The sequence below is a fragment of the Cervus canadensis genome, chromosome 6 (assembly GCF_019320065.1).
Source record: "Cervus canadensis isolate Bull #8, Minnesota chromosome 6, ASM1932006v1, whole genome shotgun sequence".
NCBI lineage: Eukaryota > Metazoa > Chordata > Mammalia > Artiodactyla > Cervidae > Cervus > Cervus canadensis.
This window is the reverse complement of record NC_057391.1, coordinates 81,328,375-81,446,207: the sequence shown is the minus strand read 5'-3', so window position 1 is coordinate 81,446,207 and position 117,833 is coordinate 81,328,375. Positions and strand designations below refer to the sequence as shown.

General features: G+C 46.9%; 2 protein-coding genes and 1 non-coding gene across 6 annotated transcripts; 1 reads left to right on the top strand and 2 right to left on the bottom strand.

Annotated features, from left to right (window-relative positions):
* Positions 1 to 707: 707 nt before the first annotated feature.
* On the bottom strand, positions 708 to 61,928 carry LOC122443876 (feline leukemia virus subgroup C receptor-related protein 2). 4 transcript variants are annotated; one of them, XM_043472594.1, is made up of 10 exons: positions 60,809 to 61,928; positions 31,233 to 31,338; positions 28,595 to 28,735; positions 15,546 to 15,613; positions 14,205 to 14,308; positions 8,440 to 8,550; positions 7,550 to 7,655; positions 7,288 to 7,399; positions 6,643 to 6,698; positions 708 to 2,566 (listed from the first exon to the last, which is right to left on the bottom strand). In XM_043472594.1, exons 1-10 carry the CDS (start codon positions 61,493 to 61,495, stop codon positions 2,489 to 2,491), a joined length of 1,569 nt encoding a protein of 522 aa, XP_043328529.1. In that variant the 5' UTR covers positions 61,496 to 61,928; the 3' UTR covers positions 708 to 2,488. The 4 variants fall into 4 exon arrangements, with proteins under 4 accessions (XP_043328529.1, XP_043328528.1, XP_043328530.1 ...); XM_043472593.1 differs by having other exon boundaries at positions 31,197 to 31,338; positions 60,809 to 61,926; XM_043472595.1 differs by lacking the exon at positions 708 to 2,566 and adding an exon at positions 4,223 to 4,758 and having other exon boundaries at positions 31,197 to 31,338; positions 60,809 to 61,927.
* LOC122444357 lies at positions 32,063 to 32,169 on the top strand. The gene has a single exon (XR_006270201.1). It is a non-coding gene; the product is annotated as a U6 spliceosomal RNA (small nuclear RNA).
* Positions 61,929 to 91,424: 29,496 nt separating the features above from the next.
* On the bottom strand, positions 91,425 to 113,420 carry BATF (basic leucine zipper ATF-like transcription factor). Its single transcript, XM_043472592.1, has 3 exons — positions 113,114 to 113,420; positions 110,697 to 110,801; positions 91,425 to 92,002 (listed from the first exon to the last, which is right to left on the bottom strand). Exons 1-3 carry the CDS (start codon positions 113,174 to 113,176, stop codon positions 91,793 to 91,795), a joined length of 378 nt encoding a protein of 125 aa, XP_043328527.1. The 5' UTR covers positions 113,177 to 113,420; the 3' UTR covers positions 91,425 to 91,792.
* Between the last annotated feature and the right edge of the window lie 4,413 nt (positions 113,421 to 117,833).

Sequence of the window (117,833 nt, the reverse complement as noted above, 5' to 3'; positions counted from 1 at the left end):
CTTTGTGATGCTGTGGACGGTAACCCACCAGGTTCCTCTGTCCATGGAATTTTTTCTTAATATATATATTTTATTGACATATAGTTGACTTGCAATGTTTTAGGCACACAGCAGGGTGATTTGGGTACATATATACATACGCAGATAATACATTTGAGCTGAAGTGAGGAAACAAGTCATATGGACACCTGCCGCCAGTGAACCCCAGACACAGGGACTGGCCGGTGCAATGGCCCTGTGGTGGGAATATGCTTGGTACATTCAAGGCAAGGCAGGGAGGTCGTGTAGCTGGAGCAGAGAGACTGAACAGAACAGTGGATGGTCAGATAGGAAGGTGGGGGCCATAGTGCATGGGGTCTTGTGGGCTCTGATGAGGTCTGGGCCTTGGTTGCAGTAAGAAGCTAGAAGAGGGTTTTAAGTGGAGGACTGATGTGGTTGACATGCACTGTAAAAAGATCACGCTGAATGGAAAGTTGTTGGAACCACAGATTCGGCCTTGAGTTGCACTCTCCACATGGACAGACAGTAACGTCTGCAGCCTCATCTTTAAAAAATAACCCACTAGCATGGTAACATCTATGTCTACAGAGGACCACCTTCCACAGTGTGGAGGAACGCCCCCTCTACCCCGAGCCCCAGCCCTCCAGCCTGTTCCCACCGCCAAAGCCATCTCTGCCCCAACAAGTGACAAGGCAGACCACATGGAGGATATTTTATTGCTTTAATATATCTGGTGTTACAAATAGAAAATACGAATTATGATTTCAAATAAAACGATGGTTTCAGTAAACATTTTGTTTATAAAATTAAGAGGCTCAAGAGTAAACACTTTCTCTTTATTAAAAAGTAAGGCACCTTCCATTTCCACCTCCTTTCTACCACTAACTCAGTCCTTGCACCAGAAGTGTGAACTTCTTTTATGTACAGAGTACTGTATACACACACACACGCGCGCACACACACACACACACACACACACACACGCCAGCTGCCCTTGGGCAGTGGCCCAAGCACCCAGCACCACTTCCACGCTGGCAGCTCCAATATTCTGAGCCCAGGGCAGTGGCCACAACAAAACAGCACAGGGTTTGTGATCACAGAGCTCAAGGACATGAGAAACAACCAAAATGTCTTATTTTGAGGAGATTCTCCCCAAGCCTGTGAGTAGAGCCAGACAGCAGGCAAGGCAGGAGGGGGCAGCTTGGGCTGGTTGGAAGGACATGTGCGTCTGTGTGCGCTCAGAAGTGTCTGCCTCTGGGACCCCATGGACTGCAGCCCGCCAGGCTGTCCATGGGATTCCCCAGGCAAGAATACTGGAGTGAGTTGACATTTCCTGCTCCAGGAGATCTTCCCACCCCAGGGATCGGACCTGTGTCTCTTGCGTCTCCAGTGGCAGATTCTTTACCACTGGCAACACCTGAGAAGCTCCTGGTTGAAAGGGAGTCCCCTTAAATTCAGAATATCTGAGAAAGAATTATTACTATTATAGAAGGGGTGGGGAGAGGGGCTGGGGCTGCAAACTCTGTTCCCACCTGAGGAAGACGCGCTTACCTAACCCAGCAGACCCGAGTTCCATTCACAGGCCACCTCTCCTTCTGCCCCTTCCCCTCATCTCTCAGGGACCTTTGGCGTTCTCAGCGGGGAAGGACCCAGGTGAGTTTGCAGTGAGGGTTACAGGTAGGAGAACACGAGCCCCTGAGTGGCGTTCGGAGGAAGGCAGCAGAGGTGACAGTGAGCACAGAAGGCCCTGGGCCAGGACATCTCCTGCAGAAAAGAACCTTTCTGTTCCCAAATCAGGCTACCAGACTCCCCAGATTCATAAGCACCATCACATCCCAAGGAGGTCAACGCCCTGAATTGGCTTCTTCTTCTCAGCCACATTAATGTTTTTGTCAAGTTTATTGGTGTTTGGTGTGATCAGCTCTGAGGAGAGAGGGTTTGCAGACAGACGCCAGCACGAGCTGGAAGAACCTGGTCCTGGCGTCCTGAGAGGTGTCCTGAGGGTGTTTTCTCTCCCACAGAAGGTCAGTGGTCAGTCTGGGGCCCAATAATGACCCTCGTCCAGAGCAGCTGCTGCTCCTGAGAACTGGGCTCCTAAGGGTCGTCAGACACTAGAAAAATTAATCTCCTGAATAAGCTTTCTTTCAGGATAATGTGCAGGCTTTGTCCCGAGGGATGGGCTGGAACAGGAAGGTGAGGCAGCAGCCAGGACTGACTCCAGGCTTCTCTCTGCCTCCCCAGCTCCCAGAACCTGCAGGGGGAAGGCAGGGCCCCCACCTGTGTGGTGGAAAGTGCATCTCCCCCACAGAGACCGGGCAAGCTCTGGAGTGGCTTCCAGGAGGCAGAGGCTCTTTCCTCCAAGACACAGATGTTCCTCCCAGTTCCCCCAGAAGCTGCTCGGGGAAGGCGGTGGGGCTGGCAGGCAGAGCTGGGCTGGCTGAAGAAGTGGGGGTGGTCCGAGTCCCCTGAGTCATTCCTCCACCCTCTCTCAGAAACGCTCCTCCCGGACAGTGGTGGGGGCTTTGCTGCTCTTGCTGTCCTCCTCCTCCTCCCCTTCCTGGGGTTTCTACAAGACAGACAAGGGGACGGCCCTTGGGATGAGGCGGCAGGGACTCTACCCTGCTGAGTATCTGCCTGCCCATGTGTCTGAATCCGGGGGAAGACCAGAGCCACAGGCACTCAGCATCCCCGACAGTGAACAAGGACGAGGACAGGGGCTCCGCTCACGCACAGAGCTCCCCACCCCCAACACACACACCATCACGACAGAGTGAAGGAGGAGCGAAAAGGCCAGCCTTCCGGGACACCACAGCCTCCAGGGACCATCTCACTGTGAGTGCCACTGAGCTCCCGTCACCCTCCTCCCCTTCTGACAGCCTCACCCCACCTGGATGGACCCCCGCATGCCTGTGGAAGGGCCAGGTCTGCACCCCCCTTAGGAGTGCTGACTACCCCCGGTCAGGGGCAGCCCCCAGGATGATGAACACGGTTACCATGTGTGTGAAACAGATGCACAGCGAACTGTTACAAAGACAGGATGTATTATGGCTCAAAATATGTATATATTAATATAGCTTCCCCATAGAAAAAGAGACTTTATATGTGAATATCTTTTCCCCATAGAAAAAGAGACTTTGGGTCAGTTTGTCATCAGATTTCTTGGGGACGACGGCACAGAATTAGAAGACATTCAGGGTCACGCTTGTTAGCTGGGTGGGATTTAAACATGCCCTGGAGATTATGCTCTGAGGTTCCTAGGTGCTGACTGCCACCTTGGGTGTTTGTCTGCTTTTTAGGAGCACTTTGCTTCTTCCCTCAGGGGCTCATCTCGTTCCCAACAAGGCCTCCAGCACAGGCCGAGCCCCACACAGCTCTGACCATCGAGGCTGGCGGAGCACATGCAGGCCACACCAGTTGGACAAATGGCATTTCACCCGCCACGACCCCCAGGTTAGCCCGTGGCAGAGGCAACAGCGGGAGATCCAGTGTCCGGTTCTCCATCTTGCTAACTTGTTGGCACCAGCTCGGCCACAGCCCTGAGAAGCCCTCACTCAGAACCAGCAGCTGACTTCAATCAGTCATGCCACCTCCTGTCTCTGACACACTCATGCACACACACCCGCCTTCTTCAGCGCCATCACCTTGAAATCACAACCAAACAAGGCTTATGTCTCTGTGGCCGAGAACTACCAACTGGAAGAAAAATGGAAACCCAAACACAGATTGTCATCATCAGCATCAGTCCTGACCCACTGGAAGTTCTGGCCCTTTCAGCCAATGACCCACCTCACTGATCAGAAAGCGCAGCTCTGGCCCAATGCACTCCCTGCCCTGTTGTCCCCTGGCGCTGAGACTGAAGTCCTGGGATGGCCTGCAGGTCCCACTCACGCCCGCCACCTCGGTGGGGGAAATGACGGCTCCTTCACGACGCCCCTGACAGCCCTGACTTCCCTGGGACCAGCCCCGCGGGACTCTGACCCCCGTCCCACCAGGCCCCCAGGAGCGAGGGGGGTGCAGACACCTGGGGAGTATCCAGGACAGCACCGTGAGCGCCTGCACCCGCTGGCCTCCTGGTCCGACCCGTGCTGCTTCCCACAGTCCCCACGGACAGACTGAGCGCTCACCGCCTACCGGGTAACAAACCAGGTCCCCGGGGACAAGGATCTGCCTGTAAGTCAGGGAAGTGTGGGCCGACCTAGGTAGTAACAGGAGGAAATGAAAATGTGTACATGGAGATGTGGGGCTGGGGGGGCAGTGGTGTAGAAAGCTTGTCAGACTCTCGAAAGGAAACAAGCAGGGTAGAAAGCCCAGCATGCACAAGCACATTTCTACATCCACAGAAAACACTGGAAAATGACTAAATGTTACTAGGTTATCTCTGGGCACTGGGACTACAAGCAACCTTTACTTTCTTCTGTTTGCTTTTGCCCAGGGAAACACAGATTACAAAGTAAACACAGCAGAATCTCATATCGCTTGACACAATGCATCACGTTTCAAATTGAAATCTTTTCACAAGAAATCCATCCTGTTATCATAGGCACCTTTTCATAGGCTCACACTAATAGTCACCAAAGTGTCCCAAATCACGCTTCCTCGTCTATGGCACAGGGACAAGCCCATCTCCGCAGGGCTGATGCCACGCTTCTCACAGGCTCCTGAGAAGACCACTCCTGTCTCAGACGTTCCCTCTGGCCCCACTGAATGTCCTGTCCCAGGCATCGCCCCCTTCACCTGCTACCTGCTACCACCTGCCAACTCCAGAGCATGAGATCAGAGGACAAACAAGAAGGAAACAGAGATTAGCATCCATCTCTCAGCGCATATCCTTAAAGCACTAAACGTACCTCTTTCAGATACCATTTTTGCCTTAGATAATTGGCAAAGATTTTCAAAATGATAAATACTCAGGGTTGGCCTCGTACACTGCTAGAGCAATGTACATTAGTAGTATTGATAGCACCTTCTTTCTACAGGACAGTCTGGTAACACATATCAAAGTCTTAACAACAGCACAACCACTGATCTGTTTCTCAAGAAAATACGGTGCTTAAGAACATGCCCAAAGAGTCAACTCCAGAACAGTAAACACAGTATCATCTCTAACAACAATTAGAAACAATCTTAGTGTTCCTGGACAGGAAAATTGTCAATCAAATCATGTCTATTCATGTGCAGTTATTAGAACACTGTGACGTGTATGTTGTAAAAGACTAATGACCTGACAAAGTGCTTGCAGAAAGTACAAAAGCACGTAGAACAAGAAGCTTACAGAGCAACAAAAGCACAAGACTCTATTTTTGTTTAAAAAATACATACATATACCCACACATATATATCATATGTGTACACAGACATGTGTGAGCAAATGCAAAAAGACAGGACCTCATCTCTAGGTGATGCTATTACAGGATGACTTTAAAATTTTGTACACTTTAAAACAAACAAAAAATTTTAAAATGTGTACACTTTGCTATATTTAAAATTTTTTTCTGCAAAGAATATGTATTAACTCTGTAACAGGTTTTAGGTGTTTTGTTCTTTTAAGCAATATCCCACTGACTCCTGAGAGCTGAAATTCCTTTCATCCTGATTCAGATTTGATATCTAACACATTGGTTAAAGGATTCCCTGGTAGCTTCACCTGCAATGCAGGAGACCCCAGTTCAATTCCTGGGTCGGGAAGATCCCCTGGAGAAGGGACAGGCTACCCACTCCAGTATTCTTGGGCTTCCCTTGTGGCTCTGCTGGTAAAGAATCTGCGTGCAATGTGGGAGACATGGGTTCTATCCCTGGGTTGGAAAGATCCCCTGGAGAAGCGATAGGCTACCCACTCCAGTATTCTTGGGCTTCCCTGGTGGCTCAGACGGTAAAGAATCCTCCCACGACACGGGAGACCTGGGTTTGATCCCTTCACCCCTGGAGAAGAGCATGGCAACCCACTCCAGTATCCTTGCCTGGAGAATCCCCATGGACAGAGGAGCCTGGTGGGCTATAGTCCATGGAGTCGCAAAGAGTCAGACACGACTAAGCCCAGCACAGCACGATGGTTAAATAGTTCCCAGCCAATTAGAAAAGATGGGAAATACTTTTCTGTTGTCGATCTAATAATTCCAGGTCCTCTCCCCTTCCACCATGACCCACCCCTGCTTCCTGACGTGTACTTTGAGAGCCCTGCTGGCAGCACACTGGCTCTGGTCCCTCCCTGGCACCTCCTGAGGGCCTGCCACATGCCAGGAGAGCCCCTGCCTCGGGGCCACCACCGCTATGACAGGATGAAGGAGCCAGCCCCCCACATCTCCTCTCCATTCAAGAACCCCAGGCTGAAAGGAGAGGAGCCGGGGCCTCGGGACTTGTCTCAGGACCCCGGGGTGGGTGTTGCTCGGCAGACTGACACAGGGACCAGCTCTGGGGACCAGAGCAGGGAGGCCAGGAGCAGGGGAGGAAGTAGGAGAAAAACCCGGAGAGGGCAGCAGGAAAGCGGGGCTGAGCCCCACGGAGGAAGCCCTTTGTCTCCACGTGTGTGACGCTGAGCTGCTCTCACAGCCACCGGTCCCCGGGCGCTCCCCCGCCTCCCCCCAAGGCCACAGCCTCAGCAAAGTCTGTGCCCACATCTCAGCCCAGCAGCTCCCACATACTCACATTTTCAGGAATTTCTTTGTTTGCGTCCTGCCTCCGGAGATCTGCCTTGATGAACGCTGAGGTTCAAGGACACAGAAGAGGGGCAACAGAAAGTTATCAAGCAGAGCAATGGTCAAGCTCATCCACAAGAGGGAGCCCTGAACTCTCCTAAGGGTCACGAGTATCCCACCTCCTTCAGATCTTCCAGGGATCTGGAGGTTCCATCAGCCACCTTGACAGAGCCTGGGGGACCACTGCTGTGCCAGACAGGAAGAAGCCAGTGATGACGCTGGCCTCCATGCATAGACCCCTGATATTTGCAGGGAGCTTGCACACAGTGCTCCAATCCTCACAGCAATCTCCAATCTACAGATTAGGAAAGTGGTGCTCCCAGAGGTCAGTCCACTTGGCCAAGGTCAAAGAGCTATGGAGGTCAGTGTCACAGTGCAGGGTTCCAACAAGGGTCTTTTGAGACCAAAACTGAAGCTCATTCCAACAAAATATGCTACTGCCTGCCAAAGATACTTCCTCATGAGTCCTCTCGTCTGCCCTGCTGCACGTGAGCCCCTTAGCTGCATGATCAGTCAAGACATTGGCTGCCAATCTGCCAACAGCATAAACTCAGGCGCAGCCAGAGCATCACTTTGTCCTGAAGCCCCGACTCACCAGTGAGCACTGCTCCAAGGGTCAGAAAGACACACAGGAAGATGTTCCCAGGCATGGTTCCATAGTTGTCGATAATCTGGCCCTGGGAGATGGTGAAGATGATCCCGAATACCTGCAGAGGCACAGAGAAAACTGGAACCAGGGGCCCAGGCAACCAGCCCACAGGGGAGCTGAGCTGCCCGTATGCAGCGCCTGCTCCCGCCGAGCCCGGGAGGGAACAAGGACCCATGGCTTCAAGGCCACCACCCAACGAGAGGCCTACCTGGGCAGACACGTTGAGGAGGCCAGATGACATGCCTTCTGATTCTGGGTACGTCAGCTCCACGGCAAATTCAAATCCCAGTGGGAGGTAGCCAGTCATAAAGAAGCTAAAGCCCAGATCACAGAAACAAGGTGATGGAGAACGTCCGGAAAAAGGAAAAAAGGGTGCCCATCTCCTGCCCTACAACTCCTTTTTCTGTTTCTTCCCATCAAGACATGCCAGGCCCTTGAAAATCAGGCCACCCTCTAGGTGGTCATTACACACATACGGTCACACACCCTCGCATGTACTGTCCATAGGAAAATAAGTAAGAGATGAAGCTGAGCAGAGATCCCTGTGGAAGGAGCGCCATTTCCTATTCTTTCTCATACAACAGGTCTAGAAAATTCCAGCTCTGATCTCTTTCTTATGCATCACACTTCCTGGTGCTTTCACACCTGTTATTTCTCTCCTTCTTTCCAACAACTCCACAAGGGAGGCCACTCATCTGCAATTACAGATAAAGACACTGAGCCTCAGAGTGGGTAGGGAGGTGCCTATGATCTAATAAACAGTCAGCAACAGTGAGCTCAGGACCCACCCTTTCTGATCCCCAGGCCTGTGTACTTTCTGTGACCCCATGTTGTCCCAGGCTGAGCTCATAAAGACACTGAACATCTCCTAGCTTCCCAGAGATTTATGAAGGACATAGTCCATCTCAACAGCATGGATGGGCCTGGGTGCCCCAGGCAGCATTTTGAAGCCTTTATGAGTGAACATGACCTCTGGCCATTTCCACGTTTGCAGAAGTCGATGAGAGGCGGCAGATCCTTATCGCATCCTAGGATGTCAGTAGGTCCTGGAACCATGGATGGCGCTTTCCAGTTAAGTAGGTTCGAAGTACAACTTACCCCATTGCGCCAGCCGTGATGAACACTACCCACAGGTGTCCCAGGTTCAGGGTGTATGTGTAAACCACCATGCCCACCAGAGTCATGATATAGACCACCAAAGTTGTCTCCCTACAAGCAGAGGCAGTGAAGTTGAGTCATAAACTGCAGACTTTAACAGGATATTTTCCCTTCCTTCCTTCCTCTTTTCCTCCACCCCACTTCCTATCTTTTGGGCAACTGCCGAGTGCTGAGCAAGCCCAGGTCTGTGTGCTATTTACTCTCAAAGAATTTTCCGTCCATGAGGTTGATGGACACTGGACCAATGATCACACTATAGCTCAGAACTACAAAGGGTGAGACCAGGACAGTATGAAGCCATCTTGTAGCACGTGTGTTCTCCTGCAGAAACCTCTCAGCAAGTTAATACTGCACCTGGATTGGGTACATCCCACCCACAAGCAGGGACACAGCCCTTTCCTTTTCTCCTTCCACCAGAAAAAACAAAAACAAAAAAACAGGGACACATCAGCTGTGGTCAGGAGGCGGTGGCACGCAGGCAACCCCAGAAGCCCGTTCTGCTTGTCTGCATCGCCCCCGCCCCCCGGACAATGCCGGGCAGGGACCTGACTGAGAGTCTCTGTCGTCTCCGGGTCCTTCCTGTTGCCACACGTGCAGCCCAGCTCTCCCCGCTGAATCTGAACTGCTCCGCTCCTGACAGTGCAGCGGAGAGAACATTCTCCAGCCCTGAACGAGCCCTTGACTCCAAAGCCCGAGGGAGAAAGCTGCGCCCACTCCCGGCGCGTGTCCCCCCCACTGGTCCCTCAGAAGGCCCAGCAGGGCTGGTTTCTCTTCCGGGCTCACCCTGCTCGTGCCCCTGCACGCACCTCGCCCCCAGGTGGCCCACCCAGGACCGCTGTGGCCCTCACTCCTGCACTGGGACCCCACCCTCTCCCCGTCCTCCTAACTGAGGTCAGGGGCTCGGCACCTCCTTGGGCGCTGTGGCCACGAGCATCAGGACTCAGACCATGAAAGCTCAGAGCCTTCCCTCATCTCTGCTGAAGCCAGAAACACAGTGGGGCCGGCAGGTGCATACTGTGCTTGTGTCAAACTGATACCGCAGTGATTGGAGGCCAGAGATTCTCTTAAGCACTTTACATATATTTAGTATTTCATTTAACCCTTACCAAAGCCCTGCAGGAAAAGAATGACTGATTTAAGAAAACTGAAATCATATCAAGCATCTTTTCTAATCACAAAAGTGAGATTAGAAATCAACTACGAATATGGTGGATTCATGTTAATGTTTGACAGAAAACAACAAAATTCTGTAAAGCAATTATCCTTCAATTAAAAAATAAGCAAATTTTTTTTAATGTAAAAAATTTTTTTTAAAGTTTAAAAAAAAATCAACAATGAGAAAAGAACTACAAAACCCACAAACACATGAAGGCTAAATAATTATCCACCAAGCAACCACTAGGTCACTGAAGAAATCAAAGTAGAAATTAAAAAAAAAAAAAAAAAGAACACCTGGAAACAAATTGACAAAAAATACACCACGGATTATATGGGGTACAGGAAAAGCAGTTCCAAGAGGCAAGTTTTAGTGACACAAGCCTATCTCAGGACTTAAGAAAAATCTTTAAACAGTGTAATGCAAGGCAGTCAGCATAATCAAAGCAATTCCTGTCAGAACACTAATGGAAACTTTGCAGAATTAGAACAAATAACTCTAAAATGTGTATGGACATACAAAAGACCACATATAGCCAAAGCAGTCTTGAGAAAGTATAAAACTAGAGGTATCAGTTCTTCCAGATTTCAAACTGTACTCCAAAGCTATTGTAATCAAACCAGTATGGTACTGGTACAAAACAGGCACAGATGAATGGATCTGAAGAGCAACCCAAAATGATGAAACAGGCAAGAATATACAATGGGGAGAAGACAGACTCTTCAATAAACGGTGTTGGGAAAATTGGACAGCTATACAAAAAAGAATCAAACTCAACTGCTCTCTCACGCTATGCAGAAAAACAAACTCAAAATGGATTAAAGACTTAAAGACTGAAACCAGTCTTTAAATTCTAGAATAAATTTATAGGCAGTACACTGACATCAGTGTTAGTAATTTCTGGGGGCGGGGGCGGGGGGCGGCGGAAATGTCTTCTCAGGCAAGGGAACCAAAAGCAAAAACAAACAAATAGGACTACATCAAACTGGAAAGCTTTAGCACAGTAAAGGAAACTACCAACAAAATTAAAAGGCCATCTATTGAATGGAAGAAGACATATCTATAAGGAGTTAATATCCAAGATATACAAAGATTTAATACAACTCAACATCAAAAGAAAAAAAACACCCAATTGAAAAGTGGGCAGAGGATCTGAACAGAGATTCTTCCAAGGAAGACGTACAGATGGCCAGGAAGCAGTGCAAAAGGGAACCCTTGTGAACTGCTGGAGGGTACTGTAAATTGGTGCGGCCACTATAGAAAACAATATGGAGATTTCTAAAAAAAAGTTTCAAAACAGAACACCCAGGGGGCTTCCCTGGTGGCTCAGTGGTAAAGAATCTACGTGCTAATGCAGGAGACATGGGTTTGATCCCTGGTCTGGGAAGATCCCACATGGGGCAGAGGAAGTGAGCCTGTGCACCACATCTATTGAGCCTGAACTCTAGAAGTGCAACTACTGAAGCCCAGGCACTCTAGAGACTGTGCTCCACCACAAGAGAAACCACTGCAGTGAGAAGTCCATGCACCACAACTAGAGAAAAGCCTGCAAAACAACAAAGATCCAGCACAGCCAAAAATAAATAAAATTATATGTATATATATGAAAACCCAGAACACTCAGATGATCCAGCAATTCCACTCCTGAGCATTTATCCCAAGAAAATGAATACACTAATTCAAAACAATATAGGTACCCCAATGTTCACTGTAGTATCATGTACAAAAGCCAAGATAGAGAGGCAATCTAAGTGCCCATCAATAGATAAGTGGATTAAAAAGATGTGGTATGCACACATATGTATTTCGGCCATAAAAAGGAATGAACTCTTGCCATTTGCAGTGACATGTATGGACCCAAATGATTTTATGCTAAGTGAAATAAGTTAGAGAAATACAAATACTATATGATTTCATTGCTATGCAGAATCTAAAAAACAAAACAAATGAACAGACGTTAAGTCAGAAACAGACTCATAGATACAGAGAACACACAGATGGCTGCCAGAAGGGAGAGGATGGGGTGGGGGGGAAGGAAAGAAACAGGTGAAAGAGATTAAGAGGTACAAACTTCCAGATGGAAAATAGATGAATCAAAGGGATGAAATGTACAGGGTGGGGAATACAGCCAATGAGTAATAATATCCTGGTATGGTAACAGACCACAACCAGACTTAACTCAGGGGTCATTTTGAAATTTCTAGAAATATTGAATCATTATGTAGTGTCAAGGAACTAACATGGTGTCGTAGGTCAATAATACTTCAAAAACCAAAGAAGCATGCAAACTCACAGCAAGAGAGATCAGATTTTTGGTTACCAAAGGTAAGGATGGGGTAGGAGAAGGGGAAATAGGAAGAAGGCAATCAAAAGGTTAAAAACTTCCAGGTGTAAAATAAGTAAGGACTAAGTATGTAATGTGGGCTTCCCTGGTAGCTCAGATGGTAAAGAATCTGCCAGCAATGTAGGAGACCTGGATTCCATCCCTGGGTCAGGAAGATGCCCTGGAGGAGGGAATGGCAACCCAATCCAGTATTCTCGCCTGGGGAATTCCATGGACAGACCGTGGGGTCGCAAAGAGTCGGACACAACTGAGCGATCAGCACACACACACAAGTATGTAACGTACAACATGATAAATATAATCAACATGGTATATGTTATATATGCAAGTTGTTAAGAAAAGAAGTCCTAAAGGTCCTCATCATGATATTTTTTCTATTTCTTTAATTTTGTATCCATACATGATGATGGATGTTCACTAAACTATTTGTGATGTTGATTTCATGATGTATGTAAATTAAACCATATGCTGTCTATAGATACAGTTTAAATCCATTATATCTCAATAAAACTGGTAGGAAAAAAGAAACATATGACTATCTCCAATATGACATATGTGGAGACTGAGCTCAGACCAGTCAAGTTACTTGTCCAAAGTCACCTACTAGGTAAATGCAGAGTAGGATTAGAAACCCACGCTCTCTCCACTCCCACACACAGGAATACTAACACACGATGGGGCTACATCTTCGGAAAAGAGCAACAGCCTCTGAAGGACACCCCTCCCTCCTGGGTCTTCAAAGCAGCTGCTGAGGTCAGAGGGCCTTCATCTCTCCTCCCCCTGCTCCCCGCATACAGGCCCTCCCGCTGCAGAACCCAGCCCCACGGACACCCATCTCCCTTGCTGACCCCACAAGCTCACCCTTTGCCATATTTCTTTATCCACAGCTTCTTCTTAAACCACTAGCCTGTCTGCAAAACTATCTGTAGCCTCAGCCAGACATAAATGGACCTGACCATCCAATTTCCATCTCCAAACCAAAGGAGACACACCTGGGAGCCTCAGGGAGAAGGAACAGGCACCAAAATGCCCAGATGACAGAGCTCCCCCACCCTTTCTCTGCCCAAGTAGTGGAGCGGAAAGAATGTCCATGCTGACTGCAGGATGCAGACATCAAATGACACTAGGAACCAGCATCAGCTAGACTCTGCAGTGTCCTCCCCGCCCTTTCACTGTATTTTTACTGTCTTTTCTGGTTCATCTGAATCATCTGGCTGCCCATATCCTGGCCCAGCAAACATTCCAATCCCTCCTTTCTGTTGCCACAGAGCAAGCCCGGAAAAGAGATGCTGCTATTCCCTGGTTCAAGGGAGGCCAGTTCTCACGGCTTGAAGCAAGCAACCGGCATATGGCAGAAATGAGGCTGCAGCCCAGCTCCACCAGCAGTGATTAGGTCCAGCTGGGCTCCTCCTTGTGTCCAGCCAGGCAGCCACATCCCCAGGGAGGGCCTCAATTGGCCTTTGATGAGGGCAGCCAGAGGGAGCCCTGGTCTGACCAGAGCCTCACAGAAGCGGGTTTGTATGCAGAGAACAGGTCTGCCACTGTCTGTCGCCTCCAGACACTGGGAACTTTGGAGGCCTTGACAAAGCAGCCCAGAATATACTGCCCTGCCCAGCGCAGGACAGCCCAGGCAGCTGCCCCACTGAGCCACATTAACTGAGCACCCAGTGGATGCGGAGCACAGGACGCACTTAAGCTGAGCCTCTGTTTTCAGAGCACTTTCTCCAAGGCTGGCTACTGAATCAAGGCATCCGGGTTGATTTCTAAATGCAGACTCCACTACTGAATTGACATCCATGAGGGGTGGGACCCAGGGATCTGTGTTTTTAGTAAGCATCCTGGTTTAGCCTGCAATCCACTAAAATCTTAGTGGCTCTTGGAAATGCACTGGGCAATCAGGACTAAATCATATCACAATATTTACCAATGGAAGCAATATTTACCAACGTGGAAGCAATTGCAAGGTAATACACTGAAAACTGTTGGAAGCACAGAGCACCCTGGTTAACCCCAGGAGGTCCACGAGCAAGACATGGGAATTTGGCAATGGAACCACCTCCTCATCCCCAGAGAAGATACATCTGAACTGCCTTCTTGACCACTCAGACCCCAGCTGCTGCAATCACATCCTTGGAGCCATGCTCCTAGGAATATGTCATTTCAAAACATGGTCTCCAATTCAGTCCAAGCGGGAGAGTCACTTACTTGTAGGTTTTGGTCCTATCCAGCCAGATGCCTGAGATCACAGCCCCAAGCATTCCTGCAAGGACGATGGTCAGGCCGATTCTTCCAGCATTCACCTCTTCACCCTGGGGAAACCACAGCCCCAAGGATCACTCAAGGATGGAACAAGACATCTGACAGGGCACGGTCACCAGGAGGCAAAGGGGTAAAGGCGAGTAACTGGGGTGCCATTACAGCCAATTCTCAGAAAGTAGCAGAACAAGACAAGCTGTAAAAAGCTGCCAGTAATTCTAGGGGAGGAAATCCTAGAATAACTGCTCCTCCTAATATAATACAATATAACCCTGGGTGTGGGTGCATGATACTGGATGCTGGGGGGAAACAAATTCTATCTTTAGAAACCACTTTTAGATAGATTTTTCAAAAATATAACCCTCTTAGGAACCCTTTATCATTATTCCCATTTCACAGATGGAAAAACTGAAATATGTATATCCAAACATTCCATACTTAGGCTTTTTTTCCAGTTATCACTGTTTTAGAGGTAGGAAGATATTACATATGTTTGCGTGTTTATTAAGAGCCAGACACCATGCTGAGGGTTTTATATCATCATCGTATTTAATTCTCCTGATTGCCCACCAGGAGGTTAAGAATCAATATTCCCCATTTTACAGATGAAGACATCAAGGTACACTGAAATTAGCCTACTAGCCGAAGGTCATGAGGCCTTTATTAAGTGCAGAGGCAGGATTTGAACTCAGACCTGTCCACCTCCAACACTGGAACACTCACTCACCCATGGTGGCCCACCGTTCCCACGCTGAGACCCTTGACCTTCCGAAAGAGGGTTGGGCCTGACATCCCGACTGCAGGATACTCAGTGTCCATTTCCCAGTATTTAACCCTCCCTGGTTCTGGAGACATTTGCAACCTGCTTGCCGTTGAGCAACTAAGACTTTAACATTAAATCTTGCCCACATTTCACAACTTAATTGATTTCATAGGTGATTCTATGTGTATATATGTTTACCTACCATGTTGCCAGGCACCATGCTATGTACTTTACACATGTAAATCTTATGATTTACTTTCTAATTGCAAAATTAGTCTTTTAAAAAAAATAAAATTAAATTAATCTTTCAATAAATAACTAGACTTATTTTGCAGAAAAGAGCATGAGAGCTCAGAGGCTAACCAGCTCTCACACCGCTGAGAACCACCAGACCTGGGGCTGAGACCCAGGGCCGCCTCCCTCCAAATCCTGGAGTGCACACCATACCACACTGCCTCCCCAGCTCCTGCCCAGACACTAGACATCTCCTTCCCTCTGGCACTGGTCAGCTTAGGGAATGCCCTTACCGGATAGTGGAAGATCACCATGCGAGTCAGCAGAGTGGACAAGGCATAAAAAGCACCAGCATTCAGACCTGAAGGAAGGAGGGGGAAACACAGCATTAGGGTCACTGTCCTGGTGGGGTCATTGCTGGCTCTCCTCTCAGTGGTGAGAGAGGGAGGAAATTCTCATCCTTGTTGCCACTGAAGGTGGTGACCTCAGAGAAGAAGAAATACTACAGAACAACCCAAGGTAACCATTTTAACCTCTTTTTAGCCACACACCATTGCCCTCTCATCCCTTTATCCTGTGCTAAAAACACAGGCTCCAGGAAGTACACATTACTTCTAGGTCAGATCCACCTACATCCCTCCTAAGCACTGGCCTGAACTCACTGAACTACTGGACACCTTTCCACCTCCTCCTGATGACCTATGCCCTCTCCAGAATGCTCCAGACCTCTGACCCCTGACAACATTCCCATTCTCACCTGTTTTCACATCTCTCCAACTTTTCTTCTCAGACTCAACACCATACAAAGTCTTACATTTGAAACCAGAAAGGACCCTAAAGAACATTTAGATGACTCTCCTAATTCATTAATTTATCCAACAAATAAATGGAATACTTAGAACATTCTGTAAGAATCAATTTCCTTAGAGGATGAAGTCATTTTGTTCAAAGCCACACAATGACTTCGTAACTAATGTGAGACTAAAATGAATCCAAAGGAGAAGGACCTCCTCCCTTCCTTTCATGATAACAGTGATGGTGACGATGGTGGTGGTGATCGTGGTGGTGATGATGGTAGTGGTGGTGATCGTGGTGGAGACAGTGGTGGTGATCATGATGACCACAGTGGTGACGGTGACAGACATGGTGATGGTGAAATGGTAGTGGTGGTGATGGTGATGAGGCTCACACAGCCACCACTGGCACACTTGGCATTAGGTCCACTAAAAAGGATGTAAGACAGGACATGGTACCCAGGCAGGGCAGCCTCAGGAATTGATGGTGATGGTTGATGGTGATGATGGTGGTAGTCATGGCAACAGCATACGCTTATGTACTAGGCACTTTTCTAAACACCTTACAGTCCTCATAACAACCCTAGAAAGTAGCTAATATATCCTCATTCCCATTTTATAGATAAGAAAAATGCACACGCATTTAAAAAACAAATACAGAGGTCATTCTGGAAGACACACCAGGGATCTTTTTAATTTCAGCTAATTTTGAGGCTCACAGGACTACCACGGGCACACCTGGCATAAGGGCCACTTAGAAGGATGTAAGACAGGACACGGTGCCCAGGCACGGCAGCCTCAGGCGCCCCCTTCACTGGAGCCAGTCCACAGGACCCCAGGCCACAGACACTCAGAAGCCGTTCTCTTTTGCCCCCAAGCTGATGGCTCGGTGCAGGGAAACATGGGCATGGCCCCCACCCTGCCTTAACCCCTCCCAGGAGCCACGATAGTTGTAACTCATGCAGAGGCATGGTTGCCAGGGTCTCCATAAAGGACAGGCCAGTGGAAAGAGTCGCTGTGCTCAGAGAAACACAAAGAATGGCTTCCCAACAGGGGTGAGAAGATCCCCCAGCCCACTTGCAGTTCTTTCCATCGGAAGTAAAGTCGCCTAACTGCAGTTGACTTCCATTCTTTATCAGGTTCCCAGAGGAATGAGAGACAAAGTTAAGAAAAGTTCAAATTCTCCTGCAAAATGGGGGGGTTGGTTTGCCCTCCACACCATCACATGGGTGGTAAGAGGCAGGCTGCATTCGAACCCAGACTGAAGGGTGCTGGGTCCTCTAGCTTAAACACTCGATCTTATATCCTCACTGAACTGATCCTCAAAGACTTCCCCAGCTCAGCTCACTGGTAATTTCATGCCCAGACTCTCCGAGCAGGTCACCTCAGGGGTGCAACAAGGCTGAGCCCAGTGCCACCTCCTGAGGGGCACAGGGCCACAGTCGGTGCCCCAGACGTGTCATCAAGTATCACTATAGCTGCCACACTCAGGCTCTCAGCAACTTCTCAGATAACAAGCATACCTACACCTCACCTTCTTACCACACACCCAGCCACTTGGAAATTCCATTCCCAGGCCAAGAGAACCCACAAAGAGACACATTCCTGAAATGGTGTGCAAGAAGAATGAAACCAGCCCCCTTCCTGCCCCTCAGTTTAACAGGGCCAGGGGGCAGGGCACACGCCAGGTCAAGTTCAGCTTGGGCCCACCTGGGATGAACAAGGAGGGCAGAATCCCCAGGTGACTGAGAAATTATCCAAGAGGACTGGGAGCAAAAAACTAAACACCAGCACTTTCGTGACCCCAAAAAGCAGAGAAAGAAGCAGTGCAGAGGGGGCTGATCCAGGAGGTTGAGCAGCTTTGTGAAACTCAAAGGTTTAGGAAAATCTCTTCCAGATCAACAACCCCTGGAAGCTCGTTAGAGATGCAAATTGTGACCCCACCCGGACCTCCTGCTGTAGAAACTGGGAGTGGGGCTTTGGACGGTCTGTGTGAACAAGCCCTCCAGGTAATTCTGATAAAGCTCAGTATGAGACCCACTGGCTCAGCTAGACTAGTGTGATCTACCAATAACCATCCCCACCTCCCAGAGAGGAGACGGAATCAGGGCTAAGGCGGGCAGTGTGTGGAGGGGAGCAGGGGTTCACTCTGGAAGGCTGCCGTTCTTTCCAATTCTTTCTACACTCCATCCCTAAAGGAATTAGAAATTTCAAATCCCTTTTGAATCTAGACGTCCCTCGCCATATTGCCAAAGGTTGCCAGATATAGTTAAATGGCGTGAGTCCTCTTCACTCACTTCCCTGGTGGCTCATAAAGTAAAAGCGTCTGCCTGCAATGCGGGGAACCCGGGCTCGATCCCTGGGTCAGGAAGATCCCCTGGAGAAGGAAATGGCAACCCACTCCAGTACTCTTGCCTGGAAAATCCCATGGCTCTTGCCTGGAAAATCCCATGGATGCAGAAGCCTGGTAGGCTACAATCCATGGGGTCACAAAGAGTCAGACACAACTGAGCGACTTCACTTTCTTTCCCCTCCACTGACCCAGTCAAGGGGTCCGGCGTCCACACGAAAGGCAGGAATGAAATTCATGCTCTGTCCTGTGCGAGACTACCTCTCCCAGGAATGCAGGTGACTGTGTTATAATTAAGTATGATTGTCCCTCAACAATGTAAGCCTAGCCAGGTCACTGAAGTGCCTGTGGGGAAATGTGATCGCCCCTGAAAGGCCGGGTCATTCTTGTATCAGCCACCTGGGAGAGGTGCAGGTCCCTGAGGGGGTGGGCTTTAGGAAGGCAGAAGGGACTCTGAGTCCCTTGTGTCAAGGCTAAATTATTCAAATGGCAGTCTAGAGATCACCAGCATTTGTTTGTTTGTTTGTTCAGTCGCTCAGTCGTGTCCGACTCTTTGCGACCCCATGAATCGCAGCACGCCAGGCCTCCCTGTCCATCACAAACTCCCGGAGTTTACTCAAACCCATGTCCATCGAGTTGGTGATGCCATCCAGCCATCTCATCCTCTGTCGTCCCCTTCTCCTCCTGCCCCCAATCCTTCCCAGCATCAAGGTCTTTTCCAATGAGTCAACTCTTTGCATCAGGGGGCCAAAGTATTGGAGTTTCAGCTTCAGCATCAGTCCTGCCAATAAACACCCAGGACTGATCTCCTTTAGGATGGACTGGTTGGATCTCCTTGCAGTCCAAGGGACTCTCAAGAGTCTTCTCCAACACCAAAGTTCAAAAGCATCAATTTTTCGGCACTCAGCTTTCTTCACAGTCCAACTCTCACATCCATACATGACCAATGGAAAAACCATAGCCTTGACCAGATGGACCTTTGTTGGCAAAGTAATGTCTCCGCTTTTTAAGGCCTTAGATTTTTAAAATGCAGATTTCTGAGCTCTACCGGGACCCACTTAATTTGATTCTCCTGGAATGAAGCTAGGAATTTGCATTTTAACAACCACAAGCACCCCCACCCCCCACCCCCCCCCGGGCATTTCTTAAACTCACTGAAAAGTTGACTAAATGGCCTTGGGCACAGGAAGATCACGGAGCAGGCCCAGGCTCTGAGAGGCTGGGGTTTATACGTGGAGGCCGCTGGGAGGGGAAGGGGCTTCAAGACCCTGAGAATCACCCGTTACACACCCACATTACAGGTTCTCAACTCTGCTGCAAACTAGAATCTCCTGGAATGCTTGCAAAGGCAGATTCTCAGGCCCTCCCAGACTATCTGAATCTGACTTTGCAGAAGAGAGGCAGGGAATCCAGGCACACACCAGCCACAACCCAGGGATTCTACTCTCAGGCCAGAGTGGGAAACTCTGGTCCCAGATCTCATCTCTGGGTTCCGGTACTCTGTGCTCATTTCCCTTTGTCCTTCCTGAACCTGGAGTAAACTGTTGGTTTAAAGGGCCAGCCTGACCTCAGCAAAGCTCCAGGGAATCCCGGAAGGATTTGCTACCCACCCAGCATCTTGCTGGCATCTTGAGGGGGCACATAGCCCCTCTGAGGCCCATGTAGGGCGGTGTAAAGGCCTTGAGAGCCCCAGGGACAGGTGTCCTCAGGACACAGGTTGAGACTGGGAGTTCAGATGCCCAACCCTGCACAGACTCTTCATAAGCATAGCTTGAGTTCCAGGGAATTCAAACGGGAAGCAAAGGTTATTACTCTTTTTTAGAGAGACAAAGGATGGGCCCAGGATGAGTGAAGGTGGTATACTCAGCAATTAGCAGAGCTGACATCAAAAACTCAGACCTTATATTCCTTACGTACCCACTCTGAATTCACTGGCCCATCAATCAAGGCTATTACTCCAATACATGTCCACCCAGATCCAGCACATTTGTCCGTGAAATTCTATCAACTGCTTGATTCCCAACGACATGGTCTTAAGTGTTTATAATTCAGAGGAAAATATAAACATTATGTATCATATGGTTATGTGTGTCCTCAGTTGCTCAGTTGTGTCCATGGACTGTAGCCCACCAGGCTCTTCTGTCCATGGAATTTTCCGGGCAAAAACACTGGAGTACATTGCCATTTCTTACCACAGGGTACTCCAGGGGATCTTCCCAACGCAGGGATCAAATCCGAGTTTCCTGCATCTCCTATATTGGCAGGCAGATTCTTTACCACTGAGCCACCTGGGAAGCCCTACACTAAATGGTTATACATGTATATAATTAAAGTATGAACCATTTCTCTGAGGTCTCAAAGCATTTAGTCGAATTTGTAGAGGGCCTTTTCTTTTTTGGTTGTGTGTGTCTTTTCAATTTGGAGCAAAGATTGTAGAAGAAGAAAGCAGGGATTCTCACGCAGATTGAGTGTCAAACAGTGCCTTTACATGACCTACAACCCTTAGAAAGACACATTAAGACTGAAACCTCATCATCCCCATGTTCCAAAGATGGCTGGTCAGTATAGGTAGGTCCTGCTTCTAACCCCTGGAACTCCAGATCCTCATCTTCAAAGAAAGCAAGCCCCAAGCAAACGGTCTGAGGACTGAATCTGAGGAAGGACATCCATCACCACCACCCCATCAGACATATCCAGAAGCCACTCAGGGAACTGAGGCTGAAAACAGAACCCCGGTTCTATCTCCAAGAGGCTCCCTTCTGCATGGACAGACAAAGTGGTGTGGTGGTTAGGAAGACAGGCTTTGGTCTCAGAAACAGACAGAAGTTTATACTAAGCTCTCTTGCTTACTACTGTTTAATCACAGGCAAGGAATTAAATCAGAGCCTCAGTTTCCTTAGGTATAAAATGGAGCAGTTAAGCACCTAAGTCACGGATTTCTTTTGAAGATTAAGTGAGATAATGTATATAAAGCACTTTACACGGTGCCTGACACACAGTAATGGCTCAATAACATTTTTTCCCAAATCTGTGATCAAGCCTAAGAATCATTTCCTAGTTGGCAAAGAGCTCTGTCACCAAGTCCAACTCTTTATTGAGAAAAGGCTTGTGTTTTTCTGATTATAACAAAATGTGTGCAAACAACCAGATTAGTTCAATTCCTCCTCACTGGGATTGCCCCAGGCTTTTGAGAAAATGTTAAGAAATTCTATTTTTTGAAACTGGACACTTTTAATATAATGTCATCCCTACAAATGAGATTCTTCTCCTTCCCCCAAACTTGTTGCTGTTGTTCTTTGTTCAATAACCTTCTTGGACTCATTTTGTAACATCTGTGTCCTCTGTCATGTGCAACCACTGGTTTCTGCTCTACTAACTTAGTTTAGGGCTAATGATTAGACAGAGATTTCCTTAAATATCTTAAGCCCATAAGTCTCCCCACTTTGCTGAGGACCTCTATGTATTCATTGGGATTCGCCTGTGATGCTTCAGCAGGGTGGTGCCAACTCTGCCCTAGCCTTCACTTTCCCCTTACCCAGAGCTTCATGTGCAGCCAGAGGTGAGACTTTAGCACTTCCCTGGGTCTTTCCCAGGCATGTGCACAACTCTGGGCATGCAGATTTCTAGACTGCTGAGAATATGTCAGAGGTTTCCAAAGCCCCCTGGTTATCTCATTCTCCAGATTTTCCTTTCAAGATCTTTGGCCAGCCTCTTGATGACCCCAACTGGTATCGCAACCTCAGGCATTTGTGATGTTAAACAGTGACTGCTTTTAATAAATACCCTGGACATAGTGATTTCCCACTGGGAAAACTCTGAGTCAGGTCAAATATAGGCAAATCCTCTGAATGGAGCCTTTCCAGGGAAACGGAAGTCAAATAAACAGTGAGCCAGGGATAGGACTTTGTTGGGGGGCGGGGGGGCTCCAAAATTGTTTGGCCCCCTCCAGTGGCTGTGAGGTTGCTAGTTTTCACAGCTATCACGTCTGGGAAGCTGCTGGTTTTCAAGGCTACCACAGCGTCTGGAAGGGAGGATTGGAATAGAACAAGTTAAAACACAAAGCTTGCTCAGTTCAGTTCAGTTCAGTAGCTCAGTAATATCTGACTCCTTGCAACCCAATGACCACAGCACGCCAGGGCCTCCCTGTCCATCACCAACTCCCGGAGTCTACCCAAACCCATGTCCATCGAGTTGGTGATGCCATCCAGCCATCTCATCCTCTGTCGTCCCCTTCTCCTCCTGCCCCCAATCCCTTTCCAGCATTAGGGCCTTTTCCAATGAGTCAACTCTTTGCATCAGGGGGCCAAAGTATTGGAGTTTCAGCTTCAGCATCAGTCCTTCCAATGAACACCCAGGACTGATCTCCTTTAGGATAGACTGGTTGGATCTCCTTGCCGTCCAAGGGACTCTCAAGAGTCTTCTCCAACACCACAGTTCAAAAGCATCAATTTTTCAGTGCTCAGCTTTCTTCACAGTCCAACTCTCACATCCATACATGACTACTGGAAAAACCATAGCCTTGACTAGATGGACCTTTGTTGGCAAAGTAATGGCTCTGCTTTTAACTATGCTATCTAGATTGGTCATAACTTTCCTTCCAAGGAGTAAGTGTCTTTTAATATCATGGCTGCAATCACCATCTGCAGTGATTTTGGAGCCAGGAAAAATAAAGTCTGACACTGCTTCCACTGTTTCCCCATCTATTTCCCATGAAGTGATGGGACCGGATGCCATGATTTTAGTTTTCTGAATGTTGAGCTTTAAACCAACTTTTTCACTCTCCTCCTTCACTTTCATCAAGATACTTTTTAGTTCCTCTTCACTTTCTGCCATAAGGGTGGTGTCATCTGCATGTCTAAGGTTATTGATATTTCTCCGGGCAATCTTGATTCTAGCTTGTGCTTCTTCCAGCCCAGCGTTTGTCATGATGTACTCTGCATATAACTTAAGCAAGCAGGGTGACAATATACAGCCTTGATGTACTCCTTTTCCTATTTGGAAACAGTCTGTTGTTCCATGTCCTGTTCTAACTGTTGCTTCCTGACCTGCATACAGGTTTGTCAAGAGGCAGGTCAGATGGTCTGGTATTCCCATCTCTTTCAGAATTTTCCACAGTTTATTGTGATCCACACAGTCAAAGGCTTTGTCATAGTCAAATACACAGAAATAGATGTTTTTCTGGAACTCTCTTGTTTTTTTGATGATCCTGAATGTTGGCAATTTGATCTCTGGTTCCTCTGCCTTTTCTAAAACCAGCTTGAACATCTGGAAGTTCACGGTTCATGTATTGCTGTAGCCTGGCTTGGAGAATTTTGAGCATTACTTTACTAGTGTGTGAGATGAGTGCAATTGTGCAGCAGTTTGAACATTCTTTGGCATTGCCTTTCTTTGGGATTGGAATGAAAACTGACCTTCTCCAGTCCTATGGCCACTGCTGAGTTTTCCAAATTTGCTGGTATATTGAGTGCAGCACTTTCACAGCATCATCTTTCAGGATTTGAAATAACTCAACTGGAATTCCATCACCTCTACTAGCTTTGTTTGTAGTGATGCTTTCTAAGGCCCACTTGACTTCACAGTCCAGGATGTCTGGCTCTAGGTGAGGGATCACACCATCGTGATTATATAAGTCATGAAGATCTTTTTTGTATAGTTCTTTGTATTCTTGCCACCTCTTCTTAATATCTTCTGCTTCTGTTAGGTCCATACCATTTCTGCCCTTTATTGAGCCCATTTTTGCATGAAATGTTTCCTTGGTATCTCTAATTTTCTTGAAGAGATCTCTAGTCTTTCCCATTTTGTTGTTTTCCTCTATTTCTTTGCATTGATCGCTGAGGAAGGCTTTTTTAATCTCTCCTTGCTATTCCTTGGAACTCTGCATTCAGATGGGAATATCTTTCCTTTTCTCCTTTGCTTTTTGCTTCCCTTCTTTTCACAGCTATTTGTAAGGCCTCCTCAGATAGCCATTTTGCTTTTTTGCATTTCTTTTCCATGGGGATGGTCTTAATCCCTATCTCCTGTACAATGTCATGAACCTCCATCCATAGTTCTTCAGGCACTCTGTTTATCAAATCTAGTCCCTTAAATCTATTTCTCACTTCCACTGTATAATCATAAGGGATTTGATTTAGGTCATACCTGAATGGTCTAGTGGTTTTCCCTACTTTCTTCAATTTAAGTCTGAATTTGGCAATAAGGAGTTCATGATCTGAGCCACAGTCAGCTCCTGGTCTTGTTTTTGCTGACTGTATAGAGTTTCTCCATCTTTGGCTGCAAAGAATATAATCAATCTGACTTTGGTGTTGACCATCTGGTGATGTCCATGTGTAGAGTCTTCTCTTGTGTTGTTGGAAGAGGGTGATTGCTATGACCAGTGCATTCTCTTGGCAAAACTCTATCAGCCTTTGCCCTGCTTCATTCTGTACTCCAAGGCCAAATTTGCCTGTTACTCCGGGTGTTTCCTGACTTCCTACTTTTGCATTCCAGTCTCCTACAATAAAAAGGACATCTTTTTTGGGTGTTAGTTCTAAAAGGTCTTGTAGGTCTTCATAGAACCGTTCAACTTCAACTTCCTCAGCATTACTGGTTGGGGCATAGGCTTGGATTACCGTGATATTGAATGGTTTGCCTTGGAAACGAACAGAGATCATTCTGTCATTTTTGAGATTGCATCCAAGTACTGCATTTCAGACTCTTTTGTTGACCATGATGGCTACTCCATTTCTTCTAAGGGATTCCTGCCCACAGTAGTAGATATAATGGTCATTTGAGTTAAATTCACCCATTCCAGTCCATCTTAGTTCACTGATTCCTAGAAAGTCGACGTTCACTCTTGCCATCTCCTGTTTGACCACTTCCAATTTGCCTTGATTCATGGACCTAACATTCCAGGTTCCTATGCAATATTGCTCTTTACAGCATCGGACCTTGCTTCCATCACCAGTCCCATCCACAAGTGGGTATTGTTTTTGCTTTGGCTCCATCCCTTCATCCTTTCTGGAGTTATTTCTCCACTGATCTCCAGTAGCATATTGGGCACCTACCGACCTGGGGAGTTCCTCTTTCAGTGTCCTATCATTTTGCCTTTTTCATACTGTTCATGGGGTTCTCAAGGCAAGAATACTGAAGTGGTTTGCCATTCCCTTCTCCAGTGGACCACATTCTGTCAGACCTCTCCACCATGACCTGTCCTTCTTGGGTGGCCCCACATGGCATGGCTTAGTCTCATTGAGTTAGACAAGGCTGTGGTCCTGTGATCAGATTGGCTAGTTTTCTATTATGGTTTCAGTGTGTCTGCCCTCTGATGCCCTCTCTCAGCACCTACTTATCGGGTTTCTCTTACCTTGGACGTGGGGGGTATCTCTTCACGGCTGCTCCAGCAAAGTGCAGCCGCTGCTCCTTACCGCTACTTTACCATTATTTAGCCATTTGTCTTGAACAGATGCTCGTTGGGTTAAGCCTTTAGTCAAGAACCCTGAAATAACTGATGCTGATAATGTCTGCCAGTGTTTTTGTTTTCATGGAGGATCAGAAGATCTACAGTCCTCACTCCATCATCCCAGAAGTGTTAACCCATTTATTCTCTGTGTTATCACTTAACCAGATAGATAAGGAAGAGTATCCAGAACTACAGAATTAACACCATTCTGCCAGACTGAAGGCCATAGATGCAACCAGCTGTGCAAGATGGAAGGAAAAGAAGCCGCTTTGCCCCACAGCATGGCCCAGAGCCAAGTCCATATCAAACAGTGCTGCTCCTCGTACATTTTGTTATTTCTTACTTTCATGGGTCAGTGACCTGACCCTGCCATCAACAGCCTCTAGCACCGAAGAGCGAAACCTCTGGAATGAGGTCCCTGCCTGGTTAATACCACCATCACCAATCTCACTCACAGAAGATATTTATTAAGCAGTTATCTGCCTTAGAATTCCATGGTAGGTCTCAAATGCCCTGTCGTCGAATGCAGTAAGGTTTATGGTGGTCAAAGGCTGATGCACTCAAGACGTTTAATTCTAGGGAAAAGGGAAAGTTCTGAGAAGCATGGAATCCTGAGTCTGGAAGGGAACCAAAAGATCATCACATTTCAGTTCAGTCACTCAGTCGTGTCCGACTCTTTGCGACCCCATGGACTGCAGCACGCCAGGTATCCCTGTCCATCACCAACTCCCAGAGTTCACCCAAACCCATGTCCATTGAGTCGGTGATGCCATCCAACCATCTCATCTTCTGTCGTCCCCTTCTCCTCCTGCCTTCAATCTCTCCCAGCATCAGGGTCTTTTCTAATGAGCCAGTTCTTCACATCAGGTGGCCAAAGTTTCACTATGCTTCTACAGCCTGATATTCCCCACAATATCCCCACTAAGTGGTTGGTTCTACCTACACTTGAATATCTCTCAGTGGTGAGCAACTCCACTTTATCACCATTTTTATCTTTAGTTGGCCACCCTGAGAATTAGAAACTTTGTTCTGGAATGAATGCAGACACATTCAGAAGTGAGAAGGTGGAGAAAGGGAGGATTGGTCACAGACCTTGAAGACTGACATGGATACCGTGGGCTATTTCATCTAACCCATTCATATGTCTGAAAATCAGGTGTGCCTCTCTAACGTGGATGATACCACCTCTTATCTAATACCTCAGCAGCTAAACACTTTAATTCAGGTAAAGGGCATTGATAAGCTTAAAATGAAGCCCTGGCAAAATTCAAGGAAGGAGTACAGACAATCATGGTTAAGGCTTTGGAGTCTGACAAATCTGTTTGAATCCTAGCTCTGCCCTTTAAAAGCTGTGTGTTCTTGAGGTATTACTTAATCTCTCTGAGTTTGTTTCCTCATCTGTTAAAATGGGAAAAATGATACCACTTACCGCACACTGATGTGGTGGGAGTTAAATAAAAAAAATCTTGGCACATAGTAAATGTTATTATTGTTGAAAGACACATGGTTAGGGTGCCTAGAGAAAACCTAAGCTTATAGCCAAGTCATTGGAAAAGACCCTGATGCTGGGAAAGAGGAGGAGAAGGGGATGAGATGGTTGGATGGCATCACCGACTTGATGGACATAAGTTTGAGCAGGCTCCAAGAGACAGTGAAGGACAGAGAAGCCTGGCAAGCTGCAGTTCTTGGGGTTGTAAAGAGTCAGACACGACTGAGCAACTGAACAACAAATAGCCAACTGGGATTCCACTAAGAATAAGTCATGTCAAACCAATCTCACATCTTTTTTTCTCCTGGTTATTGAGCATGATATACTCTCATGATTTTAATCACACCACACTGGAGGGTTACATGGGCAGAGTGAATAGGGTAGAGCTGGGTGGATCTGTAAAGACACCTTTAATGGAATGCCCTGAGATTGTGTCCTTGCCCTGGTCTGGGACAACATTACCATCAATCATTTGAAAGAAGATGCTGCAAACACCGTGCGGGAAAGGTAAGCCAATATGCCAGCAAAAAGACTGACACTTACCTTACCAAAGCCAAGAAAATTACATGAACTGTGGATGTTGTCTTGCATTCAGGCAAAAAGGGAGCCAAGTTAGAAGATGAAGGATTGGCTGGGGAGTGATTCACGTAGTAAGACTCATGTAAACATCCATCCATACATTCATTCAATCACCCATCTAACAACTGTTGGAGTACCTACACCAGGCTATAATTCCTCCTATTGCTGAGGAATTATACAGGTAAAAAGACACAAATCCCTACTCTCAGGGAGTTCCTAGTTTGCGGGAAAAGAGATCTGGAAATGACTTGTCATGTCTGACTCTGCAACCCTACGGACTGTAGCCCACCAGGCTCCTCCGTCCATGGAATTTTCCCAGCAAGAGTACTGGAGAGGGTTGCCATTTTCTTCTCCAAAGATATACTAAGAACAGCACAATGAACAGTCACCTAACACCGCTTTACAGCAGACATACCGGGATGAGACTTGGAGGATCAGCCGGCATGTTGCCGGGTGACTTGACAGGGGAAGGAATGGTTTCCTAGGTGAACTTAAAGGAACAGGGAAGACTCCGGGGCACAGCTGGCTCTTCTGCTTAACCCTAAACGACGACTTTACACACACCTTTGGGATCTGGAAACAGCAAGATGCACAGAAACGTCAGGTCTCTTGTCTCACATGCCCAGCTTCAGCGCACCCCAGGCACATGTGCATCTTACCATAGGTGATGACGAGACACACGTGCGTCTTACCGTAGGTGATGACTAGCAGCACAAAGTTGAGGTTTTTGAAGAGTCGGATGATGGAACTTAAGTACGAAGCATCAGTGGACGCCAAGGCATAGCTCAGGGACTGGGCCCTGCTGGGGGGATGTTTAGGCTTCTCTTTAAATACTGAAAGGAAAAAAAAATAAACAAACAGAGAGATCATTGCAAATCCCTTGGTCCTACTCCTGCAGAGCTGACACATGGGATGAGAGTTGGCTCCCTCATCTGTGAAGGGGGCTCAGATGCCAAAAGGAAATATTAATTCTTTGATTAAATCCTTTATAACCTGCTTTCTTGAAGCTGCATCTCACTGTCTGTGGCTGAGGGGCTGGTCCTTTGACTACTTTTTCTTAATGACCTTTGGACAGCTGCGATCATTGGACTTTCCAGGCAGGGCTCAAGGATAAAGGAGTCCTGTAATAAATGGCAAATACCAAGTGGCAGAGCACTGAAAAATCCCAAAGTAACCAGTGGACAGAAAGGAAGTGAGAACTGAGGCTCGGGGATTAGTGAGCCCAGATGAGGACTCAGCCCCAGAGCTCCTCCCAGGGAAGGGCTGGGCTGCCCATGCTGAGCACAGAGCCTGGCACATGCTGCCAATAAACACTCCCTGAAAAGGGAAACGGTCTGCTCCTATTGGAGAGACCTTGAATCCATCCCTAATTTCTCAGAGTGGGAATCAGACATCTGCCTCCTGAGAAACCAGAGGACTAACACATGCTCCTGCAGGACTGGGCCTCTGATAGGAAGGACCAGGGAGGGACAGTGGGAAAACCATTTTCTTTATGTTCTGATTTCAGTACAGATGGTACAATCCACTTCACTGCACTGACTGCTGTTCAGTTCTCTGAGGGCCACATCAGTTTAACCAGCGGCCCGCTTAAATCGATCCCCCAGCTAAAGCACCATCTTTAGCCCCAGCCTCCATAAGAATGCTCCTGAAAGGTCAGGAGATGGTCTCCAGTTAGAGGAAGCTTTGGAAATGAGGTTTACTCTCTTGAACATCAAAGGTCTTCCCGCTCCACCCAGATAAATCTCCAGCCCAGACTTCAGAGCCTTTCTTCTTCCTTTCCGGAAATAGTCCTGGCCAACTTCCCCCACCCCCTGGGAACCTCTCAATCATTGTCTGACCTGTTCACCTCCCCTTCTATCAGGGGAAAGAAATCAAGGCAAGAGGTGTTTTTTTTTTTTTTTTTTTTTAATCTTGGCAACAATAGCTGTTTGTTCAAGGATTGGGCAACCACAAGCCACAATTTGGATAAGATTTTTCAGTTCTTTATTCAGTGAGCAATGGTCAGTGCTTACAAGTAAAATGTAAAGCGAAGAAAGGTCCCACCTCCAGGATCTCTGCCAAGGACCAGGCCCTCACGTGCTATAAACACAAGAATTTGGAGCTGAGCAAGCACATTATAATTTGAAACTTCAAGGCTGTCTGAGGATGTTCTTTCCTGTTCTCAACCACAGCTTCAAAGGAACACCTTTCTCACCTTTCCAGAAACACCAGCTTCTCCGTCCAAGAGTTTCTGTGAACTCTGAAAAGCCCTTCCTCTCAGTGTGGACCCCAGGGAGGGAATAACACAGTGAGATCAGCTGGATGAGGTCCATGATCATAAAACTGTTTGACTCTGGAGGTGAGGCTGGCAGGCAGGAAGGAAACCTTTAACGTGTATGGTGGAGTTTTCAAATATTAAATGAAAGCTGGTTAACCTTTAAGACAACTGACTCACTGAAAATGAAAACTTCTTTTACACTCTTTATCACAGCCCATCTGATATTATTTATTATCTGAGTAATAAAAGATGATATAAATTATATTAACCAAACATCTCAATGATTAAATATGTATACATGGAGTAATAGTAGTGCTCTGGGATTGGTGCTTGGGATTAACTAATTCTAGGCTAGGTTAATGGTCATCCTTTTGTGTATGCTTTTTTGTATCTTCTAGGTTTTTTCATAATGAGCATTATCCTATACACATTTTTTCAAAACATTTAAAAAATGCGGGCCCCAGGTATTCTCAGGTGAATATATGAGAGTTTTAGTGTTTGTGGGTCAATCCTGTTTTATTTCAGAAGTGTAGATTATGGAGTTAGAAGCTTGGGCTAGAATTCAGTCTCTGCCACTCACTATCTAATCTTGAATAATTTCCTTATCTCCTCTTAAGTCACTGATTTCTCTTGGTTAAGAGACACTGATACTAGGAACTCCCCCACTGGAGTCAGTGAGATCAGGTACACTCAGCACAGGGCCTGTGATATCATAAGCACTCAGCAGAGTTGCATCAAGTGGATCAAGGCTGCCCATTAATTCTAATAAGGTCATACTGAGAAACTGGTAATTAGAACTAACTTTGACTGAGCAGCTGACAAAGCACCCAGGACCAGTTAACATTGTATGGGCAGCAACTACTCTGGCTAAAACATTTGAAGACCATTGGAAGCTTGGCTTCCAGTTTCTATAGACATGTTTTATAAAATACGTGATACCTAGAATGGTGTTCTAGGGCCATATTCACAAGGTTCTCACCCAAGTCAGCAGGACCTCCCTGCCTCCCCACCCACCATGGGTCTATTAATGACCTTACCAATGATGACAAGGATGAAAAGCAGAGTGGCCACACCTGCTATTATGTAGAACATGATGCTGATGTGGTAGGCAAGCTTGTCCTGGTCTTTGATGTTGGGTACCAAGACAGGAGGGACCAAGAACCCAATGGCAATTCCAAGCTATAGAAGACAGAGACAATCAATTGTAGTATCAATAGCCAAGAGGCACACATTTAAGAGACTCCTAATAAGAAACAATCCTCAACTTCCAGTCCTTAAAACCCAAACAGGGGTTGTTTCCCCACTCAAGACACCAGAGATCTTTCTTTTGATTGATAGCTCAACTCATACATACCCTTGACCACTATCATTATCAATGGTGGTTTAGTTGCCAAGTCGTGTCCAACTCTTGGAATCTCATGGACTGTAACCTGCCAGGCTCCTTTGTCCATGGGATTCTCCAAGCAAGAATACTGGAGTGGGTTGCCTTTTCCTTCGCCAAGGGAACTTCCTGGCCCAGGAATCGAACTTGGGTCTCCTGCATTGCAGGCAGATTCTTTACTGACTGAGCTATGAGGGAACCACTGAAAAAGATTATAGCTGGGCTCTCATTGCAGGCCATTTTTTTTTTTCTAACAACAAATTAATGAAGAAGAATTTTTTATACTCCCATCTCTATGGTAAAGTAAAACAATGCTAGTTTTGCTTTTGGTTCCAGTTAAATTCTGGATTTCACTGAATCTGTTAACCTGTAGCTGAAAGGCCAGTTGAGGGATAAATTCTATACACTACAACCCCAAGAACTTGTATTCAGTGAGAGATGGAAGCCAAACATTGTGACCACACTGACAAACGTAAATGCTTAAGTTCACTCTGTAACTTTGTCATTTAGAAAGCATCTGTGGTGCTTGCTTCGGCAGCACATATACTAAAATTGGAACGATACAGAGAAGATTAGCATGGCCCCTGCACAAGGATGATATGCAAATTCGTGAAGCGTTCCATATTTTTAGGACATGGAAGCAACCTAGATGCCCATCAGCAGACGAATGGATAAGAAAGCTGTGGTACATATATACACAATGGATATTACTCGGCCATTAAAAAGAATACATTTGAATCAGTTCTAATGAGGTGGATAAAACTGGAGCCCATTATACAGAGTGAAGTAAGCCAGAAAGACAAACACCAGTACAGTATACTAACACATATATATGGAATTTAGAAAGATGGTAACGATAACCCTATACGCAAGACAGAAAAAGAGACACAGATGTATAGAACAAACTTTTGGACTCTATGGGAGAAGGCAAGGGTGGGATGACCTGAGAGAACAGCATCAAAACATGTATATTATCAAATGTGAAACAGATCGCCAGTCCAGGTTGGATACATGAGACAAGTGCTCGGGGCTGGTGCACTGGGAAGACCCAGAGGGAGGGGATGGGGAGGGAGGTGGGAGGGGGGTTCAGGATGGGGAACACATGTAAATCCATGGCTGATTCATGACAATGTATGGCAAAAACCACTACAATAGTGTAAAGTAATTAGCCTCCAACTAATAAAAATAAATGGAAAAAAAAAAACCAAGAAAGCATCTGTGGTGTGAATTCACACAACTGCGTAAATTTATATACACGGGACATAGGCACATGCAAACTGGCTATAAATACACACACACACACACACACACACACTCACACACACACACTCACATACCCCAAAAATTAAAACATCTCATATCAGCACTGCAGTTCTAACTTCAGGGACCTAACAGTTGGGTATTTCTGACAGCAGAAACACCATGATTCAGGAGTGACCAGCTGTGATACAACGCCCCAAACCCTTCTGCCACATGAAATACCAAGGTGGAAATTGGAACATAGCCTGAAAACTCATGCAAGATTCAAATTCTAGAATTGAGAGAAGCTAACTCTTTTGTGTTAAGGTTACTGAAATTGACAGCAACAGCAGGTAGAAAAGCAATTTGCTTTCAGGACAATTATAACATCATTAGCTGCCAATGTGCTCATCATCCCAATTGGTTTTCTAGCCGGTCAATTACAGCCACTCAAGGCAGTCACTAGTGATTCTTAGCTCTGAAATAGTCTCAAAAGTCACCATCAACAGGTTCAGAGTAGCATTCTTCCAGTGTATACTGTATACAATCAACAAGTCAAACTGATCTTTAAAACATCTGCTTTTTGAAATGTATTCTGCTAGATTTCGCAGGGAGTACAGACATGTATATGGCAGAGTACTTCAAGGAGCTTTATAATCTAATGGGGGCAGGGAGAATTAAAAGAAAGATACAAAAGGTAACACAAATGGAGATATTTGTGGGTTGAAATGATTGAACAATAGTTCCAGAGTGCCTTTATCATCCTCTCTTAGAAACCCATTATTAGAGGACCAAATAGAGGTTTAGCGACTTGTTCAGGGTCACACAGAGTCGAGAAACCAGATCTCCTGGTGTCTCTAAGAAGTGCCTCCTTCATGGGGCCTAGATTGCCCTTCAGGGCTAAAAGTCAGAGAAAAGTCCAAGCGAGCAGGCTCCTCCATGAGAGAAGGTATTTCATGTCCTTAGAGCTTTATCTGATCCTCACTTACATTAATCTATCAGAATTGAGTCCCGCTTCTTAACTGCTGGTCTCCAAGACGTTGAGGGTAAAAACCAGCCAAAGATAGAGGGGCAATGTACCCTTCACAGCTGGGAAGGTGGGCCACTGCACATCCTCTCTGGTTTCCTAAGCACTTTGAAGTTGCACATCTAGCGGTTAAACAGGATGCCAGAGGGTTCCTTTTGCACAAAGGAGGGAAGATATGGGACATCACTCAAGGTTCTGGGATTCTGTCATTCTCAAAGGACCCTGATGGAGGGGGATCTAATGCCCAGTGATCTTCTACCTCGAGAGGGAGGTCCTCCCAGCTGGGTCCACGCTGCACACTTGAACCCTCAGAGGCCCCACTCCATCCTCTGTCCACACTCTGTCCACACTCTAAGCCTGAATGAGTGCTTTTCCAGACTCAGGATGGGGCAATCGGCTTAAAGGCCCGAGGCAGCCCTGGCCAGGTGGCAAGTCTGTCCCACAGGGACCTTTCTCCAGGAGGATGTTGGCTTTGGCAGTACTTTCATGCCCTGGGTGAAAATTAAAACACAGGGATTGCACTGCAAGCTGCTGCCACTTCTGTTTTTCAGAACGTACTTTTTCCAGCTTCTTGAAAGCCGTGCTCAGTGAGCGTGCAGAGCTCTACACCCAGCTCCTAGATCCCGAGTCTGTCCCTTAGCAGGAACTCAGTCATGTTGGCTGGCTGGGTGGATGGACAAATGGATATTGGTAGAAGGTCTTATCTACACAAAGCTGGTAGAATCACACAGGTCTGCCCACTAATGACCATGTTCTTTCTACAAACCATGCTGTACTTCCAGGTAAGGGAAGAAAATGGGTGCGGGATTCAGGGGTTGGGAAGAGGATAGGATGCCAACCAGCTTTTGAGCATCTACTAGGCATGGGGCATGTAATATAGCTTATCTTTTTCACTTAGTCCACGAGCTCTTAAAACAAAGACAAAAATGAGAAAAACTGGTCAGTACCCAGCCAACATCACACTGGCTGGTAGCATACGAGTTGGGCTCCCAAACCAGTTCTGTCTGACTCTGGGCCCCAGCTCACCTCCTGCCTCCCAGGAAATGTTGCTGGTGTGACATCAGTCAACACAGGAGCCTATATTTTCACTCCTTTGAGTTCTGTCACACATTCGATAGGACACCACCAGGGTAAAAACCAGAGACCTGCAGCCCAAGTGAGGCCAAGAAAAATGTGAAGAGTTGAGAGAACGCTGCTCCCAAGGGTAGGAGCCTCATCCTTTCCACGCTCACAAAGAAAGCAAAGCTCACACCATGAATGTAAAGGATTAAAAGTCACTGCTTAAAAAAAAAAAAAAAAAATCACTGCTAACTGGTTCTGACTTGCCCTTTGCCCCAGCATTTGTTCTAGTTTTATCCTCCTTAACCAAATAGTCATGGGCAAAGTACACAACACACAGACAAACCCAGTCACAGTCTCCACCCTTCAGAGCCCAGGAGCCTAAATACAATGGTGCACTTTCCTCCAAAACAAGACGTATAATCCAAATGGGGTGAATGAAGGGTGGAATGCAGACTGGGAAGATACTCTATTTTTATCTTTGATTTGATTTTGCCCTTTCTGCAAACGCAAGGATGACATCTAAACACTGTTGCCAGAGCTGCGATCACGAGCATTTGCAGAGCACATGTCCCAGTTAAACACGCCTGTGCAGCCTGAGGGCTTCGGGTGACAGGAGGAAGCCATACTTGCGTCATGCATCACTTGTCATTCTGGCTCACACACTTGGCAGAGCAAAAATTAATCCAGAAACCGCAAGGCTGCATCTGGGGTAAGATGTCCACACTTAACCCACTACACAGCACAGCACAACACGTGTTATGTTTGCTGAGACCCACAGAACCACTGTCCTCATCACCATCCACACGGGGCACTCAGAAAAGCCCCAAGTCAGACTGAAGCAGAACCCAGGCACAAAGCCGCCCCCCAAAGCTACCTGGTCATGAACATGCCCAGACCATCCGAGGAAGACCCTGGGGCTTTCGCAAAAGGCAGGGGGCTCTGTGTCAACACCATGGTGAGGGCTCAGTCCTACCGGAACCAGGACAGACCACTGAGCCCCATCTGAACCCTCTGCCAGGGTCGCAGGCACCTCATCCTCCAGACCCAGGTATTGGCCAGGAGGGGGCCGCTCCTCTTGGTAGGAGGCAACCGCGTCAGCAAGCAGGTTCTCACCCACCGAACCTCATTCCTCCTCCGCCCATTCTTCCCCCAGGCAGATCGGCTGATCAGAGAAAGCCAGGCCCACTCTCAGCCCCACGGCTAGGCCCCCACTACCTCATTCCTTCCCTTTGGCCACAGTCACCAGATAAGGACAACATATCTCTTGGATTTCAGGGCTCCCTAGGACCAAGGATCAGAAATGTCCCCTTACTGGGTCAGCAGTTTCCCTGAAGCAGAAGCCCCGGGCTTGAAGGCTCCTTTCCAACTTGTTCTCCTTATGTCCTCACCAGGAATCACCTTGCTCCTCAAGGAGCTCACACCCATGAGGTTCATTTTAAGAGAACATTGTTCATTTCAAAGCAAACCTCTCCCCGTTCCTCCTTTCTACCCCAGTATCCCTCTGACTTGTCATCACTCTATACAGAGGTTAAGGGCTTAGGCTCTGGGGTCAGAAGGGTCTGAGTTCACACCCCAGCTCTGCCAGTCACTAGAAGGCTGACGTTGACATGTTATTTCCCTTCATTTTGCCTGTTTCCCAGCCCACAGGAAGGTACTGTACTGCCTAGTTCATACCCTCGAGCTCAGGGGGTTGCTCTGAGGACTAGTGGGCCCATCTGAATGGACTTCCCAGCAGGATGCTTTATGTCGGGAGGCTTCACTCCCTTCCCACCCGCCACGCTCTCCCATAGCACGGGCGACAGGCCTGGGAGGAGAGGACACCTGGACAAATGAGACGTGCTCGGTTGACCGATGCAGCCCCTCAGCCACCTGCCCTGGTTCTCCTCCTCATCATTCTCTGCTCCTTCTCTCTGCCTCTCTCATCTCTTGGTTGCCCTGGCCTCTACCTTCTCACATCCACGCTGTCCAGACCCTCCCCAGCCTCCCTGGGATGCCCACTTGGCCTCTGTGTCCCTTTTAGGTGATGTGACCTCTCCCCCACCAGCCTACACAGTGTGTTCAGGGGCACCTTTCTCAGCACTGTTCTGATCACGGGGTCCAGCTCAAGGACCCTCAAGGAGCCAGCCCTCTCCCAGGGAGGACCACATCCACACACCCCTCAGCCTGATATTCTTGTCTTTCTTCACCTCCAGTCTCATTTCCATCTGCTTCTCTGGGTGTCCACTGATCGGATGATTCACAGGTCCAACCCTTCATCATCTCTATCCCAGCAGATTCATTGCTTGCAAGGGTCTCCCTCCTTGAACCTTTTAGAGCCCATCTCACCCTCAGCTCCTTCTCTGAGTCCTTGATTATTTCAGGGAGGCCTGACTTCCTTGACCTAACCCCTTGAGTCCTTTAAATTTCACTCTTTCTTCTGACATTAGTCTGCTGCCTGGTAAATAGGACAGGGGTTTATTCGATAAATGGGCATTAAATGAAAGGCCTGCAGTTTACTGGAATGTCAGGAAACATCACTTCCTTTCCATACTAGCTGTGAACCCAGACCTGGGGAATGATGTGGCTGGAAACTTAAAACTGTCTAGACAAGGCTCTTAGAGAAAGTGTGGTTTTAAAAAGAACATAGTTGAAGGTTTCTTTTAAACCAGCACCACATGAAAGATAAATCTGTATTCAATCTAGATTTCCATACACCAGGTTTACTTAAAGCTGATCCACCCCTACGAGCAATCTTAAAGCACACAGCACGATGTCACCCCCACAAGGCTGTTTTTATGCGATGGGTGACCATGAACAGGTGTGTATCTACACATGTCTATATACATTAGTGATGATCTTAATGATCTATTAATCATTACAGATTAATCAGAAACTAAAGGTCACGGAGAACAACAGTTGAGAAGAACATACATAGACAAACATACGAAAATGTTCTTTCATAAAGGGTCATTTAAGTCCATATAGAGTTTAGGGGCACTAAAGTGAAAGTGTTAGCTGTTCAGTTGTGTCCGACTCTTTGCCACCCTATGGACTGTAGCCCGGCAGGCTCCTCTATCCATGGAATTTTCCAGGCAAGAATACTGGAGTGGGCTGCCATTTCTTTCTTCAGGGAATCTTCCTGGAGATTGAACCCGGGCCTCCCACACTGCAGGCAGATTCTTTACCATCTGAGCCACTAGGGAAGCACCACAAGGTGCTTCAAAAAGCAGTATGTCGAATTTCCATCCCATACACACAGACCCACCCACTCCTGGGCTGCATATCTGGACTCTGGTACCGCAGACATGGACAGCAGGGCCACCCGCAGGGAGGCCACCACTACACCCTGTCTGGGCAAAATCCAGAAGTGACTTCAACACTCAAGGTCCATCCCTACACACTGCTGTGTGCATTTAAACACCAGAAAGTGGTGCTGCTGAGGCAGGTCGGCACACTCAATACAAAATTCTGCTACTATTAATACCTCTCTCTCCCCCTGGCCAGCGTCACTCAGACCATTGTTTACACCTTAGTGAAAACACTGCACCTCAGTGATCAAGACATAACTAATCTGGGCAAAATGACGCACAGGAAAGGCTCCGGGTCCCCAGGGCAGGACGGCACACTGCAGGAAAGCCACCTTTGAATGTGACAGGCTCAGAGGCGGTCCTGGGATTGAGTCTTGGATGCCCCAGAAAGGAGCGAGGCGGCTGCTGGGCACTGAAACGCTGAACTCGAACAACGGTTTAATCGTGAGGACGAGCCACCCAGGACCAGCTGGCAGCTCCTAGGAACACATCACAGTCAGCAATAATGTGCAAGCAAAGCCTGTTCACATGAATGTATTTTTGAAATTCCCAAATCCAAGCCCCTGGCTTCTTTGGCAAAAGCCAACTCGGGATTAAGGATGGAGCAGACCTTCAGGAACGAAAACAGTCTCATTGATTTGGGGACAAATCGCCCATGAAAGAGGTTTATGGATTTAAAAGGCTAAGCTTAGGTCCCTAAGAACTTGGGAAGCAGTCACAGCTGGTCAGACTCTAGACTCCCTTAGAGTCCCCTCCCCTCATCACAGGGTCTGTCTTCAAGTCTGTGATTGCGCTGGTGGCTTACATAACCTGGACACTCTTGGATTTCCTCAGTCCCTCAGGTGGCGCTAGTGATAAAGAACCCACCTGCCAATGTAGGAGGAGAAGTAAGAGATATGGGTTTGATCCCTGGGTCAGGAAGATCCCCTGGAGGAGGGCATGGTAACCTACTCCAGTATTCTTGTCTGGAGAATCCCATGGACAGAGGAGCCTAGCAGGCAACGAGTCAGACACGACTAAAGCAACTTAGCAGGCACTTGAGGAAAAGAGGTTAGGTGAAGACAGCGGGAGCACCAGGGAAACCAGGACGGTCTGTAAGACTTGCCTCCCAGGGAAGGTCAGAAACTCCATCAAGGCTGGCTGACTGTGCTCGCCACGCCACAGCTGCCGGCCTAGGTGCCACTAAATACTGTACATGTATGCACACACACCCTCTTTTAATCCCTACTTTTTGTTGTTGTTTTGCTTTTTATGCTGTTTTGGCTGGGCTGGGTTTTCGTTGTGGTGTGTAGGCTTAGTTGCCCCATGGCATGTAGGATCCTAGTTTCCTGACCAGGGATTGAATGTGTTCCTTGTAGTGGAAGGCGGATTCTTAACCACTCAACCACCAAGGAAGTCCCCAAATCTCTCTTTTTTTTTTTTTTTCAAATCTCTTTTTTAAAATTGAGAAAACTAGCATTTAAGTAGCTTGTCCAAGGTCAAACAACAGCAAGTGTTCTATGCCAGTCTTCAAGTTCAGGTCATGGCTACTAGAGTCCGTAGCCTTAACCATTTGGCTGAACATTCCAGTCCTAGCTGTTAACTCAAAGCAGAAGGAAGGAAATAAATAAACACATAATGAGCACCCACTGTGTGCTAGCCAGTTACTAAAGGATTTTTCATGCTATTTCATTTAATTCCTTACAAAAACTCCCTAAAATCGGCAAGATTATCTCTGGTTTGGTTTTTATAGAGGAGGACACTATAACTTGCCCAAGGTCACCCAGCTTCTAAAGGCAGAACTGAGATGCAAGCCCATGGCAATCTGATTCCAAGTCCCTTGATGAACTGGGCAAATTTCATGGAAGTCACTGCCTCAGAGACCTGATAACATCTCTAGTCTTACAGGTGCGATGCTATCATTCAAGCACCTCCCATGAGTCTAGCTATTGGAGGAAGCAATCAGGAGATGTGGTTCCAGCTACAGTCTGACTGTTGACCACTTAGTCAACCCCAATGGGGTTTCTTGTTCTCATATGCTTGACTTCTGATTGTCTTCCATGTAGGTTATTTGTCATCTCTCCAGCTAGATTTTAGCACCATGAGGACAGGGACATTGACAAACCTTTCTTTGTGTGACCCCTCCCCATACCACGCCCAGTACTCTGCCAAGAACAGAGACGAGGCTCAGGAAATATCTTCTGAACAGAGAAGACTTTCAGAACTCCAGAACTCAAGCCTAAATCAAGTATTGCCAGTCTCTGATATAGCAAAGAAGCTGGGCAGAGTAGCAATTTGCTGAACTGCAAGAGTTGACCACCAAAAGAAAGCAGATGCAAGGTGGAAAGACACAGGGAAGACCCCCAATTTGGAGCTCCCCAAGATCAGACACGGGGGGGGGGGCTCCCTGGAATGTAGGCTGATCAACCACCCACCCTTAAACCTACACTTAAGATTTACTGAACACCCACTGATATGAAGCACCACACTAAAAGGTAAGGGAGGAGATAAATGCAAGACGAAGAGTACTACCAAGCTTCTAAGTAGCCAACACACCTTGGTCTTGCCCTACAGCTTTGGGGATGGGTTTCCTCCTCATTATTGGCAGAGGGCAGGTAGCAGAGGTACCCTGGGCTCTAAACAGGGAAGGTGCTAAGTTTAGGGGAGGGGTCTGAGTTCTACAGGGAAATTCTGATTAATTTTTTTGACAAAGAGTTTAATTTTTTTTTTTTAAGCTCAGCTTCATATTTGTGCTGCTTTCAGTCATCACCTCCGGAGGCTCCTGGAGCATACACGCCTCCTTTTAAGGGTAGGTGTTCCTCCTGAAATTGTGCTTGTGGTGACATCAGCAAAGGCTCAGTCCTGGTCTAGATGAGAGCAGCCTTTGCCCCCACTTTCCAGCCTCTGCTCCCCTTTCCCCAAGTGCCCGACTCATGGCTGACTTCTCCACCCAAAGGTCCCTCTCATGACAGAGTGGACAGCCAATGACCACAGGCTCCTAGAACTTCCCCAGTGACTCAGTTGGGGACGAGGAAAGAAAAGGGACATCTTTCTAACCACCAGGCCAGGAAAGGCGCAGATGCAGACCTCACTTTCTCCAACTCTTGGAGAAAATAAAAAGCTCCATTGAGATGCTTTGGCACTTCCACCAACCCCCAACCAGATGCCAGCCCGCAGCAGCCAACAGTTGAACTCACATGTCTTGTGTGCTGTTCCCATGCTCAACCTCACCACTCCCTGCTGGCGACAGATGGTGAAATAGCTCAAAGCAGAAGAACTGTTTCCTTTGTCTGATATGTCACATGCGGTCATTCCTGAAAGCAGCTCATGTGACCGTGTGTGCATGCTTAGTCGCTCAATCATGTCTGACTCTGCGACCCCATTAGCCCGCCAGGCTCCTCTGTCTATGGAATTCTCTTGGCAAGAATACTGGAGTGGGTTGCCATACCCTCCTCCAGGGGATCTTCCCAGGGATCAAACCCGGGTCTTCTGCATGGCAGGCAGATTCTTCACCAGCTGAGCTGCCAGGGAAGCCCCTCATGTGACCATACATGTTTCTAATACTCCCAAGTTTTCTTCCGAGTCTGATTGGGCTTTCTTGGTTGAAAGACCACCACTTCTGACTTTCAGAGGTGAAACTCAGATCAGAGGGCTTACTCACAGGCAGGCCCTGGAAGAGTGGTTTCTTAAAAGGCTGCCACGAACCAGACCCAGTTCCTCCCATTTCAGGTTGAGCCTCCAGAAAGAGACAGGCTGGGCCCTAGGTAGTTTTTCCCTAAGATGCCAACTTCATTAAGCCCTGCCTCATGGTCCCAGAGAGATCTGGAAAGAAAAAGAAATCTAAACCTTGCACCAGAAAAACTATTAATTACCCATATCTACCACCATCCCTGGAAAGCAATGCCATGAGTTCTGGCCTGGGATTTAGGGAGTTACCCAGCTCCCCTCCTACTTGGCCCAACGCTTCCACCACCAGTCACTCCATCAAGCTTAGAGTCTAATCCCTCTTCTCTCAGATGTGAATTCAGGAACTTTTCTTTTCTATTGCTAAAGTCCATGGGGTCTCAAAGAGTCGGACACAACTGAGTGACTGAACAACAACAACTCTTTCCTCAGAGCTCAGAATGTGGGTTGGCACAGAGTAGACATTCAAGAAATATTTGTTCAGTCAGTAAATAAAGGCTGTGGTGCATTGTCTCAAAGAAACCATAGCTCCCAAGAACTGACATAAAGGTCAGAGTGCTTGGCCCTATAAATGGAGAGTATAGCCCTTAATGGGCTTCCTGGGTGGCGCTAGTGGTAAAGAACCCGCCTGCTAATGTAGGAGATGTAAGAGATGTGGGTTCAATTCCTGGGTCAGGAAGATCCCCTGGAGGAGGGCATGGCAATTTACTCCAGTATCGTTGCCTGGAGAATCCCATGGACGGAGGAGCCTGGTGGGCTACAATTTATAGGGTTTTAAAGAGTCAGACGCCACCGAAGAGACTTAGCACACATACACAAAGGCCTTATGGCTTCCCAGGTGGCTCAGTGGTAAAGAATCTGCCTGCCAAGAAGGAGACATGAGTTCAGTCCCCGGGCTGGGAAGATCTCCTGGAGAAGGAAATGGCAACCTATTCTAGTATTCTTGTTCGGGAAATTCCATGGATGGAGGTGCCTGGCACGCTACAGTCCATAGGGTCACAAAGAGTCAGACATAACTTAACAACAAACCAACCAGCCAATGTAACCCTTCATCCAAGGTTGTACCACATGAGACAGACAGCCAAGGGGGTTAGAGCCTTCATTCACTGACTCTCATTTGTCACATTACCTGTGGTCTGTCAACTGGGGAAACACCCAGAGGCTGGCCGGAATGGATGCAATCCAGTATAAACAGAATTCAAAGAGAAACAAGGACTGATGGCCAGGAGCCTGTGTCAGTTACTTGCAAGGGACAGAGATCTGGCCCACAGTGGGGATGCCCTAGTAAAGGATGTAGATTTTTGTGGAATAGCATGAGAATATAAGGTTAGCACTCCTGGGACAGATGATGGGGTCCTCTGTTCCCCAAGGAGAGACAGAAGAATTTTAGAGAGAGAAAAGTCAATTATCACAGCCACAAAGATGGTCTGAGCCCCACCAGTCCTCACTTGTCACCATGGATCAACATCACCCTTAGGTGGTTGTTGGTGGTGGTTTGGTCATTCAGTCGTGTCTGACTCTTTGTGACCCCATAGACTGTAGTCCACCAGGCTTCTCTGTCCATGGGATTTCCTGGGTAAGAACACCAGAGTAGGTTGCCATTTCCTTTTCCAGGGAATCTTCCTGACCCAGGGATCAAACTCAGGTCTTCTGCATTGCAGGCAGATTATTTACCGACTGAGCCACCAGGAAAGCCCAGATGTAAGGGGCCTGGGAGAAAATGTGGTAACCCCAGGACCACTAGGCCCTGAGGAGAAGACATCTTACCCCCGGGACCCGTCTCCTGAGAGTGAGGACTAAGTCAGCTCTGTGTTCTGCCACAGCCGCTACTGCCTACATTGAAGACAGGAGCCATCCAGGGCATACAGAGATTGAAAAGCTGCTTTGTGCCAACCCCTGGCAAAAGGCCCTTCTTGGGATCAAAAGGAGTTAGAATGGTCCATAGGACCTCAGGAGCTGCATCATCACTCAAGTCAAAAAGACCAAATCAGCAGGGATGCTCTGGAACCCAGGAGCTGTGGGAGAGGCCCCGACAACCAGAATGACTGGAACTTTTTCTGAAATCAACAGCTGACTGTAAAATCAAGAATGGCAAGCCCTGTAAACCAAGGGTGTGGCCCCTAATCCAAGGTGGCTCTTTACCAGGTGGCCAGGACCTGATCTATATACAGAAAGCCTTTTACTTTCTAAGTGTCATGGCAAGTCTAGAGACTTTTTTTAAGGGCACTTAAGGGGCTTCCCTGATAGCTCAGTTGGTAAAGAATCTGCCTGCAATGCAGGGGACACCGGTTCAATTCCTGCGTCAGGAACATGCCCCGGAGAAGGGATAGGCTACCCACTCCGTATTCTTGGGCTTCCCTTGTGGCTCAGTTGGTAAAGAATCCGCCTACAATGTGGGAGACCTGGGTTTGATCCCTAGGTTGGGAAGACCCCCTGAAGAAGGCAAAGGCTTCCCACTCCAGTATTCTGGCTTGGAGAATTCCATGGACTGTATAAGTCCATGGGATCACAAAGAGTCAGGCACAACTGAGCGACTTTCACTTTCACTTTCAAAAGCCCACATTTGCACAGAATTTCACAGTTTTCAAGGCACCTGCACATCCAGCATACAAACAGCATCAAAACCATCCAGTGAGGTGAGCAGCAGGAAGCCCACAGCACAGACTGAGACACAGCGCCCTGGGAGAGGCCCATCCTTCTCTCCATCTCGTAACTGAGTTGGCTCAACTTGCTGAAGTCACAGAGCTGATCAGCAGTGAGGTAACATCACGACTTCTGTTGGTCCACTCCCAGCCCTGCTCTCTTCCCACAGAACCTCGCTGAGCCAGGCTTCAAGCAGCCACACAACCCAGGAACACGTGGTCTGAGACCCAAGATAAGCCAGGGACCAATGGGGTCCTTTGCAACGGGGTTTGTTACATAACTAAGGAATGTGTTTGGGTCATTATAGAATGGCTAACAATTACTCTGTACCTCTTATCAAAGTTCTTTCTAGGGGCGTCCCTGGTGGTCCAGTGGCTAAGAGCCCATGTTCCCAATATAGGGGGGCCTGGATTCAATCCCTGGTCAGGGAACTAGATCCCACATGCCCCAACTAAGACCTGAAACAGCCAAGTAAATAAATAACTTTTTTCTTAAAGTTCTTTCTGGACAGTGAGTTAAGAGGCAGTACAGTAACTGGAGACAATGTCAATATCTCTGGGTGTCTCTCAACAAAATTACCACGGTGGTCTGATCCCTGCAAACACAACTTCCTTTCCCTCACAGTAGCCTTGAGAGAACCAAACATTTCCAAGGAGGACTGTCATTGTCGTTGTATAGTTGCTCCCTCTTTTTCGATCCCATAGTCTGTAACCCTGCAGGCCCCTTTGTCCGTGGAATTCTCTGGGCGAGAATACTGGAGTGGGTTGCCACTCCCTGCTCCAGGGGATCTTCCTGACCCAGGGATCAAACCTGCATCTCCTGCTTGGCAGGCAGATTCTTTACCACTGAGACACCAGGGAAGCCCTAGGGCTGTCTTTACTCCACAAATAAAGCAAGGCATTATCAAGATGCCTGTCCCAAGGCTAGAGGCTGAGAATGCCTCTTGGCAGCCAGGTCTTCCCAGGTCTCACCCCCCAAGTCAGCCAGTCTCAAAGAAGGAGGAGCTTCTCCACCTGCCACTCTTCCCAGGACCAGCTTCCAGGGCTGCTGAGGAAGCAGGTGGAGGGGATTTTCTCAGGAGGCCCACTGACACATAAAAAGTGGAAAAGATTAGTAGGAGGGCTGGGCCAAGCTGCATTTTTCCTCCACCCACCACGCCCATGCTCCTGAGGCCCCGGGTGACATGTTGCTCGATGGCAAATATATGCTCTGGAATCTCCCTTCAGCGATGAGAAGACAATGCCCCAAAGATAAAGGGTAAAACCAGAACACCAGTTGTCTATTTTTCCATCTGCATGTTCTCAGTCCCCACCGCATGCCCACCAGGGCCTCTTCTGGCCTGTTTTCTATAAACAAGGTCTTGTGGGGGGTGGCCTATTTCTAGAAGGGTGGTTGGTGATGCCAGCACCAACCTAATGCATCAGTGGAGGGAGTGGACAGGCAGGTCTGCTTAAGTTCCTTCCTGACCTATGGCGTCAGGGAGGAGGATCAGTGAGCAGTATTCCTAGGACAGCTGAGCTGAAAGAAAGGCCTAGACCCAGAGGCACCTGAAGGAGTGCAGCAAACCTGAGTTTGGTGGGCAGGGAGAAGACGATGTGTACTCAGTGACTGTCTGTGGAGGCTCCTCGGGATCAGGAGCTTTCACACCTTGTTGAACTTGGGTGTCCACCTGTGAGGCTGGCTTCCTCCTTACAGATAAGGAAACTGATGCCCCAAGAGGGCAGGTGTCCAACCAGAGGCCCCAAAGACAGGGGCTGGCAGAACCGGGCCAGGGTCCCATGGCTCCCATATCAGGAGTTCTCAAATTTCAGGGCGTATCACAGTCCCCGGTGGAGAATTAAAACCACAGATTCTAAAGTCTCACCCTGGAGAGGGTAATTCCTTGGATCTGGCCCCCTAGGCCTGGCAATCTGCACATCTAACAAACATCCTCCCCTTCCCCCTCTGGAGGATGCTGATGCTGGAGATTCATGGAGCTCATTTAGAAACAATGGCCCTTCGCTGCTCTGAGGACTCCCCAGGTGGCGCTAGTGGTAAAGAACCCGCCTGCCAATGCAGGAGACAGAGGAGATGAGGGTTCGATCCTTGGGTCGGGAAGATCCCCTGGAGGAGGGCATGGCAACCCACTCCAGTATCCTTGCCTGGGAAACCCCAAAGACAGATAAGCTTGATGGGCTACGGTCCATAGGGTTACACAGAGCTGAATATGATTGAAGTGACTTAGCACCCCCCAAGGACAGAAATCAAGAGCTAATTCTCAGCTGCTGCCTCCCTTGGAGTCCCAGGCAGGAGCAGATGGTGGGACCATGGCGTGCTCCTGCCTAGCTCCTTGACAGAAAAGAAATGGGCCTCTGAGTTCACTGAGTGGCTCCACAAACATGTCGAGCGCCAAACAGGAAGCCCAGGTCAAAGGTCTGAGGAGGCGAGGATTGCTCAAGGGGGAGCCGCCACCCCAAACAAACAGCTAGGTGCGACAGACCCTGCTTTAAGGCCATGACTCATGGCACCTCACTTCCTACATTTCTGAGTTGGTGGGCACAGCAAATGGCCCTGAGCAGAGACAGCTGCGTCCAGAGCCAGCAGGGCAGACGCAGCCAGGCCAACACAGCACCGTGGGAGTAGAGATCAGGAATGTCCAGGGGAGAGGAAGAGGAAGAAAAGTAACTCCCCAATCTTGCTCCAGCTTCTATCCCCCTTCCTCCTGGAGTCAGCAGAGTTGTCCAATCAAGAGTGATCACCTGGTAACGAAAGGGATTTGTGTTCACCTCCTCTCTAGAGAAAGACTCAGATGGGAGCCAAAGCAAACACCACTCCACTCATGGTTCCGGGACACTCTGTCTAATCCCGAGAAGTTGATGAGCAACGGAAAGCCAGCCCTACTCCCAATACCCTCCTGCAAACGCACAGTGCCCTGGTACACTCTGTCCTCATGCTGGGGTAAGCCCTCATCTCCAACCATGTGTGGCTCAGAGGTCAAGCTACAGATTTCAACAGCAGAGAAAAAGAGAGATGCTTGGAAAAGGGGGAAGAGGCAGAGGAGTCCGGATGGGCCGCCAGAACCTTCAGGATACTTCCCACCCCTGAATGACTCAGCAAAGACAAAGGCCCTTAGTCCTGAAGAAACAAGAGAAGGGAGATGCTCCCCTGGGTTAAGTTTGGGATGGTGCTAGACAGAAGTCAAGAGACGGAAGAGAAAGAAAGGAGAGCAAACACCCACTTGCACCTTAACCCCATAGCTCTTTATCATCTCTGACAGTGTTAGTCACTGAGTTGTGTCCGACTCTTTGTGATCCCATGGACTGTATAGCCCACCAGCCTCCTCTGTCCATGGAATTCTCCAGGCAAGAATACTGGAATGGGTTTTCATTTCCTTCTCCAGGGGGTCTTCCCAATCCAGAGATTGAACCGGGGTCTCCTGCATTGCAGGCAGATTCTTTACTGTCTGAGCCACTGGGGGAAAAGCCCTGATAGGGATCTCTGCTAGGGATCCAACCAACTCACACAGGGCTGTTTGATGTCGGGGGTAGGGGGAGGTGAAGGCAACGGAAGGACATCCTGTTAACAGCTTTGTTGGATAAACATCAAGAATCAGGCAGTGGAAAGCGGCTGTGTCCACCTGATAAGCCTGGGCACCATCCCCCCTTCAGTAGGGTCTTAGGTTTGTAAGACTGAAGTCTGATGCATGGGAGCTGGCCCCGTACATGTATACCCCGCCCCCCCGCCCCCGCCCGAGACTCTAAAATCTTCACCACAAATGACAGGTTCCATCAACCACACACTGGGAAGGTAACACCGTCTCCCAGCACCAGCACAGCTTTTAGTCTGAGTAGTTCTCAAGAGGAACAAGTCCCCATCAGGACACTGCCTGGAAACTTCTAGAAAGGCCCACTCTTCCCTGTTCACCCAATTCCTGGTCACTTCATTCATGGAGAATCGGCTCATAACTGTCACCTCCTTGGGAACGCTGTCCGGCTGGGTCCCCCGGACATTCACTCTGGAGCGTGTCCTCCCACAGAGTGAGCCCTGAATGTCCTGTAGGCGTGGACCCTTAAGCCTGTCACATGGTATAATGAACATTTAAGTGTTGGTCTCTCTTTCCAGATCAGCAGCCAATTATCTGTGTTGAGTAGTGACAGCATCTGTTCTTCATTTAGCAGATAAACTCTGCTCACTAAATGCCCTCCTTACTCCTCTCATCCACCTTTTGCAGTTGCTGTTCAGTTGTCCAGTCGTGTCTGACTCTTTGTGACCCCATGGACTACAGCATGCCAGGCCTCCCCCGTCTCTCACATCCCCCCCAAGTTTCCCCAAGTTCATGGCCATTAGCCAATATTATCTTCTGCGGGCTTCCCAGATGGCTCAGATGGTAAAGAATCTGCCTGCAATGTAGGAGACCTGGGTTTGATCCCTGGGTCAGGGAGATCCCCAGAGAAGAGAATGGCAACTCACTCTAGTATTCTTGCCTGGAGAATTCCATGGATGGAGCTTGGTGGGCTACAGTCCACGGGGTAACAAAGAGTCAGATACAATTGAGCGACTAATGCTTTCTTTCAATATTATCTCCATCTTACAAAAAAAGAAGCCAAAAGTTAGAAAAGTTAAGGTCCTGCCCAAGAGTACACAGCAGAGTTAAAGATGGTGTTCTAACCATCGTGGGCCCAGCGGAGTTCAAGGCGCCCTGTAAGGACTGGTAGATTTTTCCACTGAAGGAATAAGATTGAGTCATGTCAGGAAGACAATCTGGGCATGAGAGTCCCTTTCGACAATCACCTGAGCTCTCAGCTACCTGACTGGTCACCTTACTTCCCGTCAGGAAAGGAATACTTGTTTACTAGTAAGTCTGACCATTCTTAAGCGCCTGTTATGCCCAGAGCCCCGAGACACGGGAAAAATGTATTAGTCAAGGTTCCAGTCCTTTGGCAAGCTTCCCATTTAGAGGAGGCAGAGGAACAGGGGAAGAGGACAGGAGAAAAGTTAAGGAAGCGGAGAAACACAAACCATGGGGAAACAGAGGCCAGTATCCACAGAAACTCAGCCATTACACAGAAGGGCAAGGACTGCCTTCCTCCAGCAGAGACTGACAAGGTGATGGCCTTTCTAGACGTTTCCAAACACCAGCAGTGTGTAGCTTGTTTCTTTGCAGTAGAATACATACATGTATATACACACACATATATGGCCTAACCTTTACTATTTTCATTGTTTCTAACTGTATAGTTCAGCGGCATTAAACACATTCGTATTATTGTGCAACCATCGCCTCCATCCATCGCCAATACTTTTCATCTTCCCAAACTGAATCTCTGTATCCATTAAACATGAGCTCCTCACACCCTCCTGCCCCAGCCCCACCAAAACCACCATTCTACATTTTGTCTCTATGAATTTGATTACTCGCAGTACCTATGGTATAATAAAAATGTATTTAGTCTTTGTCCCTGGCTCCTGGCACAGAGCTCTAAACCCCGGGCTTTTCTGAGTGATAGGAGTGTCCTTTGTGATTCATAAGGATCCTGTTTCCATCACACCTGAGCTCATGCTATGAGGTGACTCAGACTGAGGCCCCTCTAGAGCCTTGGGATGGAGCTGGTCTCCAGAAGCTCAAGCGATTAGAGTTTGGGAACTTTCAGCAAACCCCCCTCCCCCTCCCTGAGAACAGGAGAGCAGCTGGGAATTGAGCTCTAGAAAAACTCTGGAACCAGGAAAGTTCCGTGAGGCTGGTGAACACATGACATCAAAGTGCTAAGAGGGCGGCACCCCGCAGAGGCTCTTGAATCTCCTCCACTTGGCTGTCCCTGACTTGTACCCTTTATAATAAACCAGGAAAAACAGTTAAGTAAACTGTTTATCTGAGTTCCCTGAACCATTCTAGCAAATTACAGATCCTGAGCAGGGCTCATAGGAACCCCACCTTATAGCTAGTCAGTCAGAAATATAGGAGGTCCCTAGGACTTGCAAATGGAGACAGTATTGTGGGTCCAAGCCCTTAACTTCTGCAGTCTGCACTAACTCCAAGTAGTTAGTGTCAGAGTTGAACTGAATTGTGGGACACCCAGTTGGTATCAGAGAAAGTCAGAATTGGTTGGTGTCAGAAGAAAAAAGACAGCTCAATACCTCACACAAGTAGAATTCCAGAATATCTATTTTTGTGACTACTGTATTTAACTCAGCACAATGTCTTTAAGGTCCATCCATGTGTAGCATGTCAGGATTTCCTTTATTTTTAAGAATGAATAATATTCCATCATATGTATATTTCATATTTTAACAATCAGCCATAGATGAACACTTGGATTGCTTCCACCTTTTATCGATTGTGAAGAATGCTGCTATAAACATGGGTACAAATATCTGTTCAAGTTCCTGCTTTGAATTCTTTTGGGTATATACCCGGAAGTAGAATTGCTAAATCCTACGGTAATTCTATTTTTAATTTTTTGAGGAAGTGCCATACTGTCTTCCATGTGACCGCATCATTTTACATTTCCATCAGCAATGCACAAGGGTTCCAATTTCTCCACATTTTTGCCTACATTTACTACTTTTTTCTTTTTGACAATCATCTTAAGGGGTAATGAAGTGGCATCTCATTGCAGTTTTGATTTGTATTTCCCTAACGTTGAGCTTTTTTTCATATACTTATTGACCATCCATGCATCTTTCTGGGCAGAGAAATTTCTCTTTAAGTCTTTGGCTCATTTTTAAATTGGGTTGTGTGTTCGATGTTGTTCAACTGCAGGAGTTCTTTATGTATGCTGGCTATGAACCGCATATCAGATACATGATTTGCAGATATTTTCTTCCATTTCACAGTTTGCCTTTTCATTCTGTTGAGAGAGTCCTTTTTACATGAAAGTTTTTCATTTTGATGTAGTCCAATTTATGCTATTGTTGTTATAGATGATTTTAGTGTCAAATCCAAGAAATCACTGCCATCATTACCAAATTCAGTATCATGAAGATTTTCCCCTACGTTTTCTTCTAAGAGTTTTATAGCTTTTCACAATACCATTTGTTGAAAAGACTGGTGATGGTCATGTGTCCTTGTAGGTTCATCAGTTGTAACCAATGCACCACTCTAGTGGCGGTTGTTGACAATGTGAAAGGCTACACAAGCAGCAGATGTGGGGAATATATGGGAAAGCTCTCTCTTTCTCTTAATTTCGCTGTGAACCTAGAACGGCTCTAGAAAACAAAGTCTATTGAAAAAAATGCTGTCCTTTTCCTCTTAAATGGTCTTGACACTCTTGTTGAAAATCATTTGACCATATATATGTGAAGGTTTATTTCTGGACTCTGGACTCCTTTGGTCTGTAAGTCTGTCTTTACACTGATACTACACCATCATGACTACTATAGCTTTGTTATTAGTTTTGTTAGTTTTATTAGTTTTATTAGACACATCGAGAAGTGTCCGATCTCCAACTTTGTGATTCTTTTCCAAGATTGCTTTGACTACTCAGTGTCCCTTAAACTTCCGCATATGAATTTTAGGATGCATTTTTTTCCCTTCATCTGTAAAAAAAATCAGGATTTTGATAGTGATTGTGCTGAATTTATAGATTTATGCTACTGCTTTGTGTAGTATTGACATCTTAACAATATTAAGGTCTTCCAATCCATGAACACAGGATGCCTTTACATTTATGTATGGCTTCTTTAATCTTTTTCAGTAACACTTTACAGGTTTCAGTGCACAAGTCTTTCACTTTGTTCGTTAAATGACTCAAGTGTTTTCTTCAATGCTACTGTAATTGGAACAGTTCTCTGATTCTCCTTTGGGGATTGTTCATTGTTCGTGTATAGAAACAACTGATGTAAAATGTTGCAAGTTTGGTCCCCTTTGCCCGCTCAGGTTTGCAGGGAGGCACCTGAGAGGGGAGAGGGGAGGGGCGAGCTTGAGCAAAACGGCCATGAAACTTTCTACCATTTTCCATGTGACTTTTTCCTCAGTTGGGTGTTTGCTTGGGTGCTGTAGATCTTTGATGTACAGAAATCCCATAGGGAAGGTTATTTGAGCCAGTTTCTCATTTATTTAATGTTTTTGTGGGAGAACAAGAGTGTGGCGCTTCCTGGTCCACCAGCTACAGATGTCACTCTTCAAGGCTTTAGGCTTAATCTCTAAGTAGTGTATCTTCAAGGACAGAGCTAAGAAGCCAGACTGGTCAGCGCAGGGGGAAAACTGGGAAGGAACAAGAGACAGGCTGGCTAGGAAAGGCAAGGGAGGAGGGGCCCTGGATGCTAAACTGGAGACGTAGACTTGATTTCACAGAATCATCAGACCCTCAAGACTGCCTGCTAAGGCAACACGGCCAGGACGGAAGTCAGGCCAGGCTCCCAGAGCCTCCTCCCATGCAGTGCACTGAGCTGAAGGTCAAAGAAACAGGATTAGAAGCTTCTGCTGTGGTTGCACCTCACAGGCCTGCAGGGCCTCTGCCACCCTGCCCCGCACTCCCCAGGGTTCCAGGATATTTTCAGAACCTTAAGTGAATCAGAATTATGAGCCCCACCCAAGCCCACCCTCCCGTCTCAACCTGGAGAGTGACTGAGATCCCAGCTCCTCCACCTGGGAACCGGCCCATCCTACCGCAGCACAGACACCCCAGTCCTGACAGGAACCCGGCTCCAGGCAGGAGGGCGCCTTCCCAGGGCACGGTGCTCCTCTCTCCTGGTGATCACACGTCTGATCACAAACCTCGCCTGGGAAGCCAGGTGGAAACACAGGCGCCTGGCCTCTTCCCTAGGGGATCTGATTAGGAAGTCCAGGTGAGGGCCCAGGCATCTGCAGTTTGTCCTGGAGCCAGAGGTGAGGTAAATGGGCACCATTTGAGGGAGCGCTGGTCTAGTTTCCTTCCCGGAGTGGCCTCTGAGCTCACCCACCTGCCTGTATCTTTGGTGAGGGCTTTGCATGAAGGAGAAACCAGAACTGGCATTCAGTTCCTCTTTACCTTCCTTAGAAGTCTCACCCTAGAAGTCTTATATGACCCACAATCTCAAAACATGGACAATAACAACAATAGCATAAATTTTGAGTTTCATCAGAATTAAAAAAAAAAAAAAACAGATTTCATAAGCTAGACTCCAAAGACAAAATATTGCATGATTTTGGTTATATGCAGTACCTAGAATAGGCAAATTAATGGAGACAGAAAGTAGAATAGAGTAGCGATAGACTAGAGATTATAGAGGAGTTACTGTTTAATGAGTACAGAGTTGTTGGGAATGATAAAAAAATATTTGGGTATAGATACTGGTAATTCTTAAATAACATTGTGAAACTACTTAATGCCATTGAACTGTATACTTATAAATGGTTAAAATTATGAATAAGTTATAATTTTACCACAATTAAAAAAAATGTTTAAGTAAAAATCTGGTTTCTGGCTTCTTTAAAGGCAACAACAAGTGAGATGGTCTGATAACATGAGATGGTCATGCTGTGTATACGAACGGTTGGTGGAGGCTGAAGCAGCTGCCAGTTCAGCTGGGACACATGCTCTCACGATGCCGTGACCCCCCTCCCGTGTCACTTCTCCTTCCACGACCTGGCTGCCCCATGAACATTAGAGGGTCGGTCCTGGCCCTACCCCTTCTCATGTCAGTCTCCACCAGCCTTGCCCTGGCTCTTCCAGCCCTGGCCTGGTCCTCTATCCCAGCCAGAAGGGGAGGTCAGCAAGTAGCCAGCCACGTGGGCAGGTGCTTCACATGCCTTGACAATGACCACAAACAAAAGCACACAGGTGCTGGCCTTCACCTCCCCCCAGGCATCACTCAGACCTCGAGAGTTTCTCTGACACGGCAACAGCCAGACTGATAAGCCTGCACTTTCACCCTCCCATGTGCTCGGGAGTCTGGAACAAGATGAGGCTGGCCAGCCGCCTCTCCTGACCTTGACTCCTGAGTCAGCCTCGGGAACACCCAGTCTCCCTGGGCAACTGATGACCAGCCAGTCCAGCAAACACCACCTCCTCAAGCCTGGACTCACTTTCCTAGAGCCCGAATTTATCCGCGAGAGCCTGATTTCCAAATGCTTGAAATATGATGAGATTCAGGACCCAATGCCCCCAAATATGGGACCTTGGCATAGTGAACATTTTAAGCTGACGGAGTTTGAGAACTGCAAAGCAGGAAGGTCACTCTGACCTCCTCTGACCTCCTCCACCCTCCTACCCATTCTTCCCCAAAACAAGCCTTAAAACCCTCCTGTGGGAGGTACCCTCCTGGCACCCAGAGGAAGGGAGCATCCTTGTCTCGGAAGATAAAGGGACACTGCAGAAAAGAATCCCAACAAACAGGCCTTGACAGTGCTCCCAATCTACAATGATCTCAGACCTATCCTATCACACTCCTCTGAGTGTCCACTCTTATCAAACCTGGCACAGAAGTGCACAAGTCTGGACTTCCCTGGTGATTCGGTGGTAAAGAATTAGCCTGCCAGTGCAGGAGACATGAGTTCAATCCCTGATCCAGGAAGATCCCACATACAGCAGAGTAACTAAGCCTGTGTTCTAGAGCCTTGGAGCCACAACTGCCAAAGCCCACACACTCCAGTGTATGTGCTCTGCAATAAGAGAAATCTCTGCAATGAGAAGCCCGCACACAACTAGAGAGTAGCCCCTGCTTGCTGCAACTAGAGAAAAGTCCATGAAACAATGAAGACCCAGCACAACCAAAAATAAATAAAATCATTAAAAAAAAAAAAAGAAGTGCATAGGTCTAACTATTGCTTCATTTCCTCACAAACACTCCTGTGTCACCTAATATTTATAATAAATAATTATGATAATTTGCTTTTATTAACCTGACTTTGTCTATTTAATTTTTAACTGGGGACTCTAAGACAGTCAACGAAAACTTTTTCCTCCCCTACACTTAGCATCATCATTCCAGACATAGTGGAAAATGTTGCTAGTCTGTAGGTCTAAAATACATGCCAACTTCTAAGGACTCACCATGGAAAAAGAATGTAAAACAGCCTTTCAGTAATTTTATTATATTGATTACATGTCAAAATGCTATGTTGGATATACCAAGTTAAATAAAATATAGTTCTAAAACTAACTTCACTGTTCTGTTTATTTTTGTAAACAAATTTACATTTTACCTGTTTTTCATGTGGCTCCTAGAAAATTTGGTCATGTATGTGGCTTGTGATTGTGGCTTTCATTGTATTTCTATTGGACAGGGCTATTCTCCATAGCCCACAGCCAAGGCTTCTGTAGAACTCTAAGGTGACTGTATTTTCTTCACGTTGAAAAGCAAACTGATTCTCTCTAGTCTTTTTCTGGGTGGCACTATGCTGGGAGCTGCCCCTGGGCCCGGGAGGAAATCCCTTTTGGTCTCAGCGCTGGAGGCTCCTCATCGGGGCTGCAGCCGCCTTGAAGATCTAATCCTCCTCCCACATCTCCCTCACCCCCATGCCACCAAGGGGTCACCAGATCTCACACAAGCCCTTCCTCCCAGCCTGGCTCAATAACAATGTGTCCACATCACTCAAAACCCCACACAGATGGTTCTCCCTGGAAACAATGGGACCAGTGTCGCGAACACTGCGGGACTGCTACCACCTGTGCGAGGGTCACAGGCAAGTGCCTCAGCTGCGGTCCCCGACTCCCTGCCCACTCTCACCCCAGCTCAGATCCACTGGTTTCTTCGCCCCGGAGCCTGGAGCCCCACCTTCCTGAGGCTGAGGCAGGCAGAAACAGCCCTTCTGCAGGCGGCAGGTGAAGTGTACCTGCTCAGTCACGTCCAACTCTTTGAGACCCCATAGACTGTAGCCCGCTGGGCTCCTCTGTCCATGGAATTTTCCAGGCAAGAATACTGGAGTGGGCTGCCATTCCCTTCTCCAGGGGATCTTCCCAACCCAGGGACTGAACCCACGTCTCCTGTGTCTTCTGCATGGGCAGGCGGATTCTTTTACCACTGAGCCACCTGGGAAATCCATCAGGTGAGGAGGCAATGATGATGCCTGGAATGTCAGAACAGAAGGCAGGGGCTGGCTCACAAATTCTAGACAAACTGCCAGACACTGTGTCGCCACCAACAAACCTTGAGACACAGGGCCAAAACTTGAAACTCGGAATCTTGCCTTTTTATTTTTAAATATACGCTTTGTCCCCATGAAGACCCAATAATGGCCCACTGACAAGGGCTGTGGAAGTGGAACTGGCTTCAAACCTCCTTTTTATCACTCAGGGCCTGCACGACCCTTGAAAAGGTTGCTCCATTTATTTGTGTCTGAAGTTTCTCACCTGTAACAACAGAGACAATCCCACCCACCTCAGAGGTTAAAAAAAGAAAGCATATGGGTGAAAAAGTGCCTTGTATTATCATAGGTGTTTGATAGATATTAGCTTCTTTCTCCTTCAATCTTCCCTTAGCAATGACAAGAAGATAGTAAAAACCTCGAGAAGAACTGAAAACAAATCCTCTGTACTCTCATCTGGTTGCTTCTTGTGTGTTTTTTAAAAAAAATCTGGAAATTTGTGCCTGGTACAATTTAAAAGCCTGGGAGGAGAACTCTGAAGGCAAGGGATTCTCTGTAGCCCCAGCACAGCACCTGGCCAAGGCATCCATTTCTATTCTAATACACCAACTGTGGTGGTAGTGATTTAGGTGCTAAGTCGTTTCCAACTCTTGCGGTCCCAAAGATTGTAGCCCACCAGGCTCCTCTGTCCATAGGATTTCCTAGGCAAGAATACTGGAGTCGGTTGCCATTTCCTCCTCCAGGGGATCTTCAGGGATCCCCACTCAGGTCTGCTGCACTGCAGGCAGATTCGTTACTGACTGAGCCACTGCAGGTTCTGGGTAAATGCTTATTGAGTCAAGGAATGAATGAGGTCAGAATTACTGAGGAACAGGAGTTTGGCTGATCAGTGTGAAGTCTGCGGCCACGAAGAGTAACTCTCTGAAAAGACGCTTATAGTCTGTTTAGGCAGTTTCGTGTAACCTTTTTTTGTTCCCTAAAAAAAGAGCTCAAGGTAGTCTATTAATATTTCTCCACCATTCCATCATGCTTTACTGAGGAAAAAAGGTTAAAACACATGCCAAGAGCCAAACAAAGTCACCTCTACATGACGAAGCATAAGCAATTCAGCTTTTCAAAATTTTTTTTTAACTTAGCATGGTGGGTTAAGCCTAAAAGAACATGCTAAATTGATGGCTCCATGACAAGAATATATGCTGTTAGGGTGTTTTTCTTTCTTTCTTTTTTTTTTTTTATTCTTTATTTTTTTTTAAATTTTATTTATTTATTTATTTATTTTTTTTTTATTAGTTGGAGGCTAATTACTTCACAACATTTCAGTGGGTTTTGTCATACATTGATATGAATCAGCCATAGATTTACACGTATTCCCCATCCCGATCCCCCCTCCCACCTCCCTCTCCACCCGATTCCTCTGGGTCTTCCCAGTGCACCAGGCCCGAGCACTTGTCTCATGCATCCCACCTGGGCTGGTGATCTGTTTCACCATAGATAGTATACATGCTGTTCTTTTGAAACATCCCACCCTCACCTTCTCCCACAGAGTTCAAAAGTCTGTTCTGCATTTCTGTGTCTCTTTTTCTGTTTTGCATATAGGGTTATCGTTACCATCTTTCTAGATTCCATGTATATGTGTTAGTATGTTGTAATGTTCTTTATCTTTCTGGCTTACTTCACTCTGTATAATGGGCTCCAGTTTCATCCATCTCATTAGAACTGATTCAAATGAATTCTTTTTAACGGCTGAGTAATATTCCATGGTGTATATGTACCACAGCTTCCTTATCCATTCATCTGCTGATGGGCATCTAGGTTGCTTCCATGTCCTGGCTATTATAAACAGTGCTGCGATGAACATTGGGGTGCACGTGTCTCTTTCAGATCTGGTTTCCTCAGTGTGTATGCCCAGAAGTGGGATTGCTGGGTCATATGGCAGTTCTATTTCCAGTTTTTTAAGAAATCTCCACACTGTTTTCCATAGTGGCTGTACTAGTTTGCATTCCCACCAACAGTGTAAGAGGGTTCCCTTTTCTCCACACCCTCTCCAGCATTTATTGCTTGTAGACTTTTGGATAGCAGCCATCCTGACTGGCTTGTAATGGTACCTCATTGTGGTTTTGATTTGCATTTCTCTAATAATGAGTGATGTTGAGCATCTTTTCATGTGTTTGTTAGCCATCTGTAAGTCTTCTTTGGAGAAATGTCTGTTTAGTTCTTTGGCCCATTTTTTGATTGGGTCATTTTAGGGTGTTTTTCAATGTGAAATTCTTAGCATTTTCTGACCTTGGTGGGGAGTAGGCGTTAAGGAATGGCTAACTATTCATACTAAATTTTAAAGATATATTTGGCTTTAAGTTAGGACTTCCCTGGTGGCTCAGATGGTAAAGAATCTGCTGCAATGCAGGAGACCTGGGTTTGATCCCTGGGTCTGGACGATCCCCTGGAGAAGGGAATGGCTACCCACTCCAGTGTTCTTGCCTAGAGAATCCCATGGACAGAGGAGCCTGGTGGGCTACAGTCCATGGGGTTGCAAAGAGTCAGACATGACTTAGTGACTAACACTTAAACTTTTCCCTCACAGGTGTGTGTGGAGAAGTCTGAAAACCAATTTGCTTTTGCTCCATAGTTAACAAAAAGGGTGTTGGGTTCTCTGATCTCACCAAGCCACCTGAGGGTGCATCTCTCTCCTGCCCTCCCCAAACAATGGGTTTGGGACTGCAGTGATCTTGTCTGAATCCTGTTGGGGCTGCAGATTGACAGCTTTAACCCTCTGGAGACATGAAATATCCTGCCCCCTGACTCCTGCCCGCAGCTTCACCCTCGGATACAGAAAACATCCAGTAACGTCAACGCCACCAATAACGCTGCAATGGAGATTTTCAAATCCGTGGCCACACCACCTTCGAGAATAGGGGGTTGTAAATGTCACCCTTAGTACCTATTTTTTAATTGCCCTGAACAAAAAGATCCAACTGGCTTCTTCCCCAGCCCTCAAATCCATTCAATCTTCTGAATGGTCAAACCCACAGGTTAAAGAAAACTGGGTAGAGGTTTTATGTTGCCTGCTTGTGCTGAGAAGGCCTGTCTGTTGCTTTCACTGATTGTTTACACTATTACCCAAGTGGCAGGACTTGCTGGCCTGAAAAAATTTAGCTCAAGTTACCTTTCTGGTGGTAAAGATGAACAGAATGACAATTTACCTTTAGAGAAGTTTGGAAATTTCTGACCCAAATAAGAACTTTCTAAATTAAAGCTTAAACGTTCTAAATTAGCGGTTCCCAACCTTTTGGCACCAAGGACAGGTTTCGTGAAAGACAATTTTTGCACAGACTGGGAAGGGGTGGATGGTTTGGGATGATTCAAGCACATTACATTTATTGTGCACTTTATTTCTCATCTAATGCTGCTGCTGATCTGACAGGAGGTACCTGTCCATGGCCCAAAAGTAGGGGACCCCTGTTCTAAATGTAATAAACAGGGAAGAGAAAACAAGCCTTCAAGAACTAAGGGTTCCTGGTCATTTGTTAGATGTGTAGCCACAACTACATGTGCTTTGGAAGAAGTGAGGACCCCCCACCCCCAGGCAGTGGTCCAGATAAAGAAGGAACCCATAAATAGCTGTCTCAGCCTTTCAGACACAGGGATCAGACTCACAACAAGCCCACCTTTCTGGGTCATTGACAGAGATGCAAAGAATTTGATATTCTCCTTCCCAAAAGGAGGAAAGACAAAGAATTACGATATGAACTTTCCAGGCATTCTGATGGCTTCTAAGCCTTGGAAACTCAGAGCAAGAATTTGATTCCATCCTCCTGGACTTGACTTTAACCCTCAGGGTAGGCATTTGACACCAAGCACTGCTCACACTGTCCTGGCTCCAGCTGTGGATAAAGAAGGTGAGCGCAGCGCCAACATTGTTCTGCCTTTCCATGTGGTGTAGGAGATGCTGCGCTCTGGGAAAGCTGGTTGGACAGGCAAAAAATACCCAACCAACCTCCGATGACACAGAATAGTCCGACGCCCAGGGGCTATTCCCCGAGAAAGAAGAGCTTTCCTGTTCAAGCTGGTGAAGTAAGTTCAGGAATGAGATCATAAAGACAACATGTGTTCCAGAAGCACGCTTTCTGCTGGAGGAAGAGAAACTGCGGATGACAGCAAAGGCCCTTCCTTTCGTTTCCCCACTTCTCTTACATACTCACTCAGTCATAATCACTCACGCATGCACTCAGTCACACCCAGCTACAGTCAGCCAGAGTCACAAACACTATTGAAGTCAGAAAGCTAGTCTTCACACAGTGAAGCAGTTCAGTACAATGAACACCCTCAGTCCCACAGTGACCACCAGCCACTCCTCTACCCACCTGATTGCCAAAGACAGCTATGGAGCAGGCGGTTGACACCTCGTTAGCCCCGAACCAGACGGAAGCAATGCGGGAGGGCATACCCAGGATGAAGACCTGGGCCACGGAGCAGATGACCTGGCCCAGCACAGTGACTGGGAAGAGATGTGGTTTCAGGCTGCCCAGCTTCACCCAGGCCCCCAGGCAGTTGAGAGCGGAGCCAGCGAGAGCGATGGTCCGCAGGCCGAACTTCTCCAAGAGCCAGGCCACCGGCAGGAGCAGAGGGATGTAGGTCAGCATGTAGCACATGGACAGCCAGTCAATGGCAAAGGCACTGACTCCATAAAAGTTCATGAAGATGTTATTGATGGAGCCGTACTGGATCCACTGGAAGGCGTTGCACATGGAGTAGCAGCTGAACACCAGGACCACCGCCCACCGGCGCTTGCTCACCTTGATCACGCTAAGATCTTCAGGGCCCGAGCTACTGGGTTGGATCATGCCACTGGGTTGAGCCAAGGTACTTGGGTGGGCCGAACTACTAGGGTATACAGAGACACTGGGGTGGATCGAGACGCTGGGGTGGGCCGAGACGCTGGGGTGGATCGAGACGCTGGGGTGGATTGAGAGATTGGGGTGCTCCTGGAGCGCCGAAGTTTGCGAAGGGGTGCCATCGTGGTCCTGTAGGTTAGGGTCTTCATTCACCATGACCGCAACCTCTCCTGGCGCCCTAAGCAGGTCGACTCGAGTCGACTTAAAGGACAGTGGTGTCGGCTGGTCAGCTAGAGCTGACGTGGCACTTGCCCAGGCTGCCCCGGAGGAATAAACTGAGTCCCCAGGCTGAGTAAAAGCCGCAAGTGGGGCACTTTCGCTCAGCCCCAAGCTTCGGTTCTCACTCTTCCTTGCCGTCCTCCGTCCCTGACAGCTGTCCTCCTGACCCGCAGCAGACCGGCCTGAGCCAGGTCCCGGCCGCTGGTGCCTTGAGTGCCTCGGAGGCGTCCTGCCCACCTTCAGCCCCTCGGTCCTGGTCACAGTTTTCTGCCGGCTGCACAGCCACTCGGCTGGAACTCCAATTGCTCCCCGGCGGCTTGCGGCCTCGCCCCCTCCGCACACGTGACCGCCCCGCCCCCGCCGCGCGCGGCTTCCCCACCCACGACCCCCCCACCCCCACCCCACCCCACCTCACCCCGCCCCCGCAGCCTCCAGCCTTCTCTAGCCGCTGGCCACCGCTTGCGGGTGCATTCCTCCCCCCCACGCCCCAGGCACCATGGAAACCGCCCGGTTAAACCTCCCACCCTGGCACTGCTTTCTCAAATTCATTTGCCCCCTCCCGGGGCACTCTGCAAGAAAATGCCCTCCGCCTTTGCGAAGGTAATCCTCTGAAGAGTCTCCTCCCCTTCAGTCCGCATTCCCTGCGCGCCCACACGGATGCCCGGCGCCTCCGAACGGCTCTGTGGTATCCAAGAGGGATTCTCGACTTTTGCCCACTTGACTGGGCTCCCCAGCCCTTGCTGGACTTTCAGAATAAAGACAGATTTGTCGATTTCCCCCGGCTGGTTGCGCTCCTGGGGTAAAGGCGAGAAGCGCAGACTCACTTCCCCTCTTTGCTTTCCCTGCGAACCTGGTCTTACATTGGGGAACTCAGATTTGAACCTGTTCAGTAGGACACTTCTTCCTCGATTGATCCTCGGGGCGGCCTCCTAGGCGACAACTTGAGGGCGGAAAAGAGAAGGGAGTTCTAAGACGATATAGACCCAGCGCAGGTTTTGTGGTGAGGTGCCCAGCACAGCGCACGAAGTGAAGTGGTCTCTGCACGCATGTGGCCCTACGCTGCCCCCTGCTGGTGCACCGCCGGTTCTGCGGAGGAGCCTTCAAGTCAGGGCCTCTAGAAGGTCAGGCCTGCAGTGATTGCAGCCCTGGGGAGGAATAAGAGCCCAGATCTTTCCTGGGTTCAAACACCGACTTAGCTGTTCCCAGGCCTGCTTAGTAAACTAAGACACCCCACCTCTCTGTGCCTCTGCAGCTTGGAAAATCAGTAAAACAGGGATGATGAAATAATAGTACCTACCTCACAGTGTTGTTTTGAGGCTTGGACGAGTTAAGGCTTGAAAGCACTTGAAATATTCCTGGCAGATGATAAGCCTTCCCGGAGTGTCAGGTATCCTAACAATAAAAAATTGAACATTTTTATTGTGCTAGAAATGTATACTATGTTACCTCATTTAAGCATCCAAGAATGCTGTGATGTAAGTGCTACTGCTTGACGGCATTTTATAGATCAGAAAACTGACCCTCATAGAAGTAAAGTCTCAGTTGACCTAAAGAGCCATAATTCTCATCTCATATTCATCCAAGCTACAGCCTAGCTCCTCAGACAGAGTCTGGGGACAGCAGTGTGGGCATGCCCTGGGAGCTTGTTACAAAGCCCAGGCTCACCCTGGACCTACTGAACTAGAGGCCGCATTTTAAAAGACATCTAGGTGATTTGTTTGCACATTAAAAAGCCATTGGGTGCCTGTGCTTCCTGTTTTCTCTTTTAATCTTCACCCCCAAAGTGAAAAATTTAAAGCTCTGGGGCTGAGATTCCCAGTTTGGTCTGCATATTAAAATCCCATGGGGAACTCTCCACATTCCCAAAGCCTGAACCACATCTCAGATTAGGATCTGTGCTGCTGCTGCTGCTAAGTCACCTCAGTCGTGTCTGACTCTCTGTAACCCCATAGATGGCAGCCCACCAGGCTCCCCTGTCCCTGGGATTCTCCAGGCAAAAATACTGGAGTGGGTTGCCATTTCCTTCTCCAGTGCATGCATGCATGCTAAGTCACTTCAATCATGTCCGACTCTGTGTGACCCTATGGACAGCAGCCCACCAGGCTCCTCTGTCCACGGGATTCTCTAGGCAAGAATACTGGAGTGGGTTGCCATTTCCTTCTCCATAGGATCTGTGAGAGGGAACCTAAGCATCCATATGATTGAAGATGCCCAGGTGATCTCAACATGCAGCCAAGTTTGAGCACCCTTGTGGTTTTAGAACCACTGGTTCTCATTGGAGGCACCCAATTTTGGGGGTAGAAATCATGGAGTCTTGGGTTATAATGGAGTATTTGAAAGGAGAATTCATACCCATTTAAGAATTTGTATTAATACATTAAACTCACTTTCACTATTCTCAGTTTTCCAATAGTGTTTCCCATCTTTCTCCAGGGAACACAGAACTTCCGTTCTCTTGGAAAGCCTTCTGAGATCTCTGTTCCTTGCCCCAGGTTATCATGGTCCTTTCCCCAAACTCCACAGCTACATTCTTAACTTCATTTAACAGATCTGGAAACTGAAGCCCAGAGTCAGAAAGTGTTGTCACAGTCCCACAGCTGATTAGCATCAGAACCAGTAATAATGAGATAAGTTTCTTGTGTTCATTTCCACATGTCTCTCCCACATGCTCCTTGGGGCAATTCCCAGGGGATCTCACCCAGGATTCAAGTGAGGTTGCTTTTTGTGTGGAGGTAGTCAGATCTACTGTGAGCTCTGGATTCAGTGTACTCAAGATTTGTTCTGCGTTATGAGCTTTAAAAGATGCTTGCTCCTTGGAAGAAAAGCTATGGCCAACCTAGAGAGCATATTAAAAAGCAGAGACATTACTTTTCCAATAAAGGTTCGTATAGTCAAAGCTATGTTTTTTCCAATAGTCACACGTGGATGTGAGAGTTGGATCATAAAAAGGGTTGGGTGCTGAAGAATCGATGCTTTTGAACTGTGGTGTTGAAGAATAACAATTTGAGAGTTGTTATTATCAACTTACTCTTGAAAGTCCCTTGGACTGCAAGAAGATCAAACTAGTCAATCCTAAATGAAATCAACCCTGAATGCTCATTGGACAGACTGATGCTGAAGCTGAAACATGCAAAGAGCCGACTCATTAGAAAAGACCCTGATGCTGGGAAAGAGTGAAGGCAGGAGGAGCAGGGGACAGCAGAGGACGAGATGGCTAGATGGCATCACCAACTCAATGGACAATGAGTTTGAACAAGCTCCAGGAGATGGTGAAGGACAGGGAAGCCTGGTGTGCCACAGTCCTCGGGGGTCGCAAAGAATCAGGCATGACTGAGTGACTGAATAACAACAATGAGCTTTGGGATCCTGGGCAAGTTATTTTACCTCTTTAGCCTTAAGTGTCTGAATGTGTAAAATGAGGATTAAACCACTTGCCTCACAGGGTTGTTATGAGATTTAATTAAGATAATGTATCACTGGTTTTCAATAATGATATTCTGGCAGCCTCCAGGGTAGTGCTGATTCCCACCAGGGAGAGGACAGGTATACAAATGTCAGGAAGATTTTACTTCGAACTGTTCTGTATGTATCCACTGGGAAGACATTTACTGAGCAGTTTACCATATATTCCATATATTTATGAGTATATCTACCTATCAGTATCAATAGGTACACCTTCAGGGTGAAGGAGAAGTTCATTTTAGGGATTGCTTCCTGAAAAAGGGTCTGGTTCCTGGTTCTATTTCAGCTGACACCCCTGGTAGCTTTGGGACCCACTGACCTGGAACTCAAGACTCCCTGGCTCTCTACAGAAAATTAGCAATGTCTGATCCCTCTGTGTGCATGCTAAGTCGCTTCAGTTGTATCCAACTCTTTGTGACACCATGGACTGTAGCCCACCAGGATCCTCTGTCCATGGGATTCTCCAGGCAAGAATGCTGGAGTGGGTTTCCATGCCCTTTCTCCAGGGGATTTTCCCAACCCAGGGATCGAACCTGCATCTCTTTGTCTTCTGCTTTGGCAGACAGGTTCTTTACCACTAGCACCACCTGGGAAACCTGCTCCCTGTAGGCCAGCAACTACTCCTGGACTTGAAGTCAAGCTGTGGCATCTGTTTTGATAGCTTACCAGCATCTCCACTGGAGCTGTAGATGTGGGAACGTGGAGCATGCAGAGGGCATGAGAAAACTAAATGGCTAACGAATCAGGTTGTGATCCTGGATGAAAGTGACAGTGTTAGTCACTCAGTCGTGTCTGACTCTGCGACCCCATGGACTGTAGTTCGCCAGGCTCCTGTGTCCCTGGAATTCTCCAGGCAAGAATACTGGAGTGGGTTGCCATGCCCTTCTCCAGGCAATCTTCCCGACCCAGGGATCGAACCCAGGCCTCTTGCATGCAGGCAGATTTTTTGCCACTGTGCTGCAAGGGCAAAGTCGACCCTGGATGAATCTCCCTTAAAAAGTGCTGACACGTGGAATTTGTAAAAATGGTGCCCTTACACATCTTGTATGAGTAACGTGTGTGTGTGACAGAGCACACTCTCCCACACCCTGTCTGCCTCACCTGTCTCAGTTCCCGTGTATTCCAGCTCTAAACCCTTGGGCACGTCTCTGTTCAGCCTGAAACCCTGAGTGAGGGAAGCTCCACTGAACAGGACTGTCTTGATATCTGTGTGTGGAGTTGAGTTGAATTCCACATCACCACAGAATTTCAGAAAACTGGGACAAAGAGGAGATCCAATGAGTTTTCAGAGCAATAAGAACAGGTTTCTTAAAACATTTTAAAGAAAACAGGTGTAGAATGTCATCAGATTATTCTCAAGCCTGGAAAACTAGAGGTCAGTAGAACAATGCCTTCTGGAGAATCATTTCCTGCCTAGAGTCCTATACTCAAAGCTAGCCAAAAAAAAAAAAAAGTATTGGAAAAGGATCAAACATTTTCACACATGAATAGTTTTTTTAAAAGGTAGGTGCATATCCTCTTTCTCAGGAAGCTGCTAAAGGAAGTGCTCCACCAAAACAAGGGGGGAAACCTAGAGAGAGTAAGACATAAGATCCAGGAAACTGGGACATGATGGCAAGTGATGGGAATCACCAAATTGTGGTAAAAGAACATCCCGGGTGGACAGCTATGAGCCAGTCAGAGAAACAGCCTCTTCTGATGGAAGCTGATCAAAGACTCCAGGAAAGATTGGTTAAAAAGATGACACTGATAGGACGGTGTCTGAAAATATTGAGAAGGGTTTGCAGAATTGGGAGAAAACTGGGGGGTTGGAGTAGGGATAAGCACAAATTAAGTGCCACAATTTTGTCTTCTTCTTCTTCTTCTTTTTTCTTTTTTTTTTTTTGCTTTTGTGTAATAAAGTTTTATACAAGTATAAAAGAGATTAAAGAAAGCTTCTGACAGAGACATCAGAAGGGGGTAGAAAGAGTACCCCCTTGCTAGTGTTAGCAATGGAGTTATATACTCTCCAACGAATCCAAAGAACATCTGGAGGTTGTAAAGACCTCACCAGACCTGCTCCCATAATTTACATTTTAAGATAACAGGATTGGCCAGAAGGTTTAATACAGAGACTGTCCTCAGGCAGGATACATTATTGTTACATAATCCTAAGGAATACAGAGGAAAGAAAAAAAAGTTTGTCCTTTCTTCCCCCTTGAGAATTCCACACCCCTCTCTCCTTGGGGACCCCTAGACTTCTTATCAACCTGCCTAGGAATTGACTTTCTCATTCCCCCCTTTTCTTTTAGGAGAATTATGTTGCCAAGGGAAAGGGGCGTCGTTTTTGTTCCATAACAACTTCTTGCTGTTGAGGGGCATGGTCCCTAAATTGTTGAGGGAACATATTCTCCTAACCATCATATTGAAGGTCTCTGATCCAGGGGCCCCAAGTAATAGTTGGAGGAGGCTGTGTAAGTGCCACAGTTTTGAACTCCGGTGGAATATAAAAATCTATAGAGGATGTAAAGTAATTAGCCTCCAACTAAAAAACAAAAAAAAATCTATGTAGGAACAAAGTCATGGTTACTTTAAGTGACTCAGTTGTGAACAGCATGAACACAATCATAATAATGGAAAGACTAAAAATTGATATAACCAAATATGACAACTGTCTTGGGACGATGGAGGAACAGGAAGTGGGCACATGTATGTGGTGGAGGTGAGGGTGGGGTGAACAGAGCTGAATCCCTGTGTGCCGTATTGGAAAGTCAATGGATGATGCCTAACGTGGACAAAATCAGGAAGTATCTATATACCAATGTTGTTTAGAGCTAGGAAGGTAAATACCAAAAAAAAAAAAAATCATCTGCTAATGGCTGAAAATAGTTGACTCAGAGGACCAGGAAAGCAGGGTAAATAGTGATAGTTTTGATACATAACTGATTTTTAAACCATGTATAACTTTGGTTAAAAAAAAAAATAACTACAGAATTTAAAGATAGAACCAAATTAAATAGAGATTGAGCTACTTCACTGAGGCCCATGGGTGTGTCCAGGGGTGAGGTCAATTCCATCCTGGACTTTATAATGTTGGAGCTAAAATGAATACCTAGGCTGCAGCCTTGGAGACTCAGGGAAGCCTGTGCTGGGTGTCACCTCAAAAAGCAGGTGTGTGATCAGAGGCCCTGTTACCTGCACTCAAGTCTTGACCCTTCTCTGACCTTCCGTCTGCTTCTAGTGACTGTCAGGCTTGTAGACTCTCTGGGGGTCTGATGCCTTCTACAATATTTATGATCACCTGCTGCCCCAGCATCCAAAGGCTGGCCCAGGCCTGCGTCTCCCCTGAATCCTGTGTGTCAGTGAGTCGCTCTGCCAGCTCGCAGTCACAGCCAAGCCCAAACCCTGAGAAGCACCATCACTCTGTCCGCTGGGTGCTGACCTCACCATCTTAGTCCAGGTTCTCATGGCTTCTCACCTTGGTCCTGCGATGCCCTCCTCATTGTTCTTATGCCTCCCAGTTCCCATCCCGCAGCTCCACAGGGCTCTGCAGCTCTCTCCAGGCCTCTGTCCTGCCTTGAGTCCTCCAGTGGCTGCCCCTAGCTTGCAGAAGGTTCTCACTCCTTGGCTTAGCACACAGGTCTTTGTGATGTTGCTCTGGCCACCTCTCCCACCACCGCCCACTCCCACCTTTCACTCCAGGAGGGTGGGCCCACTTGTAGCTCCCAGTGAGCTACATGATTATGAACTCATCATGCCTAGCATGTGACTTGCCTCACTGCAGGACAAGCATCACCTCCTCCAGGAAGCCTTCCTCAGCACCCAAGTGTGATTCAGAGGCTTCCCTTACATCCTGTATGTTCCCCTTTATGATAGCTCCTGTCTTACTGTAGCATGAATGTTTATTTTCTTCAGTAAGTCATCCACTTACTTGAGTCCCTCAAGTCCCTCAATAGGAATCTTGCCTGTTCATGTTCAAACCACAACCTCTAGCTTGCTGTCCTGACCTAGAAGGGACATGACGGCATAACTGAAGTGACTTCTGAGAGGCAGTCCCTGACGAATCCCCCTCCGGAGGCCTCGGCATGAATGAAAGCAGGTCCAGGTTTTTCTGAATCGTCCCATCTCATCTGTTCACTTCGTTTGCCCATTTCTTTCCTAAAGCACCTCCTCCATGGGTGTTGTCCATCCCGCGCCCCCCCACCCCAAATCTCATGGAGCCCATAGTCAGGATGATTGGGGGGCACGCCTACGCCAATGGGGAATATGAATTCCTTCTCCTCGTCCTTCCATTCAGAGAGTCTCCAAGTCCATCCTTGAAGGGGATGTAGGCAGAGCCTGCTGAGGCCCAAGGCAGGAGGGAGATCCTTCTCCTTAGAAGAGGACCGCATGAGAGCTTCGTGTCTGGATGTGGAGATGCCGGGCTCTGCCCTGGGCGCAAGGTTCGAAATCAATTTTTCAGTTCCTTGGAAACACAAGGCTGCACCTAGAGGGACTGCAAATGGTATCAGCCCTTCTTTAAGGAAGGGCCCTTGTGCCCATTTTATTTTCAGCTGTACCAACTGGGCTGTGTCCATGGGTATCCACGGTGTTCTTCATACCTCTTTATGTCTTGAGTGCTTCTTAATAATTAGAAATCCAAAAAAAACAAAAAGTTACTCCACAAACATGGAAAGCCCTAACTAAAAAAATATGAGCCAAAGAGGAAGGAGATATTAAAATGGCTTCATTTTTTTTTTTTTTTTGCATAATCTATAGAAAGCCCAGAGGTGTGAAGCTTTCTTTGCATAATGAAATAGAGGAACTGCATTAGCAGTGAGAGTTGTTGCTGCCTGGGCAACAGCTAACAGCCCGTGGGTGACGAAGCAGAGGGGTGCTGACCCAGCAGGGTTATGTGATGTTGGAACTGCAGTGTAGACAAGAGATAGAATCATCTGGTCCGGCCCCGTGCTGTATAGAGATCCTCTCGGGCTTGTGGAGCTGTCTTCACAGTCATTCATTCATTTTCACAGTCATCTCCACAGACCCAGTGCTGCACTGGGTGTCAGGGAAACCGACACAACAAAGACCATGGTTCTAGGGGACTTCCCAGGGGGCCCAGTGGTTAAGACTTCGCCTTCCAATGCAGGGGGTGCTGGTTCAATCCCTGGTCAGGGAGTTAAGATCCCATATGCCTCACAGCTAAGAAACTAAAACATAAAACAGAAGCAATATGGTAATAAATTCAATAGAGACTTTAAAAATGATGATTATGTCACTCAGTCATGTCCAGTTCTTTGCGACCCTCCAGGCCAGAATATCAGAGTGGATAGCCTTTCCCTTCTCCAGGGGATCGATCAAACCCAGGTCTCCTGCATTGTAGATAGATTCTTTACTAGCTGAGCCACAACAGAAGCCCAAGAATACTGGAGTGGGCAGCCTATCCCTTCTCCAGGGTTGGGAAGGTCTGCTGGAGAAGGGAGAAAGCTACCCATTCCAGTATTCTGGCCTGGAGAACTCCATGGACTATGGAGTTCTATGGGGTTGCAAAGAGTCAGACAGGACTTTAAAAATGGGTCTCATGAAAAAACTCTTTAAATAAAACAAAACAAATGAACAAAAACAAAAAGACTGTGGTACTTACCCTTGGGGAATCCACAGACTTACAAGACAGATCTGTGAACCCATCATTGCAGGGCAATGCAGTGAACACGTGGTGGAGATCCATGCTGGTTCACAGTTGACAAAGCAGGGAGCCAGAAGGGGGCTTCTCAGAGAGATGTTCCAGCAGAATCTCGAGGGGCAGGTAGGACTTGGCCAGACTCTGTAGCAGAGTTGGGGTTTAGTGATGAGCAAAACACATGTGTTCCCTCACTCCCTGCACAGTTGATGGTTTAGTTGGGAGGACAGCCATCAGTCAAACAGTCACGCCTGTAAGTAAAACTCGGATAAGTACTATGAGGGTTATTTGTAAGAATTTATAAAGAATGGATGAGCCTGACCTTAAAGCAGGTCTTAAGAAAGAGTGGGAACTAAGTAAGAGAAAGAGAGAGGAAAGGCATTCCAGGCAGAGGGAACAGTACATGCAAAGGAGAGGCAGGAAGGAGCAGGACCTTTCAAGGAGTTAAACAAAGTCTGTGTGTCTGGAGCAGAGAGAGGGTGAAGGTAAGACTGGAGAGAGAGTCAGCAGCTCGTGGTGCAGAAGCCATCACAGGCTTTTCATTTTATCCTGAGAGCAGAGGGGAGCCACCGAGAGGATTCAAGCAGAGGAGGGTCAGATCTGTCACTGGGAGAGGCTGCTCTGGCTGCTTCCTGGAAAAGCCAGTTGGGGTGGAGGGTGAGCGAGGGGACAGAGAGACCTCTCATGAGGCCGCCGTGTCACCCAGGTGAGAATGGAGCCTGTGGATGGAACACGGGCAACGGCAGGAGGATGGGGAGCAGTGGGCGGTGAGGGCGAGGGCTGGACGGGATTGGATGGGGAAGGGGTGGCACAGGGAGGACTCGGGATGATGCCCTTGGAGGGAGGGGAACGGCCTCCTCCTGGAAATCTTGCAGAGACAAGTTGTACAAGAAAAGTGCCTGCATTATACCACCCCCCCTCCTGTATCTCCTGCTTCCCTACCAGGCCTCCCACCCCTTCCTGCAGCTGCTTTAAGTTCAGAGTATGAGTCCCATGAAAAGCCAATAATCAAATTTTATGGAAAGTAAATCCTCTCCTTTTTCACTCTTTAGTGTCACACACCCTCGAGGCTTCAGGGTGGGATGCTTGGCTCAGGTTCACTTTAATTCTGTGAGTAAATGAATAATTAGAAAGAAACAATCAGGTCCAAGATGAAACCCAAGGATTTATGGATTCCCTGCAGTTTTCCCAAGTTGATAGCTGGGTGAGGTCCCTGCAGTTAATGCCACCAGCTGCCCTGAGCTCCTAGCAGCCTTGGAAGTGTCTCCTAGTGTCTCAAGCACAGAGACCAAGAATGCTGACTGCTCCTTACTTTTTTCAGTCACCTTTTCCTCTTACTGTTACATTGACTGCAAGTGGCAAATGCCCAACTTGAACCAGCTTAGGCCCAAGGAGAATGTGTTTCAGCTGCAATAGGGGAGATCACAGACTTCAAGGAGGAGGTGATCAGGCAAGTGGTAGAAAGGTCAGAACATGACTGATGCCCTGGGAACTGCCCCAGCCAGCGCTGGATGGTGCTCAGGACTCTTTCCTTCTCTCCGTCTCCCTGTGTCTCAGTCCCACTGAGCTGCTATAACCAACATACCTGACACATGGCAGAAATTTATTTCTTACAATTAGTTCTACAGGCTGGGAGGTCCCAGGTTCTAGGTGCCAGCAGAATCCATGTCTGGTGAGGCCTAATTCCTGTTCCTAGAAGGCTTCTCTTGCTGTGTTTCTCTGGGGTCTTTTTTTTTTTTTTAAATAAGGGCACTAATCCCATTCCTAAAGGTCCCAGCTCCCAACACCATCACATTGTGGTTTAGGTTTCAGCATGTACATCTGGGGGACACAGACAATTCATAGCATCCTGCATGTCGGCTTTCTTTGTCTCTTCCTGAAGACTAGCTTTCTGCATTGTGCTGTTTCACCTCTTAACTTCTTCAGCTGCCTGAGAAAGGCTGCCCTGATTTTCTGACTACATACAAACTCCAGAGTAATGATTGGGACCACAACCACGTTGGAGGCTGCCTGTGTCAATTTCTCATGCACGATAACCTGTGGATACTGCAGACGCCTCCAGAAGCCAAGCACAGCCCTGTGTCTCTGCTGTTACAGATGTCCCTGTGACAATTCACCTTCCTGGACCCTCCCCCTCTCCTTTCTCACTCCTTAACGTCCTTCTTAGTCCCTATTGCTCCCAAGAGCTCCTTTACCTGCCCAGCGGGAGACCATAAATGGCTTTCTGGCCCACAAACTGGCTGACTGATCTCCTTTAGAATGAAAGTAGAAGTGGAGTCCCTCAGTCGTGTCTGACTCTTAACCACCCCGTGGACTGTAGCCTGCCAGGCTTCTCCATCCATGGGATTTTCCAGACAAGAATACTGGAGTGGTTTTCCCTTTCCTTCTCCAAGGAATCTTTCCAACCCAGGGATTGAACCCAGGTCTCCCGCATTGCAGGCAGATTCTTTACCATCTGAGCCACCAGGGAAGGGACAAGTAGGAACCATGTACCAGGGGTGAGTGAGCTCATTTCAGACACGAGCAACACAAGGGCAGCTGCCCAGCCGAGGCCAGCACGCTCCCTGTCCAGTCCCAGGAGGACAGCCAGGCCCATCCGGGAAGAGAGGCACCCAGCCCCGTCTCTCCCCATCACTGCCCTTCCTCTAGCCCCTTTTCCGGCCTACCCCACTGGGATCCCTTATCTGCAGCTTGCTCCTCTGCATTCCTCCCTTAATTCTTAGGGCGGCCCTCACTGTGCCCCCCTCCCCGCAGCCCCTTCCTCTGACTGCTCTTGTCTCAGCCTCCCCCACCAGCTCCCCGACCCCAACTCCCTGTCCAGGCCCCCCCGCAGCCTTCCGCCCTGTCTCTCACTCACATCTCACCCCCCAACCCCACAAGCACAGCACCTCAAAGTCAGCCCCCACCTCCCTGCCCCTCAGCTCCCTCCCACCCCCTGTGGCCTGCCCAGCCCAGCTCCCAGTCCCAGGCCGCCCCCTCCTCCTGCCCCTCCTCCCAGGGTCCTGGGCCCTCCCCTTCCACCTCCTCCCCCCTCTGCTCAGCCCCTGCGACCTGCCCCCCACCCCCAACCACTCCCTGTCTGCAGTGCCAAGGCCCCTCTGCCTCCACTGGGCAGATGATTCCTCCTGCCGGCAGGCTGCTCCCACCTTTCCTGTTGGCCTCCCTTGCCTTCGAGTTTCCTTTTCAGATCCATGGATTCAAGGAAAGCAAGCAGATTTTTAAAAATGAAGTCACACCGTCTCTTCAGGAAGTGGTATTGGGATAGCTGGACACCTGCACGTAAACCAATAAAGAGCCCACTAGGTTCTTCTGTCCATGAAATTTTCCAGGTGAGAATACTGGAGTGGATTGCCATTTCCTCCTCCAGGGAATTCCCCCACCCCACCCCACCCCACCCCCGCCCCCCGCCCCCAGGGATCAGACCTGAATTTCCTACATCTCCTGCATTGCCAGGCAAATTCTTTACCATTGAGCCACCTGGGAATTCCCATGACATAAATCATACCTTTTTTTTTTAAGTGAGTCTCCAAAGAAAATTGAAATTAAAACAAAAATAAACAAACAGTACCCAATTAAACATACCAGCTTTCTCACAGTAAAGGAAATGATAGACAAAAATGAAAAGACAACCTACAGAATGGGAGAAAATATTTGCAAACGGTGTAATGGACAAGGGCTCAATTTCCAAAACATATAAATAGCTTATACAACTCAACAACAACAAAAAACAGACAACCCAATTGAAAAATGAGCAGAAGACCTAATTAAACATTTCTCCAAAGAAGAAATGCAAAGGCACATGAAAAGACGCTCAACATCCTTAATTATTAGAGAAATGCAAATGAAAACTGCAGTGAGGTACCACCTCACACCAGAATGACTGTCATAAAAGTCTGCAAATAACAAATACTGAAGAGGATGTGGAAAAAAGGGAACTCTTTTAACACTGTTTGTGGGAATGTAAATTGGTGCAGCTGCTATAGAAAACAGTATGAAGGTTCCTCAGAAAACTAAAAATAGAACTACTACTATATGGTCCAGCAATTCCATCCTGGACATATAACCAGACTGTACTCTAATTCAGAAAGATACATGCATCTCTCTGTTCATAGCAGCACTATTCACAGAAGCCAAGACGTGGGAACAACCTAAATGCCCATCAACAGCAGGATGGATAGAGAAGATGTGGTACATACATACCATGGAATACTACTCAGTGATGAAAAGGAATGAAATAACGCCATTTGCAGCAACATGGATGCAACTAGAGATTATCATACTGAGTAAAGTAAGTCAGAAAAAGAAAGACAAATACCATATTGTATCTCTTATATGTGGGATCTAAAATATGATACAAATGAACCCATCTATGAAACAGAAAGAGTCTCGTAGAGAATAGACTTGTGGTTGCCAAAGGAGAGGGGTTTGGGGGAGGGCTGGAGTGGGAGGCAGGGGCTAGCAGATATAAGGTATTATATATAGAATAGATAAACAGCAAGGTCCTATTGTATACCACCAAGAACTATATTCAGTATCCTATGATAAACCATAATGAAAAATTATTTTAAAGAACATATATATACACACACATATATATGTAAAACCGAATCAGTGTGCTGAACAGCAGAAATTAATACAACATTGTAAATCAACTATGCTAAGTAGCTTCAGTTGTGCCCAACTGAATTATGGACTGTAGCCCTCCAGTCTCCTCTATCCACGGGATTCTCCGGGCAGGAATACTGGAATGGGTTGCCTTGCCCTCCTCCAGAGGACCTTCTAACCCAGGGATCGAACCTGCACCTCTTACATTGTCTCCCGCATTGGCAGGCAGGTTCTTTACCACCAGCGCCTCCTGGTAGATAGCTCATGGATGCTACAAACATGGTGGTGGTGATACCTGGATGACTGCAGGGTGGGAAATGCCGAGTGAGAGGAGTGGGTACACTCAGATGGAGAACATCCAGGGGACGCGTACAGTGACATGGGTGACTGCAGTGTGGGAGATCCCGAGTGAGAGGAGTGGGTACTGTGAGGCGAGCAGAAGTAACGCAACTTAGATTAGGAGTAGGCCTTCCTACTATCAGGTAGCTTTCGCTTAACAATGACCACTGTTTGCCAGTTAGGACCAATTAGCTTTCACCGATGTTTGCCAATTAGGAAATTAGGAACGGGGTGGAAACCCCCAGGAAAGTCCCGCGCGCGCGAAAGTATTGACCAATGAAATTGCTTTGCAAACGTGTAACCAATCCGCTTCTCACCCTATAAATTTGTGTAACAGCTTGGGCTCGGGGCTCTCTGACTCGCGCCACTGCGTTGGTTGCAGGCGGAGAGTCCTGGCTCGAGTCAGTAATAAACTTCCCTTCCTGCGAGTTGCATTGTCTTGGAAGCCTTCTCTCTTCCCGCTCGGGGATTCGGACGTCGGGCATAACAGGTACACACTCAGATGGAGAACATCCAGGCGGCGCATACAGTGACAACGCCGCGTTGTGTCATTTCAGTGTCGGCACACCTCCTCTCTGTGAATCAGGTAACCACACACGAAACGACTGACACACCCTGTTTCCATCCCCCACAGCCTCCGTGGCCTATGAGCCAGGACTCAGTGTCCCTTCAGAGCCTGGCCCCATGTCCCATCACGGAGCTTGCTTCCCTCTGTCTCCCAGACACACTCCCTTGGAAGCTGACATGTCCCCAGCATCTCCACAGTCATCAAAACCCAGCACCCAGCCAGAGTCCTGGAAAAGTCTGAGACGTCACAAGGAATCTGTGGGGCCTAGAGATCTAGGAATCCTTTCCTCCTCTTTGTGAAAGTCAGTGAGAGGTGGGGGGAGGCAGGGATAGAGGGTGGTCTGGGAGTGGTGATATCCACTCACTCATTTCTTCCTTCAACGAGTGCGTTTAGAAACCTGACTACGTGCCAAAGACTGGTCCAAGCACAGGGGAAGTGATGGGGAACACACTGACAAGTTCTCCAAACTGCTGAACTTTTCAGTCCTGTGGGGAAGATGCTCAGTGGATAAACAATGACCATAACATTATGTAAGGCAGCGAGACAGAGTGAGGTGGAGGTTAGGGAAGGCCTCTCTGAGGAGGTGATGTTTCAGCAGAAGTGAGGAAACAAGCCACAAGCTCGATATCTGTATCGAGCAAACTCAGACACTGGAATTGGCAGGTGCAAAGGCCCTGTGGTGGGAACATGGTTGGTACATGCAAGGCACAGCAAGGAGGTCGTGTGGCTGAAGCAGAGAAAAGAGAGAGTGGGGGACAGATGTTCAGCTATGTAGGCAGGGGCCGCCTTGCATGGAGTCTTATGGGTTCTGGTGAGGACTTGGGCTTTGGTTGAGGTAAGAAGCTAGAGAGGGTTTTAAGTGGAGGAGCGATGTGGTTGACTTGCACTGTAAAAGGATCACTCTGGCTGCAGTGTTGAGTAGTCAGGGAGCCAAAGGTAGAAGCAACAGAGCAGCTGGGGAACCCTGGCAAGGGATGAATGAGGCAGGTAGATATATATGCTTTGGGGTAAGAGGTCTTGATGGTGGGCTGGGTGGGTCATGGCACCATCTGTCAAAATGGGGCATCCCTCTGTGAACATGTAACTCAGCACAGAACAGTCACGTCTTTGGTTATTTGGGTGTCTCAAGCCACACACACACACACATACACACACAGATATATACACACACACATATACACACATACACACACACACAAACATGTAGACACACACCTATATACACACACATACACACACATATACACACATACACACAGATATACACACACACACATAAACATGTAGACATACACCTATACACACACACATAAACATAGACACACACCCATACCCACACAGATATACACACACACATAAACATATAGACACACACCCATACACACACACATACACACACACACAAACATGTAGACACATACCTATATACACACACATACACACACAGATATATACACACACACATATACAGACATACACACAGATATACACACACACACAAACATATAGACACACATACACACACACATAAACATATAGACACACACCCATACACACACATAAACATATAGACACACACCCATACACACACACATAAACATATAGACACACACCCATACACACACACACCCATACACACACACATATACACACATACACACACATATACACACACACACAAACATGTAGACATACACCTATACACACACACACACATACACATACAGATATACACACACACATATATACACATACACACAGATATATACACACACACACAAACATATAGACACACACCCATACACACACACACATAAACATATAGATACACACACACATATATACACACACATACATATACACACACATAAACATATAGATACACACCCATATACACACACATACATATACACACACACATAAACATATAGACACACGCCCATATACACACACACATATTTCCTTCTCTAGGGGATCTTCCCAACCCGGGGATCAAACCTGGGTCTCCTGCATTGCAGGCAGCCACTTTAACCTCTGAGGCACCAGGGAAGCCCACATACACACACACACACACACATACACACACACACAGATATACACACACACACACATACACACACACACAGATATATACACACACACACACAGACACACAGCAGTAACAGCAGTGTCTTTTGCTATGAAGCCTAAAGATACATTGATAATATAAAATCTCCACTCAGGACATTTACTCAAATTGGAGCAAAAACAGAGACTAATGTTTAAATGGCCACAATTTGCTCTTGAGGCAAATGATTCAATCGACGCAATCTTAAGAGCAACAGTTGAAACCAGAATCAATCCTGATAGGTAGCATGGAGTGTTCAATTTGGTTTCAATGCCTCTAGCACCTGCCATAACCCTTCTGCAATGTCTAGTTTTCTTATCCCTCCCTACCCTCTTGTCAATCAAAAAAGATCTTCAGAGAAGGAAGAGGCAAAAATTCTGTCTGCAGTGTAAATGACTGGTAAGGCAAAGTATAGCTCATACTGGGAACATCTGCACTTTGGATGTAATAAACGCCTTAAGCCACAGGAACAAAGTCTGGTGTTCTTCTGCCCTTGTGATTATATTCTATCAACAACTCTTTCTGTCTCACAAAAGTTGTCCTAATCTTTCATTCACCATAGTTGGAAGATACTTGACATGACTGTTTAAGTACAAGAGTATTTTGTCAAAGGGATATTTTTTTCCAAAAGGATATTTTTTATATATTACTTTAAAATCCATTAAACTTCTAACTGTTTTAAAATTCTCAAGTTAAAAACTTTATGTGCATCTTCATTGCACCCTTGAACCTCATCCCATCCTCATCCCCCACTCTTTCCTTCACTCCATTTATGATCCATTATATCAGACTTGCCAGGTCAAAATGGCCCTTGAGTCAAACATTCCGCTTTACATCAAGTTGGTTGACTTCTTGCAAGTATGAGGCTGTTCTGGCTCACTACATGGTGATGACTGATGAGAACTTGTGGCTGCCAACGGGATGCTCCCTGCCCTTGACCATCCTGTCTACTGGTAGCCTTTTCTTAAGGCTTGGGTGCTTGCTGTGCCAACTGATGAGCTGTTTTTACCTTGGAGAGGGTCCACAAATAGGTTTCAAGAGTCTATGAATCCCTGAAATCATATAATCTAGATTTGGTGAGTACATAAATACAAAGGGAAGCAAAGCAATCCAGTGGCTACCAAATGTGAGAAATTAGGAGATAGATGGGCCCGTGGGCTGGACAGCTGGTATTTGTCAAGTGGAGTAAAACTGAAGCTTTGTTCTCACCCAGACACTCCAAGGACAAAGCCAGTGGCAGAAGCTGAGCTCTGTTGAAGTAAAGAGATAAGGTGCCCACTCCTGAGGTCGGGGAAGACTTCCCTGTTTGCACATGTGCAGGAAGGCTCCTTTGGGGTCAAAAAGGGAGGGGTGCCAAGGCATAATAAGTATAGACATACCCTTACAGACCTCAACGGTGGGATCCATCTTAGCAAAAAGTTGAACACGCATCTTGCGGAGGGTCCTAGGACTAGTCGGGAGTGAAAAAAGAAATAAGTAACTGGCCGAAGGTAAATGAAGCCCCAGAAGAGCCGTCCTATATAAGGGATTGAAATCACCTCTTTATTACCCACCTTCTTGTTGGAGAGGACACCCAGACCCTTTCTCTCAGGGTACGCATTTCTGCTTTGCTTCTGTCTTAAATAAACAAACTGCTTCTCTGCTCTCCCACGTGTTATGCTGGATCTCTAATAGTAAACTTTGTACCTGCTTTTACAGTGTTTGCCTCCTTGAAACATTCTTGCTTTCAATGGGGGTTAGGGTCATGGGATCTTTGCTTCTAGACTTTAGCACCTGCTGATCTAGTAGCTAGGATTCCTGGTTTTCACCCAGGCTACCCAGATTCATACTGTTCATGGGGTTCTCAAAGCAAGAATACTGATGTGGTTTGCCATTCCCTTCATCCAGGATGAGATGGTTAGATGGCATCACCAACTCGACAGACATGAGTTTGAGCAAGCTCTGGGAGTTGGAGAAGGACAGGGAAGCCTGACGTGCTGCAGTCCATGGGGTCGCAAAGAGCTGGGCACGACTGAGTGACTGAACTAACGGACTGACCCAGATTCAATTCCTGGGCAGGGAACTAAGATCTCTCTTTAGGACCATTCATCGCTGTCTCTCTGAGATCAAAATCACCAGTTTAGATGGGTACTCAGATATTTCAGGTAAAAAACAAAAACAGTCAACTTTTGAATATGCCACCTAATATCTGCCCTGACTAGATACACCGTGTTCAGGCCTCACTCTTCGGTTAGGTTTTTTTCGTCGCTATGGGCAACCGGATCATGTAGCCCAAATATTAAGTGAATTTCTTAACACAAATGAGGCACTTTGGAGGTAACCTTTGAGGACTAAAGAGAGAAGGACTAAGCTGGATTAATTCTGGGCAGAGTGGAGCACATGTTTCGTGAAGCCATTCCTGTCTTCTAGAAGGTGACCCTTTTAGTCTTGCTCCATTTTGTACCAAGATTCCAAGAACCAAGTCTAAAAGGAAAATGTGGATTCTGGTTCCCATGTTTCAGGTGACTTTGGGTTTGGGAGAAGACCCAGAAAGTGCCATGGGAAGTACAGGAAGTGGGAACTGCTCCTGCTTACCTGCCCAGCTATGATATCCTGCTACGTTTGAGACTGAAATCGCTCAGCAGCCACACGTTTCAGGTTGAGGTAACTCTCCACTACCTTAAAGGTCAGGACAGCCGCTGTGCTGACAGAGGCTTCCTCCCCCTGGCAGTCTACCCCACAGCTCTTGAGTCATCATGTCTGGATGACTAGGCTGACAAAAACAAGGTTTCAGGGGCTGAGTCGAATTGGTGGGAAGCAGGGCGGTAGGGCAAAGTGGTGGAGCAGGAAGATCACTGCCCTTGGAGTCCAAGGATCTGGGTTCCAGCCCCTGCCCTGTGAACTTGGGTGGGCCTGCCACATTGATCTCTTTGGCTGTCGGATGCAACTAGATAATGCAAGACACGCTGCATGAACTTCCCAGGAAGTGGAAGGTGCTCAGTGAGATGGATTGTGCAGGACTCACACTGAGGCAGAAGTCTTGGCCCTAGACCAGGATACGATCTTCCTGGTTCACCTCACAGGAAAGTGTCTTCAAAGCTTGTCTTACGGAGACCAGGTTGGTCCCTAGATCTGTAGAGATTTGCATCCCTAACCATTCATTTATTCAACAGATGTTTCCCCAGAGCTATGCTGAAGCCCAGCAAGGCACCAGCTTACATCTAGAGGTTACTTCTCCTTATCCCGGAAACACAAGTGGTTGGCTGCCAGAGGTAGAATGCAAACTGTCTGGGTCTCTCCTAAGCTGGGCAGTGGAGATGGATTCAGGAAAGGGAAGGAAGGAGGGGGGTTTGTCGCCACAGTTCTCTGTCTTGTCCCTAGGTGGCAGCACCAACACAGGACTGCTGTCCCCATCCCGTAACCTGGGACTTGATAAAATTCCCTCCTGGGCACTCAAGCTTGGTAAACAGCTGCAGCTTCGGAGGCCAACAAGGGCAAGTTCGAGTCCCATATCTGCCCTTAGCTATGTGACCTGGAGCAAACCATTTCACCTCTTTTGAGTCTGTTTCTTTACCTGTAAAATGGGGATAATTATAGTCCCCACAATAAGGTAAATGTTCAAGTGGCAGACACTGCTGTCCCTGCCCTCGGTGAGAAGATTAAACAGCATAGTTCCCTTATTCTTTTATCACTCTTATTTTGTGCCTTCCCCCCCGCCCCCTTCCAAGAGCACCCCTGATGCTTATTTCAAATGAGCATGTAGATAAACACTGGGCTGGGGGAAGGCAGGGGAAGGTCCAGTGTGACTTTCCTAGAACAGATTCAGCTTTCCCCCTTCCTTCCCTCTACCCCTTCTCTTCATTTTCTTTCTTCTACCCTGGGATTTTTATTTTTTACTTACAAATGTATGTTAACCACTTGCTCTGGGCAACTGTAAAGCCCTGGGCTAGGTGGGACAGGTAGGCGTGGGGTGTACAAAGGGAGTCGAGAGGACAACTTTTTCATTTTTTTTTTGGACTACTTCTCAAAGCATGCAGGATCTTAGTTCCCTTACTGGGGATCAAACCCATGTCGCCCTGCCATGGAAGCATGGAGTCCTAACCACTGGATCGCCAGGGAAGTCCCAGATGGGAGCAGAATTATATACACTGAAGACAGAGTCCTCCTTCAGAAGTGTTCCCAGTCCTGTAGGCGCTGAACCAATCGCTAGGTGGTGGGCACCCAGAGCAGCTGAGCTAATTATTAAAATATTTACATCGTTGCAAGTCAGTAATCCCTGCCCTAATGCCATTCCTTGCTGCAGTGCAGAGAAGGGTCCACTCTGCTCCAGCACCAACGTCCATGCTGATGGGTTAGCACCTGGCCTGAATTTTGAATATTGCCCCTGAGCAGGTTGGTTGGACTCCACACAGAATGAGCTACAGAGGATGGAGAATGCAGCCTGGAGGCTGAGCTGCCAAGCCCCATCCCAGTGATAATTTTAAAATCGGAGCCTGGGGTTCTTGCCAGAGGCAGTGAGGGGCCTGAATTCAGGTCAGGCACACCAGAGGCTGGGGCAGTGCTGGCTGAACGCCCATTTCTCATGGAGCCTGGGGAATCCCAGAACCCTTTCAGAAAACAATCTATTCCTATCGGCCCCTAAGAACTAGGATCCAACACTCGCTGCCTTCCTGGGAAACCCAGGTGTGAGTCATCATTCCTGAGTTTAGGGTTCCTTAATAGAAGGTGACTTAGGGGCTTGGTTGATAAAGAATTCACCTGCAATTCAGGAGACCCAGGTTTGATTGCTGGGTGGCAAAGATTCCCTAGAGGAGGGTATGGCTACCCACTCCTGTATTCTTGCCTGGAGAATCCCTTAGACAGAGGAGCCTGGTGGGTTACGGTCCATAGGGTCACAAAAGAGTTGGGCACAACTGAAGCGACTTAGCATGCATGCACTAGCTGATTTTTAGGAGAAAGTGAATTTGCTGAAAGGAGATTGCATGGCTCACAAAATCCCAAGGAAGGCTGAAGATAAGATTCAGAATAAGGCAGGATTCAGGTCAGTTCTCCAGCACAGAATTCTCTAGTCAGGGTTCACAGTGGGAGTGGAGGGCTAACCACTCACTATCTTTTGAGTCTTCCTTTGCTCTACTCAAAAGTCATTCCCAGGACACAGTCTGATTGGCCCAGCCTGGGTCACACCATTGCACCTTGGCCAAATAAGGCAAGGCGGCTGATTGATAGCTCTACACATGGGAAAGAAGCAATGCTTTAAAAGGAAATTAGGGTAATTTACCAAAGGAAGGAGGCATGGATTCTGGGTGGCGAAAAATGACCCAGCTAATCACCTGCATCTCAATTCTAGATCACAGTTCAAGTGACACCCTGTCTTCAGCTTCCAGGGGTTAGATCCAGGCAGAACTAGATCCCCATACTAATGGTACTTTAAACTTCCTAGAGGCCACCAGATCAAGCCAATCAGCCTGGGTTCCTCAGGATTTTGGGTTCTTACAGCCTTGTTCTTCCTACCCACCTGGGGATAAACAATAGGCCAGCATCTGAGGGGACCATAAGGAACTTTTACCTGAAGTAGACAAACCTTAAGACTGTCAGAACTCCTTCTTTCCTTCCCTCCTCCCTTTTTCCCTTCCTTCATTTATCAAACAAATAATAAGGGTCTCCTGTGCTGGGTACTAGGGATACAGATGAAATTAAGACAGAGTCAGTCTCTGATTTTGCTTATGGGCTATGAATGGCCTATGCAGACAGCCATTTGACTGTCCACCATTAGTCACCACTGGTGGCTTTGTCCATGATATGGGTGGATGTCTTGTCTTTATTGTTTATCTCTTGGGAGACACCGACATGGCTATCATTTTCTAGTCTCCAATGGAAGATGCTTCTTAGGGGTGTGTCCTCTTTCTTTCTGTCAGAGGAGTAGTTTATAGAGAGGGTTGTGTGTGTGTGTCTGTGTGTGTGTGTGTGTGTCTGTGTGTCTGTGTAGGGGGTGAGGGTGTGGAGAGCCAGCTGAACATGAAGGCAGCCCGACTCCCACTGTATATTATCATGGACTTTGAGTGTTGGGGTCCTTTAATGGACCAGAACCTTGTGGTACGGAGTCGACGATAAGAAAGTGAAAGAGAGAAAGAGGCTGATATCCCTTGGCTTACGCAGAGGACCAATAAAGTCCTTGATACAGGACTTGCATTGCTCACGAAGGCACCAGGCGCCCTCTCGAGGGGGTCTTAGAAGCCCGGGCAGAAAAGTGAGCACGACGGGTCTCCATGCTCCAGAGAGTCAGCCAGAAAAAGAGAGAGAGAGAGAGAGAAAGAGACAAAAAAGACCCGGGGACCTAAGCTCTGATGCAGCAAAGGTGCTTTAATGATTTTTCTATGAGTATATATAGGCTGCAGTACAAGAAACTTCTTTCGGGAATGATAGAGATCAGAAAACCAAATGTACAGCAACCGTTACCAAGGGAACAAGGGGTAATGTTAGTCACAAGGTTGGGAGACAATCCATATCTCAAGAAAGGGGAAGGAGATTAAGCTGTTTTGTCCTAAGGAGAATGTTTACTAAAGGAGACTCATGCTTGCCTCACACAATGACCTCAGTCCCTGGGAGCAGCGTGCTGTTCCCCTTGAAGAGGGACAAAGGACTCATGAGAGACAGCATGTAGGAATCCTCCCGTCAAACATTCCCTGAAACTGAGGAGGGTTGACAGGGGCAAATGTCCTTTTAGAGAGTCCTGTTCAGGATGCCAGCTTGCTTTTGCTTTGATCATGGTCCTTGGCTCTGTCTGACAGATGACATCTAAATACAAGACTAAAAGTTAGACGACGGTGTGACTCAAGAGACACAGCTCACCTGTGTTTCCTGTGGCCCCATCTGGGGCTCCTGTCCCCAGTTTCTACCGACTCTATAGGAATGAGTCCCTTCTCTTGATTCCTTTTCTTTAAAGATCTGACTTATGCTCACCCTCCATATGTTGGTCGAATGGAATTTTTTTGCTTGTATTCTATTGTCAGAATAAGAATTGTCTTGGATTCAGTTCAGTTCAGTCACTCAGTTGTGTTCAACTCTTTGTGGCCCCAGGGACGGCAGCATGCCAGGCCTCCCTGTCCATCACCGACTCCTGGAGCTTACTCAAACTCATGTCTATCTAGTAGGTGATGCCAACCAACCATCTCATCCTCTGTGGTCCCCTTCTCCTCCTGCCTTCAATGTCTTGGATTATACACCCCTAAAAGGCAGGCACTCTGTGAGCTGAGGGGTAGAGGATGTAAGGTGTCCAGGGTCCCATCCTTAATAGTCATCTGGAATAACTTTTACGCTATAATCTGCCCTGTGCCAGCGGGCAGTTGATCAGCATTTGATGTGAATAATGCTGACTTCGCTCAGAGAAGATGCACCAACAGGGATGGGCAGTACCTGCTGCTGATGAGACAGCCTAATTTCACTGTTCCAGCAGCACAGCTGTGAACAGCCGATCTCCAAAGCTGATCGCTGACTGCACATAGCAAGACAGTCCGGAACGTTTAGCATCAGTATCTTAAAATGCCTCGAGATGGGGAAATGAGATATGTTGCTTTTCACTTTTCAGACTTGGATGTGTCTCTAGAGAAAGCAGAAAGGGAAAATTTCAGAGATGCTACTGGGCTTCTAAACTTTAGTATTTATATTTGCTAGTAGCAATATAGAAGCCCAGTAGCATCTCTGAAATTTTCCCTTTCTGCTTTCTCTAGAGACACATCCAAGTCTGAAAAGTGAAAAGCAACATATCTCATTTCCCCATCTCGAGGCATTTTAAGATACTGATGCTAAACGTTCCGGACTGTCTTGCTATGTGCAGTCAGCGATCAGCTTTGGAGATCGGCTATTCATTTTATATATATATATATATATATATACACACACACACACACACACACACATAAATATATATATTCAGTTTTGGCCAACATAGAAATTTTATTCATCTCTCTTTTACCCCTTTATTCTTGTGTTCAATGCATATTAAAAAGCAACAACATAGAAAACAGAGCAAATATTCATTAATACATACCATGTACATTAATGAGTGATGCTTCTTAATCGACTATAGTTTTTAGCATATTTCTTTAGATCATTTCACTTTTTATGAAAGTATATTTATTTGTAAAGGATGATTTATATCATCATAAAAGATGGAAAAACCACTAAACTTATTGAAATAAATATACACTGACTAAATAAGTTTTACTTGAGTATCATCTAAAATCACCCTGCATTCTAGGCAGGCACTGTGGCAATTGAGTGGAACTTTGAAAAATGGGTAGAATTTCAAAAAGGTAAGGTGGCATAATAAAGTGAGGCATCTATGCCATTTAGATCAGATTAACCTCATGTTGTTACTTAGATCAGAAATGACAGGGAATCTTAGTAAAAATGAGGATTCCTAGGTCCCGCTTACAGACTTACTGAGGAGATAATAGCTAGATGAGCAAAGGCTTGATGAAAGGAAAGTTTGAGATGTGGTCAAGGACGTGAACAAGGACTGTGAACAGCCTGGCCAGTTCACAGGGTTTGCATCCAAGAGACGAGAGGTGGACAAGAGTGCCCGGGCAGGTTGGTAGGCTGTCCTAGACAGAACGAGGGTGCTGCAGTTAGGTAAAAGGGGAGAATGGCCTTGAGAGGTCAATCATCAGTCTCTGCCACTGTTCCTAACCTTGGTCTTTCATCAAGAATCCTCCAGAAGAAGCCAGACAAACCTCCTAAGCACCAGTGAAATTTGTCTGTAAATTTGTCCTCTCAAGAGGGGTCTTTTTAGCTCTGCCTGCTGGTAGATTCTTTAAACCAGGATCAACTTTTTATTCCATCTTCCTGGAAGTAGATTAACTCAAATCACATATCAAGCAGTTGAGAAACAACATTTTCAGGAGGAAGGGACTTCTCTGGCAGTCCATTGGTTAAGACTTCGCCTTCCAAAGCAGAGGGTGAGGGTTTAATCCCTGGTCGGGGGCTTAGGTCCCAGCAGCCTCACAGCCAAAAAAACAAAACACAAAACAGAAGCAATATAGTAACACATTCAATAAAGACTTTAAAAAGAGTTCACAGCAAAATATTAAAAAAAAAAAAAGATTTTCAAGAGGAATATGTCTCTATTCCTTTCCAGCCCCCAGTCCCCTTGTACGTACAATAGTAGCCAGTCATCCACACAGCAAGGATTCCATTACATACACACTGGCCACCAAGTCTCAAATGCATCATTGAGCATCATTCCTTCGGGCCAGGAACCTCAGGTACCTCTTAAAATGCCAACCCCCTGTGACAGAGGCAAAGATGATTTCATCTGTCCCACCTTAGTGTTGGTTTTAGTTCACGTAGCCATCGTTTTCCCCCTTGGAATTCCTGGGCTGCTCGGGAGCACCGACTCCCGTGAGGGAGAAGGAGGAGGCCAGGGCAGCACAGAGGGCCGGCCTGTCTGTCCCAGAGAGAATGGGGTCCCCAGCCGCCTGGGGAAGCTGCATGCGAAGCTGCAGGTGCAGCTGGGACATTGACTGGAGGTATGAATAAACACTGCTGGGAAGTTTGGGTCCAGCAGATGGCAACCCCGTGACCTCTGAGCTGACTTTACCTCCCTCTCTCTCCCCACCCACGCTTCTCAGCCCAAAGACCAAAATTCTGGCTTTCCTGTAATTTGTCTTGACACTATCTCAGGGAAGAACGCCGCAAGTAAGAGGCCAACACTGAGGCCAACAGGAACCCTCCGTCAAAATGACAGATAATGATGTGCCCATTTCTTGCTGCATAGGACATTCACCTCGCTGGGCGTTCCGCGGAGACATGGTTAACCCAGATCAGAGAGACACTCTGGCAGGCCTCTGCAGGGCCACCCTCAGACCTGGGCAAAAGAGGTCCCTGCTCTGGACTCCCCACATTATGGGAATTCCCCTCCGCCTGCTATATCCCTTCTCACGGGGCCAAGTCCTGAGGACAGAAGGGACATGCCTACCCAGAGCCCTCTGTCCCTTTAGACCATGCTCCATATTCCCAGCACGTTGGAATCCCCTGTCAGTGCCCCTAGCTGTCTTCCAGCAGCTGAAACCCTCTTCCCCGGATAACTCTTCACCAGAGTAGGTCAGACCCTGGTAGGTGCACCCCTGGACCTGAAGGAGTGGCCCGGGGATGGCTTCTGTGGAGGAGGGGTGTGGGTGGACCGGTCTTGTAGGCTGGTTATATCCACCGACATCCACATGAGGCCTCTGTGGAGGAGCCGGAGGAGAGACGAGAAGAGATCAGGTTGCAGTCGCAGGGCTGTTTCTCCCTGTGCTGCCTTGTGCTAATACAAGTTTCTGAAGCATCGAAGGACTTTATATTCAAACCCCACCTCCCAGGTTGTGAGAAAGGTCTATTTATCAAGGCAAGAGAAAAGAGCATATTTCGTCTAACACGGTTAACATATTTTATGTTTGATACGGGTATTTAGCCATAGGGTGAGTGGCCTCTGCGTGTATGCTTGCTGCAAGCCCTGCAGATATGAGAGGCAAACCTCCTCCACACACACATTTTGTTTGGTCTGCAGAGGGTTTTAAAAACTGGGGGAATTCATGTAGAAATTCTGGTTTGGGGCTTTTCTTGGAAAATTGGAGGCCCTGGCCACACTGGTCCTGAATTCCAGGGCAGCGTGGAATAGAACCTAGGGGCAGCGGTTTGCTTTCAGCAGGTAAGTGCTCATTGTTCAATTTGCCACATTCCCAGCCACTCCCAACTGTCCAGTGTCCAGTGAGGTTCATGTATTTACAGTGCCTCCCTGGGCCCTGGAGGGATTTATGTGTGACTGGTCCACCCACCTGAGGGACTATCTCTGTCATGGGTAGGAGGCTGAGACAGAGCCTGGATGGTGGGACATCTGAAGTGAAGGCACTGGAAGTTAAGACCTCTCTGTAGCTGCCCCTCCAATTTCCCTGTGTGGCAATGAAGTCAGCTTTGACACTCAGCCTAGCCTTTTGCGATCTCTGTCAGACTGATCAGAAAGGAGAAGTGGAACTTCCCAGGTTCATTAGAAAGTAGCGAATGAAAGGGGAAGAGAAGTCCTTGCTGAGAGACAGGAGGGGCACACGTGAGCCCTGCATTTCTGGTTATGGCTCTGAGTATCATTCGGAAGGTGCCCGGCACTGGTCATGTGCCTTCTGCAGGGGGTTTCTGGGGGGAAATCACAGAGCTAGAGCAGGGGTGGGGACAACATCTCTGATTGGAGGGAAGCCCAAGAGAGGTCTGGTCCAGGAAGGGCTAACTGGAAAGTTCTGCTTCCTGAGACTGAGAGAGAAAAATTGAATTCTAGTCAACGCAGGCCATATCTCAAGTGGCCATCAGCGACTTTGCTTTGCCTGTTAACACAGGTGTGGGAAGGAGCTACCCAGAGCATCAGCTACCAGAAACCAGGCCCTGAAGGAAATGGAGGGAGAGCTCCTTCTTGCCATAGACCCTCATCCCAGGCTACACCGAGTTCGTGCACTGGAAGGGAAGTCTCATTTACCAAGTTCTGTTGGGACACCAAAGGTTAAAACACAGGATTCTGCAAGCAATGCTGATCCTTGGGAGAGGTCTTCTGGCCTGTCTCCAACAAGCTCCAAGCCCCCTTCCCACATGCTGGGCTTCCGTGTGGAATCGACTTCGGGGGTGAGAGCTTGATGGTGGCAATGCGCCTTCAGAGGCCCTTGGGCTGCACATCTCCCATAGTTAGGCCACAAGGAGGTCAGGTGGCCACGTGCTAGGAGGCAGCACTTGCAGGCCTCTGCAGAGTTTAGTAGTCACACTAGTCCAGCACTGGCATAATCCCAGGGGGTAGGAGAGACTTGGGCAGGGGAGGTCCTTGAAACCTTGCCTTAAGTCAACCAGAGCCATCAGCAGGCAGGCCCAAGAGATGCTGGCACAGGGGAGCAAGCTTGTTCCTCCCTTTCCCCCTTGCTCGCCGCATCCCAAGACAGCCACCAGCAGGGGGGCCACAGGTAATGGCTCTGAAGGACCCCAGGGTGAGCTTCAGAGGCTGCCAAGGGGCTGCATCTGACACCTTCCACGCCAGTCCCTGGCACTTTAGGCCCCAGCTGGCTCATCAGGGCCCATGTGTGTGTCTGTGGAGACAAGGGGACAGGCCCTGCCGTGGCTCTTGAGCAGTGGTGTGGGTAAGGCCAGAGGGGCGCTTGGCATGGGGATTTCTGAGGAGCAGGTGGACATACGAGCAGGGAAACCAGAGCATGCTGGTTTCAGCTCTGCCCAGACTTGTGGGTTGGAAGCCCTGAAGCTAATCCTATGTTATCTGAGCCACATAACAGGACTGATGCTGAAGCTAATAGTTTGGCCACCTGATGCAAAGAACCAACTCATTAGAAAAGACCCTGATGCTGGGAAAGATTGAAGGCAGGAGGAGAAGGGGATGACAGAGGATGAGATGGTTGGATGGCATCACCGACTCAATGGACATGAGTTTGAGCGAGCTCCGGGAGTTGGTGATGGACAGGGAAGCCTGGCGTGCTGCAGTCCATGGGGCCGCAAACAGTTGGACACGACTGAGCGACTGAACTGATCTGAGCCACCGCAGCCCTCGGACTGTGGAGCCTTGCGGAGATGACAAAGCTGTGTGTGCTTTATCCCAGCTTCCCAGGGGAGGCGGAGTCCTCAGCAGGATACTAGTGCCTGTGTCTCTGAACCACAGGTTGCCCCCCCCCAGAGAGGAAAGGCTTGCCTTCACGTGAGGGGCTCCTTGAGTTACTAGTGCTCCTGGCGTGGGGCCAGGCATGCAGCAGCCCCCAGGGCTGGCCATCTGGATGGGGCTGAGTCAGCGCAGTCCTGTGAGAGGTGAGTCCCAGCCTGAATGACCACCCCACTCCACCGCATCTGGCACCAATCCTTCTCTCATGCAGAAAATGACCCTAGAACCGTCTAGAGCTGACAACCTAGAAAGCATCATGCAATGAGGCATGGAAAGTGGGAGGTCACAGCAAGGTGATTTGGGGAGGGAAACGATGGAGATGCCTAGAGGGAAAATTGAAGATACTTTGAGAAAACCCAGCTTCCCAAGTAGATGAAGAAGCGGTCGGAAACAGCCCTATGAGCAGAGTCTCCAGACCTTTAAGGGCTCCTAAGCCCAAGGACCAAAAAAATGACCCCAACCCCACAAAACTTTAGGTTTCAAGCCCTTGCCAGATTGGTTTCTCTCAAGACATTTATTTAGAAAAATAGCCCTGCCTTACCCTCCTCCCTCTGAGTCACCGGACTTGGGCGTCATGCTTAACCTAGCTCTGGGTCGGGTATCCCACCCAGTTGAAGGTCCAGGCCACCCAGCCCCTGGCGGCGGGCGGCCACGCTGCGGGTGGCCGCACACTTCCAGCTGCCTCGAGTTCCCGTCCCCGGGTTCTCGATCCTGGGGTCCGGCCTCAGCCTCCGGCTTTCTGGGTGGAGAGAGGGCGCTGAGGGAGGAGGGCTACCTGGTTACAGTCTGTGCGCCCCTCCCGAGGCCCCGGGAGCAGCTGGAGATCGAGGCTCTATTCTCTGTTCGCCCTCCTTCGGGCGAGCTCAGGGCTGGAAGCGCGGGGAGCTGACGTGAGGCTGGTGGAAGGGGTGGGGGCTGTACACCACCTCGGGGGGCGAGGGGGTGCTGGGCACCAGCACGGAGCACAGGGGCTCGTGGCTGCTCAGCACCGACGTGAAGTACTTCATCTCTTCTGTGAGTTGCTTGATCTCCTTCCGCAGAGCCGCGTTCTGCTTCTCCAAGTCTTCACTCTCCTGTGAGCGGAAAGGATGGACATTCAGGTTACTCTCAGGGCGCAGGGGAAGACTGGGGGGCGTGGAGGAGGCAGTGGGAGTTCCGCATTAGTTTCCGACTAGCATGGCCAGGCAGGGCATCGGTGACTTTTTCTGCACATTCGAGTGTGTGCACGCGTGCGTGTGTATTTGTACGTGTCATGTGTGTGGATGGGTGCGGTGCTGTGTGCTGTGCTCAGTCGCGCCCGACTCTTGGCGACCCTTGGACTGCAGCCCGCCAAGCTCCTCTGTCCATGGAGATTCTCCAGGTGAGAATACTGGAGTGGGTTACCATGCCCTGCTCCAGGGGATCTTCCCAACCCAGGCATCGAACCCAGGTCTCCCGCGTTGCAGGCAGATTCTTTACCATTTGGGCCACCAGGGGAGCCCGTGCATCTGCATAAACAAATGTATATTTGTACATGTATATGCATAGCTTCTTAGATCAAACCATATGAAATTGCTGATATTTATCTTGACCTAGAAAAATGGCAGTTGCATCCGGTCCCAACTAACAGATATGCGTGTGTGTGAAGGCATGTGTGAACTGCATGAGTGTGCTCTTTTGCATGCAGGTACATGCATAGGTCTCCATAAGTGTATATGAGAGTTGAGAGTGGCAAGTGCATGTCCAGGCCAGTGCATGACCAGCTAGAGCCGGAAAAATAGAAAAGAGTTTGTGAGACTGACTTATACTAATTTCACTCTTTTCTGCTCTGTTACACTGGTGTGTTCGCCTAACGTTCCCAGCATTTGCATTTAGTCTTATGAATGGAGTCCTTGGTTAACTGTCTACTTCACCCAAATTCTAGAACGTTTAGGGTCTTCTAAATGATAAATGGTCAAATTCCAGCAGAATGCTGTCTCCCAGCAGCTTGTCCTGTAGAACTCTGGGTGTGGCCCAGCACCTGTGCTTTCTTTCAGAAACACCTTTACCCCTTGCTTCAGGGAACCATCAGATACATGCTAATCAGAAAAACTCAGGACATCCCTGGTGGTCCAGTGGTTAAGAATCCGCCTTCCAATACAGGGGATGTAAATTCAATCCCTGGTTGGAAAACTAAGATGCTGCAGAATCCCTAAGTCTGCATGCCACAACCAGAGAAGCCTGTGCACTGCAACTAGAGAGAAGACCACATGTGCTGAAATAAAGACTCAGTGCAGACAAAGAAATTTTAAAAAGAAAGAAAGACTCAGGGTAAAGAGGGATGATTACCAATCACATCATTATTAATCAACAATTACACCCTGGTAATTAGCATTTGGCTCCCCAGGTGGCTCAGAGGTTAAAGCGTCTGCCTCCAATGTGGGAGACCCGGGTTCGATCCCTGGGTCGGGAAGATCCCCTGGAGAAGGAAATGGCAATCCACACCAGTATTCTTGCCTGGAGAATCCCATGGATGGAGGAGCCTAGTAGGCTACAGTCCATGGGGGCGCAAAGAGTTGGACACGACTGATTGACTTCACTTTCAGCTAGCATATACTGGAAAACAATCCCACCTTCAGAAAACCAAGGGAAATGCATTTACAATGTGATTTTAATGTTCACATTCCTTGACTCAGATAGATCATCTTTGCTAATCATTGGTACCCACAGAGGAAGGAAAAATGGCACTGGAGATGCAAATAAATTACATTTCTGTTCAAAAAGTGACCTAATATTTGGACTCCAGGTCTTATTTTTCCTGTTCTGTTTCGCTTAGGTTAGTGTTTTCCAAGCTTGCCGTGACATTAGAACTAATCTGAGGGCCTGGTAAAAACATAGTTCCAGGCACTTCCTGAAATCTAGAGGTTTGAACTCAGTGAGTTTGGGATTTGGGATTTGAATTCTGGGAATCTGAATTTTTAACAAGTGCCCCAGATTATTCTAATCACCAGACAAGTTTGAAAACAATAGCTAGTAATGTTAAATGTGATAATAAATGTGTTCTAACTATACAAGCACTTAAGTTCCTGGCATGGTGTATGAACTCAAGTGCTTGTTGATTGGCCACCTGATGACATCGACTGATGGATCAGAAGTTGACTCAGAATTACAGTAGGCAGTGAGCAGATGTGTGATAACTTGACATTTAAAATTTGCTTTAGAAAACCAGCTTCAGGTTAATGAGAGAGTTAGTTACACTGCCGACTGCCCTAACCCCTGCAAATGGGAGTTCTTTTGAAGTGGTAAGGAGAACGTGGCCTTATCCATCAAGGCAGCTTCCGTCGGTTTGTACAGGACAGACGCTCGCGTGCTCAACCTCAGCCCGGCATTTCCTGTGTGTGGCCGGGGGCTAGAAAATATGTCCAGGTCGATACAAAGGAAAACCCTATCTCTAAAACAGGGTGGGGAGTTGGGATACCAAGAGCCACGATGGTAGAGACAGCGGCACTGGCTGCTGCTTCTGCAAGGTGTGACCAGCTCATTCATCTCACCATTCGGTTGTTTCCGGGCACATCCCAGAGAGAGGGCATCCCCTCTCTTTACCAAAAGGTAAGATAAAGCAACACATGAGACTGGGGGGTGTTGGCAAGACGGGAACTGGGGGCCGGGAGTCCTGGCCCCTTCCTCTAGCCCTTTTCCTCGCCCCCTCTGAGAGTTTCCACTGGTGACAACATTTACTGTAAGTTCTGTGCTCCGAAGAGCCTGGGCAAACCCCGAGGCAGAAGGGAGGGGCGGGGTAGGCGGGCCGCAGGGACCAACCGCTCTGACCTTCTCTCCGCCCGGAGACCGGCCGGCTTTCGGGAAGTGACAGCGGGCTCTTCCTCCCTAAGCCAGCCCTGCTGAGCTCCGGCTTTGTCCTCTCCCTCTGCCTGCCCGCTGGGAGATCCCAGAGCTCTAGGACAGCGTTCAAAACCACCATGGCCTCTAACTAGAAAACAACCAGCTGCGACAAGAAACTTGTCTTTACCTTGGGAAGCAAGACTGCTTCCTGCCAGGGCCCCAGAGAAACCAGCACCGCCAGCCCAGGGGCCCTGCAGCCAGCCAGACGTTTTGCAGAGGAAGAGCCTGACTTCCCTCGCAGAAGGAAGCAGCCGATCTAGGGCTGTCATCCCCACCTGCCCCTGCCCAGCCCAGGTCCATTCTGACCCTCCCTGGGGTCCGGCATGCCCTGCAAAGGGTTCACACAGGGACACCTGGCTTAGGGCCACCTGGGAGCAGCTCTCTACCCAGAGGTACCATGATCACAGCCCCCCTAACTTCCCCCTGAATTCCCAATAGGGCCTGGAAACTGAGAACTCAGGAGGGGAAAGGGAAAGTAACATTTAGAAAGTAAATTTTGGCTTCTAACGTGTGTGCCTTCTCTTAAGGTCGGGGTGGGGTAGCCTGCCCTTGGGCTTCCATGTAACCTGCTTTTTACTTTTTGGAATTCCTTTAGATCCTTCAAGCTCCTTGCAATAACCCTCTGAGGTGGCTATGTAAGGCCAGCCCTTATCATTGTCTCCATTTTACAGATGAGGCCAACTGAGACCCTGGGACAAACCTATTGTGCAAACCCCTCACTCCCATCCCTAAAGGATTACAGACTGGCGGCAGCAGCTGCTGAAACAAAGGGCTATAGACTCACCTAGAGACACTTATTTTCTAACTATCCCTTCCCCCACCCCATCCCCGACCCCTCCACATTCATAAATTCGTTCTCTGTGAATCTGTTTCTGTTTTGTAAATAAGTTCATTCATATCATCAACATGTACACACTGCTGTATTTAAAATGGATAACCAACAAGGCCCTACCATATAGCACAAGGAACTCTCAGTGTGATGAGGCAGTCTGGATGGGAGGAGAGTCTGGGGGAGAATGGATCCATGTATACCTATGTCTGAGTCCCTCTGCTGTCCACCTGAAGCTATCAACTAGACAATATTTATCAGCTCTAATCCAGTGCAAAATAAAAAGTGAAAAAAAATAAAAAGACACATTTTCTCAGGGGCCCAGAAATTCGGAGTGGGTGACTGATCCAAAGCCCCAGAACCAGTTAGATACAGAGCAGGGCTGAGCTCTCGGCTTCTCCATCTTCAGTCCTGAGCTCCTTTTAGCCCACCCACTGCTTCTCTTGAGAGACTTGACGACTCAGGGTCTCTGGAGTCACTAAGATCACTAGCCTTCTAAGAGAAAACTGGGTCTTGGTTTGGTGATCCTTCAAGACAATACAAGAACCCTGAGTCGGTCACACTCTTCCAAACACAGAGCTAATCATCACCTCCTGCCCTGAGTTGGGAGGGAGTCTAATGTGCAGCTACTCTGTGAGAGGGCTGACTTGGGGCCAGACCATCCCCAGACCACAGCATGGTCTGGAATCCATGGCACCAGGGGTGGGGGATGGGGGGGCTCCCTCAGGTAACAGTGGACAGGGGTCTTGGTCCTGGCTCTGGCTGGGTGACCCTCGGTGACATCCTTTTCCTCTCTGAGCCGCCGTTGCCTCACTTTAAACCAGGAAGACTGGGCCAACACAGTGATTCTCAACCTTGATCACACACTAGGATCAGTGGGATCCCTGGAAAGTTTTACTGATGCCTGATTCTGATTTAATCAGGCTGGGGTGCACCTGGGCATTGAGTTGTTAAGGGCTCCCCAGGGGGAGTCTAATGTGCAGTGAATGTTGAAAACCACAGGATTAGAAGTCCAAGCCCTCTCTAACTCTCAAATATTTTCGATTTTAAATTGACTACCCGTGTGTATTAGCCAACTAGAACCTCTAACTGTTTGGAAAGGGTAGTTGTGTGTTGGAAGCAGAGGTATGTAGACTCAATGTATATGAGATAGATAGTAGAAACCAAAAATTTAAAAGAGTAATCTCATTTGAATTAATAATGACTAACATTTCTTGGGCGATACAATGTGTCAAGTACATTGCAATTACCATTACATTTAATCTTTGCAACAACCCTATGTGGTAGATAATATTACTAGCCACCTTGTACGGAAGAGGAAAATCTAAGGTAGAGAGAAGTTAAGTAACTTGCTCAAGGTCACATAGCTTGTCAGTTGTAGCACCAGTCCTTGAACTGAGACTGTCTGCCTTCAGAGCCCGTGCCCACCATCCTTTCTTGCCTTTGAAGTCTGTTTAAATCTTATAATATCTGGTAATTATCTCCTGTGAGGTCTCAACCTGGCTGACTTTCCTATTTCATCTTCCCTCTCTTCCCGCCTCATGCAAATTGAGATGCTAATGTTCACAATTCACCCTTACCTGTGAGGTTACTTGATGCCAGCCTTACCATGAACCACAAGCAGCTTGGGGGTGGCTAAGGAGGAGGCTTCTCGGGGGTGTGGGAACATTCTGGGAAATTCCCTAGTGGAGGGGCCAAGCAGGGGGTCACTGTAGAGCGCTTGAATGATGGGGAATCCCCAGGCAGGTCCCTTCCCCACAGGGAAGCCAGTTGGGACCAAGGCTGAGGACAAACTCTAACCCAAGGCTCTAGCAGGGACTCTCCAGGCCTTCTGAGTAGGGCTTGGAGCATCTTCCTGCCAGTTCTAGTTTAGTGCCTTGACCTTCTCCTTGAGTTTTCTAATCACACTTTCCAGAAGGGTGAAAATAGTCCCTGTGTTTTTCTCCTCAACAGAACCTGCAGTTATTGGTAGGGTGACCTTTCAGCTCCCACCCACACTTCAATACGAGAGTACTGTGTGAAGCTCACACCCAGCTCTTGGTTCAATCCCCAGCAGTCTGCAACCCACTCCCTCCCCGGCCCTCCCCAGGCAGGACTAGGGTGGAGCCCACCATTCCCCGAGAAGTCTGTGAACCGAGAGTAGGGCACGTCCCAAGCCATCGTGGGATCTGTGCTATGTCTCCCACCAATCCTGGGAAAATCGCCCCCACTCCTGTTCCTCACCTGAGGAGGAGAGAAGAACCACCAAACCACAGGTCTTTGCACTGAATTCTGGAGAAATCTACACTTTTGAGCCTTAAAGCTGAAGGTCCAGGACTATCAGCAGCTGGTCATCCACTGATATTTAACCACATCAGCCAGGCCCCTCAGGGCCCTACCTGGGGCCCTTTCTTCTGTTCCTTGGCTTTCAGGACCATGACTTCATTGGCCTCATATATGAGAAACACTATAAGATGGCTCACTCAACGTCTATCCCAAACTCCTTACGCCTGCTTTCCTCTAGAGAAGCTACGAAAAGAATTCCTCAATTACCCAGCTTCCCCTGCAGCTAGATAAGGACCATGTAACAGATTCTGACCAATGAGACATAAGCAGAAATACACGGAGGGAGAGAATGAAGCTTAGCTTCTCTGGGGGAAAAAGGGAAAGCCTCACCAGACAAAGGCTACCCTCTCTGGACACAGATTGATGCCTGGAGATTCAGCAGCCATCTTGCAGCCTTGAGGATTAAAACCCCATCCTGAGAATGGCTGCCCAAGAGAGAGAAGGAGCTTGGTTCTTTGTTGACATTCTTGTACTATCTCTGGTCTGTCTACTTCTGAACTTCTTATTTGAGAAAAATCTAAAATACAAATGGTGACTTGTTGATGCCTCTGTTGGATAGTTTTTCTATAACTCCTGACTGATACCTCAAGTTATAAAGGATATCACCCAGTTTTGAAAAACAAACTAATAATTTCCATCAACATCAAGGTCTGAACTGTTTTCTTTGGTTTTGTTTTAAGCTGCAGGTCTTTGGGACAGAGTGTCTTGGTATATACCCGCAAAATTGCCCCAGATTCACTCCACACATTCTACCACATGCATCGGACAGGCTTCTAAATGTCATCACTCCCCGCTTCTCAGTCCTAGCTACACACTGCAGTTTCCTGGAGAGTTTTTTTGTTTTTTTTTTTAATTTTGATTCCTGGATTTTACCACTGAGAGGTTCCAATTTAATTGTTCCAGACTGGGTTCAGACATGAAGATTAAAAAAGTACTTCCTAGGTGAGCTTAATGAACAATGAGCTTGAGAAGTATGTTCATAGTAGATTCCTCTTGAAAATAATAAAACAATATAAATATATACAGTTTGATTTTGTTAAATTTATGGTATCATATTTATATATTTATTTATATTTTGCTTTATTAAATGTATTTATTGTGTAACATAGCATAAATAATATAAATATAAAGAACTTTAAAGAAGGAAGAGGACATTTCTAAATCAAAACTTTTTTCTGAAAGCAAATGGCTATTTAAGGCAAAGAGTCTTACAATTGGTGAAAATTTCAAGTGGCCCAGAATAGTTCACTCTCATAGAAAGGCAAGAGGTAGAGGACTTATCAGAATCTCATTAATGATAACTTCATCAAATTATTTGTCCTATGGATTGTTAAGCTCTATGAGGACAGGAGCTATCCTTGTCTTCACTGTTTTCGTCCTCAGTGAAGGACAAAACACTGTCTGGAGTGAAAGACAGAGTTTTGTCCTGGGACTGTGCCTGGCACACAGTGAAGTGACCAGTAAAATCATGTTTCTTGACTGCCAACTTGGAGTCTGTAATAATTTACCAAAATCTGAGACCTGCATTTGAAGAGTCTGCTAAATTTGTGATATCCATGAAATTTCCCAGGGAGTGTTTAACCAAGCATTTAAGTACTTTTATTGCTTCTACTTTTAACTCTAGAAGAGTTACAAATGAGTGTTTGGTGGTGGTTTAGTCGCTAAGTTACTTCTGACTCTTGTGACCCCATGGACTGTAGCCCACCTGACTCCTCTGTCCATTGGATTTCCCAGGCAAGAATGCTGGAGTGGGTTGCCATTTCCTTCCCCAGGGAATCTTTCCGACCCAGGGATCGAACTTGGGTATCCTGCATTACAAGCAGATTCTTTACCAACTGAGCCATCAGGGAAGCCCACAAATGAGTATAAGAGATTCTTTTTTTTTTTTTTAAAGACCTGCTTAGCAACACTTTTGTTTCCCAGACTGAAGCTGTGGAGTGGAAGAGCTGAATTACAGCACTGTCAGAACCCTGCATGCAATTTCCCTGGCCTCAACTTGACCTGTCCCAACCAAACAAAGCAAAGGAGACCTGACCAGCTGTAGTGAAAAACCCAGCCAGGGAAACAGTGTTCTTAAAGTTTGTATGAACAACTGGAAAGAAGGGCATACATTTTCATATATGATAATACTTCTGATATCGTCATGTGATTGACTTATAGGAAAATGCTGGCCTCTCTGCATTAAACAAATAAAATCTCTCCAATGCAAAACTGACAAATGCCCTATTGTTTCTTTTGACATTTGCTCTCGCATTACTTCACAAAGAGCCCAGTGAGGTGTAATTGCTTTACATTTTGTAGATCAGAATTTAGGTTCAGATATATCTGCCCTCTCCCTGTCCCCACTGGATTTGAATTCATTTTACTGAGGCCGCCACCCCCACCCCATCTGGTTCCTGCTCCCTGGGGCACAATGGCCTTTTTTCCTGAGTTCCTCTTCTTGAGCTCACAGTCCTGGGCCCCACAAGGCATCTTTCTGACCCTTGACAGAGTTTGGCCTGAAGGCTCTGCAGACAGCACCCTCTCCTGGGATCTTCCCAGGCTCCTTCCCATGACTCATTTTGATTTCAGATGTCAGGGCCTCAGAAGGGCCTTCCTTGATCACCATTCCCAGCCCTGTCCTCAAGTCACTGTTAACATTGCACCATTTGGTTTCCTTTGAAGCCCTCCTCACTTTGTGTAATTAGTGAAATAGTAAATAACAATTGGTCAGTTGATTTTCCAGTGTGACTTCTGATTGAATGTAAGGTCCCTGAAATCAGAGACTTAGCCTGTCTTGTCCCTGCTGAACTCTCAGCACCTAAAAAAAGAAAAAAAAAAGCCCATAGGAGGCATTTCATATATACTTGTACGGCAGAAAGAATCATTTCTGTTGACATGAGCTCTAGTACTAGGAATATGGCCTTTGCTTTTGTCATTTTCTGGACTACCACACCCTCTTAGCAAAAGGCATACTTTTGCGCCAGCTGAGTAACTGGAAAATATTTTAGTAACAGGGTCATCTCGTGCAGGAAATTGCCTTCTAGCACCAGGAATCTAGCCCCCTCTAGTTGGCTCTGAACTTAATATTTACTCGTGAATTTCCTAAGAGCCTTATGTCATCCTCCTTGGTTCCCCTCAATCTAGTGTGACCAGATGTTTACTGGGACACTCCCAGTTCATAGTATTGTCCTCGTGTAATTTTTTACCATTGCCTCTTTTCACTCTCAAAAATGTCCCTGTTTGGAGGATAAATGATAAGATCTTCTACCAAAGCCTTTCTCCTAAATTCTAACTCAGGGATGCCCTCAACTGTTCTCATCCTCAGTTTCTACCAGAATTCACTCAGGGTCAATTTGATCATTTTCTTATGTTTTTTAATAAAAAACATACAATATAAATACATTAAAGATATTTTTTAAAAAGTATACCCACCCATGATTCTAGTCCTCTAAACACAACCCTTTTCATTTATACGTGTTGCCATCTTGTCCTTTTTAACAAATAATAGCAGCCAAAATGTCCAGCATTAGAAAGCCATGTAAGGCAAACAGTTGATCATCTGTTTGTTGTTACAACCATTAAAATAATAATTATGGTGATTTTTGTAAGTGTGACAAAATTATGACAGAAAAGAAAACACAAATTTGTATATATACTTAGAGTACACCTACAAAATCACCATAATTATTATTTTAACGGCTACATCAACAAACAGATGATCCACAGTTTACCTTATGTGGCTTTCTAATGCTAGACATTTTGGTTGCTGTTATAAGCAACGGTGTAGTGAACATCTTCCAGTCCTTGGTTAGTATTTTTATAAAAGGTTGTGTAAGATATACAGAGTCATCAGCCATGAATGTATACATTAATTATCACAACAACCTTGTTGGGATTTAGGTGTTGTAATTTTAGGTGATTTTTCTTTTTTTTTGGCCTTGCTGCGTGGCACTGGGGATCTTAGTTCCCCAATCAGCGATCAAACCCATGCCCCCTGCAGTGAAAGCTCAGACTCTTAACCACTGGACTACCAAGAAAGTCCCAGGTGTTGTCATTTTAAATAATTTATTTTGCTAACAAACGTTTGGGATGTTTCTTCATTTCATTTTAATGTTACAAGTTATTGATTACTAAGAAGAAATACATTTCTATATATGTATTTCCTAGTACAGCATTCTCAACCAGGGACAATTTTGACCTCCCAGGGAACATTTGGGAAGATTCAGAAATATTTCTGATTTTCATAACCAGAGGGATGAGGTGGTGCTACTGGCATCTAAGTGGGTAGATTTTAGATTTTACAATGCTGGAGACCAACCCCCTCCCACACACACAACAAAGAATTGTCCAACTCAAAATGTCAATATTGCCGAGGCTGGGAAACCCATGGTGTGTATTGTTTTCACAATCAGAATAGAAAATTGGGTTATGTTCATTTCAGTAGGAAAAAATGTTACGTAAGCTTTTTGTTCATAGCCTTTGCCCACTTACCTATTGGCATCTTGAGGTTTTTCTTAAAAAGGCTGTTCTTACTATAAGTATTAAACATGAATTTATTTAATTTGACAGAAATATTTCCCCTAATATGTCATTGTCCTTTTGATTTCGGATTACACCTTTAAGATCTTTTTTAAAATAAAGGAACTTTGACTTCCCTTGTGGTCGAGTGGCTAAGACTCTGAGCTCCCAATGCAGGAGACCCGGGTCCATTCCCTGGTCTGGGAACTAGATCCCTAAGACCTAGCACAGCCAAATAGATAAATAAAATAAAGGAACTTCTAAATTTAGCCCCTTTCAACCTGGGACTCTCTGCCTTTCTGGTCTCTTACTATATGCTTGGGCTCTGTTTCTGAACAGTGTCTGGACGGTTCACATGTCCTGGTTAATGGCCTACTTCTTAACTCACCCTTTGCAAAGGGCGTGTGAGGGCAACACCATCTGCAGGGCAAAGTCCTGCTCAGCAAAATGGCACAGAAACAAAAGCAAGTGGTGGGAAGGCAAGAGGTTTCGTTTCTTGGGTGTCCTGGAGGAAGACAGCAGTGTCCTCACCAGTAATACATACAGCAGGGTGGCCTGGAGCATCTCTGAGTTTCTTCTTAATTCTGCGATTCCATCAAGAAGGGGGCATGACCAGTTATGGTTATTCCCTCTGCAAACTCCCGTATGGACCCATGGCAGGGTCCCCTACAGGTGCTCCGCAGTCTGGAGGGGACTTGGTCCTGTGGAACCAATCTATGGAATCTCCCTAGGACTCGGGGGGCCTGACCAAGTCCTACAGAGGAAACTGAGAAAACCCCAGAGCAGCTTGGGGTTTGGTGAGACTCCCTCATCCTTTCCAAGAGAAAGTAGGCTGGTAGCCGCTGAAAACAGCTTCATGAAGACTTCAGCTGAGTAGGTGCCGCCAATTTCTGGCCTCGACAAGTAATCACATTCAGACAGAAATTCCTTACAGTGCTGAATACGCCTGCTGACCATAAACCACACTGACCCCTCATTAGTAAGACAAGCAGTTAGGGGTGGTGAATTCCTCGGTGTATTTTTCCTTTCCAAATGAGAATTGTCAAATTTTTATTCTGATTTTTAAAATGGTACATGTTTATTATAATAAAAAAGAATTACAGAAAAGTACTCGGAGTAAGGTGACTTATTCAAATCTCAACCACATAGAAGTAGCCACGGTTAGCATTTTGAAGACTATTCTTCCAGACACCTCTTTATGCATGCAAACATGCCCCCAAACCACAAATTTTACATCAAGAGGATTATACTCTGCATATTCTTTGTCACTTTCTTTGTCACTCAATGCCATGTCATTAACATCTTTCTGTGTTGATAAATACGGATCCACTTAGTCATTTTTAGTGCTAGCATAGAATTCTAGTGTATGAATGTGTCATAATATACTTATCCCCATAGCTGGGCATATGTCCAATTTTAGAGTATTGATAAAGTGTATACTATTCACAAATAATGACAAATTGGTCATCTTTGTGCATCATTGTTTCTTCAAACTCCTGTAGGTGGAATTGCTCCACCAAAGAGCAGGATGTTAATATTTATTGCTACTCAGCTTTCTTTAAAAATGGTTTCAATGGCTTTGATCTAATGCTTACTTTCTCAGCTAAGCCTAATGGTGGAGGAGGAAAAGTGTCAACTTTGGAGGATGCTGCTTAAAGAACAAAAGGAAAAAATTCAGGAAGGGGTTCAAAGAGGATCAGTTTTCACAAGAGTCCAAAGGAAGAGGCTGTGTTGCCTAGTGGTTAAAAAGATGGGTTCTGAAGTCAGACAGACCTAGTTACAAAATGTGTGACCTTGGACAACTTACTTAACCTAATACAGCAATGACAAAATAAGGTTTTTGTGCAGATTAAATGAGATAACTGCAGGTAGAGAACATAATGCACAGTGCCTGGTATATAATTGTGTGTTCAATTAATATGTTTTCAATAAAAAGAAGTTCAGAGCAGTAGAGGCACAAGAGAAATATCTATTCCATGGGCAGTTCACTGATTTTACACTGAACTTCTTTAGGCTGGAACTAGCAAGAACATTCTTTCTGTGGTTTTCATTTTACTTTATTTTTTTTTACCTATGACTTCTCCATACCAATAAAACTTATGGTATAATCTCCTAGAGGGAGAAAAAAAATTATAGAATGAAAAAGAACCATATACAGCCTTCTTGCCCAGGCCTTACCAGAAGACCAAGAACACTCTCCTAAGGAGGCCTGGGAAGCGAGCACCTTTGCTGAGCTCTGATTCTTCCATTACTCAATTTTCCTCCAGTTATAAAAACTATTTCTCACAGCATCAGCTTAATTTCAGACATAATTTACCCTCCTGATATTTGCTATATACGACATTAAAGATCTACCCTGAACCTGTAAATCTTTCTCTCTTTTTTTTAAACTAGTATGAGATCTTTCACACTAGAGGCAGTCCCAGGGAAACACACATCCCTCCTCCAGTCTAAGTATCTGAAGTTCCAGCTTCCAGATCTGACCCTGTAACTCTGCTTTGCTTCCAGTTCCATCCTCAAGGCCAGATCTGACTTGTCAACATCATAGCTCTGGGCTACTATTACTGCCTCTCCATCACCTCCTCTACTTTTAGCTTTTTCGTGAACACAGCTTCTCAATTGATCTCAATTCTCTTTCCCACTGACCTGGGACACAGACTCAAAATCCTTCCTGCTACAGGGCACCAGAGTATCCTACAATTACCAAGATAATCACACAAATGAAACTGATTCTCTGTCCCTTACAGTGGCTTGTTTAGTGCTAGAGACCATAAGATTACTCATTAGAAATCCCAATTGACTGTTGTCCCAAAGGACTGAGATATTTATGCACGATGTTCAAGGGATAAAACATCACAGTGGAAGACTATTCAATGTTTGAGATCAAATTAGAAAAGAAATCATTCTAATGCACATGTAATAATGATCTATGTTTGGAATTTAATATCTATATTATATAAATAAAAGCACATAATAAAAACATCCAAACTATATCAAAAGGTACAAAAAGTATCTCTCTTCTGCTTAGACCTTTTGTCCTACTTTCAGAAATATATATCGTTAGCAATTTTGGGGGAAAACCTACTTGAAAATTTTTAAGCTTATATGCATATGCACATATATGTTTTTATTTTTGTTAAAAATATGCATGGAAGAAAACTATACTCCAGACTCATACTTATTCACTTAAGAGTATAGAAGCTTGATAATCTTTTCAGAGTAGCACATTCAGATTTAACTTGTTATTTTAATACATTTGTGGTATTCCACTGAATAAACCAACTCTAGTTTATTGAATGATTCTCTTACTGATGACAATTTAGCTTGTTTCCAGTCTTTGCTATGACAAGCAATGCAGCAAGGATTATATCTACATGTACATAATTGTGTAATCTGTGAATACGTTTGTAAACAGATTCCTAGGTGTAAAATCGCCAAGTTACCGTGTATGCACACTAGTAACTTTGGACATGGTCAAATTTCTCCCTAATGGAGTTGCACCGACTTACACTTCCAGTAGCAGTACGTGGTGGTACCTGCTTGACCATCATCTTGGCAACATGGTCTTTTAGCAACATTTTCTGTCTTTGTCAGTCTGGCAGAGAATGTAACTGTTGCTTTAACTGTCATTTTCCTAACTGAGGTCTAGCAGCTTTTCTGTATTGATTTGCCATTTATTTTTCTCTTTCTATAAATTGCCTATTCTTATTATCACTCATTTTTTCTTTTGTTTGTAGATCATTTTCTTATTCATAAGGGCTCTCATATATTAAGCAAATATGCCCTTTTTTGGTCATATGCGTTGCAGGTATTTTTCCCAGTCTTCACTTGCTTTTGATTTTACTTATTAGGTTCTTTGAACTGTATAGACATTTTCACTTATGTATAAAATACACTTTTTATTGATAAATGTGTATCAATCTTTCCCTCATGGCTTCAGGGTTTTTCATTTTATCTGGAAGACTTCATTCCAAGATAAATATTTTTAATGCTAATTTTTCAAATTTCTTTAATTTTTTCCGTATTTCATCTATATGCATTGTAAAAGAAGTGAAGACTCTAGCTTTTTTTTTTTTCAAATGACTAACCAGTTTCCCCAACACAATTTATTGAGTACTTCATCTTTCTCTTGTTTGAAATGCCATCTTAGACATTTTGCATTTTTACTTGTGTCTTAGGAACTAACACACATTTGAGTCTATTTATATTTGAGTCTATTTGTATTTGGGTCTATTTGTATTTGGGTCTCAAATTTGAGTTTGTTTGGAGGTCTACTTCTATGTTCTGTTCTGTCCAATATTCTATCTTTTCCACATTGTTTTGATTTTTATATTTATAACTCACTTTAATATCTTATTAAGCTAACTTCCTATAATTACCCTCCTTTTTTAGAATTTTCTTAGAAATTCTCATATGGTTATTTTTCACAAGGTATTTAGAATATCTAATTTAATTTCCTCCAATACCCAGAAAATCCTATTTTATTGAGATCACATTAAATTAGATAAATTTCTAAATTAACTTAAGGAGAATTGCTATCTTTACATAAGACATAATTTTTTCAATTATTTGAAATTTTAAAAATCACCTAGAATAATTTTGAAGCTTAAAACAACTAAACCCTGTACTTTTTTGTTAAATTTATTCCTTCTTTCCATTTGCTGTTCTTGGTATTATAAACAGACTCTTTCTTCCTATTAAATTTTTTTAATCTAGTTTGCATAAGAAAAGTTATTACTTTTTGTGTTAACTTTGAAAGCTGACTGGGTTCTTATTATTTTTAATAGTTTTTAGCTGATTATCTTGGATTCACTTATTAGTGATTAATACCTTTTGAAAATGAATGGCTCAAGATCTGACTTTCTCCTTTTTAATCAATTCCTTCACTCTGCCTAACGGACTCTACACTTGACCGCGGGAGAAAAGTAACAGCATGCTGAGTGCTGGGTGAGACACCAACCAAGTGAGAATTAAAACAGAATGTGGGGGAATTCCTTGGTGGTCCAGGGGTTAGAACTCTGAGCTTCCACTGCAGGGGGCACAGGTTCAACCCTTGGTCAGGGAACTGGAATCCCTCATGCCACGAGGTGCGACAAAAATAAACAAAAAGACAGCATGTGGACAGTGTTGCTATTACGTTTATGAAAAGGAGCCCCTCCTGATTTGGTTTATGTGAGTGGTAGTCAAGGCCAGAGATGTTATCACATTGGCATGAGGTTAAACCGCTTGTTGAAAGCACCGGCTTCCCTACTCTGCTATTTTAAAAGCAATCTACACACGGTGTTGATGCAAACCAGGTATAGGATAGATACTGAAAATGCTACATAATAGGTATTCCATGCTCTCACTAGAGAAACAGAATAATTTTTTTGCTATTTTAAGAGAAATAATAGTGACAAAGTTGAAGCCAAGAAATCAATCGTTATCCCAGCATATAAGAGGCTAGCATACTAATACAAATATAGTCCTTATTTAGGACCACAGTACTTTCTAAACCCTGGTCTTTTACATCTTGTTAGGTGAGTCCTATGGCTGTGTCTTCGGGCCAGAGAATGGTTCCAGAGCCTCAATGCTTGTGGAGACAAGCATGGAAAGGAATCAAGGGCAAACCAAGCACCCAACCCTAAGAATGCTGGTGGTAAATAGAAGGTTTTCTACCTGAATCACAAACATTATTAACAGGATAATGGATGTAGAAGATGGGTGATTATTGTCTGAGAGGAAATGAACATTTCAGATCACAGTCAAGCTCTCTGTTTGATGGTGGCAGATTTGTTTGTTGCTGTCAAATTTCAGATCACAGCCAAACCCTCTGCTTGAGATGGTGGCAGATTTATATGTTGCTACCAAAAGCTTCTACCCAAAGTCAAGAAATATAAGTCACATTGGTTGCAACACTCAGACTTACTGTATAAACTCTGAGGAGTCCTACTCACTGGTCAAAAAGTGAAGGTGAGTGCCACGGTGCTCAGAGAAAGGAGTGGGGAGGAGTCTGTGTCCAGGTATGGCAAAGATGAGAACATTCTAGAGACTGAGGCCAAGGGTTTGAGTGTGGACGTGGTGACTACATGACTTGGGTCTCCATGGACCCCCAAACCCCAGAGATTATCCTAGTATAGTCTTGACTAGTATAATCAGATGGACTACATCTTCTGGCTCAAACTCTCTTCTTGCAGAGAGAGACAGCAGAGTCAGTGTTGAAAATCTTGCCATAGCAAGGAAGCATGCGTGTCACCCTCACTGATATGTCCCCAACAAATTTAAGAAAGACCAGGGGGTTGAGTTCCCAGGGAGACAGTGGCACAGCTCGAGTTAGGGAAGGCTCCTCTGCTCTTGTTGGGAGGCAGGGGGCTCTCCATTGCTAGGAGTGACAGGCATACTTTAGGGACCATGTCCAGAGGGTGTTGGAGAGAGTCTTGAGCATCAAAAGTGTATCTGAACTTTCCAGCCTTTAAGAAATCTTTCAGCCCTGACTGAGATCCTGTGATTTATATATAAATATAAATTCAGATGCATAAAACCTTAGTTGTAATCATCTTATTTCTTATAATGATAACTTTACTCTTATTATACTTAAAATTTTTGAATATGTATGATATGCCTAGGAGGACTGAGCTTGAGCTGTTTATATGCACTCTATCTATGAGGTAGTCATTGTCCCATTTTCCTGATAAGGGAACTGCAACTAAGCAGATTTCCAGTTTCAGAACATTGTCTACTTATACCAAAAAGTAGACTTTATCCTTACTAATTTTATTTATTTGTTCATTTGCTTGTTCTAAAGAATATTGAATAAGAATCAGATGCTGATGGAGGCAAAGTTAGCAATCATAGACTTTTCAAGCCTAAAATAGTAAATTTGAGGGTCATGAGCCCCTAAGCCATGGTGAAATCACGGAGAACATATAAGCAGCAGGTCCACCACCAGCTTAACATTTAGACTACTGATCACAATTACCAAAGAGAACAGACTTAATGTTCATTCATTCTTTCTTTTGAGTCAACAGATATTCATGAGTATAAAATTACGTTAGTATGCATTGGAAAACATGTTGAATACATTTCAAATAAAACACAAGCAAACAGTCAGAGGTCTTCACATTGCCTGCTCTCTGCTTCCTTACAAAGTTAAAAATGATATCTTTTTACCTAAAACTGCATCTTGCTTTTCCTTGATGGGATTAATACAGCTTTTCTCTAACTGGCCAGTTACCAGGCTAATCTTTCAAATAAACATAAGCATATTCACTTTTGGTGCCAATTCCCCTTTTTATCACTGGAGTGAATTCCTGGGATGCTAGGGGTCTGGGAATGGTTCGGGGTCAGGGGGAGGGCGGGGTAGGATGAGAAAGGACAGTGTTGCTAGAGGAAGGGCTGAAGGGATAGAAGAGAAAGGAGCTAGTGAAATAAGAGTTGATTGAAAAGGGAGCAAATTAAAGGGCAGGGTGAAGAGAGGCGAGGTGGTAAGGTGAAGGAGGTGAGGAGAAGACTTTTCTGTAAGAAGCACACAGCCACGATTTGTAAGCACTAACCAGGATCTTGCGCTACTGGAGGAAATGCAGTTCTGATCACCCAAAGCCCCTGCTCAAGCCAGGGGTCAGGGCTTCCCTAGAAAGTGCAAGGCTGGAGACAGCTCAACCAGGATGATGACTGCCAGATACGTGCACTTGCAACTGTATCATTCACAGACCTCTTGGCATATCACCAAAATAGAAATTTTGAAATCAAACCTTAATAATGTCCAGAAAAGAAGTTGTGGGGTGCAGCACCCTGTGGACCTCATTGTCCCAAATGCAGGGCCCAGAGTGGCCACTCTGCTGGCCTCCCAGGGGATGGGACTATATGTGTTCCTAGCACTGTGAGATGACAGGCTTCCCCAAAGCATATAACGCCTTCTGAATTGCTCCCAAAGGCAGTCGTGACTTCTGCTCTCTGGGTTCACGTGGGATGGAGCTCTCTGAGGTTCTCCCATCTCTTAGCAGGTGGATCTGCGTTCCACCAGCCTCTGGGCTGCCCACACTCAGCTTTCCTGCACATGCCATCCTGGGGCTCATTTCTCTTTCAGCCTCCTAGCCCATTTCCTGCGACAGAATCTTCTCCACGCACCCACCCCACCTGTATCCCTCACCCCTCCACTGACATCCCCACATACACATCTCCACACAGGCAGACTCAAAACTCTGTCTGGGTGTCCACAGGTTGGTGGGGAGCAAAGCCTACAGTCCGAGAGGATGAAGAGAGGACTCAACACTCACCAGGTGGAGGGTGTCGGCTTTCTGTGTCTGCCTCTGCCGGCTCTTCTGGGCGGCGATGCGGTTTTTCTCCCTTCTCTGAACCTTTCTCACATCATCAGATGAGTCCTGGGGAGCAGAGATGAGGAGAATTAAGGGAGTCTACTCCTCTCTGCTGAGCTAAAGCCTCCTCTCATGGCGTTTGTCATGAGAAATGTCCACTCTTCCATTTCTTCATCGTTATTTGCCCGTCCACGCCCTAGTGACCAAAAGGCTGAACCCCAAAGGGAACTCTTCCCCACACTCTGTTACACTTGCTTGTGTCTCTGTAGCTTTGGCCAGAAGATACAGGAAGAGGGCAAAAGAGCTTGAGGCCTCAGGAGAGCTGTATTTGGAAAAAGATGGTTAAGGCGATGAAGTGTGTTTCATCACCTCTCTTGCTCAGGGCTGTTCCACCCTAACCCTGCCACTTCTGGCCTAGAACCTTCTTGCCATTTTTTTTTTTTTCTAAAATGTCGTTGAGCACTCACTATGTGCTTGCTTCTGTGCAAGTGTTTTTCCCTGAGGTGCTCTTGTTGAACCCCCCGATTTGAAGAAGTGATATGAGTATTTGCATCTTACATGGGGGAACGAAGGCTCAAAGAGCTTGCCCAGGAGCTCACAGTACTCTGGAAAGTTGCATCCTCCAGTGCTGTCTGATGCCTCTCCAAGCCACTCCCTCACCCACTACCAACTACTTCTTCCCTAGCGTGACCCCTTGGGGCTTCTGTTGCCCCCGCCCCGGACTGAGGTCCCCATTCCAGATCTGCCTCTTTGTCCCCTGCATTTCCTTCTTTATGCTCAGTGACCCTGACATCCCCCAGGGTGCCCTGAGCACAAGGCCTAGTTCAAAGTGGAGACCAGGAACAGTTTTAATGATGGAGGTAACCTGGCTCTGGCAGGTCGGAGCCAGGTCCTTAGGAGGACCCGGGGACCTTGGGTGTCATCTGAGTGCCTCCCACAGATGGGCGTGTGCTCCACTTGAGCAGAGAGGTTAGCTCTGGCTTTGCCCAGACGCTACAGGGTAAGTGTAGAAGTTTGACCGAAACCCTCCTGCACCCCCAGCTCTGCCCTGTCTCATATCCCTGCAGGCTAGAGGGACACGGTTCCCAGGACAAGAGTCTGCCTGCCCAAGCATACGTCTCACCAATGGCCTGGTACTTCCAGGCCATTGCAGTCAGAGGGCAGTGGGTTAGATAGGAAGGAAGTGCTCTTCCTCTCAGGGGGTTGGGGGGCTGGGTTACCATGAAAGCCATGAGTAATTTCCTTCCTAAGAAGAGCACAGGCTTCCAGGTGGTCTGAACGGCTCTGATACGGTCTCGAGCGGAGGACTGGGTTGTTTGTCCTCTAGAGGTCTCCACTAGGACTCCTTCCTACCTGCCTCTCTTCTGTCAGGTGTTGATGACAGAAGCTGTAGTATATGTTTGTATACTCTTATTCGGGCTGCAGCATTTTGAAGGCCCTCTCAGACATCCGTACCAAGGAAAGAAGGCAGTTTTTAAACCCTAGATTTGGAGAAGACATTGTCCTGCACCGTTGTACTGGATGAGCAGGGAGAGACTTTCTGTGGAGAGGGCTGTCAAGGAATGTGATGAGGAGAAAGCCCTGGGAGATGGGAAGCAGCCAGGATGCTCATGGTGTTTTGTTTTGTTTTTTTTTTTTCCTTTCTTTCTTTTCTTTTGGCAATCCTCAAGCTGAAAACTTTTGAGTTGGAAGTCACAATCTTAGACACCCAGAATCTCCACCCTCCTCTCTCTAGTTTCCCCAGAGCTGAGCTACAAGGGAATAATTTCAAGTGCCCAGAACCATCTCCTGATTCATTTCCTTCCTCCTTCAGCTCTCCTAACCCCATCCTGTGCCAGCAACAGGTTCCGTGCTGGGAGGTAAGATAGATCCTTCCGAGCTGGCCTGGGGTCCTCCTCCTTCTAACTTGCCTCCCCCGACCCCATCCCTTTCCTCGCCTCTTCTGCCGGCTGTCTCCTGGGCAACCATCTAGCTTTCCGGGTGTGCGTGCCCTCAGCCGGCACCAACGCTCCTCCCCACTCACTCTGCTACCGCCCTGGAGAGAGGTAGACGCTCTCTTCTGAGAGACCAGAGTTCTTTGGTGCCCATTGCCCTCTCGGCTTCCTAGAAAGCTTCCTGGGATGGGACCCCAGGTGAGGTGAAGGCGATGGGTACCATCAGGGGACGCGGAGAGCATCCTCTGGCAGGAGGGGCAGAAGGATGAGGGTCTCCGCCCGAGATGCACAGCTTCCCCGCAGCCCTTGAGTCTAACAGGATGCCCCGGCCACCAGCCATCTCCTGGCCCCTCAGCGTCCCTGGGCAGAGGCCCAGGAAGCCTGGCCCTCTCCCCTCTGCCCCGGAGAATCAGGAGGGAAGAGGAGGGAAAGGCAGGACCCTACCTGTTTGCTGGGGGGTGGAGAGCGGCTGAAGCTGGAGTCGCTGCTGTCGGAGCTGTGAGGCATGGCCGCGGTCTTCCGGGCTCTCCACGCAGCCCCAGGCGCCTCGGGGCTCTCCTGTCACCAGCCGGCCTCCCTTCCTGACTGCTCCCCCCGGGCCAGCAGCCCACCCCCCTCCGCAGGGCCCTCCTCTGCCCGCCTTGCCGCTGCCTCTGACCCCGGCGTCCTCCTCGCTCTGGGGTGCAGAGGCTCTGCTCCCCACAGGGACATGTCGCTTGCCTTGGGGCTCGCGCCCTCTCTCACTCTTGTGGTTTCTGGTAACTCGCGCTGGAAGTCACATGGGCGGAAACTTAAGTTAGAAGTTAAATTGAGAGAAAATACATATCTGGGAAAAGACCCACTGAATTATGTGAAAGAAAGAAAAGATAGAAAAAAAAAAAAAAAAGATACACAAAACCCCAGATACCTTCCGACAGTTTGAAAGGCAGAACAGCTCACTTCAATTGATGAAGATAAAAAGAGAAAAACAGCCCAGGGAGGGAAAAACCCCAGCCAGAATTAGCAAGTCCGTCTTCTGTCAACATGGGCAGAAAGGAGAGGACAGCAAGGGAAGAGTTTCCACTGTCACCCGACTTGAATTTTAACCGAAAGGAAAGCAACGGGCTGGGATTTCTTTCTGGTTTTTCTCCAAAGTGGCTGCCTGTCCTGTGTTGTGGCGTCGGGGGGTGGGGGTGGGGGGCTCTCTCTCTCTCTCTGTCCTGCCTTGGGGTGGGCCGGGGGTGAAGGGACCCAAGGGCTCAGACCTTTCCAGACAGACCGAAGGGGCGATGGTAGGTCTGAAAGCCACAGGGGCTAGCCTGGAATCGATGTTCTAAGCATTTATTCATTGCCTATGCCTCTTGGCAGGTGCTCTGTCTAGAGAAAAGATGCCTCCTGTGTTGAAGGTCTTTCAGGGGATCAGGGTCAGCCTGGAATCTTAATGATTCATGAAGGTCCCAAGGTCAGAGCCCAGAGTGGAGGAACAGTTGAACTCACACACGGACACAGAAATGAGCGCTGTACTTGGGAGTCGAAATAATCAGGATTTGAAATCTCCCTCTATCCCTTAGTATGTCTGTGGCCTTGGATAGCTCACTCATTTATCTGTAAATGAAGGATGATAAAATCTTCTCTGCCTACCTCTCAGGGCTGTTTCGAGAAGCAAATAAAAGTGGATTACAAAGCCCCAGCAGACTGTAAACTATGCCATAAAGACAATTGTTAGATGTAGTGCCACTTGTCCTGTTACATGCATGTTTGATAAGTTCTCAGTAAGCAATCCCCCACACACCTAGGCATTCGGGCTTTCAAAAAATGCCTTGTCTTATTCCCCGTATGGCTCCAAGCTAAATATTTGCCTTGCTTAGCCCTCACTGAAAGAAGTATGGCCCTGAGGGATGTTGTGTCCACTGGCTGAATTTCTGCCCCAAGACAATACTGTCCTGGAGGTAAACTGAGCAAAACAAAATCCCTTCCCCCGTGGAAGTTGTATTTGAGTGGGGGACGCAGACAGTAAACAAAGGAGTTAATATTTAACACAGCAGAAGGTGACAAGGGGCATGGAAGAAAATAAAGCGGGTAAGAGGTAGGGAATTCTGGGGGCCAGTGGGTTACTGTTTCTGCAGGGTCGTTGGGAAAGGCCTTCCTGAAAGGAGGACAAATGAGCAGAGATCTGAAGGGAAGGAGGGAGTGAATGGTGTGGGTGGCTAGGGGAAGAACATTCCAGCAAGGACCTGAGGTGAGAGTATGTCTGGTTGTCAGAGGAACAACAAGGAGGCCAGTGGAGCTGGAGTGAAAAGCTGTGAGTGGTAGGAGATGAAGTCAGCAAGCTACCAGGCATTTATGTCGGCCTTGGAGGCCACTGTAAGGATTTTGGCTTTTGTTCTGAAGGAGATGGGGAGCTCCCAGAGGACCTGCCCTCCCACTTGGATGCTGTGATTCTCTACCTCAGCCACTGTCTGTCCCCAGCACTCATAGAACTTAGTAATTACACTCTGTTTTCTCCGGGTGTTCCCTCTTTGGAAGGTGAGCGCCATTTGTGAGTTTTACTCAACAAGTGTTTATTGAGCACCTACGTTGCTCCCAGTTCTAAGTACCAAGGATACAGTTAGTATTTTGACTGTTTCTCTGAATGAGATGATGAATCCATTTGTTTTGCTGCATGACAAACCACAAAAAGAAAAAAAAAGAAGAAGAAGAAGAAGAAAGAGAGAAATCTCAGTGGTTTAAAACAACAGCCATTTAGTCAGCTTTCGAGTGAGAGGATCATCTGGAATATTCCCCCTGGGGAGCTGGGGGTGGTTCTCAGCAGACCTCATTATGTGTCCTCATATACCTGTAGGATGGCTGATCATCGACTGTTTTAGGAAAATCTTGCCCAGAACAGTTACACGTCCTGTGCCCTCATATACCCAGTAGGTTGGCTGGTCATCAGCTGGTCTAGGACAACCTTGTCGAGGATAGTTCTGCTCCACGTGGCTTCTCATCCCTCAACAGGCTTTCCCAGGCTTGTTAACACAGCCGTTCGGATTCCAAGAGGAAGGCTGGAAGCATTCAAAGCCTCCTGGGGCCCAGATTTCCCATCATGGTCCTTCTGCCACATTCTATTGGACAAAGACAGTTACAAGGCCAGGTCAGATGCTCTGGGTTGAGAAAGAGACTTCATTTCTTGATGGGAGGAATTTAAAGAATTGTGGCCATGTCTGTGGTCTCCCACAGATGAGGTTTTAGAGCAGGGGTGATGAGCTCTAATTTAGGGTTTTTAGTTTTTTTAATTTATTTATTTAGTTTTGGCTGCATTGGGTCTTTGTTGCTGTGCACAGGCTTCCTCTAGTTGTAGCTCATGGGCTGTAGAGTGCAGGCTCAGTATTTGTGGCACATGGGATTAGTTGCCCCGAGGCATGTGGGATCTTCCCAGACCAGGGATTGAACCCTTGACCCCTGCATTAGCAGGTGGATTCTTAACCACTGAACCACCAGGGAAGTCCCTAATTTGGGTTTTAACAGGATTTCTCTGGAAGCAGTTGAGATTTAGTGTAGAGGAACAAATGGGAAGTAGGGAGGCCAGGTAGGATTCCAGCACTGGATTATTGCAAGAATCCAAATAAAAAATATTGGTGACAGTGCCAGTGAAGTAGTGATGAAGGTGGTGAGAAGTGGGCCATGTAATAATCGAGGATTGTGTCTCTCTTATTTACAATTATATACCCAGGGTGTCGCTCAGCCTTGTCCAACTCTTTCGTGACCCCATGGGCTGTAGCCCACCGGGCTCCTCTGTCCATGGGATTTCCCAGCAAGAATACAGGAGTGGGTTGCCATTTCCTTCTCCAGGGGATCTTCCCGACTCAGGGACTGAACCCGCGTCTCCTGCATTGGCCAATGGATTCTTCACCACTGTGCCAACTGGGAAGCCCATACTCAGGGCGTAGTAGATGCCTAAGAAATAGCTGTCAATGAAATTAATGTCTGAATAAATTCCCAGAGAACTTTGCCTATAACTTACAGCTCTTATCATGGCCACCTTGTCCTGTATCTTTTCTCACCCTTAGTGTACTGAAAGCTCTGTAAGGATAAAAGCTGTCATGTTTGTGTTTCATTCAGTTTAATTTAACACTGATTAATGCCAATTATGGGGCTTCCCTGGTGACTCAGATGGTAAAGAATCCACCTGCAATGCAGGAGACAGGGTTCTATCCCTGGGTTTAGAAGATCCCCTGGAGGAAGGTACAGCAACCCACTCCAGTATTCTTGCATGGAGAATCCCCATGGATAGAACAGCCTGGTGGACTACAGTCCATGGGGTCGCAAAGAGTCAGACAGGCCTGAGTGACTAAGCATACACAATGCCTATTATAGGACAGAAATTGTAAGTCTGAGTAAGGCAGACACCCCCACCCCCATAGTAAGAAGGGAAAGAAGTCCAATAACCAAAAAGTCTATCAGAAGTGTAATAATAATGTAATAACTGTAATAATGTTCAGGTGAAGCTCTTAACTCTATGAACTTTCTACCATTCAACAGTAAACACTTCTTGTATGAATGACTGCTTATTCTGTGGTTCCAAATCAATACACTGCTTTAATATTCAACAGAGGCTAATGAGGGCAGAAATGAAAAATTAGCTCTCATGTAGAAAGATGGTCTCCATCAATAGTAATGATTATAAATTATTTTTAAATATTTAAGATGAAAGAATAATAAACACTTGCATATCCACCATTAAGCTTAGTAATAAATAAGATGAATAGAACTGAAGGCCCCTATAAATCCTTCCCTAGTCCTGTTCCCTCTCCACCCAGGTAACGGTTATCCAGAATGTCGTTCTTATCATTCTCACATGTTTCTCTTTATTTGAACCATATCTGTTTGTATACCTAAGTAATACATAGTGCTGCCAAGCATTATTTTTAACTTCTTACATTGTCAATATTTCTACATTTAATTTCTAGTTTTTAATTACACAGTATCTGAATGGTCACAGCAAGACTTGGAATACTGGCATTCCCACTGAGGTTTTTCTGGAGAACGCTACAAAGCCACCAAGTGACTGATGTAAAACAGTTCAGTCAGCATCAGCCCAGAACCTAAGGGTAATGCTAAAAGGTAGCTTTCCTGCTGGCTCAGTGGTAAAGAATCTGCCTGCAATGCAGGAGACGCAGGTTCAATCCCTGGGTCGGGATGATCC

Coding starts and splice junctions, on each gene's coding strand:
- LOC122443876 (XM_043472593.1), bottom strand. CDS start 61,495: ATGGTGAATGAAGACCCTAACCTACAGGACCACGATGGCACCCCTTCG. Junction 14,309..15,545: donor TGGTGATCTTCCACTATCCG/GTAAGGGCATTC, acceptor TGGTTTCCCCAG/GGTGAAGAGGTGAATGCTGG. Junction 8,551..14,204: donor GATAGGACCAAAACCTACAA/GTAAGTGACTCT, acceptor CTCTGCTTGTAG/GGAGACAACTTTGGTGGTCT.
- BATF (XM_043472592.1), bottom strand. CDS start 113,176: ATGCCTCACAGCTCCGACAGCAGCGACTCCAGCTTCAGCCGCTCTCCA. Junction 110,802..113,113: donor CTCCACCCCCCAGCAAACAG/GTAGGGTCCTGC, acceptor TCTGCTCCCCAG/GACTCATCTGATGATGTGAG. Junction 92,003..110,696: donor AAGCCGACACCCTCCACCTG/GTGAGTGTTGAG, acceptor TTCCGCTCACAG/GAGAGTGAAGACTTGGAGAA.